At 41.5% G+C, this 121,896-nt stretch overlaps 2 protein-coding genes across 3 annotated transcripts; one reads left to right on the forward strand and one right to left on the reverse strand.

The window, feature by feature from the left end:
- Nucleotides 1–793: 793 nt before the first annotated feature.
- SRGAP2 (SLIT-ROBO Rho GTPase activating protein 2) lies at nucleotides 794–116,145 on the reverse strand. Of its 2 annotated transcripts, none has more exons than XM_075056015.1 (23): nucleotides 116,068–116,145; nucleotides 114,433–114,982; nucleotides 77,890–78,082; nucleotides 67,045–67,207; nucleotides 52,082–52,144; nucleotides 48,176–48,391; nucleotides 47,157–47,285; nucleotides 42,169–42,390; nucleotides 40,398–40,499; nucleotides 39,310–39,507; nucleotides 34,541–34,625; nucleotides 31,733–31,760; nucleotides 29,759–29,789; nucleotides 27,791–27,851; nucleotides 25,725–25,802; nucleotides 23,641–23,775; nucleotides 22,181–22,286; nucleotides 20,504–20,728; nucleotides 17,081–17,160; nucleotides 12,691–12,871; nucleotides 12,122–12,268; nucleotides 9,674–10,001; nucleotides 794–7,056 (listed from the first exon to the last, which is right to left on the reverse strand). In XM_075056015.1, the coding sequence occupies exons 2-23, from the start codon at nucleotides 114,497–114,499 to the stop codon at nucleotides 6,673–6,675; spliced, it is 3,222 nt and encodes a 1,073-aa protein (XP_074912116.1). In that variant the 5' UTR covers nucleotides 114,500–114,982; nucleotides 116,068–116,145; the 3' UTR covers nucleotides 794–6,672. The 2 variants fall into 2 exon arrangements, with proteins under 2 accessions (XP_074912116.1, XP_074912114.1); XM_075056013.1 differs by having other exon boundaries at nucleotides 42,169–42,393.
- Nucleotides 116,146–116,594: 449 nt separating this feature from the next.
- On the forward strand, nucleotides 116,595–121,518 carry FAM72A (family with sequence similarity 72 member A). Its single transcript, XM_075054729.1, has 4 exons — nucleotides 116,595–116,838; nucleotides 117,845–117,922; nucleotides 119,039–119,163; nucleotides 120,073–121,518. Exons 1-4 carry the CDS (start codon nucleotides 116,687–116,689, stop codon nucleotides 120,165–120,167), a joined length of 450 nt encoding a protein of 149 aa, XP_074910830.1. The 5' UTR covers nucleotides 116,595–116,686; the 3' UTR covers nucleotides 120,168–121,518.
- The last annotated feature ends 378 nt before the right edge of the window (nucleotides 121,519–121,896 follow it).

The raw sequence follows: 121,896 nt of genomic DNA on the forward strand, positions 1-121,896 counted from the left end.
TTCCCGCAGGAGCTGAGCCCAGGGGCTGTGGGGTTGGGTTGTCCCCGGCTGACTTCCAGTACAGAACAAAATGGCTCGGTTAAACGTGAAACCTCACTGTAAATAATTAATTCCTTGAAACCTAAACAAAGAGAATCCAAAATGACAAAACCCTGAAACCGTTTCCCCGCCGTGCTCTGAAAAAGGCATACTGAAAAACCAAGATGGGGAAAGCCAGTAATAATAATAACGATCCAATCCATAATCTCAATCTTAAATCCTCTTTCCCTGAGACAGTTGGAGACCCATCCTCTCCAGGAAAATGATGAAGATTAAGCATTTTTAAATCAGGTCATTGCAAGGGAAGTTTATGCTCTACTGAATCCTGTTATTACTGCTAGGTATGTGCAAACCAAGGGTGGGGAAACACAGGGCTCTGACTGCGGCTGGTGTGGTTCAAAGCACCACAGTTGAGTCACTTATTTTTCAGATCCTCCTTATCGCCATGCTATGGACCATTGTCTCCTTCCCCGCTGCAATCAAGCATCCCAGTGCCTATGAATGACACTGCGTATTTCTGCATCCTGCAGATTCTTCCTCACCTACTTACCGGTGCCAGTCGCTGCTCAAAGAAAATTCCCAAGGATTCCCCGCACTTCCCAAAGCTGGTGCCGCCTGCCGAGGAAGGCACCCGCAGGAGATGCTCATCCTCTCCCTCATTCAAACACAGGCACCCGCGCTCGCAGACACACACGCTCGCTCACACAGACGCGCTCGCTCTGTACATCACGTACGCGTCTCCACAGGTCAGTATTTCCACCATACCCAAAACATTTATTTCTCCAAAACTATTGCTAATGACAATGGATACATTTTGTTGCCCCAGTATGGATTTAACATTTCCAACACATATACTCCTAATACTGTACAATACTGTACCAAAAGGAAAAAAAGGATGTACCTCCATATTGTACAGAGTTATATATACAAAGTACAATTTTACACAGTTTAATATATACACCATATATATATTGGTGTAGAAGACATGAAACAATGGAAACCGTTTTAGCAAGAACATTCCATCCCACCATTAAACAACTGCTGTTAATAAAAACCCAAAACCCAACGCACCATACGAGCTCGAGCCCACTATTGCAGGACTGAGGTTTCAGACCAACAGAGAAAACAAAGATTTCTAGACTTTGCGACCGAACTTTCCTACATTACAGCAGAACCATGACATCACTGTGATCCTTTAAAATGCGTCAGAGATGGTTTTCAATAATTGCCCTATTTTGGCTACATAGAGCTGGTCTTTTGAAGAACCTGCTGCTCACAAGTATTGCTCCAGCAGTTTGGCACACTCACGAGTCCAATCCCATTGGACTTCAGTTATTCAAATTACAGGACTCTGCCTGGAGAGAAAGGCTGGTGAAGTCCGCTTCAGAAGTAAGGTTACTATAGTGCCTTTAAAAGGAAGGGTCCATCTATTATTTCCATTGCAAACTGCTAAATATTTACCCTGTATGAAGCTTGGTATATCAAGTATTAGTACAGTAGGGAGCTGCCCTCCCTCTCCACCTTTACCTCTTTTTGGCCCATCGTTGAAAAACAACACTCTCTTGTCTCAAACTACGTAATAGGAAGCACAAAATGTAATAGGAAAAAAAACCAACCACAACCCAAAACCAAAACCTTACATTTTCCAGGCCTTGAATTGCTGTTTTGGCATCTCTAGATCTACCAAAATAAACTCCTAGAACCAAGCCTGGAAAAGAATTCATCTGCCTTCTGGCGGGGCGGTCAGCAGAGGCAGAGTGAGCGATCAAAACCGCCCCTGCAGCCGCTGCCGCTTGTGCGTGACGCAGCCGCCGGACCATCCCGGCCCCGTCGGAGCCTCGGCGGGCACAAGGCAGTGGGTCAAGTATTTTTTTTTTTTTTTTTTTCAAGTACCAGGTTGTCGCACACACACAGAGACAAGCAGAAAGCTGATCTGGAGAGAGGATTATCTTCAAAAGTGATATGTAAGCTCAAACCCCAAAGTTCAGTCCAGAGCGCCAGTAAGTGCTCGGCATTTTCCCAGACCCGGAGGCTGGAAGCATCCTGCAGGGAATGATGTTCACCCACGAGAGAACATCGCTCCCTTCTGCGAAGGCCTCTAGTGCTACCGGTCCGCTAAAGAAACAGCCTTATGTCTATAACTGCATTTGTGGGATGTTAGCCAAGGCCAGATAAGCCCACAAAAAGGCTCATTATTTTTGTGAAAACTAAAAAGTCTCAAAATAAATAAATCCCCAGCTTGTTAAAACTAATTTTCTGTTCTGGATAGGCTCATTAGTGATGGGAGTGCCCAAATGCTTCTGTTTTCCTTTTAGTTTTTTTTTTTTTTTTTTTTAAGCAGTTTTCCTAGCTTGTGGTTCATAGGCCAGTGAGTATATGTATTTATACTCCGCAGCACATCCACTCTACAGTCAGGGCTCGATCCTGCCAAGCGCAGGTACCCCTGACCTGGCCCACCACGCCAGCACCACGCGCTCGAACTCGGAGTGGTAACGGGCAGAGGCTGCTCCTGTGCTTAACCTCAAGCCTGGGCTCACTGATGTGCTGGAGAGGGGCCAGACGGCTCAACGTCTTACCAAGTCGACCAGACAAATTGTCTCGATGGGTATTTTTCCATCGTTACTGTTGCCTTACTAGCAAGCTATGCCCTGCTGAGAGTATAATCTCCTTTAAGTGTTCCCTCAATACGTATTTCATCAGGCGACAGAGCATTCCAGTCTATCAGGTACATGTATGTAAAGGACCTGAAGTGCTAACTAGAGACATTTATTTCTATTGAAGAACATCTCTCAAATGCTTAACAAATCCCAAACCTATACAATGTTCAACTGAATTTGAGGTTTTGACACACAGAAGAAGAGAAATAAGGCAGCAAACTCCATCTGCAACGACCTCTTTTGTCTTAATATTGCTAGAGCTCTTCCAAGCGTGCAGGCGAACAGCCGAGTGACTGTTCACCCTGTACCAAGTGCAAGGTGGGGAACTATAACAGATGGAATTTCTTGCCAAACTCTGAAGTGTTTTGATTCAGTAAATAAATTTATGAGAACTCGGTTATCTTAACCTACTTTTGTGCAAGAACAATCTTGCCTTAAAAAAAGAAAAGAAAAAAGAAAAAAAAAATCAACAAAAACTCCCAAAACCCAACATATGAGGTATTCATCACAGGAAACCCAAAGACTCTTTTTGAACAGGTATCAAAATACATACATATACAACAATTTTTTTCTGCTGTCACAGTGCACTCTAATTATTTAATCACTTTCATTGCAACAAAATATCCAGTACAGATAAAGTGAAAGAGTTGGATCATGTCCCCCTGCTTTGACATGAAGAACAAATTTACAAGTTATAAACTGCGAGCCTTTGGATTACCTTAGAGAGGCAGAAATTTAGCAATCTTTAAAGCACACTGCTCAATTCCCAACTAGGGAAATAAAACATAAAAGGTTAGAGCTTCAGAAACTATTAAGACTGATCACCTAAAATTGTATTTTATTTTAAAAGTTTTGCTTTGGATTATTGCAATCCAACATCTGATGAACAAGAATCCTTTGTTCATACAAAGCACTATCAAACAGACATATGTTATTCCAGTTATCAAACACTTCTTGTCTTTATATTTGACACAAACATTACATAAAAGTCATGAAAGAGAATTTCCATGGAAGAGCTAATATTTCTTCTGAATATGAAGATATGAAGTAACATTGATACCTCCCCAAGCAAACCACTGTGTCGTACTTGTCCACTCTACATTGGTCTCTTCTACAAGATGCCCACTGGTTTTGCAGGGAGCAGTGCCGACATTTCCAGTTTCTCCTTCCCACCTCTCCTGCAACAACTGGTCATAAAACACTTGTGGCAAATGTTCTCTCAGCCTTGTATGTTCACAGAGTGAAGCAGACAAGCCAAAAGTTTCCTTTTTTTGTTTTTTATTCTCCCGCGTGTGTGTGTGTGTGTGTGTGTGAATTTTCTGCTGGCTGGCCAGACCCAGAGCACGTAGAAGAGGAAGGACGATCTTCAGCCTGCCATATTGCTTGCTGTAAGTGTAAGTGTCAATCACAGTGCACACCAAAATTCCAGTTGAGTTGCTCAATATACAGGTTATCCTGCTAAGCATATTCCCCTTGACAGTAGGATTGTCCCAGAGCTGTGGATGCTAGAGATAAACACAGTAATTTCATATACAGACAGTTGCTGTTACAGTAACCTGAAATCTTGGGGGTTTTTTTATCTCTTAATTTCCATTCATACTTCAGACCTCGAAGATAGAAAAGAGCATCTCCTCCAAATGTGCTGTGCATGGCTGGACACTTATTCTTAGAAACATGAATGCTAGGCATAAAAATATAAAGAAAATAAGGCATTACAAATGAGTCGAAGTAAATTTACAGAGATCCTGCTCTTGACACAGATTAACTTTGGTCATTCATGACCAAAAAGAAAAGAAAACAAAAAACTCCCTACTTAAAAGTAAATGCCAGAAAGTTCTGCCTGAGCAAAAAATTACAAGTTTAATTCTATTTTTCCCCAAAAGAACAAGTGATTCCTTGGTGGTAGAAGTCCATCAGAACCTGAGAGCAAAGGTCGCTGGTCGCACTGTTGGGGATCTTCCCCTGCGAAAGGAACAGGGTAAGGTCCAGTGACAGTCACACACGTACCGCGGTGCTTCCCAAGGGGAACTGCTGCTACAGATCAGCTAAGGAAAAAAGAATAATAAGGAGTGTTCTTACTGAAATCTTTCCGGTGTTCCCCAATTTTCACATGTTCTTAATTTAGGGCACAGAGAAAGCTGGTCTTTTTAAAAACCATCATTAATATGGATATAACACATCTGTAGAGATGGGGGTGTGCGTGTGGGGATGGACAGGGACACAGTAAAACCCTGTTCATTTCTCCAAGTAACATCCTAAATGAATCAGAAAAGTACATTTCGGAAACTGTTCTTAGAAATGCAAGTTTTGTTTCTTCTTTTTTAATTACTAAGTGCCGAATAAAATGACATTGCAGTCACAAGGAAGCCTTGTGTGAGAAACCCACAAATTTAAAAGAAACTCAGCTAAATGGGAGAGAAAAATGACTTTTCTTATCTTGTCCTTGCCTGAATTTATTTGATGAAAACATAAGATGTGCAGCTTTTTTTTAAATCCCAGAAAAGTTTGGGAACAAGGTGAACTGAGGGTCAGCCAGAGTCTCCTCTCTTGCAGGACTGCGAGATCTTCTTTACCGTTGTAAGTGGCACATGCCTTTTTTTTTTTTTTAATTAAATAAATGTTAGCATTGTGGAAAATTCTCAGTAGAGTACAAAAGAGTTCATGCAGCCTGCTAGCGGCTGAAGCATTTGCTGCCTACCATATAAATACAAGTACTAAGAATTCATTCACATGTCTGCAGAGTCCTACGGAGGCATGCCAGTCTACCAACGAACACATAGGGAAGCCACTCCAGAAGCTGCATGCTGTCACGTCGCCGTCCCCAGCAGCGTTTCCTACACCGCTCTATAAGAGCAGAGATCCCTAAAGCAGTTCACAGCGGTCACAGCCACCGACCGAAGCATTTGCAACCAGAAAGAGGGAGAAGATACAAAGCTTGAGAACTTCTGATTGAAGTTTTTACAGTGCTTGTAACTGGGATTTTGGTAAGGATCCATCTTGATACATGATCAAAACAAGAACGTGTGCGTTAGTAAATGAACTCCCATCAGAGTACACTTAGTTTTCAAAAGTTAACTTGTTTTTACATTCAGTCTCCCGAGACCACACACCACATCATAGCCTATGGGCTGAAAATTACACTGAAAAACAATAAAGCTGTTTTTAAATATGGGAGAGCAAAGGGGGAAAACAGCTAGATTGTCCATAAGCAACAACTGGGCTCTTTCTTATGCTCCTAAACCTCAGGAACATGTTTGTTTATATTTGCACAGACACATATTACATATAACTCCACAAAATCTAAGAGTGTTCCAGAGTAAACTATTTTTCATGACAAGTGTCGACTAAAGGATGAGGCTGGATGGCCAAGAGCTTTGGCCCTGGGGGGAGGAATGGGGGAGCAAACAAACAAAACCAGAGGATGTGATGGAAGTCGAGACAGACCCTTAACCACCGTGGCACCAGCGGGCGACGTAATAATAATAATAATGCACAAGAAACAGGCATGTCCAAGCTCCACATAACCAGTGGCACCAAAACATGCAATAGACTAAAATCTATCCTATTGTTTCCCTGTGATAAATGAAACACAGAATATAGAAGTCACTACACCAGTATTCAAAACATGATGCCACTAAATATTTCTTTCAGTGGCCAAACACTTGAACAAGGCATCAACTAGAAACCAAGATCCAACTCATTGCTTTCTGTGTGTTTTCCTCCTCAGCTTCACAGTGACCCGATATTGGATTTCCTAAGTGTGGCGTGAACTGTTTTGCCTTACGAACATCACTGATACGGGTATATGGGACGAGGTTGTTACTACTCCCAGGAAGTGCTCCCAGCAGTAAGTAGCAGTTCACAACTAACCTTCAGCAGAAGTTCAAAAATTAGTTAAATAGGAATTTTAATGTCTTTAACAGAGTCTCTTCATCTGAAACAATACAGTTATATCCACAGAGCAGCATCAAGTTTATCAGACAGTACAGGACTTGTCAGTAGGCTGCTGAGATGCAGAGGAGGCAACGCCAGGGCTCGTGGCGTTTGTTTTGGGGAAAACTGTAGGCTTCGGCCGAGTTGCCGGAGGTTTCACCTGGGTGGCCATTTTGACCGACTTCACTGGCCTGAAGGTGCATGGTATGTCGCCAGCTGTGCTAGCGCTGCGCTGGAAAGCTGGTTCAGTGTCCTTGAGGATCTGAGTGTGCAGAGGGCTGGAAGGTTCTGAGGTGGGGGCCACCACTGGAGACGTTTTCAAAGGCTCCAGGGTGTCGAGGACAACATCTGGTGTGTGCTTTACGCTGCTTTGCCTTTCCAGCTCCCGCAGCTCGTTCAGAGCAGAGTTCATAGTAGCTTCAATATCCTGCAAAGACAAAAGAGAAACCAAGTGAGTAACAGAACTCAGGCACATAAATATGGAGATAAAAGTCAGTCTTTAAGAACAACGCATCTGGTTTTAGCCTGTAAACACCAACACTCGAATCAACGGGTGGGTTGGGGACCTTCAGGTGTCAAAGTGAAACCCATGCCAAACTACGCAGCATTATATACTGAAGCCAATAAGCACTAATATTTTCCATCAACAGGGAACAAAATAATTGCTAGCACTTTCTCAATGCTAATCTGGTCCTTTACTGGTCCTGATGCTGCTTGGACTTCAAAGACAACTACAATCCCCAAATGCAGCAACGAACAGAAAAGCACGTGATTCAAAGCATTAGGATCCATTCCTGTACTTTATTTGGCACGTGAGATTCAGAAGAGTAAATTCTTGAAGAAAGGATTGATCATTTTGACACTGGCTGGAGGGCCACACACCGAATGCTGAAATCCTTGTGTGTTCTTGCTGCCTCACTGGTTTTCCCGCTGCCTGAGTAGTCTTCCCTTCCCAGAAAGGTATTACACGGGACTCAAAATTTTCATGTTTTAGAGAACACAAAAGATATCAGAAACATATATAGAAATTCAAGTTGCCACTTCTCCTTCCTCTTATAAAATATTACAGTAATTAAAAAATAAAGAGAACTTTGAGATAAAAAAGTGGGGTTTTTTTGTTCACAGCTGTAGCAGGACCTACACGTCTGCTACAGCCCGCGCTGCGGAGCCCACTGGTGCACAGAATTCACTGGAGAGCAGAAAAGCTCAGCCTTTCTGTGACTCACAGTTTGGCTACAGCTTTTTAGCTTCCTTAGAGGTTTTTCAGGGGGTGGGGAAGGTAAATCAGTCAAGGAATGGTGGAAGAAACCAGAGACAGTAATCTGACACCTCCGAGTCTATCTTGAGGCCAGGCAGATTTTACTTATGAAGTTAGGGAAAATATGTAAAATGCAGGATGATTATTACATGGTGTTTGAACAGATACTACAGGGCAAAGAGAAACACTAATTTAACACAGCTTCCCGCCCCGCTCCCTTTTTTCCCCCCCGCCCTTTTCTTTTTCTCCCCAGACTCTTCTCCAGTGAAAACAATGGAGTTAAAGTTCTGGCAGGAAGAGAAGACAGAACAACTTCAGTTAGAGCTTAATTGAAAAAACAAAAAAACTGATTTATGTCAACCGAAGCCTTGGAAGGACAATGAAATATGAAGACAACAAGAACCATATATTACAATTCCACTGTAACAAATGAGCTGAAGATATCATAACCACAAAATACAACTTTCCATCAGAATACATATCAGATCTTTATTTGGACCTTATTTATTACTTTGCGTTGCTATTTTGTCAATAAAAATGATAATTTTCACATATCTTCCCCCAGGTCCTTAGAAACCTAAGGACTCCTGAACCAGGCAAAGAAGTCAGGTCTCCCAGGGCTGGCTTTGTAATCCGAGACCCAAGCATTCCTTGGCTTTAGATAGATCCATTGCATACTGAAAACAGTTGGTATAGGCAACATACATGTGCAGGCACATCTAACAGCTTGCAGTGGGAGAAAGGGAAGATCCTTCATAGAAGAGGGAAATCTATAACATTTACATCATTCACCCCATTAACAGCTGTCAGTTGTTCCAATCGAAATCTGACTTTCGATTGTTTTCTGTTCTACTTGTGAAACCGCAGATGGATGGATGCAAAGACACCACTTGTGTTTTTGCGACCACCAGTCACTCCTGTGGCAGCATATAGTCCCAGACACAGGGACGGGACAGATCTTTGTGTATAGAGATGCAGAGAATATGCACAGAGACGAAGAATCTGCAATAAAAGTCTTTGCTAGTTTTTGACACAGTATAAGAAAGATACTAAGAACACCTTTTCCTTTAAGCTGCACAGGAGGGACCCGAGAAGACTGTTTCCTTGTCGTCTGGTCAGTGTGTGGAGTCAGTCCCAAAAGCAGAGCTCTTTGCAAAGTTAAAGCACAGCTGCATACGCATCGGTAGCCTGTCCTCATTTCAAGGCACTTGTCTAAATAAATAACTAGTGAAAACTAGCAGTATTATGTTCAAAGTTGGTTTCTAATCACACACTGAACGCTGTAAGCATATAAAGATGCCACTGTGAGCACTGTACAACTCAGCAGCCTGCTTTTATTTTGACTGTACTACTCCATATGCTTCCAATGTCTAACCACAGGCAAGTTTGCACAACTGACAGGAGAATGTTAAATTGACGCTAAATACTTTACTTCTCTCAAGTCTTGAAGTTATGATTGTTTAATTTTTTGCTGACAGCTTTGGAATCTGTGTAACTTTCTGAAATGGACGTTTTTATTGTTGAAACTAAATTCTGAATAATGAACAGGGCCAAGTTTTTACGGAGGAAGGACCTTACTGTTTATCTTCGCTCATGAAAGCAGCCTCAGTGACTTACACAAAGCAAGGGTGAAAGACTAGACTCAAGCCGTGTAGTAAGCTAATATTGCATTGAGAGAAGGGAAGGGATATGAGATTAAATCAGACTTCGCATTAAAACAACTCGTTGTATCCAACATCCTTTAAGTTTCCAAAACAAATCTTTAAAGCAAAGCACTCCTATTTACCTGTGCAATAACTTCAGGGTCCATGGGCCGGTGGTTGTTGAAGCTCTTGGACCTCCCTGCTGTCACAGTTTTCCGGATCTGCGGGCTGTCTATCCTGTTCTTCAGAGACGAGTGTCGGCTGATAGAATTGAGGCTGCCATGGCCACTGATGGAGCATTTATCTGGAACCTCCTTGGGAAGACTTTGGCTCATAATGGGCTGAGATGAGGGTCTGGAACCGGCTATGGCTCCTGGGGAGGCTGGTTCTGCCATTGAACTACCTAGTCCATGGCTGTCACTTTGACGGAAGGCTCTTCTGATGCTGCCTGACTCTGGTTTCTTTCTTTGCCTTCAGTCACAAAAGCAAAACAAGTCAATACAAGCAGGTACGCATAACGGGCTGCAATTTGAAGATATCCCCCCAAAACAACACAGAGGACAATGGGAAGAGACATAAAGATACTCAGATTACAAATACACCCAGGATTTTAGAAGTCATTGTGAAACAGTGAAATTATAAATCATTTCAGTTCAACACTTCTAACAACAAGACTGAGTTTCTGGCAGCTGTGCACATTCATAGCAAAAACAGAAAACTTGGATGGAACGTAATTAACTTGGTCAAGAGGAAAAGAATTTATATTTGAACAAAAAAAAAAACCCTCTGTGCCATCGACAGGTTTTGATGATGTGTTTTTATTACATTAGAAGAGCAGAGCTACAATTCTTGACTGGAGGACACAGTATAAGTCTACTAAGCTCCTGGCCCAAGGCATCAAGTTATTATTTTCAGAGACTGGCAAGCAAAGAACCCCATAGTTTGGGGTTAATGATCATTTCCAATATTTGCTGGTGGTAATAGATGTTTCTTTTTCATTGCTTTAGCAGGACCACAAGGCATTATCTATGTAGGGCGGCAGATATACCAAAAGATGATGTCAAATGGATGAGCTGGTCCAACCAATTTAGTTTCTACCCCAGCACCATGCGGTCTGACAGCACGATTCCATTCAAATCATATGAAGGCCAATGCAGCAGAATACTTTATGCCATAGGTCTGAAGCTTGGCATCCATTATACAGGGAAGGATCCATTTATATATAGCACCAGCCCCATGAATAACTGCAAGAAAGTGTTAACTCCAGTAGGATTTTGGCATCCAAATAATAATTCAGTGGGTGGCACAACTGTCATTGCGAAACCATCTGATTTAATTTTGCCCAAGTCTGTTCACACATAGGTCAGAAGATTCATTCCTAAAGAAAAAACAACAAAATGAGTCTTATGCTACTATTGCTAAATATCAGTTCCCTAGTAAAGGGAAAAAAAAACGGAGTGGACATTACCCAGGCTTCTTAAAAACACTACATAGAACACTACCAAAACCAGCAGATGGTGAAGCTCCAACATAGGTCTGTTCATTATACAAATCTTTCCGTAACTGGCAGAATGGCATACTTCAATGGCTCAGACAATAAATATCATAAAAGAAAGCCCAGATCCCAAGCTGACACAGATTAACATAGCTTCACAGACAGCAGTGGAGCTCTGCCGACTCCCATAAACCAAGGACCAGGCTCTGTGTAGGACATTAGCAGGTCCAAACCTTTAAAAAGGATGCATTTCTGTTAATGCCTTTCTAGACTACATTCTGTTAAATTAACTGAAGGTTAAAAATATCCACTCCCATAAAACTGTATTTATCATATTAATACCTTCACTGCACAATAGAGAGAGGTGGGTTTTTTTAATACTAAGGAAATAATCAGAAAAATATGGGAGATAAGTCTGCTCTAGAATAATTTAATAACAGATCAAGAAACTTAGTCTGTTACTAACTTAATTTCCCAGGTTTTTTATTATGTTGAGTGTTTGCTAAAGTAACAACTTCTGGTTGAGGAGGTAAAGTTAGAGCAACAGGGAGGTGTGTTGTTTCACTGCAAGCATATGGTTAGTAACCTAAGGTGAGAAGTGCTGGAGAAATGAAAGAATGTTATGGGCAATGCCAGATGGTGGGACTTAAGGTATGTCATTTAGCACAAAATGTGACACTAGTTTCTGAAGAAATTGTCCCCCACCCCATAAAACAAAACATGTTAAATGTAAACGAGACATAACAAATCACAGAACATAACAACGAATGGGAACACATGATTACAAGAACTCATTCTGCTACTCCCCTCCCTTTCTCTGTGTGCTTAGCTTATAAAATAGGACATATTTGGGAAAACGGGAACAGATGGTACCTCAGGGATAGGGAAGAATAACCAGTGGGATTTTAAATGAGCATTGGCCACACTGGTGACAAGAGAGAGAGGACAGCAAAATGTGAGCAAGTTAGAAGAGGGGGAAGCAGAGAAAAATGGTGGCAGCGCTCATTAGTTGACCTTTTTCAAGGAAGGAAATATTTTACTGGACTCATCACCAAGATCTTTACAGTTAAGTAAAATAATGCAAGGCTGTTCTTACTTGTTGATGTTTGCAAGGTAAATATCTGCGACGTGACCCCCGCTTGGACAACTGGCACCAGCTCTAGCAGTCACTTTTTCTTCCGGTGGCTCAGAATTTATTTCTATTTCAGACTTCGGACTGGATCTTTCAGAGATACCATCCTCACTAGGAAGGAGGAGGGAAGGGAATCACGACCAAAACAGGACCAACAGCACTGAATTTCAAATACAGCACTGTGTATGTAAACATACATACAGGACAACAATACTGTGCTAGCATCTTTCTCTTAAGAATCATTACATATTTTTCAAATGAGAGAGCCTGATTTCTGTGAGCAACCTGGAGATCCCAGCTCTGCAGCTTTAACAGGCTGGCAGCACCAGAACAATTTTTATATCACGCCTCCACATACGTGGACACCTACGCCTCTGTGGAGCTCTGCTTGTTTCAAGAGGACTCCCTTCTTGCAGGGAAGGCCAAAGGGTGAACTCTCCCCACCTGGTGTCAAGATCTTGACACAAACACTCCATTCCACACCTGAGTTTTAAGCAAGCCCATCTTGCAGATGGGCTTAAAGTGTAACATACGTGTCTTGAACGACGATATACTGATGAGGAATAAGGCCGTCAATTCCATTGTGGCGTCCCTCCCACCAGTCATCTGAGGCCCGCTGATAGAGTAAGAGAGAAGCTCCTTTTTTAAAGGACAGCTCTCGTGCAGTCCTGCCAATGTAGTCGAACTTCGCTATTGCTTCTATGGGCTCACACTCTAGGAGATAGAAGGGAATAAACAATAATTCACTAAACACTTGGGCTCAGGTAAGTATTCAACAGTTTAAACCTACCACAAAACAGTGTATGATGAGAGCATGGGCGAGGATAAAATGTTGCTTCTTAAGGTAGCAGAGGGTTGAAGCAGCAAGATTCAGAGGGGAACCCCTATAATATGAGGATGTTGCAATTTCAGCATTTACCTAATCTCTACGTGGTGGACACATTCGTATTTTCCAAGTCATAAACCCACTTACAGCAATTCAAGTGTACAAAGATGGAAGTGGCAATGGCAAAATTAGTTTCTCATTAAAATAAAAAAAAAAAAAAAATTCAAAGCTGCGTAGCAATCAAGTATGTTCCAGACCAAAATCTGCCTATGGTACCTTTCTTAAAGGCAGCTAAATTAAACTCCTGGGCAGGCAAGCAGGAGTTGTTACTAGCATTTAGGGAGGGAAACATCCTCTGATTCCAAGCTGCTTCAGAAATAAAGCATCTATTGAGAAAGAAATTTCTGTTGCCTGTGAGGTTCACCTGACCCAGGAGACCGGATTCTGGCACTGTGGGAGGTCATGCTATTCATCGAACTGTCATGGAAGCTAACAAAAACATTCAGTGCCTCCACCACTGCGGTTTGTGCAGCAATCAGGAGAGCAAGCAGCTCCCCCGGGCTCCGTACAGCTGGGCTGCACTGTGCACGCCAAGCACAGCGGTGCAGCAGTTGGAGCTGCACAACACACTCCAAATCTGACTGCTCCTACTTGAAAAGCTCACAGAAGAACTACAACCATGCTGTGTCTGCAACCAGCCACTAATCTGGGTTCCTGTAGGACTCCGATATTATACAAAGGGACAATATGGGCATTTAGACACTCAGGAAAATCAATATGAAATTCACGTGGATTATTTTTAAGACTTAGAAAAATCTGCCATTGGTTGAATCTAAATATATATTAAGCCAGCTCCCAATTCTAAGCAGACGTCAGGGGAATGGAGATGAGCTCAGCCACATGGCCCCAGTGGACTTCAGCCTCTAATTACTTTAAAGGAGCTTTAACACAGCCAAGCAGTCCATGGAAACTGAGGCTTTTTCCTGGAGAAAAAGATTTGCAGTTCATCTTCCAGGACAAGAAAAGATATGCCATTTTGTCCTGAAATCTCCTCTGCATCACGGGAAGCTTCTACAGTGCAAAAGCCAGCCAAAAAGCACTGGAAAGCCAAACAGGAGCCACAGCTTTTACAAATATTCCTTGGGAGAACATATGCTCAAGAATTAGGTCTTCCAAGGTGGACCGTAGGCAGGCAAGGTAGTAGCTGGGCTTGAGAAAATATATAGCGTAAATCCATCTGAGCGAGTTGACGCTGCAGTACCACCATCCCATCAGCCGGTCTGAGAGAGCAGAACAGAAGCATCCCCCACCAAAGAGCCCCAGCAGCATCTGTAGTTACAAAGCATGAAGTGACCCAGCGCTGAGGGCAACCAGCAACAAGATCTGCTAGATAGACCTCCCCAACAATTCATTTCTCCATTACTAAACCAGACAGCTCAGAATTCTGTCAAATCACACATTTCAGGTAAGCCTGTGGTCAGACTCACACGAATCCCGTTATCAGCCCTCAGCAACCAGTGAGAGATTTGCAAGGGTGAGAAAAGCCTGGCCCATGTTTGCAGCTTGCGATAGCCGCCTTGCTCCAGACTCCCCAAAGCACATGGTTATCTGGTTTTGGCTCCTTCTTTCCTCTTGCTTGTTTTGCCTCTGGAGCCAGCGTCTTCATAACACTAAAAAAATGATAATGCTGTTTTTTGGTGTCCCCCTCCATTTATGAAGGGGATGGGAGTGTGGTTTTGTAAATTCCATCTGTTTCATTAAGAAGTGTTTATTGTTCCAGATGAGTGCGGCACTCAGGTTTCTTATGTTTCCAATTTGCTTTTTAGGACTCTGGCTTTCATCCAGAGAAGTGATTTTAGACTCTAATTTCCAGTAGCTTTTTCCTACTACACTTATGCTCAGAGAAGAAAGCTGTGTGAATAAAGAGCAACACAGCTAAGCCAAACAATTACCCCTGCCAGTCTGACAGCCTGTGCAGGAAAGCAGCAGTTTAAAAATCTTTCCACTCATAATTTAACGAACATACGACCTGCTTGTCTTTCAGCATTTCTGACCTCTTATGCCTGTCTCACAGTGTCCACTCACTCGTACAGCAAGGCTGACGGTGAACAACGTGGATACTGTGCAACACACGACCTTTCTCCCCACACCAAAACCAATTCCTTCCTTGAATGAAGACAGCTGGCATGACAGCTTTACTTTGGGAGGACTAGTGCCAGCCTCACAAAAGAGCTAAAGGAGCAAGTGCTTGGTCACATCTAAAGACTGAGAAGTGAGAAAAACCTAAGAATGTCCATCCCATTGAGTCACGGAGTTGTATGCTGCACTTCTGACAAGTATGCCCGAGGTGTGACACTGCACAGCTCAGTTAGAAGGACATGAGACTCCTCAGTTAACCAGACCTTGCTGGTCCCTCAAAGAGATAGAGGCCCAGCTCCTCCCTCTGCTTCGGTGCCAAATGCTCCCTCCCAAATGCTTCCTATGGAATATTCCGTGTAGGTTGCAGAACTCCATCCAAAATGCCTCCAAATTTTACCTTGCTCAGGGGCCCCATGCAATCTAGTTCCAGACGCTGTAAAACACTGTCCTTCTGTAATCTCTAAGTGCTCATTTTATCATCATTGTACCTTCTCAGCCACATAAGCGATCCTAAAAATCCCATACAGAAACAATGCAAGCACACGCCACGGTGTATCAGTCTGCAGGCTTTAGTCCCAGGCTTTACGGATACAGGATGAGTTAGTCTTTCCTTCATTACAGTAATGAAACTGCTCCTCCTTTAGGTACAAACTCAAACCTGACATGTTTTCATGCATTTTTAAGCAGCTTACACTTTTCAGAAAGAACACTCTGTTCAAGACAGACAGGGAACTCATGTTTCATTCCCATAGGCTTTGTGTTTCCTCCCAACAACCTTGGTGAGGAGTCGCCGTGACAGTGCTTGACCTTGCTGAGGGAGAACTGATTTTCCAGCATTTCTAGCAGTGCTCAACATCGTTTACTTTGTTATTGGTGTGTCAACACCACAAAGCCAGCAAGAGCACAGCAATGCCATGGCAAAGGTTTGTTAGGCAACTGCTGGAGCAAAGAGCAAAAAGCAGCACAGGAGCACATGGTAGGGCTATTGAGCAAATTACTGAAGACCAAGTCAGAAAGGATGCCATCTAATTTTAAGGGAATGCTACCTTCTGCCCACCTTTACAGCTGAGGCCATCACAAGTAAAACCATCGCAGAACTTGCTTAGACAATTGGAAGGGGCCAAAACCCAAGAATAAAACCATATTCTGTCCTGTTTTGGTCAGTCTGCTTTACATGCTGGTCAGTATTCTGGGGATCACCGTTTCACAATGTAGTCTTCTCCTCTGCTCTGGATGGGGCTCACATGCAGCTGTTCCCCACTGCAGGAGGCGGCTTTGGAAGTATCAACAACAGACACTCAAAGAATCACCTTTTCCTTAGGAAATATCGTGAAATTCTCGGTGTTGGCATACCTTTTCACTGATCATACAAGAAATGGAACAGTTTCCCCAAGAAGACCGCAAAATTATCAATGAGAGAGGCCACGAGGACCCTCTACCCTAAAACCTGGCTCTCAGTGGAAGACAAACACTTTTTATTTTGCTTGCTTCCTTAAAGCAGAACCACTGGGGCTTAAAGCACTCACAATTCCCTTGCCAAAGCTACCAAAAGGGGAAGCGCCTGGCACACGCAGAGGGGAGCAGGAGCACACGCTGAAACATATCCAGCCTTGGCTCTACGCTTACCCCATGACTTCCAACTCAAGGGTCCTTTTAGGGTACAGATGAGCTCAGTCAGTAATGCAAGCATGGAGTGTGCCCAGGCCTGCTGCTAAGATGAGATACCCTTGAAAAGAAGGGATACTTTAAAAATAGTCAGGTAACTTCTAAAGATTCATGTTGATCCTATATGTTTTTACTTTTTGGCATCAAATGCTGTATGTGGTGTTTCAAGTGACTATTCTGATTTAAACCCCAGTTTGGATCTAACTTTGAACTTAAACTGCAAGGCACTATCTTCTCTACCTCCCCCACAGCAGGTTGCACAGTTAACCAAGGAGTTAATAGACTTTGCATACCATCATCGCTGGTGTGGTGTTCAGCTGTAACATCCTGAACCGAGTCTTCTGTTGAGGCTCTCTCTCCATGAGGACTTTCGCTACAACAGAAGGAAATAGAGACAGTGCTTTACACTGATAGAAATTGAGTTTCCTCATTTACAACAATCAAAGATAACTTAACTAGGAACATCCATATTGGAAGTCAATATCTAGGTTCCACTGTGACAGACACATTTGCACATACTGAAGTCAGTGCGTCTAAAAATCAAGCTAAGTTTTTACTTGATCGAGCAAACCGAACATCTTTGTTAACTTTCTTGTATGCTATCAGGAAAGTCCAACTTCAGATCTTATAACCCGGACCTCTGGAGATGTTTAGAAGTTAGACACAGTGGCATGTTGGGTCTAGCTCCTCTCTGCCATGCCAGAATTATTCCCCCGGCTGTATTCTCCATTGCTCTAATTAGCTCATTAGATGACTGATGAGATAGCTACCACTTCCTGGGGGAAATTATTTCTCAATTCATAATGATGTTTCCAGGTCTGAGTTTGTCATCTCCCTCCTTCCCTTTTATCACAACCTTAAATTGTCCCATTCATTTCACTGAACGACTCCCATGGCCAGATTAATTGCCTGGAATCTTTATTTACAGAGCACCTAAACCACCAAGAGTACTCATTTATGTTTTGCATGAAGAAAAGCTTTGAAAGGATCAATAGAAAACAAGTGGCAACGAAAGGTTATGTTTTCGTAAGAAGCTACACGAGCAGTTCCCTCAGGACAGGAGCAGAAAGGAAACTGGAAGAGGATCCATTGCCTCTCCCAAGCAGCTCCACAGACCTGCTGCCAGCTGGCAGCGCTGCCTCCCTGCCCTGCCTGCTCATCTTGGAAGAAGAAAAGTGCTCGCTCCTCATCTTACCAGACGCTGTTGCTAAAGACAAAACGTGTTTGCTGTGCTCTTACACTGTAACTCGTTAAAGGTGATTTTTAATTCTCTTCACACAGTACTAACTACATCCCTCGCTTTGGCCTTGCAATGGTTAAAGTGAGCATGGATGTAAAGTGCTCTCCCTTTGGTAATCTACCTCTTATACTCTTTTAAAGAAGAGAAAAAAAGAAAAAGGAGAAGGGGTAAAAAGTTTGAATAATTCTGGCATCTCATTACGCTTAATCCACATGACACGAAGCTGCCCCACCATCTTCTGAGTCAGTACCTCAGGAATCAACCTTTCCCATCCTTTGCAAAGCCTTTATGCTACTTAATAAAGTTTACAGAAGAATTTGAAGCCAAATGGAGGTCCCAAGAGGAGCACAGCATTGAGGGCTAAAGTTTCACACAGACTGTGAAGTAATGTCGCGTACGGCCAATGCTAAAGATCCAAATACTGCACAAAGACCACGTGCCTCTTCCTATCCATGCCTCCAACAGCACTTTCCACCAAAAAAACTGTCCTTGCTGCAGACTCAGTCTCTCTGTCATGTGAGCCCCGGGATGCTGCAGTGGGAAGTGCTAGGCTGCTGGGTTTCACCCCGAGGGCTCTGAAAGTGCAAGCAACATATACCACCAGAGGAGTGCAGTGCAAGTTGAATATCTATAAGCTATCTTCTTCCCTGCAATTCTGATGGTCTCACTTGCCGGGACGCAGGACTCCTGGACTCTCCCCACGCTGTCTCTGTGCAGTCTCAAACGGACACGGAGATGCAGCACAGTCCTAGGCTTGACTCAAAGGCAGTATTTCAAAGATGCCTGCAGCACAGCCCTGAATTTGTCATAAACTCTGAACTTTGCCCTACCCTCCTCTGCCCGAGGCAAGCCGTCTCAAAGCTCCTCGGCAGCTGCTGACTCGAAGCGAGTGCCGCTCGCAGTGAGAGCGCAGGCACAGAGGCGCAGAGCACACGAGCCATGGCGCTGAGCCCGGGCAGCCTCCACGCCAAAGCAACGTCTGCGAGTTCCCCGGCACAAAGACGACGCAGCCCAGTGAAGTGGCACCGGGCGATTACAAACATAGCAGGCTCCATTTCCTGATGAATCAGCTGAATGACAAGGATTCACTCTGCTGCTTGCACACTTTGCGGCAAGGAGCCCTATGGGCAATAACTAACAACTATCTAAATACCAGGGCTATGAGAAGGCTTGAATGGGAACCAGATGCTTCTTCCTGGCTTCAAGCTGTCTCCCTTGCTTGCTTCTACCCTACTCTGCTTAGCAGGGTCTCAGGTCAGGGTGGTTAGGAGGGGCAATGAAGAAAAACCAAATGCCTTCAAAAATTGGTATTACCTTTCAGGACATTTTGCCTCCTACCACTCATGTGAAGTGGCACCCGCACTGAGCGTACTGAACATTTCACATTTTTATCCCCTTCATCTTATGGGACAAAACCTCTTGTCAAAATTAATGTGTTTCTTTAAGGTCATAAAGATTCTTAATTTTTTTTCCCCTGCAATTCTTTCACATATAACATCAGCTAAAAACATCAGAGTGAAGGGTAAAACTAACATAATTTCCAAAAGGGGCTTTGGCAAGTTTTCTGCATACAGCAGTTAGTATAGAGGAGCCTCTCCTCACTGCACGTACGTGGAGTGAGCTGATAGTTAAAGCTACTCTGAAACAAGTCAGGGAAACAAGGCTAGCTCTGTCACCAGAGTGACTTCATTTAAAAAATGTATTTATTTTAGTATATGAAAATAATCACTTGCATTCCTGGGACACTAGAGGAGGGAAGGAGTGGGGGGAGAAGCAGGACACAATTTAACATTCCTCATTTTCAGAGGGAGAGATCAGCTTGGCCAGTAGGAAAGAAAACACCTCCTTTCCTTCCCCCACTCCCCAACCTTCCACCCCAGATGACAGGAGCCGCTCTGGCTGAATTGTTTCCAGATGTGGCTTTCAGACTGAACATGCGGCCGGGCCTCTTGAGCTTTAAGCTGGATGGAAACGGTGATTTTGCATTCCTCCCTCTTCCCTCCCCCACCATCACTGCTGCCCTGAAAATTAAACCATGCCACAGCTTTCTAGGTTCAGCTGCAAGTGACCCCTGTATCTGAAGCAAAGGCACTCAAGACAAGCAGGAAAAAAACCCGACAACAAAAAAACCCCAACCAAAAGCAGGATTAAAAAGAAAAGAGAAGAGGGAAAAAAAAGATTGATTTGGGCAGCTACCATACCAGAACATCCAAGAAAATCCCTACACAACCTTGCCCTTCAAGGTAAGTGAGCTAGGTTTGGCAACTGAATAGCTACTTTCTACCAGCTTCTTTCTTTTAAGTTGATGACTCTCCAGAGATACCACAGCCATCTTCTCTTCCATAAAACAGATTTTTGAAAGGCTGGGCCAGATGCTCAAATCCAGAATTAGACAACGCAGAACACATGACTCTAGCATACTAATCCGTAAATAATATCCACCCATTCATTTTCTCCTCAGAGGTATCTATCATACCAGTAATCCTCAGTGTTTCCACCTCTGCTATAGACGGGACCCTCCAGCTCCCTTGGTCCTGGGAAGATGTTCTCATGTTGGATGATGATGGTTTTGATCAATTCATTGACATGAGCTTGGCAAGAGACTTGATCGTGACCTTCAGGCACAGACATCAGTGTTGGCCCAAAGCAGATGGCTAAATTGTAGGGATCCATCATGTTCTCTTCACTGAACTGAGATAAGCTGCACAAAACAGAAGTGGGGAAGAGGGTTAACAGCAGAAAACAATATTATCATCACCATCATCTGCTGGAGGACAGATGATCTGGGAAAGTTTGCTCTGGGCTTTCTGCTGTTTAAAGCTGATCAGCTGGGACATGAATGTTCTGGGTCTGCGTAAAAGATGAGATACTGATGGCATTTACAGAGAAATGAAACAGAAACCGCAAATGGAGTTTGAAAGCTCGAGACTATGTGAAAAGTACTGGGTGCTGACTTTACAAGGAGAGGACATCAATCTTTGTCTTTAATTATTCTGTATTATTGTTCTTCATAGCCCACTTGCAGCCCAGCACTCACCAGAGTTATATCAGGTCCACTCTGCCTAAGTGCATGTGGTCAAGCGCGCAGAGTGTTACATCCTTTCTCCAAGGCCCAGGAGCTTCTCAAGTGGGCCTTTTTTGACACTCTTCTTCAGGATTTCCCAGCAAATCTGAATCTTATAGTTTCTATATGGTGCCATTTTTTAAAACACAATTTTTATCTCACTAAATTTTGTCCCAAGCCTGCAATTTAAGCCTTTCAGATGCCAATTAAAGAATGAACAGAAAACTAAGTTCTAATACAATTCCCCTTGAAACTCCCTGTTTTCTAGATCACTACCTGGAATAATTAAAAGCTACTGAGACTGGAAAGTCACATTTCAGTGACTCCAGCAGTGACATCTGTGAAACAACCCCCCTGCTTTCCAAACAGAAATAACCACTTGAATATATGGATAGGTTTAGTAAATGTCCTGCTCCATTTTAATACAAATCTTTTAGAAAAACCTCAAACTCTAACATTGCCTCATTTTAATGTAAGGAATCAAAAGTAACTGATGAACTGGAGCTTTACAAAAGCAGACAGTAAGCCTCAGGTCTCTGTCAGGTCAAAATATTGTCTTACAGTTGTATTTCTCTTTCACCTAAACGGTATTCGAAGGGCTTTGACAATGTATATATAACCTTCTGGTTAGGACATTTTTCCTTTATGCTACCTCAGGTGTCAAGACCATGTTACTGGAGGAAACTATTGACTCCTTGCTGCCAAGCTATCCAATGAACCAGCCTGATTCAGTGGACTGTTTCAAAAAAAATAAACTCACTCTCTACCACTCATATTACTCAGTACGTAGCGCTCCTTGCTGGTGCGGAACCCAGTTTCTGACTCTTTTGTATCACTTTTTGCTTGGGTTACCAGCACTTTATTCACTTTCATTTCTGGAACTCCTTTGAGATTCCATTTTTTATCATTGGGATGAATTTTGGCACGGCTGAAAAGCCCAGGAAGGCAGATGCAATAGCAAGCTACTGTGCACTTTGTACCTTGACCCGTTGCACAGATCACATGAAGCAATATCAAGGCTGGTTCTGTCATTTATCATGTTTATACTAAGTCCTACAGCAGGGCCATGGTGCTCTCAAGGATACTCACTGATTGAGGAATGCAAAGAGGTATCTCATTACAATCAGAGTGGTCTTCGGCAGGTTCAGAAGCACCTTCCGGATGTGGAGCGCTCTCTCTTGTAAATTATCCATTGCTGAAAGAAGAAAGAGCACCAGCGAGTCATCACATCACCATACCCACAACTTGCCACTGAGTCCAAATGCAACCAGTATACTGTGATGGTTCCTGTGCAAACTATTCAGAAGGGCAGCCAGCAGAGCAGCAGCAGGAGGAAGGAAGGGTCTGCCCATTTCCTGGATCCTCTGGTGCTGCCCAGCATGGGAACGCAAAGGCTGCAGAACCTGCTGGTGAAGCCTTTGACAATGAAGGTCCCTGAACACGTGAAACTTCACTGCAAGCTCCTTCCTAGCATGGGAGCACTGGATGTCATCTGTTTCAATAGTTCTGGCACAATAGCTCATTCAAGTTTGCTTAGAAAGGTGGGTGTTTAAAAAAGAAATTGTATAACACTCAAAGGAAAATTAACATAGTTAAAGGGTGAGGCAAAAAGCTCTGTGTGCAGCAGCCTACTGAGAAATAAGTGGGCAGCATAAATCATCTCAGAAGGGAGAACTTATTTGGAAGCAGATTTTACTTCTCATATAATGTGAATTCAACTCTGTAAATGCATTTATCAGGAGAAGAAAACCATGAGCCATTTTAGAAGCAGTTATCTTCTGCTTTACTTCAAAGGCTGCCACCGCAAAAGCCATTCCACTACTTGGACAATAGGATCATTCTTCGATTCTGAAGGACATGGCAATAGTCAGGCCATTTAAAATGAGGTTGTTCACATACAAAACCCACAAACAACCCTCTGCCTACCAGAACCACCTTTAGGAACCGTCAAAAATGTTAACAACCAGACTGTGACTGCCCTCTTGATTGAAATTCTTTAACAGGAGTCAGTAGATGGCCCCTCATAGTTATGAAGCTAAAAGGTATATGACTACTACCTTGCCAGCTAAAGAGAGCATGCAGAAGCATGGCAGCAGACGTACAGGCAGTGTGTATCTATCCACGCTAGGGAAAGCATACAGGGCAAGAAACCCTGCTGGCAATCCCTGCTTCTGAGAGGGCATTTCTGACACCTTCTGATGAGAGGGCTTAAAGATCATTTTTCAGAAGTGGAGGGCTTTGCTTTATTCTGTTTTAAAAGAACCCTGTCACGAAGCACTGTCTCAGAAAAATCCATGACACAGCCCTTAAAATTTATTCATTTTTATCTCCTTGCTCATTCCTAAAAAAATTGCTATCGGAATAAGGATGGCTGTGACCAGGTAACTGCCCAGACTGTGGCTAATAAAGACTAGGATACCAGTGCAACACAAACCCAACCAAAGTAACCACAAAAAACCTTATTTTAGAGTCAGGAAAAAGGGTGAGGGGCGAAAAGTGGGAGATTAGAAAAATTAATCCTATTTTTTTTCAGATCTTTATATACTTACTGACACAGGCAATTAGATCATGAAAGATATCCTTGGGGAAGAGAGGGTGCTCCAACCCTCGAAAATAGAGCTTCAGAACTCCTGCTATTGAATCCATGTCATGGTCATTCTGGTCCCCAGCCAATGGATCTTCCCCTTCATGACAAGCAAAGAAAAGCAGGCAAGAAAAATCAGAATACTGGAGAAAAGTATCAGACTGGGAGGATGCACCTCAGCTGGAGAAAAGGATTTATGCAGCAGAAAGTTAATCCCACCTACTCCAACTGCACTACAACCAGCATGAGGTAGAGAGAGATCTCTCCTGTGCATCGCAGCTGAGAAGGGAAGCCTCTGACAGCAATCCCAGGAGACCTGGGACAGCTTTCTATCAAACAGATTACAGTCTGACACCGGAGCGCCTGGCTCACGCCCACAGAGGGTGGTGTTGCTCCTACAGCAGTAGTTACACTTCCAGGCTCTGTGCTCCAGATATTCTGGCAGGTTGTGAACTCCACAGATCCACCATGGAGGTGAACATTACACGAGTCCAGGAGCAGGTCTTTACATAAACTCACAACTGAAGCTAACGTGGATTCAGTGGACACACAAGAGGCCACTGATCATCATACACTTGGCTCGGCAGGATGCAGACATCTTATGTTGAATTGGCGGGGGGGGGAGGAGTGTTTCTGGGACAGATAATTTGTTGCTGCAGATATGCCACAGTTTGTCTGTATTACAAAAGAAAAGATGCCCACTTAAGGAGTTGTTCCCTAGGGAAAACTCCCTATCAGATATAATTAGATTTAATGACGGGGCAATCCTCAAACTGAAGCTATATATATCCATTATGTGACTGAAATTACCAAAGCTTGCCTATTATTTTAATAACACACAGGATAATAAATGGCCCACTACAAACCGGAGCATTATCCTTGATATTAACTGCCACCAAGGGTTCTGGATGAAGTAATAAACTGCAGAGACATTATTGTTAACTTTGTGTGTTCTGTCTACCATACGCTTTACAGAGACAAGTGAGATGAAGGAAAAAAAAAAACCTAAACAAAAAAAACCCCACCCCACCTTTTTATTTCTGCATGTTAGTGCTGGAACAACTGGCTATTTTCCCAAGATGACTGGTATTTCCTTTATGTAAAAAAGGGGCCTGATTCTGTTATCAAGCCTTTACCTGCAGCCTATGATAAACAGTTCTGCTTCCTCTATTCTTGAGGATTTTAATTTGCAGGTAGATGGAGATGAAGACAGGTGAAATTAGATGCCACATTTCACACATGTTGCTCATTAAAGTTCTCTCTTCCCAATAGCAAAATAAACTTGCTATAACTAATTAATTGCTGCTCATCTCTTCCAACAGCAAACACAGAAACACATGATATTCTTTTAGAGTGATGTAATCAGGGAATTAACACAAGCCCTGTTGTTTTCAGTGACCCAAGCAAGACTGGGGAGACTGGCTGCAAGGACTGCCTGAAGAGCGAGCTCTTCTGAACCTGCTCTGCTAGGGAGAACAGCTCAGCTAGAAGCTGATGAGTCAGGAGGCTCCCAGCCGTTCTTTGCCTTTGTATGGAATGGTTCTTCACATAGAAAATCAAATCTATTAAAAGCTACGTCAAGTTAACAGTGTCTTGAAATTTACTCTCTCACTTGCTGATATTTAGAATAAATGTAGCCAAGCTGTGCCTCAAGAACATGCAAAATATAAAATTTCATCCTCTAGCAGCCAGCCTATTCACAAAGAGCTGGGGGGAGAGGGTAGGAAAATGCAGTTTCACCCAATAATGAAATTCTCTATATCCTTTAGTGTTACAAATAATCAATAAGCTATCAGACATGAGAGAAGATTGAATTCAGGGTATTTATTGTATAGACACTCTACAAGATATAAAGCATAATGCCAAACAACTGAGTATTCAAGGTTAATGAGCACTGGGAAAGTGTTTGGGCTAGGCTCACTTAGGAAACACAAAAATTAAAGGGACAAAATATAGCAAGTTGCATTCAAAACAGGCCATTTCAGAATATTTAAACAAACACATAGATTTGGCAATCATTTCTGAGATACTGGAATAGATCTTCCTTACCTCTCTCAAATGCATTTTTTATGTCATTCACTTCAACTTGTGACCCAGACACTCTGAATATTCCTTCATGCTGCAAACCTGTAACACAATAAGAGATGTTGATAACAATAAGATAAGATAAGCTGGCACCTTCATCAGATACAGCATATATGATAAAGGAAATATAAGCAACACAGGCAAAAATACACTGTTTTAAAAGCCACCTTTCCCTTACATGTCTAGGCACATACAGAATATGTAAATACAGAACTCAGCACATGGAGAAAAAATATTAACCCTTCTTCGTAAACTGACAGAATAACTGGGTTATAACAGCCATGCATGTTATCTTTTACCCTGAAGGATCCCCAGAGGATTTTACAACCTAGAGAAAGTCATAAACTAACGGTATACCAGCCAGAAGTAAAATATGGCTAACTACACAAGGAAGCAGTTTATTTTGCAAGAGCGATACCACAAAGGCCCAGAGCAAATCAACCAATTGAAACGGAAGCATTTAATTACCCCAGCATGACCTGCTATCTAGGGTTTTAGGATAGTCCTTAAGAAATTCCTGCTAAAAAGTAAGCATTAGCAACGTCATTAAAACCAATGATCAAGTAGGCGAGATGCTCCAATATACTACCCTCATAACAATTTTGTTGGTACGTGTAAGATAAGCAACAACTGTTACAAATCAACTAATGAACAAAGTATATGCTTCACATAGGGAAATCAACTCCTGTTCACTCAAGCCTTTTAACTGTACACTTTCTGAAACAAGGAATGTTGCAATGTCTTTGCTTTATTTATAATAACGGCTATAAACTAATAAGCTCTCTTGACTGCAACTGTGGCCTCTTCCTCTCAATTTCTGCAACTGTTTTTATCACAACGCACTGAAACCTTTGCAGTATGTGGCTGTATCTGGTAGCTGTGACACACAGCTATGAACAGTGAAAAGAAACAATCCCAAGTGCAGAGAAGCAAGAATGAAAATGACATTCATCCCACACCTATGCAGCAAAACATTTAGAAATGTCAGTCAGGCTACCTCCAACAAAACTCATTCCTGCACTGTAAGTGCGTCAGGCAGGCAGTTTTATCATTTCTTCTGCCTAAAGTAGATTTGTTGTATAAAAGCACATTCCTTCTAACTCCAAACTGTACCTTTACACCATGATCTGATATTCAGTGCAGAAATCAGCTGAGTCTGTTGGAAAATCTTTCTGTTGGGGATCTAAGCTAACCCAGGAATATGAGTCTAAAAAATGAAATCTCCTGATGGCCCTGATTTGTCGTGTGTTGGTTCACACTGCAATATGGTTTCAATGTTTCTTCCAGCAAATGCCAAGTATGGCCTTAATGAAGGATTATAGCACTTGGTTCTTCCAAGTGATGATGAGAATGGGACTCTAGATTATAGTTTCTAAAGTGGTAATTAAACAAGGAAAATGAAACGGGACCTACTATCTGGCTCTGTGTCTTGTTTAATTAAGATAAATTCAACCTCTTTCTACATATGTTAATTAACAGCTGTTTCACATACTACTAACAAATGATATCGATTAAAAATGAAAACAAATTACAATAAACGTATAAAATCTTTTACAGCATTCAAGGCTGTGAAGTTAACCTTCAAAACAGGTATAAATCATCTCACTGCAGCAATAAGCAAGCAATTAATTCACTACTTAACCTCCTACATTCAAATACTTAAGAGTATTCCTCCTCCTCTAGGAAGCGCATGATTGTTGTTGGTGTGAAGGCCACATTTCAGGGCTCTAAGCAAGGTGAGTGGAGGTGAGGCGTAAGTGGTATCTAAGGATGGGAATCTTATTTTACAAGAAACAAAGGGATATTGTTGGAAGACCAACATTTGCAAGGTCAGTTATTTGGAAAAGTGATCACATGCACAATACCAACAATATAGCCAAAAAGTCAGTGTGACTTTTTATACTGCAGTCTCTAGGATTCCTCTGCACAAGCACCGTCTCCCGAGCAACTCTGAACATTTTTCAGAAGGCTTCTACATCACCATTCATTTTATAGAAATATCGCAGGATACCTTTTGTCCATAAACTCACCATGTCTGCTAATGAATCGTATGCAGCTCTCCACAACCAGGGGAATGGCTTGTGAGGAATCCTGCGCAAAGAGAAATTTAAAGAGGAGCAGCAGTCAGAATGAAGAGTGATGGTAAAAGTGAAGGGGAAAAAAAGGGCAAGCAAATTTGTCCTCTCATCTGCCATATTCTGATTCCATGCAGTTCCACATGTGTTTAGTGCCCTGCGGTCACAATTCATTAAATAAGGTGCACCATACAGGTACCTGCTCAAGGAAAACGCTGTCATCAGTCCAAGGCCCAAACACAGTAAAATCTTCTAGATTGACAGTTTCCAGCTTAAACACCATTAATTGAGATTTTTCAGTATGGAAACAAGCCTTTACACTTACTTAGTCTCTGCTTCACAGGGTCACAGATTACTTTTCAGACAACTGAATTTCTGCAATGTCTGCAGTTATTCCTCCCATTTGGGGGAAGAGCAACTAAGCAACAGAAGTGTTGCAGTTTGCTTAAGGTCAGATGCCAGTGATTAATATTACCATGTGATTAAAACTTCCAAGTTTCTGTTTATGTATGGCCTACTCTACAGTAGTTTTGGACAGCAATGCCTCTAATTTATATCAAAATGCTCACTTGTTAGGATGCTACAGTGTCACATTTGGATCAGTTAAAAAAGATGACAACCCTCTGCTCAAAGATATATATAAAAAAACCAGTTCAACACTTTTCCTAACTTGTTTAGGTTTAATGATTTTTTGTTTTATTGAAATGTCATAGAACTTGGTCATATACTGACAATGATTTCTCTACTAATTAGCCAGAGGCAGTTAGAACTAGAACTATATGCTGTACAGAACACCACCAACCAATTAAGAATACTTCAGAAGCCATTCTGCCACTCAACTGGCCCCTGAAGACATGCTTTATTAATAATCATCCAAACAGCATTATAAGCTCCCAGACTTATTTTTGAGTTTGACAGTAGGAACTCACAGAGAATCACATATTCTGGGTCCCCAGCAGAGATTAAAACTCTCAGAGCAGTTATGTTTTAAACTGTTAGGTCACAATCAAAAAAACCCCATTAAAACCACGTGCAAGTGATTTCATGTAGGTTACTGCAAGCTGTGGATTCAGTGTTTGCCAATAGATTAGTTTTTAATTTAGGTTTCCAAATCAGACTCGAGTCAGAATATGCTTCTGAGACACCTCAAACACTACTTGTGAAAATGGCAAGACACATACATACTTCATTTGCAGCATAGGAAAGGACCATTTTTAGAGCATAAATAAAGGAACAACAATTAAGCTCAGAAAATGAGGTGTCACTCTGCACACCAAAACCCCAATCTGCCCTCTTACTTAATTTCCAGTATACAGAGATCCTAAAAACTACAAAGCAGCACCCCAAGACAGACTGTATGAAAAGAAATCCCAAACCAAATTTTGCCTTTACAGTATCAACAAGAAATATTTTGGTTTCTCCCTATCGCAAAGAAACACATTTTACCTCATCAGGTACTAAAAAGTAACAGATTATCCACCACAGCCAGGGAAACAAAGCATCGCTGTTGTGTCTTTATTACAAGAAGGCACAACAAGCGAGCAGTTACTGGTTTAATAGCATTTTTGTGGGATACCAGTGAAAGTAAAGGGAAAGGGGACAAAGAAACAACAGCATGAAACCCATAAACCATGACTGTCCAGACAGCTCAAGGCTGTTCGGCATTTTTGGTTCCAGGTCTGTCAAAACACAGAGTAAAATTATTTTTAAATTTTGTTAAAAAAACCAAATCAAGGCTGTGAATCTGTGTTTTATTGATTTCAGTTACTGAAAGAGCAGACACCAGTTCCACTTGAACAAGACTGAAAAGGTCCATGGCAGAGAGGGAAGGAAGGATAACAACACTTGCCTGTTTTCCATCTATCCTCCTCTACACAAACATACACATACCACTGTTTTGTTACTTAAGGAAATGTTTATTACCTGCTTCCTTATGGTGGAGCTGCGCCTGCCACTGATGAGAAGATCAGAACCGCCCATTGGTGCAGGACGGAAAAAACAGAACAGAAAAGTCAAGATAATCCTCTACTATCATCGGTTCATTTGTTCAGTATTCCAAACCACACGTATTTTGGAGGAGGGAAGGAGCCAGATATACAAGTCAATCATAACGACTTAGTCTCATTCAATTTATGGAACTTCAGAAAGATTTTAAGTGACTTTAAATCACTAAAAACCTGAAATAGACACAAGGGAGTCCACTGCTTTGACAGAAGATTACCCTTGACATTTTCATTCCAAACACATGGAAATCTGTTATATAGGGCTCCTTGTTCAAGATGAAGTTTGCTATAAATTGCACATAGCTGTTCTCTGAATGAGCCACTCTACAGAGGGGAGAAGCAGGTGGGAGCATGCTGGTTCCTACTGTGCTGTTAAGAGCTGCCATTGTGCAGTCTTTATTATAGTTTCCGATAAGACTTCAAATAAATAAATAACACAAACCCTCTCAAACACCAGCACACACTAGCCAGGCTAAGCCTTTTCAGTATAAACCATGATGGTCTCATTTATTTATCTTGGTAGGTATTAATTGTAGAAAAAAAGGAAAAAGTCTTGCTTTGCCAGGATTTTTCCTCTCAAAATTTATTACTGGGGTTTAAAATTCCTATAGTTTCTTGTAAAAATGAAGCACGAGAGATAATAGTAGAGAGGCCCTAATGTATGATTCAAGCCAATTCCCTGCTAGGGCAGATGGCTGCTGAATTATAAATAAGGTGATTAGAACCACGATTTTTAAAAAGACTGTACAGTGTGTTAATTCAGGGGAAATTCCTTTTATAAAAATCAAAAACACTGAATGAAAAAAAAATCAGATTCCATGGGCTGTCACAGACAATAAGGTCTATTTTAAACTATTAGCAGTAATGATTCTTTGATATTTAAAATTGTTTCATGATGAATAATATTTTATTATTACAGATGTCAGGCTCTAATTAGGACCTGTCAGCTTTGCTTTGCTGTAAGGAATGTGAAAAGTAGTAATGACTCCAGATCAGTAGTAATCACCTTCCTTTTGTTAACAAGGCAGGATGATGCACAGCCCCTACTCCAGCTCCTCGTGCCCGGTGGAGCCCCTTGAATCCATCAATTTGGAGATGGAGATTTGTTATGTTTTATAAAAACCCCATCAGGAGAAGCTTAGTTATGGTTCTGCGATTGGTCCTAATTATAAATGAAAAGTTTATTCTCCATGACCTCTATACTGCTGCAATCTAGTTCCATGGCAGAGCAGAGAGCATCAACAGGATAAAGAGTTTTCCGATTAACGTTACTCAGCCCTGTACACCAACCATGTGGATAAACCCTGCAGAGTCACAGGCCCATCTTCCTTACAGAAATACAAATGTGTTTATAAAAATCTTAGTTCGAAGACTACTTTTCTGGCTAACAGTGCCAAATTAAACAGTTTCTCACACCTGCCTGTCCCCTTCCTGTTCTGGATTAAATGCACTAGTGCAATCAAAAGTGCAAGACCTCCATATATTTTTTTTTTTTTTCCTCCTTTGGTTATTTTTAACCCCAGCCAGTTTCCCAACCCATTGCTACAGGCAGCCCTGCCAGCAGGTTTATGGTCACAATTGCAGCAGCTGCACAGGGCAGCAACAAGCAAGAAGAGGTGTTAAGCAGGCACTGCATAAAAAGAAATATTCATTACTCACCTGACCAGAGGTTACTAAACGTATGTATAAGCTGTGCCACTACCTTGCGCTGATGTAGGTAATAGCGATGGTATTTAAAGCCATATTAACTAGCACAAATTTGCTTATGTTTTAGCTAAATGAGTATCTTTTTCTAACAGATACATATCCTGGGCTGGTAACTGATCTAGAATGGCAGCGACCAATCTGCATCAGATTTTCCTCAAAAAAAAATGATCCCCTGAGCCACACCTACCTGGCAAGGGAACAGTCAGTCCGTTGACCTGTTAAGACAACAAAGAAATACAGCATTAGGAGGGAGGAATGGGAAAATATTTTCAAAGGCTTTGTAAAGCCAGTTTCGGAAGGAGATGGAGGAAGAGAACCATTGGACAGGGAGGGGGCAGCTCTGGGGAGCCAGCCAGCGGCTGCCTCCCCCAGGAGCGCTGCTGGGGAGACCACCAAAGCCCATCCCTGCTGGCACAGCTCCGCCGTGGCTGACCAGGAAACGCAGCAAACAGCTTGGGCTGCCCAAGGACTCTTTCTTTGGAAAGTATTGTTTTTGAAAATTAGTTCCCTGTGCATTCTAATTGTTGACTTCTGCTGCCAAAAAACTGGGCTTGTCAACCTCTCCCTCCCTCCCCCTTCCCAGGGGAATTGGTAGGGCGAGAGATTATACTTTATAAAGCCACTTAGTAAGATTGAAAACATTCACAGATTTGTTAGCCCACAGACTGAATGTGCTGGCATTAAGCTATTTTGGGAGACAGACGTTTAATGATGTTTTCCACAACCATATTTATAAAAATGTTCCATTAACTTGCACTGAGTTTGCAAGGAAGCAGCCAAGCTAACAACTACTACTAATGCAGGCATCATTTTAAAATAGCACAACAAGGAGTAAGAGAGACAGAAAACCAGTTTGTGCCTTTGGGAATTGTACAGGCCAGATCTTTTGCTAGTATAGATCATCATCAGTGAAACCATACTGATTTACAACAGCTGAAAATCCACCTTCCCTACAGTTGTCTTCCTGCTCCTGGGGAGATGGAAGAATGAATGAGGGAAACGTCTAATTGCTGATGGCTGACAATTAGTTGAACACATCTCGATAGCCACTTTCCTCTCCCCACGTAAAGCCAAAACAGTGCATAATTTACATGAAAATGTTATTCTGAAGCAGAATTTCCAGCCATCTGTCCCATTTCCATCATAGAATATTCATATATATAAATTACATGGCTGTGGCAACATCAAGGGGCTCCTACATTAGGGTGACAAATATGTACAGTAGGCAGGGACATAATTACTTGTAGATAGGAAGACTTGCTGCTATTTTTATTACTGGAACTTGTCATCTTTAGATTAAGGTAATTTGCAAGAGGACTAATAAATGTCACCTGAGGATGGGCAAAGAAGAATAAAAATCATAACAAAAACATGAATTTTCCAGGGACTGAAGACATGCAGCTGTATGCACGTTTTTCAGTAAAGCTTCTAACCATGCTCCAGGGACTTGTGAAAGGAATTTTATTTGCCCATTTCCCAATTAAGTGACATTTTATGGATAAGTCTAGGCACAGTCCCCAGTTTGTACCATTAACCTGCTAATGTGGTTTTGGAGACGAAATGTACCTCCCTTTCTCAGCTCCTTTTGATCTCACAGATGACAGAAGTGATTTTTTTTTTTTTCAGAAGCTGCAGGAGCTCACCCTGACACACACTGGGTCCCTTCACAGAGTGACTAAGAAAGCTCTGGTTTGCAAAGCAACCACAAGAAAACAGAAGCAGCCTTTAAATCTACATAGCAATACAGAAATCGCATTTAATTTCCTCTTCTTTTCTGCCCACCACAGCTTGAGATGGGTTCAAGGGGCAGGCAGGTTAAGAGGAAATAGGTCTCAGTATGCAGAGGTCAGCTATGATCCAGGAATGTGATTAGTCACAGGGGCAGCATGGGTGTCATTTGGAGATATTTAGAGGCAGAAGAAAAATACCCTAAGGACATAGATCTTTGGCTTCATCCACCCTTTCTACAGGACAGCTCAAGAGACGAGCAACTTTAAACAAGAAAGCTCAAAACGATGGCAACATCCTTTCCATACCTTCCAGTGGTTTGGGTCTGATAAACATGAAACTCTCAATTACTGTAGCAATAAGTATTTTATTTTTATAGTGCATTTTTAAACTGAAAGCGGAGCACTTCAAAGACCACATGCTGTTTAAGTTTTCATTCAGAAGATTTGCACACCATAAACTGTGGGGAGTCCAGTTAAGTTACATATCAAAACACAAGCCCTGCTCCAGCGTATAAACCCAGGAACGAGTTGAGCCATTTTTCTGACCTGACATTTAGACTGTTAAAACCTTCTCCTCTGCAAATACAAGGCAGACAGGTTTCTATGGAAACTTGGATGCATAGTTTAAGTGTGTTTGGCCAACAGGATTTGCCCATACCATGAAGGGAAAGAAATCTTCCTTTGTTCTGACACTAATAGCAAACGCATATTCAATTCTGGCTGCTGCCCTTTGCCTAATGCCCTCTAGATAGGCAACATATTTTACATACTCTGAAATTTGTTTGCTATTCTCCTAATAAAAGCTTGCGCTCAAATACATTAGTTTGGTCTGGATTGAACCTACAGAGGTGAGAAGCAGCTAAACTACCATGCAAAAGAAACTTCTGACCAGCCTAACAAGGCAATACTTCTCAAGTAATCAGTAAACTGTAAATCACAAGGTTTACTTTAGTACAGATTATTAAGTGAGAAGCAGAATGTGCGTGTACAGGGACAGGACAGGATGAACGAGTGGGCATATGCTTCATTTTAACAAGTAAGTGATGCACATTAGTGATTCATTAAGCATTTTCTGTTCACCATTAATCAAGCAGCCATGTAGGTCATTTGGCTTTTCCATGATGCAGATCGGAAAAATAAATTCATAAAACATGAGTATGTCCACTTTGCATCAGTAATCCAAGACCGTTACACTCAGTCACCTGACTAATTCAATAAGTGCAATAGCTGGGCTAATAGCAGTGACGAGCGGGTCCCAGACTCACTTTCTCCCAGGGTCTTCTGAAGAAGGTCGTGTTTGGCTTGGAGCTTCGTTATCAGGTTCCTGCCTTCCAGATACTCCTTCATTTTCTGTGAACGTGGAAAAAACCAAGATCATGAGTGGACATTTAATTTCTCTGACTGCATCTTTAGGTTACTGGATTCTGAACATAATCCTGAAGTACAGAATTACACTGAAATTTATGGTGCTAAGGATGAGCTAAGTCCTCCTGGTTTATATACTCAGGCAAATCTGAAGCTTGTCCATACGTATCTGCAGTGCAATTTCTATTGTTTCACTGGGGAATCAGCTGAATGTTTGGCATCTTTTAAGACATCTGAGAAGCTGTCATGCATCTCTTCTCCAGACAGGGTGAAATGGAAATGCACTTCCCTCGCACGTCACAGGCAACTGAATGAGCAATCTGTTTTAACAAACTAAAAGGCTGCTACTGTGCTTATTCTCTCACTTAACCTCTCTCACCCCACTTTACTTGTCAAATAGTGTGTCTGCCTCCACGCTGGATGATACACAGGGTTGCAGGGGGGGCACGGGACAAAACAAATAAAGATATTATTTAAGTTCAGATTTGTTCTCTCGGTGAAATATTATACAATCATGCAGTCATTTTTCCCACTTCTTTCTGATTTTTCACAGCTCTGCAAATGCTGGGTTTTTACAGCTCTTTCATCTCTTATTTTGTAGTTCGGAACAGCATTATTTATCTTCACTGTGCTGCAGCACATAAAATACTCTGCTGTATGGTAGCTGTCCACATTATAATTAGGACATGTTTACACTCAAAAATACATAAATAGCACATAACTATTAAAATACCACAGGCCATTCTTTAGATATGAGATATTTTAAAAATTCAGCTAGCAAAATGAACACAAAGAAAGGATTCTCATTTAATAATGAAATGTTTCAGTTCTTGCCTTCAGCCTTCCCCAATTCTATCCACTTTCTTCCAGTTCTGCTTTGGTATTGCCAAATTAGACTGCAAATCCTTAAGGTTAAAACCAGTATTTTAGCAATGAGAGTGCCTGGACACTGCCTGTCCTATGCAGGTCATAACAACGGCAGCCTCCGTGCAAGGTGTAAAGAACGAAGGAGTAGTATATACATACAGATATACTGTGGCAGTACTGAGGGTGGGGGGAAACCTTCCGGGAGCTAACAAAGTTTCCACTGTGGGGTCTCCAGCAGTAGTGTGTACCGACACAACAGACAAAAAAGGCTGAGCTGGGGCTTTAATTAACTGCCAGGAGTTTGTGTTTCATGTTGCTTTGGTTGACAACATTGGAAGAAAAATTTCACAAGAATTAAGTCCCTTCGGAGAATCTCAGCACTTCCTGCTTCCTATGCTAATACTTCAACTTTTTGTTGTTGTTTTAGAAGAAAACAGGAAGCATGATCACTGCGGCAAAAAAAAATTAACCATATTTTTTTTAATTTCCCTGTAGAATCTGTTTGCTATGCCCCAACTATGTATTCTGCTCAATCAGTTAAATTTTCGCATCAAATTTTGACAGAAAAAACATGAAGAGGATAAGCTGCAAAAATAACTGGAGAATTTGAAGTGGGAATTTGAGGATAAATCTGTTTCTGGGAAGTGCCAAGCTCCCTGTCTCAAAATCATGATCAGGTGAAGAGACGGAAGGGCTAGAAGGCTCAGCTTCAAATAGCTCAAACAGCAGCTTAAAGATCAGCAAATCAACTCGATTTGGAAAAGTGTTAGGCTTCCCTTTGAAGCAGATATAAAAACTTAAGCTCAGCCTACTGGTAGCTGTGGTTCAGCGCAGGGCAGGCGAATTCCCTGAGCAGAGGCACGCTGCTGGCACTCGCAGATGCTCTGGCTGATCGCTCCGGCTTTGAGGCATTTGCAGCGGTTGCACTGAGAACATCGCCTGCCCGCAGACCAGGGATTGTTTTAAAGGAGAAAAAGAGAAGGTTCCTATCCAGTGCAGTATTTCATGCGTTCTTTCTACTTCCTCATGCCTAACATTCTGTACCCTGCCTGTTACAAGTATGCTTATGAAAAAAAAAAAAAGGCAATTTCAAAATAAGGCTTCAGGCTTTTTTCAATGAATTACAAAGATCCATGCATTTGATTTCTGGCTTAATAAAAACAGTCAAAAAAAAAAATCAAACTACAGGAGAACTCCTAAGGATTTCATTTCTGGCAGAGCACAGCTGGAGTCAGAGTAAGTACAATCAGACACAAAGCAGTAGAAACATCCTCAAGTCACGTTACTTCTGCATTGTGAAAATTAAGAGGTGAAGATCTGTTGTCAGCCAGAGACAGTAAGCATTTTTGCACCTATCATCTCCTCAAAACCATGCAACTTTGACACCCTCTCTAAGCCCAAACTCATTGCAGTATTTTTCCAGCGAGAACCAGTTGTCAGGTGGCATACATAATGAAGCGAAATGCAAACTAGACCATATCTTCCTGCCTTGTGGGAAAGGAGATTTTATGCTTTTGAGGCTATAAAGAAAAACAGTTTCTGCCACTGTCCCACATCCTTAACTGTCTCCCATCTGGAAAGCTCAGCGGTTTTCCTCCCTTCCTCCACCCCGCAAGAACGACTTCAAACAAGGCACTCGATTGAAGGAGCGGGTGAATCAGATCCCCGCTCCCCTGCGCCCCTGCTAGCGACTGAACGTGGGAACAGTGGCACATTGACACAACCAGCATGACATTTCTGTGGGATCGATTAGCAGGGGAACTGTATATAATACTTACCCATGTCTTAAGGGTTTGGTAATAACAAATTTACATTAATTTTTAAAGCACTTCACAGAATGAGCATTGTACTGGGTTTTAATCTTTCTAGAGGAAAAAATAACATTTCGACAAAGAGCTACAATTATCCCATTTTAGAGGTAAAAAGAATCAAATCATTCATTCCCCTTTTCACTTCTCAGGTAGGGCGGAGTGCCAGCTGTATTACAATTAGCAGTAGGATTTCAGCTCTGACAGGCATCCTCACGCTAGCTCCGATTTTGCTGGCTCAGGAAGCAGGAGTGTAGCCATGGCAGCGGCAGCACCCTCCTGCCAGGCACCCAGGACACATCCCTGGATTTCAGCTCCCTGAAGTCACTGCTGCTTCCTCGCTTTAGCTACCTGCATTAGCTCAGCGCTAAGTCAATCATCATTCCTATGCTTTTCACTGACAGGGGGAAGTTTTAAGCTTCTACTCTGCATACAAATCTTCCTTCAAAGCCCTAACAACAGAGCCATCTCTGCACCAGCGTGCAATGATATGCCTCTAGTGGAAATACAGCTTATACCAGCGTAGAGATACTACAGTCAGTACTCCTTCAATTCAATTCCCATGGTGGCATCACTATATTTACCTAAGAGCCCTGCCTAACTAGCAATGCAGTATGTGGAATTTCCAACTTGAGTGACATAGTAATATGGAATATTCTTTCAAATTAGTATTTTTTTTTTCAGTTCATAGCCCTCAGCATTTAGCACATCATAAGGTACGAGGGGATTTAAATGTCTATTCTGCACTACACTGTTTTTTCCCCCTACACAAAGAATGCCTCGCCCATATTGCTGCACAGCTCTGCCCTCACTCTCGTTAATAATCATCTGAGCATTTTCTCATACACTGAAAAAACTTCTCATAGATTCAAAGCTTGAAATCCTTATAAAGGATATTTATAAGTCTGGTCAATAGTAGATCAATCAAGCATCTGATTAGGCTGGTTAAAGAGGGCCTCCCTGTAACAGCTTCATTCTGTTGATAGTTATTTTACCCACGTTGTGCAGGACATGACAGGCTGCACCTCTGCTTACTGAAATGGCTCCGCAGTCCTGCTGGGACCTCACTGCTCTGCAGCAGGATATGAACACGATGAAATGGAAATATATTACATCCAAATAAAGTCCTGGGTTCGGTCTCCTATTTGAACTTACAATAGTCCCTCTCTAGAGAGGGAATGCTTAGAGTTCAATTAAACATCATTTTTCTAGTTTCATAACCCTGGGCAGGGTGGTCAATCCCTTCTTAATTGAATCAGTTTCTCCACCCACTTTTCTCAATAGCCAGTTTCACCTTCTACGAAGGCTTTTTCATTTTTGTAAGTCAAGGCCTGGCAGAAACCATCCTGCCAGCTAGTGTAATTTGCACAGAAACTTCAGGCTTTTAATAAGCAAAACCATTCTTGGAAGAGGATTGTAAAGGGCATTAAGTATAGCAAAAAATGCCCAAAGGAATGACAAAGTAACCAGGGTAAGAGGTGTGATTTTCATCTGCTATTTTGAAATATTTTTAAAATGGAAATGAATTCAACAGTTTAACATAAATCTACTTAGGAAAAAAACATATAGTTTGGTATGAAATTCAATATAAAAAGCTCTTAGCATCTTGTAAAAATGCATCGACTCAATTAAAAGCTTATGTGAGCTGAAATTTTAAGATGATAATAACAAAAATATGAAAGAGCTAAACATTCTTTTAGTTTGTATTATTTTTGAAAATTGATATTTACAAGCTATTAAGTTCTTTCTCAGACAATTCCTTTTTAGATGCAGAAGAAATCAAATTTTACACAACTTATCCACATCAACAAAGGTATCCCAGTATGTTTGTAAAGAATTCAAAGCACCCATTTTTAAAACCTAACATGCTTACTCTGCTTGTCCAAAATCAATTACAGAAGCATTTTTGTAAGATGATAGCATCATTTTGCACTTTCTTGTGAGTATAATTCTAAATACATTATACGTGCTCATACTGAAAATTAACTCCTTACTGTGAAATAGAACTGCTCTGTCTCCTGCTGGTTGGCCCGTCTCTTGGCAATGCTCGGTTTGCTCATGAATGTTTCTGAGACAGTGGATTTAACAGACTCCATAGAGTTGCTGTACTGAAAGCAGTCAGAGACATCAAAGTCCTCTATCGTGACTATATCCTGGATTGTCTGGAGTGTAGCTTCCATAGTCTTCTTAACCTGTCCAGCAAGCATAAGAGTACTTAAAAAACGAAGATAGTATGTTGCAAGTAAAAAACAGAGTTAGTAAGTACCCTGGAGCATTTTACTAATAAACAGATATTACTGGTTTCACATCCTGTGTGCCATAACTAAGGTGCAAGTTTTGCTCATTAACAGCACAGTCCATATAAACAAAGGGCTGGCAGCACGCAGAACCTGCCAAGAGTAGGAAAACAGTTGTGATCTTACAGGCTGGGATGAGGAGGATATGTAAGGCAATTCAACCTCAAAGCAAAGAGTGCTGGAACAAAGATCTTCTAATCGTCTTCTGTAGCTACATCTACTGGGCATCAAATGTTAAATATTAAAAACAGGACTTTGCGGCACTGTAAATCTTTACTGAAGACCAGAATCAACTTCCTAGACATAAAGGAGTCGCAAATTTTGCCCAAGGAGGATTAAAAATTCTTAAACACAGAGGTGTAGATTAGGTATTTTGACCTGTTCCCAAACAAATGCCATTGATCTAGTCTTCTCATCTCAGATGACCAATTAAACAAAAATTAGCTCTTACCTTAGGTTAGGCAAACTCACTGTCTTCACTTCAAAACATTAAATTCCTCTTTTACACTTAGCTATCCAAATATAACTTTTGCAACATAGCCAGTCCTATCAACTTAAGGATGGGAAAAGAGATATGTGGAGGTACTTTAAACGATCCTCACCACACACCCAGCTTTCATGTGAGATCACACACTAATGTACTGCTGGCCTCAGCTGCCTTATTCTGGAATTTTACCACAAGTCTTCATAAAAGAGGATCACAGCAACTAGATTCTTCCTTAACTAGTCCCCACTCCCCACTGGAAGTGGTAAGAGCATTGTTGATTTTTGGTTGATTAGCTCACCTCTTCATTTTCAATCTTAAGCGTAGATAATCTAGACTGCAATTGCTGGCACCTCTGCACTAACTCACTCTGGACTGGTTGTTGGGCACATAGCTGCGACTCCTGGAAGAGAAACAGCACCGCTTTTAGAGGGCTAGGAAAAAAAACACATAATCAAGAACATTGCAATTACTTCATTCAATTATTACAAGCAAACATCTTTCAAAGTGCTTCATTTTAAAACTTTGTAGCCCTGGATTTCAACCAGTGGAAAGGTCCATGTTCTACCAAATATCAATATCAAATTCCTGACTGTATTGAAAAGTAAGCAAGAGAGAGAACATGAACATCAAAGAAGAACTAGAAAAAATTAGCTACTTTCCAAAATGTAAGCTCATCATGTGTTTTGAAAGTCTGAAGGTGCTTTATTACAGATATTAGGTTAAATCACATTGCACATCAAGAAGAATTTGGTTCAATGTATTAGCCAGGCATCCTGGGGCAGGGTATGAGTGGCTGAGCTTGCTCAGCTGAACTACCTGTACACTGCAGCAACAAGTATGATTTGCTATTTGATAAATTCAGGGTAGTCGAAATAAAAAAAAGAGCAGGCTAGAGACCTGTCAAACATGCCAGAACTGTGGACTTCCTCGTACTGTTAAGAATTAGTCTTGACTATTTCACAGCATGAGGCAGCTTTTCCTTTTAGTTGTGTTTTGTTGTTGTTTTTTAAAAGGAAAATGCTGACCTCATTGCGTAAGGCTATTTTTTAAAGAAAGAAATTGGAATTGGAGCTTTATCACACGTGTGCACGTACGCCATCATATATTCAATCTGGTATACACAGGACCACTGCAACAAGACTATCAGCTTGCATTTATAAACACTCATTTGGCCTTGAGAAGAACCAAGATAAATGATTCGGCAAATGTGAGCTGTTAACCGAATGACAGTCTGCAAGTAATTCTTTTTCTTCCCATGATATTACAGGATACAACCAAAGCACAAAAAACCCAAGAAACGTCATTTGCAGTCTGAGGGTTTCACTTAAGAGGGAAGAGACAAGGAGGAGCCTTAAGCAGCGATTGTAATTCTTAGACCAAAAGAAGAGGCTGGCTGCAAGAGACCATCCTTACAGTGTTTCCTCAGTGTTCAGGATAATCTAGAAATCCAACCAATTGACCTAAATTATTACATTGTACATGTGTTCCCATTTAGAACCGGTTTCAGCTTGTGTGACTTTAAACAGTTCCCGGATGAGTAACCACATCTTGATAAACCTATAAAGAGAGAGATTTTCATTGCCAAAAATTAAAGTCCCCTGACCGCCTTGTCTCACAATGAAGATGCATAAAGCACCACTATAAACCATTTGTGCTCTAAGATTACACACTCAAATGCCTCAAAACACAGCATTTAAGTTTCTTATTTTGTTGCCCCTTCAAATCTCTAACTTCAGAGTCTGTCTCAGGGTGCAGGGGTTAACTTGTGGGTTGAATGAGAAGTTAAAACTGTTTCCAATCTACATTTAGTATTATACCTAATTAAGCATTTTCATCTTCAGTAGCTTAGATAGTCAAAAAGGGAGAGTCAGTTGTATTCAGACATCTGTGCCATGAGCCTCTGCTTAACCTTCAAATCAGCTCCCTTTTCCAAGGCTCCCTTCTACCTCCCAAAAATAGAGCCAAACAGGTGGCCTTTTAGTGGGTCTATCTATCAAAGACGAGGGAAGTAAACAGGCAAAGCTGCAAGTGTTTACAGAGCTAGAGCCGGAGGAGGAATATAAACTGACCATATCACCCATATGCGGCTGAAACTCGAACTTCATGGGCGGACAGAAGACATTGTTGTACATCTCCATCAGGCGCTGCTTATCACTGTTGGCATCCAGGTTCTCAACGGCGTTTTCAATGGCATCCAGACCCTCATGCTTTGACTGCTCCAGGTTTAGCTCAGCAGACAAGAATGTCCTGAGAGCTCTATTGAGGCTAGCGTGGTATCCCAGGTCACAACACTGCTGGAAAAAGACACACAATTCCATATGAATAAGCGAAGAAATTCTGTAATGGAAATTAAAATGTTTCCAAAGCCAGAAGTTATATAAATGGATAACAAGTCGTGGATATTTATCATCTTCTGGGTACCAGAGCAGTCTCACATCTCTCACTGAATGCAGAGGCATCTTGACTAGGGGTCCTCAGAGTTGGCCCTGAACAGAATTCTCAGCCTCTAATCCCATACAAATTTCAACATCATGTTATAATTAGTCTCCAAGACAAGTACAGCTTAAACTATTGTAACACTTTGCAGAGTTCTCATGGAGTACTGGAGAGTTCACTTAATGCTGTTAAAAAAACAAAAAGCAACCTAGAAATGGGTATGTTCAGTGTATTTCTTTGGATTTTTACTTTCAGGGGAACTGATTCCCATTGAAAACACTCCAAAATCCTTAAATAAAATTATTCAAAGTAAGAGGGAAACAATGCACTAAAGTACTACCCAGAGAAACAAGACAAAGGATTTGGATCATCTGCAAAGGTTAATCTGCATCTAAATTTTTCCACCCAAGATAAAGAAAACTGTTTAATTCAGTGTACTTCAGGAAGCAAGAACATGACCTGTACATCACAGGCATAAAGAACAGAGAAATCCAAAAAGCAACAAGCAATCAGTTGGGATGACTTCATTGCTGGGGTGAAACAGAAAAGCAAAAACTTTCAAGCAAAAAGTGGTCGTGGTCAAGAATTTCCTGGCTATTACTGACAGCAGGATGATGTCACTGGAAGACAATCAAGCAGCTTCATCTCCACCATGGCTGCGCAGCCAAGTCTTAATGTTTCAGAAGGGAGAAAGGCGCTTTTCATTAGCTGATCAGAAACAGCCTGAATTTTTCAGACATCTAATAAAGTGAGTGAGAAAGGAGCCCACCTTCTTGGAATTACAAGCAAGATTACATACGCTAGGAGAATATCCAAAAAGAAAGAGACCATCTGCTTGATTGCTGTGCTGTTCTGTAAGCAAAATTCACATGAAATTTCCTCCTCACCCATCATTTGGGTCTCATCACTGTCATTGTGTGCAAACGCAAAAAAAAAAAAAAAAAAAAAAAGGCGGGGAGAAGGAGGGGTGGAGGGAGAGAGAAGAGAGCAACTACTGGACCATTCCCTGCTTTCACAGAATTTCTGTCACCAAGTGCTGCTAGATGCCTGCCTCCTGTGCCAACAAGCTGTGGCAGGTGTGGAGTCTTGTAAAAAGAGCTGCAGTTGCTGGTTAGGCTGGAGGCAGAGAATTAAAGGACATTACATTCAATCAGAAAGAACAAAAACTAGCCAAAAAAACCCAAACAAAAGACGCTTGATTGAGAATTTGCACGTGTGGAGGCAGTCTTGGATCAACAGCCACTCAAAGCTACTGCTCTTTTGCATGCACATTACAGTGCCATCCTCTGCAGTAATTTGGGGAAAGCTAGTCCAAGTTGGGCCAACAGTCCAGCCAGGATTAGGAGCAGCTCAGATTTAACAGGAGCAGTCACTCCTTTTCCCCTCCTGCTGTGGGCCAGACAGTTGCACACCCACCCAGGGCGCCCAGCTTGTCCTCTCTGCGCTCGCCCTCCTCCAGCACACATCTGCGTCCAGAAGGAAAGCTCATCTGCTGCACAAGGGGAGCTTGCTGGTGGGACTGGGAAGTCAAACGAGACTTAATATTTTACACCCCACCTCACCTAGCAGCAGGACTACATTAAGACAGCAAAGTTTTTTAGCTTTATGTTATTGAAGCCAGTGACAGGAAACATTTTTCAGCCCACTCCCCCACTTTAACATTTTAAAAAGTCCAGCGCACCATATTTATAAATGTATCAGTCTTGTCATCTCTTTTCTGGGTTATATAAATGTTTGATGGAATCGTTCCCCAAGGAAATCAATTTTTTATAAGAATTTAATGATAACTCATTCAAATTCACTTCTCAACATGACAGCTGATTAACCCTTTGCCAGATAGCAGTTTTCAAACAGGCCCAAAACAGAAGATTTAAGGAGAAAGAGTCCTCTGTTTTAAAATGCAATTTACATTTGGAAGGGTAAGTATGAGATCCTGGAGTAAGCAGCAATAGTACACCTATTCGTAGAAAAGCAAACATTAGGACTGACACATACACATGCGCTTTTATCTTTTTTAAAATTCTGTCCTAGTGACCCTTTCATAAAAATGAGTTAATACAAACTTCCCCATTACTGTAATATTTCATTAGCATCAAAGAGCTGTCTCAGTCCCCAAAGTCAGGAAATTCAAAACTACTGGGCTATGTCAGGAACAATTTATTGCTCTTAACTCACGATGAAGAATTAACTCACTGTTATCCTTCCATGCACATTGGAGGGGGAACACAATGTGTTGTATAAACATGACAAGTTTAATGCTATTTGGACTAACACAATCTACTTGTAAGTAACTTTGAAGATTGCTTTTATATTATATTTCAAAATTCAATATCATCAAATGATTAGATCAAGGAAAAGAATTAAGACCTGGCTTAAAAATCACATTTTTATTTAAGTCAGATGCTTCAGATAACCATCACTGGTTATAATTGTTAATTTTCGATCCTTCAGGATCAAAGGCATTAGTAAATCCATATTCCCTGCGTCTTAAAAATGAGATAACTGAACTCCATCTCCTGTGCTCCCAGGCAATCCCACGTTTTTCTTCTGCAAACAGAGCAGATGATAGTACTTTTCTTTTAAAGATTATGAGAACTTGCAATGCAGTGTTAAATTGAATGCTTCAAGGAACACAAGGGGGTTAACATGGGCATGGACTCACCCAGAGTCACGATGGCTCCTCTCTAGGAACAGTGACAAACCCACGTACTGCAGAAGCTTGGCTTCTTGTCTTGTACCACTGCCTACCATGCCTCAGAGATGGCTGAGACTATCTAGTGAGAGAAGCACTTCCTTCAAAGCTGGATAACCTACATTTGTCAATGTACTACTTGAGAGATCTCAGGTCTATGCTTAAAAATTGTTACGGGTTTATGAAATCCAAATGGATTCTTTACTATATACGACTCATGAAAATGTACTAAGAACAGTCTGTTAGCTGAAAACTGAACCAAGCACATTTGCAGTATTTGGGGGAGGCCTTACAGATAGGATTTTAAAAGAAAAAATGAAGACAATTGAATTATGCTGATGTCAGTGAAATGAATCCCTATCTTGTACATTTCAATATAAAAATACATAGACAGGTATAATTTGTTAAAAAACCAAGATGGCACAATTGAAGTTAAGCAAATGTTAACCAAAAAAGGTCTCCTAAACAGGCAGCAGGTATAAATGAAACATGCCTCTTCAGTACAGCAATTCTGCAAAACATAACATTTTTAAATAATGGTATTTTTCAAAACCATCTAGCACTGACCTCCAAAGGTCAGGACAATCCTGACCTCCAAAGGACAGGTTTAAATAAATACCTACCAGAAGAGCACTTCATGTGATTTTATGATCAGCTGAATAAATGTATTATATATACTGTTAGGTATTATAATAGCTGACTAATTAATAGTGATCTGAGTGCTCTTTATTGCCTGTGTCTGGAGACACTTCTGCTCATTACTCCCCCCTCCTACAAAGAAAGTTCCCTTCAGGCTTTGCAGTCGAGTGTTTCTAATAGCGACGGCAGTGTGCTGTCCTTGGCAAGCAGAGTAAGATCAAGCAACAGTCACTGACCCAGACACAACATGTTCAGTGCATTTGGTACTCTAGTTCTGCAGGTTGAAGTGGGTAGTTATGTATTTGTGCAAAAACTCAGGATTCCTAACTGGTTTTTCTGAGTTTTCAAAAAGGAGAGATTTGGGTTTTTTGTTCTGCATTTTACTAAAAGCAGAATTGATGCTCCCTGAATACTGGGGGCATCATTCAGCTGCAGAACAGAGAGCTTTCAGGCAGCTGGCAAACAAGCCCCCTCCACCTTCTGCTCCATTACCCAGTTTCTGCAGAGAGCATTCTCATTCTAAGGAAATGAGGGACTGGTTTCTATAGCCAGTTTATTTCTTTGTTTCTTTGCGTAGACAGAGAGATGGCAGAGTGGCAAGCAGTGGAACCTCCATCACTGTTGACACTCCTCTGACACCTTTCAGAACTGGACTGAAAGTGCTCTGCAGTCCCAATGACAGAAGAAATACATCAAGTCGCTGTAGAGCTGGTGGTCGGGGTATCAGAGAATGGAAGGTCTAAAAAGCAGGAAGGTTCAAGCCTCTTGTGAAATATGCTAGAGAAAGCATTAACCTTGAAATATATGGAATTTTTCAAAACAAGTTAAAAGCAGCTTTAGAAAATGCTTCTTTCCTTGACTTCTTTTACCAACTGGTATACTGTTTCTCCAGTTAACATTCTTTTTTTAAATGTGCTTCTGAGTTATAGTTTTGCAGGTTTGCTTAAAATAGTAAATAGAAAATGTCAAGCAACAGTGTGATACTGAAGCTGAGTTTCATTTTAACTAAGCAACTCCTCCTTCTACACATTTCAATGCCAGGTTTCTTGTGCAAGCTTCTGTCTGTGCAACAAACTCTGACTTAGCTATCTAAGAAAAGCTCACTTAACAGCTTAATGACCAATTATCACGCCTGTTGTTACCCACTGAGCTGCCCATCCAAGACCATCACTCCACAGCTGTACAGAGGTTACTAGTTGTGCTGGTATATAAGATGTTGAAAAAGGAGAGGCACATGTGAGGGTTAATGGCAATGATATTCATTGCAGGCACCCAAGCAGCAGCACTTACATCAATGAGATCAGACAGGTCATGAATGTAATACTTGAATACAGATGCATTGGTGGCTTCCAGAGCTAGCAGATACTCATTTCTTGCCTTAATAGCCTTCAGTCTATTTTCTGTGTACTTTGCTTGGCGCTAAAAGAGAACCAAAAACAGAATACATTTTAAAAAGGGGTGCAGCAGGAGTAATAGCATTCATAGTTACACCAGAGAATACAGAACAAATCTTACTCTGCTCACAGTTTTTGTTCATTTGGATTCCAGTTTTATCAAGACTCAAAGACTTAGATTTTAGATCAATTATTTAGATGTTTTTAAGCATTACTATATTAGGTAGCTTTGCATTTAAAGTCTTCTCTTAAAATAGGGTTGAAGAAGATTAAGGGAAGAATGAAGGAACAAGGTGGGTTTATGAGGTTATGGCCCAGCTCCAGCACTACCAGAGCAGCTGCTAGAAGCCCACAGGTAATCTGCAGGCACCCCACCTCTTCCAACAGAAGCTAGGCCTAAACTTGGTCCTTCCAGAGCCTAAATCAATCAAAAAATAACTCTTCACTTTCTATTGGCTTGAATCTTAGCGCTGAACTGCTTAACTGACTGACCGATTGCTAAGGCAACTGGTTCTGCCCATGAAGTCAATTTGGGACTGCATGTCTCCCTGTAGCATAGGTCAGATCTTAAGCTGGCGTGAAATGGTAAACAAAAATCTTGTACTCTGTACAAGAAAAAAAAATATGTTAACCATGACTTCCAAGAAGGCAGTTGTTATTTTCATACTCGAACCTCATTTTAGCTTTTTGTGCCGGCATAACCTGGGATAATTCAAAATATGTATCTGATTGTCCTAAAAGAAGCCTGCTGCTAGCTTTTGCCTTTCCTAAATCTGAATGTTTAGAACCTGTAAAAAACTGACACTTGCATTTGAATATCACAAAGGAGGGAACTCAGTAGCTCCTGTGTTGAACTACTGCAAAGGTCCCCTCCTCAAGCACGCTACACAAGCAGTAGCAATGCTATGGAAGTACCTTCTCCTTCATTTTCTCTATTTTTTTGACAGAGCTTCGTCGAACGTGTTTTTCTTCAAACTTGACATTGGAAGTTGAGTCAGGGGAGCGTGGTGTCTGCTTGTCCTCTTGTTTCACCGACTTCCCAATCTGCTTTTCTTCCTGCTTCTCTGCCTCTTTCAGCTTGCTCTGAGCACTAATGCTGTCAGCATTGTACATATGGTAGGTTTTCATAACCTGCAGAAAATGACACACAAGAGTCAGAGAGCACCACAGTTCGATTTGCTGAGGAAGAAGTGGTTTACCTAACCAACAAACTAGGCATACAGATGTTTTGCCTTACTTTATCTGCATGACAAAGTCTTAGGGAGAACAGTAATAGATGAATCTGGAAAGCTCACAGGCTAGGAGGGAGGAAAAAATCCTAAGAAAGAATTCACATGCTGTGACACTTTATTTTGTATTTTGGCCAATGCACTCCCCAAAACTGTAGGTTTCTTTAACATAAATATTTCATAATAACTGTCCATCATGTTAATATTAAATGCAAGATATCGTACTAACTAAGCAAAGGCATTTGGACAGTGACCAGCAAGTCAGATCTGGTTGCTAGTTCTGAGTTAGAAGTACCTAAAGTGGCAAAATACTCAGGGAAATTTCACATCTAGAAAAAGCATGACAGAAGATGCACAAATGAAAGTGTGGCTCTCAAAATGAATCTGAAATCAAAGTGGATTATTTTGCAGCTGCTTCTTTGTTTAACTTTGGCATGCGCCTTCTTGTACGATCCAATAAAGGAGTCATAAAAACCAAAAAAAGAGATACAGACTAAATCTAGCCTCCTTACTATTCAAAGAAAATTATATGCCAACGTTGGAAAATGACAGGTTTTCATCAGCAGGTAAGGTTTCAGAAGGGATGCCTATCAGTCTCTCATCTGGATGAATCAGTCCTTTAAACATCACAAGTCTTGAGGAACTGTATGCAAATCAATAGTCTGAACACAATGGCTGCAAGAGCAACTCAGGTTCAATTTGTTTAAATCAAATTTTATATGTAGAAGTACTTCTGTTCACCTTATGTAATAAAAATACTAATAACAGAGTGTGGTTCTTTTGCTCAGGGAGACCTGGGCCCTGTACTATATGGACAACTTCTATTATAGCACATTTTTTATATTTAAGTATAGATAAATATCCCCCAAAGTAAAAAAAAACCAACAAACAACAAACATTTGTTTCACAGGATATTCATGCCTAGCTTTGCGTTAAGAAAACAGAACCAAAAAAACCCAAAGGACATAATATATAAACTAGCTTTTTTTATCCACAAATGCAAAGCAATTCAATCCACATACCAAAGCAAACATTACTATGATATAATTTTGATAGGGGGCCAAAAAATGCACAGTTGCATAAAGACACCCCAATAGTATCATTCCAGCATTAATAAAGACCCTACCTGCAAATCATTTGATTTATTTCAGATGAAAACCCATTTATACCTATTTCCCCTTAGTTTGAACCATAACATAATTTTACTAAGTAGGATGCATGCTCTCTCTTTATGCAGTGATCAGCATAGGTTCTTAGATACAAAGAGACGTTGTATTTAAACATGAAAGAGAATGTGAATGCAGCCAGTATTAAAGAGAGACTTTCTGAATAATTTACACACACACACACACACTTTCAGCTCCTGCATATGCTTAGACTATAAAGCAGGCATTTATAATAATAGATGCAAAGTAGTTTCTTTTCCTCTATCACTGAAAGTGGAACTGGCAGAAAGCAAGAGAAGCAGAAAAAGAAATCACAATTTTAATTCTTTTATCCTACTGACGGTGCCACATTGGCAACCACAAGCTCTGCCTGCCCCACATTTGGTGATGGGGTCACTGTTGACTCACTAGTGCCTGCTGAAGGCAACAGCACAGTCAAGGACTGATTGCACAGGACAATTCAGGACAAAAACTTACAGGTTATAGCAATCCTCTACATTTTCTCTGTGTAGGGAAACTAAAGACTTTGTCCATATCCATTTTGTCTGAAAACAGGGATTCTGCCAATCCTTTGGATACCCAGCAGAACAAGAGATGGAAGTATTTCTAAAAGTATGAATAAAAGCAATGCCACCAGTGATTAAATTGAGTCCAGCAAGAAGTATCTTTTCATATGATCAGCAGAAGTGGCTTTTTCAAAGGAAAAGACATTTTCTGGTGAAGGGACAATTTAAAATTTTACAGCAGAAGGAATGAATAAATAGATTTCAAGTTCCTAGCACTGACATTAAAAAAGTTAATACCCTACATCGCTTTGCTTATCAAAGGCTGAATTCTGGACGATCTTCCTTCCAGTGATAGAGAAACTATCAGGACTCAGTATTTGGCTCAATGATCTGTCAGAGCCTGGCATGCAGAAATAATTACATATGTCTATGTAAACACCACTAATCAGCCACCTTATCAACTTCAGTGCCATGTGAACTTGGATTAGAAATAAATGTCAGTTCCTAAAAGTCTGTGTTTAGAGACAGACCTATATTCTTCCTTAGGATCCCATCCAAGTACATGACTCAAAAGTTGAATCAGATTGTGCCCTCAAATAAAAAATAATTTCTAGATATAGAAGGTAGGCAGCGCTGAAGACAGGCACTGCTACATTTACAAAGCCTTCATACCCAAAGTAAATTGTCTGCCTTTCAGGAACACGAGCACAACGCAGTTTGCTCATACTATTGTAAACCAAAGCTGTACTATCTACAGCGACAGTCCATCGAACAACAGGTCAGCTTCAAAGTGCCTCCAGCTTCCACTGTGCTGCTCGTTCTTGGCTTTCCTGTTGAGGAACACAAACCCTCTTTGCCCACAGAAAAGACTCAGTCATGCTAAACACTAACCCAGAAAAGGAGGAAAATCATAAACTGGATTCAGCGTCTCACCTCTTCAACTGCCATTTCAGCAGCAAGAACGTTTTTCCTACTCCTGAGCTCCCTTTCTTCCTAAAATATTAGTCTGAATATTTGGCTTCAATGCCAAATAATTCACTTCTAGACATTTTGTTGATATGAGAAGTTTCAGGGAAATCCCCTAATACTCTAGCATCGATATTAATACCAAATTTCTTCACAAGGTTGATATGCCATGGCTTGAGAGACAACCCTGGATCATCTTTTGAAAGAACGAAGGAAATAACATGTACCTCAGTGTAATGACCCAATGTATCATTAAGGATGAAAGACAAAATATTTGGAGCAACAAAACTATGCGTAGGTTCTGCTTTTAAAAGAGAACTAGCTCAGTAACAGCTGCAGAAAGCAAAAAATTAATCGAACAATAGGCTTTTCCATTCATCTATGTGAGAAGAAAAATCCCCAAGCAGCATATGAACTTTTATGAACACATTCCTTTTCCTTTCTGAGGCAGTGCCTCTTTCTTGGTGTCTCCAATGGATATACTGAGAAGCAAAAAGCACAGATGGAAGACTATTACTCTAAAGGGAGCTGTTTTGCTGAATGAGTTGAGGAACAAATAAACACAGTGGATCCCCCTGCTGAAGCTGTATGCTGCCTTTTGTATGCTCAGACCACACAAAACCATGGACTGAAGATTTTTAGTGTGTTTGGAAATAATTCTAATATCTCTTACTCTTTTTAAAACCAACACTGCAGCTAGCAGCAAGTGTGCATTAAGGTGAGATCTTTGAGAAGTGGAGCCAACACTTACAGAACTGAAACAATATAAGGATAGAGTGAAAAAGTGTGATTTATGGTACTCTATAGACTGGCGAACACAAGCTGCCTCAAACTGCAATGACTGCAGACATTTATCAGTCTTGGTGCTTAATCTCTGCTGTAACAGCAGGCTGGGAGAAGTCAAACACTTCTTCCTTCTGCCTGAAAAGATGCCAAGAAATCAGTTTGATTTACCGTGTAGAGTTCATTCAAGACCTTCATCAGGTCTTCCTGGAGCTGCAATCCCACTTCCTTGCTCTGCAACAAAACAGAGAAATGAAAGTTAATTGGGGAAGACAGTAAAAAGGTGGAGGAAGTGAGCATGCTCTGCATCTACAAATAATTTAGGCTCAATTAAGCACCACTATTTATGCTAACAAATCCAGTAACTGCACTGACCAGAGCCACTTATGGCCAAATTGCACAAACAGTATTAATAAACTGAAATGTTATATATGCACAGTGGGGAAAGCCCTAACGTATGGAGACAGGGAAATTTCCAGAGAATGTGGGATTTTCAACATTACAAGCCTGGAAACACATAGATTTGCCCATTTTAGCAGGATCAACTATGAATATAGGACAGCTCGGTATGGAAGCTGAAGAAACGCAGGATAAGAAAGCCAACAGGAATGATCCTCCTTTATTGAACATCATATCACAAAACAGGCAATACTTCAATTTTGCTGACGTAAGGCACCTCCTTGACAAAGCCCAACTCTGAGGCTGCGATGACAGCTGGCCACCACTTCCTTCACACTCCCGTCTCTCTAGGCAGTGCTGCTGCTCTTTCCTTTGACCTTGCATCTCACTTGCAGCCCCTTGGTACTGCCTGCCCCTCCTATCCTTATTCCTTGTCCCTCGACCACACGCACATCACGAGTTGCCAGTGCCACCCCATCGTGATGATTCTTGAAGAAACTAGGTTGCTCAGGTGGGGTCTGGCAAGGTGTTACAACTTAGAGAGATGGATCCAGGAGGGAAACCCTACTCCAGTGTCTGCCAGCTCTCGCTTGATAAGCCTTGTGCACAGATTATTAAACCTATTTCCTGGATTCACTAGGGCAACAGTCACTCTTGGATACTGGAGTGGAAATGGCTTGCTGAAGAAGCCGTGTTTGTCACAGAGAAGTCTGGAGGAGCAGGGACATGTGCTCAACAGCAGGTCTTTTTGCTTGTTGGTACTGAAGGAGATGCTTTGATCCAACTACAGTTTGTGGTGACTGTGTTTGAAAGGCTATACAGAGCCTGCAGACTATTTTTGAGCAAAGTATTAATGTCAATGTATTTTTTTTTTTTTTAGTTTTGTATGATAAACCCACTCAGAGTTTAAAAAAAAGAAAAAGAAAAGTATGTGCTTTCAGATACACAATCTCTCCTTTGAGTCTCCATGAGATTTACCAAAAGTTTACCTCTTCTTCCACAAATACTACAATAGCCTGCTACACCCTCTAGCTTCCTCTGGCAAACATTCCTTCACTTTTCTATTTCATCACCACAGCTACAAAAAGAACCACCACATCAACATTAAAAAAAAAAAAATAAAATTACTCTTATGGGGCTTTACATGCATGCATTCCCATTTCCATTCAAATTTTAAATCAATATGGGATTTACCTCAATAGACAAAGCAAAAAGGGTTTTTTTTGTTGTTGTTTTTTTAAACTACAAGGACTATAATACAATTTAACCATATCAATACAAATCACCCTGTCTTGGGGGACACTTGTATTAGTGAGCTGCCTAGTTAAACCTAAGGCTATATGACTCATGAACTTGTTTCTTTCACTAAAACAGTAGAATGAAAAAAAAAAAGAAAAAAGAGGTGCAGATAGACATGACTGCTTGTCAAAATCGGCTGACATCCAAACTAGCCTGCAGCCAAGTGTCGGATTTTAAAAATATATTTACTTATTTAAACTCCCTGCTAGGTAACAAGCGGCCAGCACTTCTACATTGCAATTGGACTCAACTACTACATGAAGAGCCGGTGCTGGCAAACATTTGGCTTTAGCTAATACAGGAACAGGAACAACTAAGCTTCTGGTTTTCTAATAAATACACTGGAATGTCCAAAGACGTGCATCCGTAATTACTGACGGACGGCACCTCTGTATGCAAAGCCCTCTCTGAAGAGGTGTTTCTGCATGCAATATAGCTTGTATGCAAAGGAAGGCGAAGAGACTTTCTTACTTAATGAGTTCAATGGTACTATTAATCTTCACTTCATTACAGACAGGATTTCACGCTAAAACTGTCACTGTTTGCATTCTGAAGAGCTTCCACGGAAAAGTTGAGAAATTCAGACACATCAAAAAGCACACTGAGGCAGCGTTTGCTGACACACCTTGCAAAGCAAAGCAAAGGTGCAGCCACACACTCCAGCCTTGCTGTCTCCAGCTGCCATGGCATAGCACTGCTGTGCACACAAACCTCAACAAATCCCTTTTTTCTATAGCAGGAGTATAAATTATCAAGGAAAATGTCTGTATTTGTAATACAATTACATCTTTCAGCCTAGTTATTGAAAGAGATTAAAGCCAATAAAGTTACAGTTAGACCCAAACAGATGTTTCCCGTCTTTGCTGTTGAGGTCTCCAAGAAGTGATGTCCCAACTGTTATCCTGTCCACCCGAACCGGCTGCTGGAATGATTTTAACTTACTGCTTCAACCCTGTTCTGTGGTCACATTATCACGCCCAATCATCCTTTGAAATTCCAGGAAAATCCATATCCATTCTGACAGGGAGCTGGTTATCATCCCTGCCTTGTAGCAAGCATATTGTGCAAATACCAGAGCTGTTGGGTTCAGAGCGTTATACAATGCACCCTTCAAGGAGTGAAAAAAAGGAAGAGGAGGGGAAATGGGAGAGATCAATCATGAGATATTTTATAAAGCCATATATTGGGCCAAAAACACAATTGAAGGGGAAAGCTCCCTCAAAAAAACCAAACTTAAGGATAACAGGCAATTATTTCTTACATGAAGAGTGGTACAACCCACGACAGGAGGAAGAGGCCTTTGAGTCAACCTTGTAAGCTCGGTACCAAAATAGGGGGAAATGGGGGTGGGGAGAGAAGTATAAAACAGAGCTGCCTTTGTCAGCCATCGGACAAAATGTTTCTCTCAGTCTGGTGGAAGGGAAGGAATCGTACCAGCAGCTCTGGAGAGCGCAGGGAAAAGCTATGGGGGCGAGGTCTATCCCCAAGGGTTTCGTTGTAGCATCTCCCCCAGCCGATGGAGAGATGGAGCAGACAGACACACCGGGATTTGTTACCTTGTCAAAACCAAACAAAAACCCAACCGCACACGCTATCCAGAGGGAAAGGACAGATCCATCTCTGACATTCACTAATGATGTCTCCACTTGGGCTGCACAGGAGCCAGCCAGCTTCAACAGCTTTGCTCCTATAAAATGTTTAACTGGAAAACACGCCAACAGTTACTAGTATTTAATGACAGAAATCTCAGAAATGCAGTCTTAGCACTTGCAGCACAATCTTTAACGTTTTCAAACCCCTGCCTGTAATTTCATAGCTCTAATCATTCTGAGGTGCAGGAAAGAGATAAGGACACAGAATTCCACTTTTTCTGAGGTTTTATTAATGAAAGACATCCAGGTGAGTAATTGGAGAAGCCAAGGAAAAGAGCAGACATCTTGTCTCTCTACACTAACATTTCTATTCACAAAAAAACAGGCAGGCTTAAGCACTCATAATCTAATAACTATGTTTTCTCCACATTTTCCCACTAATTAGAAAGTGCAAATGCATCTACTGCTACATGTAACAAGAATAACTTTATTCAGTTTATAGATTTTACTCGTTCACTACCTACTAAGGCAGTGCTTGCCTTATTGTACCTTCGCGCTCTGCACGTTAAAAGTATATACTTTCTACTGCGTTAAGCAAATTTGATAGGTTCAAGATTATTTATGCCTACAAAGTTCAGGAAAATAAAAAGATGAAGAGGTAATGCAGGCAAATCTGTACTCAAACCACTATTTCTGCCTAAGAAGTCAAGATAGCATTAAGCCATAATAAAAAAGAAATACTCATAAATTAAAAGCAAAAAGAGAAAGATTATATAATTTAATTTTAAATTATCCTCTTTTAAATACTGTCCAGTTCAGCAGTGCTCAGAGTTTACTGTGTTTCTGAGATGATAGATGGTTTATTACAGACTGTTTATGTATGTTGTGACCCATTCAGACCAGCCTGGCATCGCGCTGCTGGCAGCGCAATGGGACGTACAAGCAGAAGCATCCAAGGGTGGGTCCCTTGCATTTTCATATGTTCCAGTCCCATGTTCCTAAACCTGCTTCCCAGGTGGCCAGATGTGCTACTGGAAAAACAAGTGTCTGACACAAATGCTGACAAAGGGGAGCATCCTGCTTTTTCTGAGGAGTCTTTAATTTAAAGAAAACAAAAAAGTCGGTGATTCCCAATCTCCAAGAGAGTTTAAAGAAACAAGATCTACAGTTTTTTCATTTCTGAAAGCAGAAAAAAAGCTGAAGCTGCTGCTCATCACTGCAGTGATATGGGTCGCAAAGATTTTATGACTGCCTTTTTCTCAACATGGGAGATGATTAATGAAAGTGACTGGCTGGGTCTGTTTTAAATGCCCTGAGCACTGAACTTTTCACACAGAAGCAGCTTTTCAGCAGCACGCTTCACTGTGCTGGTTAAACTGCTTGGACTGGACCAATCATCTGCCTTTCACCCGGCTCTTTTCAGCCCATTTACTTATTTCTTGCATAAAATTGCTCATTCACTGTACAAACTGCTGAAGCATCAATTATGCGAAATAGATTAAAATGAATATTTTAATGCATATTCAGGTTGAAGAAGAAAAGAAGTGTAAGTGCCAAATTGTCAAAACACAAAACTCTTTGTGCTTCCAAATGAGCTCTCAAGAAAGAAACTGCCAGATTGCTGGACTGGAAAAAACCTTACATTAAGATGAAGGTAAGATAGATCACAGGTGTCATGAAAACAAGAGCTATGCAATGAACACTGTTAATTTAATGCTGCTCCCCATACTGATTCCACCAACAAAAAAGGTTTAGGAGAAAAAAGCTGAGCTAGGTGACCCTGATAAATGAAAATACATTGGAGGAAGCAGAACGGTTAGCTTGGGAAAGTCAAAAGAAAATGCCTTAGACATTATCAAAGTTGTTGCTCAAGTGCTGTAGAGGGTGGTAGACCTGATGCACAACGAGAACTTTTCTGAGGTCCCATGGAGTTCAAAGTGCATCCAGATTAAGGGCTGCTGACCTTAACCATTGCCATACAGGCATAATAGATTTCAAGATCATGATAGAATATAGTGTGAAATTACGAATAAAACGTATGCCAAGGAAAAACAACAACATAGTCTCTGCAGTTGCAAACATCTCCAGGTATCAATTTCTATTTCAACATCAAATTATATATTGTGTTTTTCAAAGGCAGAGAGAGTTTAGAGTGATTCATTTTGTAAACAGTCTTCCAGGAAAAAAGCAATAAATAAAAGCAGAGGAAAATCTGATAAATTTTATTATTATCTATTCCTGGCTGTACCTGCAACTAGAGTCTATTTGTAAATCCCTTAGAAAAGCCCGAGGAAGGGCTTGTACAACAAAATCTTACCTAACTGTCTCCAATAATAAACTGCGTGCCTGTGGGGAGCGGGTGTCCCCACAAATCTTGTCTCTTTCTTATCCCATCAGGGCTAAACACTTGTCCTCTTGATCTGGGAGATTATCTAGTTTGATATGCACCATTAATGGTCTTGCAAGATGGCACAGCATGGGAGCCCACCACACGCCTGAGGCTGGGGAAGGGGATGAGCAGGACGACAGCACAACCTCACCTGTGCTGCTGCAAAGGTACGTGCTGATCAGTGATAAACACAGCCTTCCTCTTCTCTGCAAATCAGGAAAATTATCAACAGCACCCAAGAGCGCAAGAAAGTAATTTCAGCACGGTGACAACAGTAACTGTTGCCCAGGAGTGCTAACTTGCAAGCTCAGTATTTTTCTCACAAGCTGCCTTTTTCAAGCCTTTTCTTCAACCCAAAACAGGAAAGCAAAAGAAGTTGCCCTAAGTGTGCGTGCGTGCACATGCATAAGCATACACGCTCACACATGCACACATACTCCTTTGTTACAACAGGGTGTATATGCACCATGTGCAGAGCTGTAGGTTGCTGCCACCCCTCGCTGGAACATAAATTCCCAGCACGCCGTGCCAGCTTCTCAACGACCTCTTTGTTCCAGCCCTCCTCCCCTCCACCTCCCCTCTAATTTAATCAAGATGTTTTTGGGATCTACTGCAGCACTCGCTTGGCTGTTCCGCATTCCACCAAACATTAACGACTTCAGCTTCAAAATATTTGGGGGGGATAATAAATACGAGAGCTAAGGAATGCTGTCAACATTTTATGCCCCGGATCTCAAGCCTCAGTAACGTAGTTCCAAATCTGATAGAAAGATGGTACGGCTTCAAAACAAACATACCGTGAAGTTCACAAGATGCTTTCTGTATAAACTCAACAACAGCAAGGAAGCACTCAGAAACCATTGGTGGGTGGATGCGTAACATACTGAGATAAGAGATTTTACCTAATACGTTGCCTAAAATTATGTTAGCCAGTAACAGGGCTGGAACTGGAACCCAAATCTGCTGATTCAGAAAACCGCTCTCTAACAAGACCACTTCTCTACATCTTTCAAAAAGGAATAATTAAATATACCTAGGTGGAAAACAAATATTAAATGTTCTAATGCTTTTTGAATCAACAGCGGGAGCTGGGAGGCAAGTGGATTGACTTCTTGCTGAGACCAGTGAGGAAATTCGCAGAAGTGCAAGAACCTTTTTATTCCTGTCTAAATCAAGGTTACAATACAGGGTATTTATTATGCATTAGGTAACATCTACTTACAAAGTTTGATAAAGAGATGGCTTGCCAGGTAAAATTTTCCTAGATCATACATGTGGCACTTAAAAATAATTTGCTAATTGAAGTTTAGTATTCTTTACAGATAGATTCTTGATAATTTTCTTTTTTCTTTTTTTTAAACAGTCCTGCCTTAAATCATATGTGCTACTGCATGCAAATGAATGAATCACCTTCATGTTCTCATCTAAACAATCAACTAGCTTCACTGTATGGAAGTACTCCATCATCACCATCAATCCAATCCATTTGTTATACATGTACCCCTTCTTTTACAAGGATGTACTCCCAACAAAGCCTGTAAGCTACCTGAAGCCTGTGCAAGTTTTATGCAAGTCTCTCCCACAACTTTTACAGATAAAGTGCTTGGCCATTATCACATGGCCCTACAGAACAGGAATTCTGTAAAGACTGCTTCAAACTCTCCAGAATTTAAAGAAAAGCTAGGAAAACAAAATCTATGTCATACAATATACATGCATATTTTGGGTGATAGATCATCAGTTTCCAGTTTAATGATCCATTATGCATTGGTCAGTCATATTTAAATTACAGTTGTATTATCTAGTTTTCTCCACCATTTCACTAGTGAGTTGTTTCACCACTATGTCAGTAATAAGGCATTTTCCTTATTACAGCGGAATAGTGTACTCTGAAAAGCCATTCCTACATGAAACCACGTCACACCGCTGCCTCCCATGCTCTGGGCTGAAAGAGTTGCTTCCAAACAAACCTCACGCCCTTTTTCTCCTTTTTTTTTCAGAATTCTGTGCTGATCCTATTGAATCTTAGGCTTCAGGCACTCAATCCCAACCAACCAAGCAATTTTATGGCTGAGAGCATTCATTCTTGTTGTGAAGCCAGCTACATTTGCTCTCATTGAATGAGCCGCATGCGAAACGGGCTTCAGAAGGTGGCAAGACCTACCAGCAAGTGGTGAAGTCCTGTAAAATATTGGAAGTAACGTTCTGTAATTCTGCTCACACTTTTAATGCTCTGCACGACAGCTTTGTGCTACCAACTTCCCCAATACCCTTTTTCAAACTGCTGTGATGTATCTCTAGGAAAAACTGACTGGAGGGATCAGAGTCAGATGAATGACCTGGAGTGTACAACTGCTGTTCCCTTGTTCCTGGCTGACCTGAATTCACACTGCAGCAAAATAAAGACAAGCATACTGGTGTAGTGAAAGACAACGTAAGCATACAGGAAATCAGAAACAAAATGTAATAACAATGGACTACTTTCACACATTAAATAGGGTCAAATGCAGTGTATTCCTTGCCCAATCTATATGCAGAAGTGACATTTTTAGCCTGTAACATACGCAGTAAAACTACTCCAGCTGTAGCTTTCAGTATCCAGTACATCACCCAGGGCAATGGGCTCTGATCACACCATTGTATCTGAGCAGGTACAAAGTGTTAGGAGCACAACAGAAACCATCCACTCCAGTTACAGGTGGGGGGAATCATAACTCAGAAGCAGATTTACGTACTGCTAACTCAGATAAGAGCACTACACAAATTATTTCACTCCCTCTCCCTTCCCCCATTCCACTTGTTCTAAAAATAAGCAGGTAGGAAAACTGGGAGATTTCGTTTCCCCAGTGAGAAATCAGAAAGTATCATTTCACAACAGGCCTCTGTGTTCTTTAACTTTTGGGAAAAGAGTAGAGAACTCAACATTACTATTTCCTAAGGCACCTAATGCAGAGAAAGATGCAGGGGGTAAGGATGTAAGCATGAGAGCAGGGAGGGATATAGCACGTAGTTACCAATTCTGCACCTCAGTGACAGTTTTACTTATGGCATTTCTATATTTATGTGTTTACACTGTTATGGAGAAATATTTTTACAAATGCCCAGCATTTTGGCCAGTGCATTTCTTTCATTTGCGTGGCTTTTGCATGTGTGGTGTATTTTAATATTTTTCATATTCTGGTACCAATGTAGCAATGAGACACACTGCAGCTGTAAAGTAGGTCATCTTTGGCACAGACCCCTTAAGAGAATTAATAGTTCTTCTTCCTTGATTACTGCAAGCCTTTTAGCCAACTCATTGTGCATTTTTCATTTCACATCAAATACTGTGCAGTGAACTTGTAGATAAACCATTTTTTCCACTATCAACGGTATTAAACAGGAAGCAAATTTCAAATCTCCAGTTTTGTTTTCTTCATTCCTTACAAGGTTTTCTCCCCATAAATATCACAACTGAACTTGATACAATAATGTAAAGGAATGCTATGCTCTCAAAGCAAGATTTGTAGGGCAACCACTTTTCCGTGTCCCCACTACTCTATACCAAAAGGACACGTCCACCTGTACAAGCTAGACAGCAGAGCAGGACAGGGTTACAGCTCCGAGCATCTCCAGTGAGCCTCCCCATTAGCACTGCTGCAAGGACCCCCAAGTTAAAAATACAGCAGAGGACCTATGGTATAAACACAGTAGGACCAACGCTGCAAGAAAGGGACACATAACAGCAAGGCAGGCAGATGCTGAGAAGGTACCTGGCTCTATTTAGAGGCAAAGCTCTAAACAGCATCCAACTAACAGCCACTGCCTGTCCTGAGGCCCCTCCAGACACAGGAGCTTACACATACGCAGAATAAATCTGTCTTTCTGCCTATTAACACTTTCCAATTACTTCATAATTTTGTTATGTAAAAATCTGTCAAACTGAAAAAAATCAGTTTGTTCAGAAACTGCTCAAAGTGACTGAGGCTTCCACAGTCCATTCTTTTTAAAAGGTTTTTTTTTCCTTAAATTTGAACAAGACTATCAGTCTACTTCTAGAGAAATCTCAAAGAGACAACAGAGAAAGAGTGATTAAAGATACCAAATTAAAGAGACTGCTTCTCAAAAGGCTATACATATATAAATAATACCAAGGGATCCCGCTAAAAAGACACGTCTGTAGGCAAGAAAACCTGATAACCATGTGAGAAACAGAAAGGTTGTACCATGCAGAGAAATCAAGGGCCACATAAAAACAACAGGGTGACAGGGCGATAGAGAGAAAAGGGAAAAAAGGGCAAATCAAAATGGGAGTCAGCTCAAATGGAAAAATATTTTGACTACATATATATAAATATATAAATAAAAGGGCCACACTGAAGGAGGATAAGCAGGAAAAAATCAAAGCAGTGCTCTCCACAAAAGTAGATGGAGGAATGAAACAGAGCGTGCACGAGAACAGGTGCTGACATCAAAGCAGGACAGTCTTCCAGCAGAGGGAGAGGTGACCAGAACAGCAATGCCGGGTGGCACATGGGCTTTAAACTTCAACCGTGTATGAAACCCAGGGCTACATCATTAACTGTTGGACAAATAAGAAAATATTACCTCCTTCCCAAGGTGTAACAATTTGTTATTAGGACAATTCCACCAGTTCCCCTCCAGTTTTATTTGCTCAAGAGAGAGGTTATTTATTTCACCATTTATCTTCCTTTTCTTTTGTAGTAGCACAGAATTGCACTGACACCATTGCTGGGGCCAGCACCACCACTGAAGCCAAACACCAGATCCCCACTGATGCCAATAGGATTCATCTGCAAGACTGCTACAGTAGCAAGCCCCTTACTGACAACATCTTTTACTGAAATGTAAAAGTGTTTCCTCAGGAGAAACCAAAACAAAGGGTACGGAATGAGTACAGTGTTCAAAGAATACCTACGCATTAGGTTGCAAGTTTCCAATAAGATATAAAACCACGTTTGATGCAAACAGCCCAGTGCTCAGACATGTAAAGATTTTGCAGGGAGAGCTAACCGAGGAAGTAAACAAATCCAAGAGCCAGGAAGAAACAGGGCTGACACACACTGTACATCCAGCACCACTTCAGTGCTGGCTTTGGCAGCAAACACAGCTTCTCTTATCAGCAAAGATACTTTTGAAGTGGCTGGCAGGCTTCCATCTAACACTCAAACAACTAAGACCCTCCACATCGTAACACAGCCCTGGAGAGGGATCTCTTCATCATAAGACACGAACAGAAAAACTGCATGAGACAAAGCCACAGACCATGCAGGCTTCCCATGACACTGTGAATCCAAACACTGTGAACATAAACCCTCTGAAAACCTGTGTGCAATGCAGGCACGACCACTGGAATTTCAGAAGTACACTGATATCAAGACAGACCCATCCAAGCTCAACTGTCAGCACTGCTGTGCCCTTTGTATAACTGGTCCGAGGGGTCCAAGAGTGAACACACGAGAATGTGTCTCAGCCTGACGATTCTCCACCGCAGTCGCTGGAAGAGACAAAAACCCCACACTGCCACGACTACTGATGCTCTTCCGGACAGAGAGAGACCTGGTTTGCCCACATCAGGCTTCACGCTGCTCCCGCTGCAACACAGCCAGCTCCCACCCCGCTTCCCTCTGCATCTCCACTGCCCTTGACAATGTGTTTCCTTCCCAGCACAGACCTTATCACACCCATCCAGGTCCTTTGTAGCCTTAAGGCTGGATTACGGCTGCATGCTGTACTTAGATCTCTCTCATCTGAAAAAGCTCACCACTTCAGACAGTGCAAGATAGAGCAACTCAAGAGTTTCGCACCAAAAGGGATCTTAAGTGCATCCTTTTTACCCTGTCTGTCCTTCCTAGCTCACCTGCTCAATCCCAGCATGATACAAAACACTGATTTGAGAAAGCCCTAAATTATAAATGGCCCAAGAAAAAGATCTCATGTTTCAGGATTTTATTCCAACTGCCCTCAGCAAATGAGGATCTCTATATCACTATCCTATCCATATTTCATAGCATTATTTACAACCCAGTGAGTAGTTCCTAAACGTAAGTTACTATAGCACGTGCAATCAGCCAGACACATGTATAACTTTTTTGAGAAGGTATTTTCCAAAGAGAAATGTAAAAAAAAATGTTCCTCAGACTTTCAAATAATAATGTGTCCTTGTTTTTAACATAGATTCCCTGGGTAGCATGACACAAGGACAGAGAGCTCCCAAACCAGCAGCAAGATTGGCAGCACAATTCCAACAGCTACAATTTCTGTTGGAAAACAGTAAAAAACAGCTCTTGTGTTAAGCTAAACCTGAGTGCCCTAACAGCAACACAGCTAAGGCTCTTCCTCCTGCAGGCTGCATTTCATTAAACTGCAGTGCATTTTAGCGTGACCATACTGCATGTGTTAAACCACACAGGAGATAGTGTGGAATCAGTGAATGAGCTGGAATGATTGCATGGCACAAGAGAGGCAGGAAACTCAGGTCTCAGAAGTAATACAGCCAGTTATTTCACTGACGTAGCCTGGTTAATTAGGTCTGTGAAGAAGCTACATAAATTTGCTGAGATGTAGCACCACACTAATTCAGCTATGCCATTCAGAGCTCATTCACATTTGGTTTTTGATTGGGACCTCTGAATTTGCCTTCCACAGCTTCATGGGAAGTTCTGCAGCATGGCATAGTAGCATTATTTTCCATGTAGCTCCTGTATAAACTACATCTGTTCAAAACTGCTAAAAAGTGCTGTTTTCTGAGCTGTCACATACTATGGTAGCTCTTCTCCGTTAAAAAATGGGAAAGGATGTCTCAAAAGTTTAAAAAAGGATGGGAGAAGCTAAAGGGGAGAGGGAGGAGAATGTTCTTGTAGATTTTCTCATCAATAGAACTAATTTCCCTTTGGGCTAGCATGGTTTTAACTTCCGGTTAGAGGCACAAAAATATATGCCACTCCTAAACATCTTGCTGAGTCACCTAATTATTCCCCTTCAATTCCTACAGATACGGATCAGAAAGGCATCCTGGCTTTGCTAGCAACTTGCTGAGCAACCCTGGATAAGTGACTTCATCCACTTGTCCCTGTTTTTTCATCCAGGAAAAGGTACCACTTGTCTGCTTATGGTCCAGAGATATTCTGGTTGTACTGCTCCTGGGATATACTGAGTACTGCAAGCATGCTACATAGGGGTTTTATAAATGGATAGCATTTTCTTTAAATCCATGGAATATAAAGCTGATTTGCAACACACCACATCTGTTTTCTAGCCTACAGTAGCTTTTGTACCACTTCATGCTGCTTCTTGCAGCTCGGGAAGGTAAGAGATTCTAGTGAAAAAGCACAAGTAGCAGCAGGTCCATGTTCAGCCAAATTTCTTTATTTATCAGGTGCTATCTTACTCAACTATGTGACACTCTAGATAAGACAGGATGCAATTTTTGTCTTTAACCACCCAGCACAAGTGGAATAGTAATCTAATACCTGTTTTGGCCTTCAGCCAGTTTGGTATGCCTGGCAAACAGTCAGACAACAAGTAGTTGGAATTTAGTAACAAGTGCCTTTTGTTTGCACAAATTAATACGGAGTTTGCATTTGGCCTGTGAGAAAGAAACCAGAAGGGTATTTTGTTGTTGGTTGGTTATTTGTTTGTTTTTATTCCAGTCATACTGCCCCAAATAAAACAAAACAGGGCAAAACCATGCTTATACAAGGGGCCGAAAATAAAGATGCTAGTTTCTAGCCAAACAGGGATGATATCAATTTCCATGTACTTCTTTGCTGAGGCATTTTTTCAGCCACCTTCCTCAAGCACAGCCCTTGTTGAAATTCAGTGGGGAGATTACTTATCCTTTGGAAGGATTAAAGGAATTGAAGAGTAACTGCCATTCAATAATCCCGTGTAAGTGTCTAATGAACCATAATGTAATTACCAGGAAGTTTTAAAAGGTCAAAAAGGCCTTAGTGTGACGTTACTTGAAAAAGAGAAGGTTCCTCCTCTGCTTGGGCAATATCTCAAAAAAAGAAGTAAAAGACAAACAGAATGTAACACTTTATTTTTCATAATCCGTTGCCATCCATTAAAAATTCAAGAAATATGCAGCGGACAAGGAACGCAACAGTGCACTTGCACTTATTTTCATTCTCCCATAGAAATCAGTTGCCAACGCACACAAACACCTGCTGTAAAAGAGCAAATGCATTCTGCTCTCCAGGTAACACACAAGATGCTGCTCCTTCAAGTGCATCTTGACATGAAATATCACACACAATATTGAGCATTGTTCATCTTCTAGCAGCCTAAAGGGACTGCATTATATAGACTCTCTTTATCAGTTAAAGCAATATAGAGATGTTAAGAAATATCTGAACACTCTCTCCTCAAGACATTTCAAAAGACTGTCAAGACCGGAGTGAAAAGCCAACAAGGCCTCCAATTACTGCTGACTGCACGTAAACAGATTTTAATTTTAAAGTCACAAACTACTCACATGACTCTTTTAATATAACAACTGACACCACTGAAGGCAAAGACAGACATGAAAGTACGCTAGGAGGTTTTTTTATCAAAAGTGTTCCTCTTCCGTTTCTCTCAGAGGCAATGTGGTCTAGGATGAGTCTCCATAAAAGTATTCTTCAGAAAGCTCGAGTCCTTCTGCAACTCCCTTCTCTAGGCCTTGCAATAACAGAAATAACTCTCCAAGATCATGACACATTGCAAGGGGGTGGGGAGTGGGGGAAGAGAAATTGCTTTCAAAGGTAGAATTGCAGTGTTTTTAACATGTTAACTAGCAGATGTTACAACAATTGACAGATGTCTGAAGAGACTAGGCATTACCATTTAATAGGAGTTTCAAAGCTTCCATATCGTGTTTCTTCAACTGGAAGAACAGATTCTTAAGAGAAAAATACCCTCATACACTGTCCCACCTTTTTTTCCAGGTGGAAATCAAGGGGAGAGAAAGGGGACAAGGCTAACAAGAGAGACTTCAGCTGCATTTTCTCCTTTTTCCCGAGAAGGACAATACAACCTTTTATTATCTAGCATGGTAGGAATTCTCCCTAATTTTTCTTTTAACAGTAGTTTCTCCTCCATGGCAGATACAAATTTCTCTTTAGAGAGCTGTTCTTGATTATATTCAGAGTTGAAGACCTGGAGGGCTTCTGCTTGTTTAATAGAGTTTTCAGAATGCATACAAAACTGTGAGCATGTTAAGAGGAAAAAACATGCCCTGAATTTAGACCAACATATCTCAACCGACCACTTTTGGGAAAATCCTAGAATACTAGAAGAAGAAAATTACTAAAGAAATCAAAGGTAAGTCAAGCATAGTTATCCACAAAGAGGAAAAAAGCACCATGTATTAGGTAGAGTCAACAATAAATTACTTCCACCAGAAATAATAGCTAAAACTTTGTATTTCAGAAGGCCCAAACAAAAATACATGTGTTGTAACACTCAGTTACCTTCTTGAACAGGCGCCCCGAATCTTCGCTGACCTGGACAAAGCGCGGGATGATGTTGTTGAGATAGATGTCACTTAGGGTGGTGTGATCCCTGCTCTCTCGCTTCACTTGATTTAGCAGGAGATTCCAGCAATTGACTGGAGATAGCACATTCTGATCCTTCCTATAAAGGACACAAAATAGAAACAAGAATTGGATAGGACTTTACCTGAAGGGGACAAAATTATTCTGTTCATGATGTTCTACATCTATAAACACTAGAAACTCAGCTATGGGACGTATGGATTTACTGAGGGAGAGGAGAGGAAGGCTATAAAATGGCTATTGCACATACAGAAAATACGCCCTCAGTTACACATGACTACATTCACATGGCCGTGGGCTTTTGTCCCCCAACAAACATATCAGGCAAACGCAAGCTACCTTGTGCCAAATGTAGACTCTAATTTTTTCCTTTGAATCCAGGATTTTGTTCATAAATTACAGTGCCTGAGGGAGAGTGATGGCTCCAGTGTCTGACAATAGGTTTCACAGTGCTGTCTCAGGCATTTGTGACTTAACCACAATAAAAAGATTTCAAGCATCCAGTTAGCTAAATAGCATCTGCATAGGAAACAAAATGTTATGTTTCATGTACAAAAACAATTATGTGCAAGCATCTATATCTGTCCCAAGCAAAAGAGAAGGCAACATTCATACAAGCAGCTTTATTTTCTCATCTTTGAACTTACTCCACCTTATTATGGCTAATTCACCCTGTACCCTGCAAATAAGCAATACAAAGGGCAAAAGGGGAGATGAGAGGAACCTCAGTTTATTTGGATCAACATTTCATCTACTGGAAGGAGTAAGTCATTTCTTAAGGCAGCATTTCATACTAGATGAAAGCAAGGACATTAGCAATGATTTTGCATGGTCCTCCAGCAGCCCCGCAGCAGTGTTTGAAACTGGCAGATCTAGGTGTAGTCTTAACTACATCATTTACTTCTCTCTAGATCTGTTTGTCATTTGTTTACAGTACAATAATATTTATTTAGAAAAGAGTAAGTCAGATCTCTGGTGGAAAGCCAGAGCTCTTCTTGATTATTGTACGCAACTGTATCAGATTTCTTTCCTCTTAAAAGAAATGCCATTTAATTTCCACTGAAAAAGGGAATATTCTGCACTTAAAAGGACAGCAATCTCTGCTGCAAGGACTGTCTGACATCGTGAAAATGTGAAAATTAAGCCATAGCAGACTTTCATTACCCTTCTCGTGACATCAACGGTTGGGTTTGCAGTGCAATATGGATAATTTTAGATAAAGAAGAATAGTTTTGGAACAGCTGATGTTGATGCTTTGTTTCTTTTCCTCAAAAAAAATGAAAAGCTCAGGAAATCACTGCAGCTTGTGATCTGGACTTCAAGGTTTGGAGTGCACGTGTGTGTACAGTGGGAGGGGGTATAAAAAGTATTCTGGGCTTTTGGTTCTCCTGGTGTTTTAAATAAAAAAAAAAAAGAAAATAAAATGTGAGAAGACACAGATTTTATTTAGAGACAGTATTTTCCTTCGTATGCTAGTGTCCTGTATTGCAGATATTGCTGACGCACAAAACCAGATGGAATGATCAAAATGCTGAACTGTATAAGGTTGAAACTGCTAGATGTTAAGCTATATAAATCAAATAGTTGCCCCCCGATCTGCAACCAGTCTTTGCAGCATACCATTCGTTTTGCTAATATGCCAGAGAGCTAATTAGTAACCACAAGACCCAGCTAATAGAACTGTGAATCTACGTGTACTGACCAGGCTGCAGCCAGCCCTCGAAGGGCACACATGCAGATAAGAAGCCATATGCTCTGACTCCCACTGAAATGGAGATAAAAGCTGCCACCGCAAGAGAAGGCTGCTCATGGCTTAGACAGATGTATTCTTCACTAGGTAGAAAACTGTCTGGATGGCTGAGCCCAAAGAGTGATGCTGAATGGAGTTAAATCCAGTTGATGGCTGGTCATAAGTGGTGTTCCCCAGGGCTCAGTACTGGGGCCAGTTCTGTTTAACATCTTTATCAGTGATCTGGACGAGGGCATCGAGTGCACCCTCAGTAAGTTTGCAGATGACACCAAGTTGTGTGGGAGCATTGATCTGCTTGAGGGTAGGGAGGCTCTACAGAGGGGTCTGGACAGGCTGGGTCGATGGGCCGAGGCCAACTGTATGAGGTTCAACAAGGCCAAGTGCCGGGTCCTGCTCTTGGGTCACAACAACCCCGCGCAGCGCTACAGGCTTGGGGAAGAGTGGCTGGAAAGCTGCCCAGAGAAAAAGGACCTGGGGGTGTTGGTCGACAGCCGGCTGAATATGAGCCAGCAGTGTGCCCAGGTGGCCACAAAGGCCAATAGCATCCTGCCTCGTATCAGAAATAGTGTGGCCAGCAGGAGCAGGGCAGTGATCATTGCCCTGTACTTGGCACTGGTGAGGCCGCACCGTGAACACTGTTCAGTTTTGGGCCCCTCACTACAAGAAAGACCTTGAGGTGCTGGAACGTGTCCAGAGAAGAGCAACAAAGCTGGCAAAGGGTCTAGAGAACAAGTCCTGTGGGGAGCGGCTGAGGGAACTGGAGTTGTTCAGTCTGGAGAAAAGGAGGCTGAGGGGAGACCTTATTGCTCTCTGCAACTACCTGAAAGGAGATTGTAGCCAGGTGGGGGTCAGTCTCTTCTCCCAGGAAACAAGTGATAGGACAAGAAGAAATGGCCTCAAGTTGCGCCAGGGGAGGTTTAGATTGGATATTAGGAAAAAATCTTCACTGAAAGGGTTGTCAAGCATTGGAACAGGCTGCCCAGCGAAGTGGTTGAGTCACCATCCCTGAAGGTATTTAAAAGACATGTAGACATGGCACTTAGGGATATGGTTTAGTGGTGGACTTGGCAGCACTAGGTTAATGGTTGGACTCTATGATCTTAAAGGTCTTTTCCAACCTAAACAATTCTATGATTCTATTACATAATATATACATTAAGGTGTTTTTTTTATTTAGGTGAGACAAGAAACAACACCCAGATTTCTTCCACTAAAGAGAGGGCAGGAGGAGGAAAGGCATCTCCAGAAAAAGCTCCTTCAAGGAGCAGCGCTGGGTTGGAGGTATACACGCCATCTGGAGAGCCACCATCTCTACCAACAGACAAATTGTGGTTCAGGTAGAAGACAGGAAGCAAACTAAATGAGACAGTATTGTGGATGGTTGTAAAGAGCAGTTTATGAAGGACAGTATTAAAAGATGTTAAAAGTTGGTTGGTTTGCTCCTTTACACCAATGATATAGAAGTACTTTACACAGCAAATTAGTATTTGCCCTCTAAAGCTGCAAAAGCTTCAGCAAGTGAAAATTAATCAACTACTGTAAAAAAGTCTGGGAATGAAACTTGGGAACAAAACGCTTAGACTCTCCACCAGCTGATCTTGTTCTAGCTGTTCAAAATCCTGCCTCCAAACCCGTAACAGCCTGTTACTGCTTCATCACTTTGCTGCTTCACTCTTTTCCCAAGACCAGTGCAGCCGCAGATCTCCTCTAAGCAGCCAGAAGTCCAGCTGTGTGCAGCCTGCTAACTTGCCTTCTCAGGCAAGTTACTACTATTCATCTGCACGAACTGTTAACCCAGAAACTCACCTGTTTTGATCTTTAGTATCTCCCATCACATCCTCCATCTCATTACAAAGTTTTGCCATCTACTCTACTAACAGCACCTGGCTGTTCATGGATGCCCTCGCTGACGTATCAGTCCAACCCCGCCTTGAGCAGTTTGGAAAAGCTGTGAGCAACAAGGACCAAGGGTTATGACTACAGACAAGAATACATGCAAGGGACCAGAGAGCAGCACAGTACGAGTGCCTTGCTTTCCAAAGAAAACTGAAGCACCAAACGGGAACCAGAAGAGATGCAATAGTTAACTGGACAATTCCCAGCTGTCCAGGCTGCCCTACCACAACACCCGAAGCTATTCTAAGGCAGCACATAGCACGAATACCAAGAGTCCATGAAAAGCATGGTGAGTAAAATTGCTGGTGTCTAATGGCGCCAGATGGGTTGTTGACACACTCCGTGTGGTTAGACATGAAAGGCCATCCTGCAGGAAAAAATAATCACAACCCCACATGCTTCCAATCCGCGACCGGGATTGTCACCTTCGGGTCTGCGCCGCACCCTGAGCTCAACCTCATGCAACCACAGCTCTGCACGCTTCAAGATTTTTCGTTTAAATTCCTTTAATTTCTTGGTGTCTCTTGGTTTTACTAACTCCTTCAGTACCTTGTTAAAACGGTCTGTCTCGCTTTTGTACAGGTTCAATGTTTTCACAGCAAGGTTTTTACAGGAGACAAGACAACAACTCTCCTTCATTATTTGCTAGTTAGAATTTTCCTAGCACTGACAAAAAGCAAATAAAGGCAGGCCTTAAGACAGAAATGAAACAGAAAAGGAAGGAGTCAGTTACTTGCTTCAAACCTTCCAAGTAGCCTTGAAAACTACACACACATTAACTGTTAAAGCACCTCTAAAAATGCAGCATTTTCTGGGGTAGAACATGGCAACAGTTTTCACAACACAGAGCAGAAGTTATACAACTGTTTACAACAGACCCTTTTCTATCATAACCACAAGCAGATGGCAGAGAAGCAAATTGCAATTTTCATTAACCATTTCAATTCTCAAAGGAGCTGGCAAATATACTCTGCTTCCAGTTTCATGTCACCACAGAAGAGGGATGATAAAGGGAAGAAAAATATGCAATAGAGACCGCGGAGTATAATCAAGAGTGAGCTCAATTTCCACAGATTCTGCAGAATGACTGGAGTCAGTATTCGCCCTTAAGAAGTAAAATTGATGTGATCAACCCAAAAATTTAGGACCTGGATATGAACTTTCCCAAAGTGCTGGCGATTTCACATTCACTACAACTGTTTGACTCAAACTTCCCCCGCAAGGAGAGGAGGAGGAGGAGGAGGAGGGAGATGCCAAGATCTAGGTTTATTTCAAGCACTATTTATACTCATTTAAAGATCGTGTGATGATAGTGAATCTGGAGAGTTTATTTAGGTTAGCCTAAATTACACCAGATCACAGCAATCGGGGGTGTTTGGGAGCAGGAAGAGGAAGTTGTGCACAGATTTTTTTAAGGAACCACAAAGTATGAAGCTCTGTGGTTTCCCGGGTGTTATCTTGATTGGGTCCTGTGCAACTTCCACTTCAAAGGTTTCAGTCAGTCTCAAAAGATCAGATGGGAAGATTGAGTCCCAAGTATCCAAAACGTCTTAATTAAATTACTCATTCATACAAGGAACTCACAGACAATCCAAGATTTATCTGCATTAAGGCAATTAGGAGAGAGGGACAAAGGCCAGCGACACTTAGTTGGCATTGCAAGGTAACCCTGTTCAGAGCAACAGCAGGAAAAATTATCTTAAAAAACAACATCCTCCCCCACACTAGATTAAAAAAAAAAAAACACCAACAAAACAAAAAAACCCACACCCACAAACCAGGAATAGGAATACCGGGTTTCCATAAGGAGTGCAAGACAAAGGAATGAGTCAGATGAGAACAAAAATATTACTAAATAGAAAGAGAGAAACATTTAAATTAACATAGGCACGTCATATCATCCGTGTGAACAGAAAATTTCTCTGACAGTCCCTCCTTCGAACTGAGTTTTTTAAAGCAAGTCTCCCGGTGGTACATACAAAAACTGAAGTTTCCTGTTTCACCCCCCTGCCACCCCCCCACTACCCCCCCCCTATTCGGGATCTGTTTCCTAGAGGTGTGCAACAGACATTTCCAGACCTGGTACATTCTGAAATAGTGATCCAAGATCCTGGGAACTGAGAAACTGACTTATTTCTCACTCTGCAGAGTAGCCTGCATGCACTACCTTTCCCATCCCAAGAGGGACCTGCGGGCTCAGGTCTCTGAGCTCTACAGGGTGCTCACTCTGCAGTACTGACCTCATGCCTAGCTCACCTGAACTACCTGCTAAAATTAGATATGATGTGAAGGGAGAGATGAAAAAGTTATTTTCGGATCTGTGCAATTGTCAAGTCCACCCTACAAACCACTAGAGCTAGAGCTAGACCAAGTGTTAGAGCAGAGACGTAATTGTTTCTGTATATACTTTTTCAAACCTGTCTGTATTTTGTCCTCTGCAATGTGCTCCGTAAGAGTAGCTACAATCATACCAACCAATACAGTGCAATACTAGGATCGCTGATATGATGAAAAACACCACGAAGATCCTCCCTGGGGTTTTACATCAATTTTCACTGGTCATGTATCCCTAGCTCTCCAGATTCAGTGAGGTCACTGAATTAATGAATGCTTCATGCTTAGAAAAATCTTCCAAACGTGGTTAGTTGAAAGACTCAGAAAAAAATGTTCAGGAATCACCTCCGTCAAAAAGAATCACAGGTCAAGATAGCCTATGACAATATTTGTCAATTAAAATAACAATAGTAACAACAACAGTAACCGAAGTCCACGTGATCCAAATGCTTTTGTCGATACCTCCCTCACAGCCTGTACCATCTCACCTCTAAAGAAACCATTCCACTTTTAAGAATACTAAAGTTGAACTTCTCTGCAAGCTGCTCATTCAAATCAGTGTTTGATTTCCCCTCAAAGTCTTCCTGACACAGCTCAGTGTTAACTGCAAATTTTGAGAATTACAAGCATGGACATACACGCTGCTCCCTGCCCTTCTCTTCCAAAAGATTCCAGTTATGAACATCTGTTGTTTACAAGTGCTCAGCCTGAAGGTTGCCAGACTTATTCTGCATCTTCTACTTCAAGGCAAAGGCTGCCAGAAAGCCATCTGAATTTCATGCTGGGATATCCTGGACATTCAGCTCTCCAGCTGACAATTGCTACTCAGTATCCTACTACCAAAGATTATCTTGATTTAAAATACAGCCTTAAAATAGCATTGTCTTTTAATTTTTTTTTTCCCCTTTTTTCCTTTTCTTTTTTTTTTTTCCACATTTTCTCTTTTGAAAGGAATCAGTCAAGGTTTGCCACAGTCTTCATATTGTTAACTGGTTATTTGAATAGGCAAATGCCTTTAGGACAAAATCACATGAAAGAGGAGAACTGAAGTCTGGAGTAAAAGGTCCCAGGGTTTCACTGCAGTGGGAGAGCACCTTCCTCTGAGGATGGAAGTCATATGAACACCCAGCACTGCTGCCTGCAGGGACCCCCGAGACCCAACAGGCAAGATGGACACCTGCTGAGATGGATGCTCTGATTTAACTGCTACACAGGAGACCTTTAATTAGGCAGGTCTTTAAGGAGCAATGACTATACCAAACTTGTGACAAACAAGCTCTTGTAACAACTAGAGGTATAAGACATGGGCCGTGAAATGCATTTCCTTCAGTCCTTACATCTTGTGCAAGGACATTTACCAACAGGTACTGAAGAAGCCTTACCAAATATATACATTTTATATGACTATTCTCTTTAATAGTCTGTTCTAATTGAAAAAACATTTTTAAAAGAGAATAGGCAAAGTGAGGTCTAATAGCCATGGTAGAGTAGTTAAAAGCAAGTAAAACCTGGGACATATCCAACTGTCATCAACTCGTATGTCACCTTGGCTAAACCAATCTGTTCCCCTTCTTCAAAGATATAAAATGAGAATAACATACACCTACCTCTGTAAATCATTTTAAGATGCTCCAGTGAAGCTAGCTTCAAACTGTGCAATGTGCAAGCACCCTTTAAGTCCATCACCAGCTATACACAGTTTGCTGTCAAGACCCAACCACCTACATTTCAAAACCCATATGGAAAACGTAGCCACCTGATCAGCTTACCCTCTGATGCAGCCACATCTAAGAAAAATAAACCCCATGCAATGCATTTGTTAGAAACCCAACACAAGCCTGCACTTCACATTGCTCTTTCCTTTAAGCATGTGCTTTTACCAGCTTGGAGATGGATGGTGGAGGAAGCCACACAATCCAATTTCAAGGGTCAGACTGAAGCCTCTTGCCCTTGACAGCATTCCCTTAAATGAACACATTTGGAGCAACTTGGCAATTACATAATAGCTATTGAGTATGAAAGCACATGCAAATTACAGGGTTACTGCCTGACAGATTTCCTCCTTGACAGTGTGTTATGAGATCTAAAAACGGCAAGTGACATGGTAAGCAGTCACTGAATGATATGGTACCTTCCGACATAATTATCATGTTATCAAAAGAACATGCTATTACTGTATATTTATAGGGTCACAGCCAGGCAATTACAGAGTAGCCACCCGCCTGTGCACATCTCATAGTCATGTAATACCAGGCTCCTTAGGAGGAGAGATCTGATGGTTGGCTTTGATCAAATGGTCTTCTGGGGGCTTCCAAATGAGATTACAGCTTCAGCATCTACAGAAAAGATACCAGCCAAGTTACTCTTCGCTATTCAGACAAAGCAGTGTTGGGGATAGGTAATTATAATTGGAATTGCTTCCTTACTGATCCCTGTGGTATTCTGACACATTTCTGAATCTTACAGCCAGCGGACACAAATGACCGAACAAGTAATAGATGGAACTACCCAGGACAGACAGCTTCACAACTGTGTGCCACTGCTCTGACAAAATACTGCCCACAGACCCAGCAGCCTTATAGTTATTTTTTTCCCTTATTCCAACTCTTGACCAAATTAACAACATGTACATTTGGGACTCAAACCTTGCAGGGGTAACATATTCCAAGAGCAAGATGCTTTTCTGCCAGGAGCTATCTGCTGCTACTTTAAGTGAAATCAGGAGCCTAAGTAGCATTAGCCCTCTCTCTGCAAAGCAAAGTGAAACTGATGCTCAGTAACAGGTTTTAGCATATTTTGGGCAATGCCCTGGACTTGACCAGAAAAGCATGGACATTTAATTCAGAAATTCAAGTGAAAGTTTTATGTGCTGATAAAATCGCCTGTCCAATTCAGGCTACACTCAATAGCTAGGATATTTGAGGTCGATTTGGTCCAGGCGCAACTTTATAAAGCCTATCTAAAGTACAAACAGCTCAAAAACCAGGGGCAGGGGTCAGTGAGGAAAATGCATTAGAACAAACAAACAAATTTAAAAAACACTGCAGTATCACAGCCAGCATATTTAATTCACACGAAGCATGACACCACGTAGGATTCTGTTCAATTAGGGTAAAAAATTCCGCATTAAAAATTCACTCTAAATCTCAAAATAGGAAGTAAGCTATATACAACTTTCTCAACAGTGAAAGCTGAATACAAAAGCATTTCTGATGGGATGTTTCATATCATGTAATATAAAGGAAATCACCTCAATTTTCACCAGGTATAACAACAAAATAAACTGAAAAAGACCAATCATAATGCAGAGGAAAATTATAGTTCAACATGCCATTTCTTTAGTGCCATCTTAAAGGCACATGCAGAATATGCGCAGCTTATAGTTACAAGAACACTTTCACTGTAAAGGAAAAGAAAAAAATACTTAAGACAATTACAGCTCTATAGATACGCAGAATAACTCTACTCCAAGCTGTCAAATAGCTATGCTTGGGAGTCGTGCTTTCCCGACAACATAGCACAATATGCGTTTTAAATAAGAACTCAAGTAAATGACATCAAAGCTGTACAGAAAGGAAACTAAAATGGTGCCTACTTAATGGCTTTCACAAAAAGAGCTTCTAGTGGAAAGGCAAAGCTGATATATCCCCATAACCCTCCAAACACAAGAACAACAAAACAACAAAAACACAATAATGGCCCGACCCAAATAATGCTAAAAGTGACGTTGCGCTTTGGGTGGAGGCAGACCCAGGCGGATCCTCTCAGACCAATCTGTCCAAAGCAGAAATGATTCAGATGCCAAGGCTGCTTTTGCTCCGTGTTTTCCCCAGCTGCTACCCTGACAGTAAAACCCACCAAGCTTGCACACTGCCCAGATGTCAGCTACAGAAGCCATGTGGCTGTGGCTTTGTGCTGGCCACCTACTCACTGGGCTGATGTCTCCATGCCATGCAGCCTGCACCAGCCCCTTCTTCACCCACAGGTCCTCTCCTGCATCCCCCTTCCTGAGAAAAGCACCTGTGTCCCCTCCTCCAGGCAGGAGTCAGTAGTAAATCAGAAGGCTTTGAATCCATGAAACCACATTTGATACACATTAGTCATCCCAACCCAAACATCTAAGCAGGGAACAACCAAAACAGTACAATCAGATCTACCTGTAAATAATGTTTCAAGCTGGTGAGACAACTGATTGTCAATAAGGACATCTTTAAATTTTCACGAGTCCCATCAGCTTTGTATCTAGGGATTCTGCCCCGCCAAACGGCACAGCTCCATTTAGAAGTACTAGTGGCCTTATTTCTGTTCTGTTTTGAAGTAATAGTAGCAGAGATACAACACTCTTAATTCCTGCACTGAATATGTGTAGGATATTGAAAACAGAGAGCTGCAATGGTAAATCACAGTGTTTAACAGATTAGAAACAGTTATACTTGAAAAAACAGACCAAAGCCACTGACGCTGAAGGAAATTCTGGCTTTGTCCATTAGATCAGGTGTACAGCTGTGCCCACCTTCCCAAGAAAATTACTCCTTTTAGACATGCGAATTTTTACTATTCCGTTCCCTATTGACAACACAGGACCTACCAGGAATTATTGAAATGAAGCTAGAAACCAGGCTGTGTAGAAACATGAAATGGGTTCTGTGTTTAACACAAACTTGGGAAACATTTTATTCTGACATTCACAGTAGTGCTATATCAGCTCTCTTTTTGTATTCCTATCCTTGTGACCACATCTACAGGGAAAAAAGGGCAAAAACAAAAGGCAAATACTCTACTTGAATTGCTGGTCTTTGGTGCTCCTAGTTTTAGCCAGGAATCTCTCAGCCAACTTCTCCAAATTCCTTGAGTAATCCATCTCAATTTCTGCCTTCTTGCGGAAGAAATCCTGCAAGTCCTGCAGTAACTGGACCCGAAGCTCACACTGTTGGTCAAGGCATTTCAGCTGCTCTACCAACTGGGCACGGATCTCTGTAACAAATAAAAGCACTAAAGATTAAACAAAATCCCGTTAGAAAAAACACCATAAAAATTCTCCAGTAAAATATAGTTAAAAATATGTTCCCTCATTAGTGGTATGTCAGCAAAGCTCAATTATGATTAACTATATCTGCAGACAGAAAATTATTGCGATTGCATCTCGGATGCACCAGTTGCAGGAAATCTATCCAATAACCTGCAATCTGGTGCACAGACCTACAAGCAAAGCTTTACTGCTGAACAGTGCATCAATTACGAGTGTCAAGTGCATTTTTGGCATCAAGAAGAAGTGGTCACTGCCTAAAAATGTACTGAATCTCAGTCTGGAAAAAGGACTGAATGCTGCAATACCCCACGTCAGCTCAGAAAATCACTTCAGGGAATTTCTATCAAATTCCTTTGCAGACTGCTCTTGATGCAGAAACAAGACACTGCACATACTGGGGCACTCCCCAAAGGCACCAACTTCGGATTATTCAGTTAGTTACTGAGTCTCCAGCTGTGCAGCTCTCATTATAAACCAAGCCATCAAAATAAAGACACCCCTTCAGAGAGCCAACACGATAGCACTTCCCACTAGGGAATTATCTCCAGGAAGGCTATTTTTTCTTTTTAAAATATGTGCAAGTAACTTATCTATGTCTAAAGGACCCATAAAGCACACAGATATAGGTGTTAGTATTATTATTATGCATAATTATTACTGAAGACATCTATTTGTATTAACACAATATTTTACAAACACTTTTCAAACATTTTACAAATATGAAAACTTCTCACATTAGCCCTTTAAGCCTGGGTGGTGTTCTCCTTATCTTACTGATTCCGAATTTGAGGGACAGAATAGTGAAATGACTTGCTCACCATCAAGCAGGGCAAGAAAACGTAGCAGAAGCATGTCAATCTCTGAGTATAAAAATGCAGAAATATTCAGTGATGCAGCTAATAGAGGTTATTTGGCTTTTATACAGGCAATAAACTCAACATGAAAACAATAAAATATGCACTTTCATCTAAAGGTCTTTGAGCACTCAAACTGTAGAGATGCCCGCTATTGCTTGACTGTTATTGCTGCTCTTTCCAAAGGTTTTCAGAGGTGTGTTGTTCCACGCTGAATTCAGAATCGGCAATAAAATGAGTAACATTCAGGTTTTCAGTGTGCACAGCTTTGTTTATATCTATGCATTGCAACTGCAGGCACCCACAATTTCGTCATCACAACTGAAGGTGGGTAAGTATCATTTTCCAAATGCAATTTTTTAATCAACTACTTCATTGCTAATTCCTGAGATATGCAGTTATAGAGGCCAGCTTGGCCTCCTCCGTACACTTGTCCCTTTGCCCAGAAAAAGCATACCATCTGGACCTCCAAGCGTTTTACTCTTGCCATGCGCTATGAGTATCAGTTGCCTTGAATTGTGCTCACATCTGTGGGAACAAACAGTTCCAGGGGGTCCAGGATTTGCAATGAAGAAAGCACACATCTTTATTTTAGGAACCCCAAAACACATGTATACAAATACAGCTCCTAGTTAGGCTTGCCAAAAAAAAAAAAAAAAAAAAAACCTGCAAAAATGTGGGGTTTCCAGGCTTGAAGATGACCTTGATTAGCACTTTCATTTGGTAGTACCACTTCTCTGAGAATGTAGTACCCAGGGTCTTCTGTAGCTTTCACTGTGAGAAGAAAATACAGGCAGCAAGGTCGTAACATAGAACGAAACTGAGTAGTCGAAACTGCGATGTGTGGGCAAAGCTGGTCAAGCTTATTTTTTTCTCAGGAGAGAATTTTAGAAAACAGAAAACTTCCTTCATCAGGAAATAGAAATACAAGCAAATACACAGGCCTGAGTTGTCCACATACTTCTCTAATCAAAACCACTTCAGCACGCCCGTTTCTCCGGGCCGAGGGAAGCCCCAGCTACGGTTCCCTCTCCAGCCAAGGCGGCTGCAGCAGGAAGGGTGCGGGTTCACCCCTGGGCAGGGACCAGCACCATCGGGTCCTGCTGCCATGGCTGGCTGCAAGGGCACTGCAGAAACAAACCCAGAGGGGGGAACCTCTGCCCTACCGCGCTCGCAAGGGCACAACCCTCAGTCCGCAGGGAAGGCGGCACAGGGAGGCGTGAGCAACGCTAGGTAAAACCTGCGTATTGCGTTTCTTGCACATTGTGAGATTTCTTTGTTTGTGAGATTTCTTTGTTGCTTGCTCGGTTCCAGCTAGCAGAAGTATTTCAGGATCGGCAGGGGCTGGGAGGGGCACGGGGAACGAACGAATGCTTACACACATTAAGTCCACTAGCACTTATTTAAAAATTTGCTGCTGATGCTCAACGTATGCTATATACATCATCTTCACTCAGCTCAGTCCCCAATTACAAAACTACTAATGGATTTGCAAAACTCTGCACAAGTGACATGTTTAGCCACGTGCAATGCAAACAAGACAACCCCATTCTACCTGCGGCTTTGTCATTAAGACTTTCATAAAGAAAAGGTGAGGTAGCTAGACAATAATAGCACCAAAATGCACAGTAACATAGCGTTTCCTTGCTGCGATGAATCAGTCTGCCTAGTCCTTAACCTGACACTCATCTGCAAGTCTGACATTCAAGAAAGAACATCCTTCAAGGCAAGAAGTATTAGAAAGCTCTTCCTCCCTTTGTGTCTTCTCCTCCACCCTTTCCTCAGCAGAAGGGATGGTCCCAACATAGAAACAACTCTGTGACCTTTTCAGAAGTCATTGGGCAAAGACACTCATTTTAATAAGCTGTGGCTTAGTTTCTAGGCCCATGAAAAGGTATCACACATAGAAAATACTTGAGCAGATGTGGCATTTTCTGCTAAGCAGATAAAGAAAGAGGCACAGAATTCAAATGCAGCAAATATCTTCCTTGTATATGATGCACACCTATTTGTGCATTTAGGGCTTGATCATCTGCACAGTGTTATTTTTCAGAAAAAGTCAGCTACCCTATTAGTATGGATGAACAGTAGGCACTATGTTTAAAAGGAGGATTGAGGTAGGAACAGAAAACACCAGATACAGCTCAGACAGGTAACGGCGTGCCACCTACCCTTCTCCATGCTACAACTGATGGAGCTTTTACAAGGGTGACAACCTGGCAACTCTGACGTTCTCCATCAGTCATGTTCTCGACTGAGAATCTAGCTCCAGAAGAAAAAGTAGAAATACAAAGGACCAGTTCCAACAAACTAGTAGTTCTCAAAGACTAGAAGATCAGTAGAGCACATGTATTTTAATTACAAAATTACAACGAAGCTCAAACTCTTGGTTCTCAAGGTGGGATACTTCACACACAGCTCTCCTGCTAAACAGCAGCAAGAACTAGTAACCTTTTCCTTTAGTAAGAAATGTGATATCAGCGCTTTTTCTTTATAAATAAACTCAGTGTTTTTTGAGGGGAGCAGTGACAGCTGATCAGGCTGCCTGCAAAGGAACAATAAGCTATTCAGTTCCAGCTTATCGAGACTGTGGCGCTGGGCTGGAGAAGGGCAACCTTGCTCATCTTTCAAAAACACACCACACAGTTCTTTGCCACAAAATAAAATCAAGAATGCAGGAATTTCCTGAGGCTTATTGGGCTTTCTAGAGTATAAAGTATCTGCTTGTTTTCCCATTGCTTACACAAGCAAAAGTTTGGGGGGTTTTTTTCAGACTTACTCCGAGAACATACCACGGCAGAGTCAGAGGCTGTGCATGCTCTAACCCACAGGTCACCCTATTACACAGGACCTTTTTACGTCTGCAGTCACAACAACCACTTTAATTTTGAATTCATTGCTTTCGCTTCTTTTAATTTACACAGGTTATTAGGTTAACAGCCACTTTAAACACCAAAAAGCCTTCCACCTCCTTTCCTTTCCTAAAACTTGTAGACCTTAGCGATCCCACCCACTGTGATCGTTCAAGACAAGGAACAACCTCCTGAAGACTGTGCTCCTGCTGCCAATGCTTCAAGTGCCTAAAGGTGAATAAGCACATTTAATTCAAGGTCAAGATGCTTGTAGTAAAATTACGATTAAACACCAGGTATTCTTATTCTCACACTAAGCCTTGCCCTGTATTGCAGAATCCTTTCCATTGCATTTCAAGCTCACCTGGCTGACAGCTACGTATTTAAAACGTCCCCAGTAGCAACAAAAAAGTTTTCCATCCATTTAAAACGAAGCATTTATTCACTTCCATCACCAGATCATGAAGTCACCTAGGTCACAGAGGGACAGAGTATTGTATAATGCTAGACAGTTGCATAATTTTACTTTTACTCTTTCTGCAACTACCTGTCCAACATTCCCTGTACCACTCAGCAGGCATGTCTAGTTTTTAATGAATTCAAAAGGGTAAGGAAGGATCTTCTACCTCCTGTATTTTAGTCACATTTGTCATTCTCAACGTTTATTATCTATTTGACTTTCTTCCTTTTTAAACTTTGAAGCATATAAAGTATTGATAGGCACAAATGATACTGCATTATCATGAAGGTAACTGTCCCTGAATAAAATGATGGTATTTAAGCGATAGTCCCTCTAATACTTCTATGGAAAGGTCATTGCTAGTAGTTTTCATCATAGGCAAGTTAAGAGACACATTACATTTTAAGATACCACCATACTCAGTTGTATCTTTAACAAATCCAGATGATCTTCAGGAATTGATTGCTCCTGCTTGAAAAAGCCCACTAGTTTAAACTAGATGAGTGTCTAGGTGGCTAGTTACATGACAAACCCGAGGTCCCAAAACACTCCTACCCTACAATCTTGGGAAGGATCCAGTAAACAAAATTAATAGTAGGTTATCCTTAATTTTTAAAACCGATACTTTTTTTTTTTTTTACACTTGAGCAGATTATAAGAATTGTGGTGCAATTATGAACCTCTACTGAACAGTGGGGGCTTCTTGAACTACACCAAACAGGACAGGGTTTCTGCAAAGCTCCTGGCAAGAATATGCACCATCATAAAATACTTACACCCAGAGCAGGCAGATATATACACTCTGACTGGAACTATACCTTGCTTTTCTGCAGCATGCAATGTTAAGCTTCTAAAAAAGAATTTACCAAAATGATTTTTTTAGGCTTAAGCATCCTATAAACTAAAGTTGGAAGTACAGAAACAAATTCCTGTACCAACTTATTCATTCTTCGGTAGGTCATGTACAGAGCTAGAAGGACAAACTCAGACCCAGGAGACCTCCTTGCCCAGTCATCTCACGCACTCTGAGCAACGTTCCTGCTCCAAGCAGGATCATCTCCCTAGGCAGGGTTTCAGCTCTTTCCAGCGACAAGCTTTAAGTGCTCTGACTGGATAGCAACACGGTGAATCACAGCCTGTGCAGCACAGAGCACTAGGAGAAGGCACAAGCAACCCGAGCTGCTTTTCAGTATCGAGCTGCATCTCCATGTATCTGCACTGTAGGTTTCTCAGGATGTTCCCACCCCTATCCCGAATGCCATGCTGTATAAAAAGATGACAAGCTTGGGAAAGGAGTGGGATGACAACAAAACAGCACCACCAACCCCCAGCTCCCGCCCAGATTAAACAGCAATCCTCTCACCCACACAAATCCGCTCCAACTGGCAGAGCTGAACTCCAAAACCGTCCACGCTCTTGCCTTGACTTAGTGGTCCCCCACGGCTGCTTTGCAAGGAGCGGTCCTCCTCCCATGTTAATGCCATATAAGCTCAATACAAACAGGAGGCACGTCAAAATCAAAGCAAAACAGAATCAAACCACAAATGGGAAGGTGGAAGTTAGCAAATTCAAAACCTTCACGTGTAGCTCAGTTATACCCCTGACTTTTCAGGACCCCCGCCCAGCATGTAAGAAGCAATTACACAGAAAGACTGGAAGACACGAAGCATTAAACTGCACGCACAGCTCTAACACAGTCTTATCTTTCAGGCATATGAAAGACAAAGCAGTCCAAAATGAACAAAATCTCCACTTCATACAGAAGCCTGGAGCAGTAATTTTAGATCTTGCACCTTGTCTGTGATGAGTTTGTTAAATTCCTGTCTCCTAAAAGCTGCCACACATGCAGGTGCTGAACATCAGAGTAAGACAGCGGCAGCACAGGCATCCACCTGCCTCCTTTTGTAAACCCTGTGGAAGTTTATGTTAAGATTATAGTTTAGTTTGAAGTTAACACTCCATTCAGTTTCAAAAAATTAAAAACAAGCAACAACACAGCTTCAACTAAAAGTTAAAAACATTTAAATATATAAATAAGTTTTAGAGAATGCTTTGGATTACATATTTTGACATATTCCCAGTATGTTATTAATTCCTAGGAATTGTTCACATTTGCTCTACCATCATATATAAGAAAGGCTGTACTCCAAAGGTGAAAGACTTTGTAGTTCGGGGAAAACAGCCTCAGTATTTTTTTTAGTATATGATTACAACAAGGGCTGTGCCAAATGACAGACAACAGCCCAACAACCCTGACTATGGCTGGGAGGTTTAATGACTTAGAAAAGTCTTTATACAGTAACAGCAAGAATTTCACGGAACAAAATGCGCTGCAAGCTGAAAGCTGTTGATCATCACAGCCTTAAAAATTTCACTGGTATCTAAAAACCAGGCTTTGAAGTGAAAATGATATAAGAGGAGGAAATACAGTCTTTTGTTTAAGACCAGAGCCAGGAGGGAGATTCAGGTTCAGATTCATAATCTTGTCAGAAACTGCATGCCCTGGAAAAGGTAAATTTTCCTTTAGAAAACAGAATATTCCTTACCTATTTGAGAAATATTAGCATTGGGTAATACATGTTGACAAGAATCCCTTTATAGTTATAAATATATAAACAAAATTGTAGGTGTTAGTACCTGAAATTCTTTCTAATACAGATTGATAAAATCATTTTGAGGTGTAAGATGAGTGCATAAAGTTTTGCATTGGTGAAGTAAAAGAAGAGGATGCAAGACATGCTTAAAAGCTAAAATTAAGGCTAGTCTCAGTGAAGTACTGAGGACGCTCATTTTTTATTTTCATACCTACATCATAATATATTTGCATCACTAATTACTTGGGTCTACCAGCTTTTCTAGGCATAACAAAAGCATCACTTAAATGAGCAAGGCAGACGATGCTTTCTGCCTTTATTACAGTTGTGCAACGCCTCCATCGCAACTGGTAGCTTGAAAATTTTATAACTTTAAGCACCCTTCAACTAGAATCCCATTGAACGCAGCAAGCCTACACATTGGTTTTCCATACCCGTACGAAAAAACAGTCATCTGCAATTCAGACTGCAAACTGATGCAAGGCTTCAGATCTGCAAAGCTTTTAAGCAAATGCTCAAAATTATGCAATTAAACATGTTTACAAAGTTGCCAAGGCATTTAATCCATGCAGAATTCAAATTAAATATTTAGATTTTATTTTTTTTTGTCTAATGAAATAGCCATGAAAGTGTCCTTTACTTTTATCAAAACACAGTCCATGCTGTTGACTTTTCAGGGAGGATGTTTAAAAACAGAATCCAGATTAAATTACCCTGTGCAGGGATTCACTGCCCTAATTCCAATGGCAGAGTGTGGGTAACTCCTCCTGTATGTGCAAGCCAAGTCCTCATCTTTGTAACTAATCCATAGTGCACATAAAACCCCTGATAAAGATAACATGTCTAAGTACATGGGGCTGTATTATACTTTAGGTTCTACAACTGTTTATTCAAAACAAAAAAAAGTTTATCAATACATTTCAAATAAGTGAAAACCCAAAACTTAAATGCAGGAGCATTACAACTACTTCTGCCTACAGGAAGTTTCACGGCTATTTTAGGATTGTCTACTCAGTTCAAGGTTTCCCCCAGATGACATCAAGCTAAAAAAAATTCAGACAAACCTTTGCTTATGCTTTCCCACTTTTTGAATGCTGGATAAAATACTATGGGCAAGGAGTAAAACTACATTTTATCACTGGTTTGCAGCATGGATTTATGTAATAAACAATTTAAAAGTCATTCTGACACATGGACTACTAGCTTAATCAAAAGCAACACACACGCACTCTAGATCACATTTTTAGTACTCAGAAAATAGTTCAAGCTGACGAACTCTTTGTAGCCTCCAGTAACGAGCATCCCAAGTGCCTGTGCGCTCTGGGAGGCAGAAATTGCTTTGGGCCCATTAAGCAACCTGAAATAATATGTTCTCCAAACAACTTTTTAATACTTATTTGAACGGCTTCCTCTCATGCAGGGTGACAAAGCCAACACTGCAGAGATGGCCAAAAATTTGGTGAACATTTTTAACATAAGGTTTGGGGTTTTTTCCTGCTTTAAATGTCCTTTCTGCTTCTGGCCCAGGGCAAACCAAGTCTCCCTGAAGCACCAGACTCTCAGGTATTTTTCACCACACTCTTCTCCTGACTGCTCAAACCTTTCTCTCAGAAAGAAGAGATTCTTTCCTCAAACCCTGCTGTGTTAATTACAAAAAAAGGTGGTTAGCAGTGCAAGGAGCCTGGACGCGTGCTCCCAGTTATAGGAAGTCAACAACAGGGAATAAATGCAGTAAGGAATAAAGCTAAACACATGCTGCACACATTTTCAATCAAATAACTCCCAATTTCTCAGGAAACCAAGGCTGGCTATGAGTAAAACATAAGTTTCTGGATCCTTTTTGGGAGAGAGAACAGGAGTGGGGATTTCCACTGGGTATTGCACGAGGCGCTCACACTCCAGGAAAGAAGTTTAACTCCTGCTCCTCCACCAGCCCTGGGACCACCCTGTCCTCCCCGACCACACGCCGTTTCCAACACTTGCTGTGCTGTCCAGGACACCATTAACACCACTATTTAACATTTCAAACACCACAAAAAAGTTATGAAGGAATGAAGTATCAAGTCCAGCAAAGGCTCACAAGCAGTGATCAATCCTGGGCTTCCCCATGGAGCATCAGAGTGTGAGAATTAATGAGACTGACCAAAAAGTGTGGGAAATGTACAGAAACACCCTTCAGAAATCATGTTAATTCATTTGCAAGCAATGAGCAGCCTGGGTGTGGACAGATGGAGGGAGGGGAGCCAGGTACTCATGGCTCTTCATTTCAAAACAGGAGGAGATTTGAATGAAGAATGTTGTACTGCAGTGTTTCACACTGCACAAAGCAAGTTAAATTCCTCTGTAAAGGGAGAGGCTGGCGCTTGCTTTCAACAGAAATGTCTGTTTATTCTAGAATGGAAACCCATCAGGAAGAGACAGCAGAACAGGTCCGTGAGACAAAAGCAGAGTCAAGACGCTGCTGACCCAGCTGAGCTCTGCCAGCATGGGGTGCGCCGGCTCTCGCCCCATGCTTTGGAAATGCAAGATGAGGGCTGTGGGACACCCCTCTGCTCCAGACCAGCTTCATTCAAGACAGAAAAAAATAAAGATGAAAAACAAGCAGCTAGAACTACGTCCTGAAATCACCATGAAGCAGGAGATGTAGGATCATTCTGCATTTCATCGTTCTGTAGTGTGCTAGTACTTCTACTATGCATTACACAAAGCACACAAAAAACCCAAAACAAACTGAAAAAGTGGATGGTAAAATGCAGAATTATCTGAATTATCTTTGGTTTTAGTTCAGATGCAACAAAATACAAAGTGGGCTGGTTACCTCTGTTTTGCTCAGTCGATGAAGAACCAGCCTTGGTCTATGTCATTAGCTACCTGACACCAGAGGTTAATAGAGGAATTTTCTGCTCCAAACTCCTGCAGCCCTGCTTAAGGCTTTTATACACCCAAATTCAAAGGCAATGTTAGGTACCTGCAGTGCCACTGCCTCTTCCTACCGTCCAAGTAGGACAACTAATTTCCATTCCAAACACTCCTACTCCTTTAATAAATAATTAAGCCTGTGCCTCACTTTCTCCATTTATAAAGCTACACAGGATACCTGACACAAGAGCTCTGTGAACATTTAGTAAAATTCAAGCCTAAACAGCATCCAGCAGCTGCAGAAACGTTCACTTCCCGCTCCCCAAAACACACCCCTCGAGTGACAGGTGGCAGAACTTTTTTTCAAGAGAGCTCAAAAATATTTGGGTGTCACTGAAATATTCTCTTTCACTCTTTTTGCCCACAATGTATCAGTACGCAAATTCAGAAAGGTGGATTTTAGAGTAAGGAGAAAGAAGACTTTTGGGGTTTTTTTCTTTTTACCAATTTTAAAAATTATTTCTCCCGTGTATGGTTTGTATTGTTTGCTGTAGTTTCTGCTGTGCTTTCCTGGCCTATTTTAAAAATAGTTTCTTTGCAGCTCCACAGCAGCCCTTCACGACCACTGTTCTTCCTCCTGAAGTCTGCTCCATGGCTACACAACTAGAAGAGCTGTTTAATAGCCACAGCTCCAGCCCAAGACTTTACATATGTCTTCGTTCTAACTGAGCATTAAGATTTCCTCTACCAGTGGCAATTCAAACAGAAGTGAAACAACTGCTTCTTTCGCCTTCCAAATTTTGTTCTTGAAGTGTTTCATCTGCATTATGTCAAATATTGTGAGGGGTTTATTTCAGTGGTGGAAAAGCACTAAACTGAATTGAATTATTCATCAGAAATGTGTAATGTGATCATTATTTCTGGCATTTGCCGTATGTTCTCACTGCTTCAATTCACTTCAGGAATCCCAAATTAAACTCACTATACATCACTAGACTACCACATTCATATGCATGCACATACAGAAACGACTATAGGTGAGAAAGTGGCATCCATACACACCCAGATGCATGAAATCCTCCATAGTGCTAATTGTTTCCTTGGGAAGAGAGTCCAGGGATGGACCAAGTTCTCCAGACCCAATCCCCAGACACCTTTGGTCCTGCTGCAAAAAACTTAGTTAATTTGACACTATAAAGTTCCATTTCTCCATCTGTCAAGGGTGCTCCAAAGGTTAAGTAAAGTAAGGAAGTGCTGAAAGATACTGGGATGCAAGAACCCAGAAGCAGCAATGTAAAAAATTATTACTTCTTCCCAGTTTGTAAGACTTGATATTTACGCTCTTACACACAAGCCCTTCATGCAAAGTAACATCAAATGTATTTTTCAAATCAATTAAATTGCTAGAACAAAAGTAGCAATTAACAAGTTACATGTTTTAATATTGTCGTGGTTTAACCCCAGCCAGCTAAGCATGATGTAGTTGCTCACTCCATTCCCCCCCACCCAGTGGGATGGGGGAGAGAATCAGGAAAAAAAAGTAAAACTCACGGGTTGAAATAAAAGCAGTTTAATAGGACAGAAAGGAAGAAAATAATAATGATGATAATAATAATAAAATGACAATAATAATAATAAAAGGATTGGAATATACAAAACAAGTAATGCACAATGCAATTGCTCACCACTTGCCAACCGATGCCCAGTTAGTTCCCGAGCAGTGATCTGCCCTGCAGCCAACTCCCCCCAGTTTATATACTGGACATGACACCACATGGTATGGCATACCCCTTTGGCCAGTTTGGGTCAGCTGTCCTGCCTGTGTCCCCTCCTAGCTTCTTGTGCCCCTCCAGCCTTCCCGCTAGCTGGGCATGAGAAGCTGAAAAGTCCTTGACTTAGTATAAACACTACTTAGCAACAACTGAAAACATCAGTGTGTTATCAACATAATTCTCATACTAAATCCAAAACATAACACAACACTATACCAGCTACTAGAAAGAATATTAACTTTATCCCAGCCAAAACCAAGACAAGTATCTTCAAGGAAAGGAAAATCCTTTGGTGAATTATGTCATATATTTAGAGAAACAAACAGAATGATTAATGCTGGTGTCTAATTTAATTTCACTTCAGGATTTCTTCTCCTCCCTCTCCTCTTTGGTAACTAACACGTTAACATGCATAAACAATCGAGAAATAAATGAAGAGAAACAAAAAGGGACGTGTAAACACTTCTCAAGCACAGCAGAGTAAGCTAAATTTCAAAAATCACTTCCAGTAGACTGCCAGCTTCCACAGTTGTCTTTGGCAGCTAGGGGAAAGACAGATAAATGTGGGGTTGGTTTTTTAATTGCATCAACAATTTTCATCCTTGCTTTGTGTTTAAGCTGACATTTTGAAGAACCAACACCAATTTACCTGGAATATTTCATAAAGGTACAAAATAAGCAAACAGGAAAAGGCTTCATTTTAAAATCAGGTTAACTATGTAACAGTGAAAGATAACCTTGGGTTAGTACCACTACTGCAGAGGCATCCTGAAGCTGCCATGGAAACGAACACCTTTTCCTGGTACCTCCAATACGTTCCCCTCCTGGTCCTCAGTCTCGTGTAGATAAACCACATTTTGGAGCTGCTGCAGCCCAAAAGGTGACATCAGATCTGAAACCCTCCCGCCTCCTTGCACACCTCCCAGCTCCTGTAGCTGAGGGTCCCCAGGAGATCCGAGGCTGGATGTGCTCCTGGCTGACCATCACATCGCAGCAGGGACAGACCCACCTGGTCGGTCGCGAATAACCCAGCGAGTGCCCAAGCCCGCCGCAGGCCAGCAGCCCGGAGACTTGTACAAGTGAACCATGAAGGATCTCTGCTGCCCTCCTCCTTATGTTCCTGTTTCCCTTCCCGCTGGAACACCGGGTAAGGCTCTCAGTCCATCGAGAAGGAAGACGACTGTCCAAAGAAGTCAACAAGGCGAGTCAAATATATTTCAGCAGCCCAATGTAGTCATCACTGCCTCCCTGTCAGTCCCAGCAGAGACACTGCTGTGCGTGTTTCTGGGAGGTTTTGAGAACCATTAATTAACCATAAACATTCCAGGAGAGGTGAATAACAAGCATCATTGCAGACATTTCACAGATGACTTCAATGAGATCAAAAAGGTCTGAGTTATTTGCCCGCGGTACCAGTGGACACTGATGACAGAGCTAGTTTCCACCAGAGCAGCCTCTTATTTTCCCCACTGTAATAAGTAATACCTGCCATTAAACCAAAACCATTACGCGAAATCAAAGTAATGCCTCTTTAAACTGGCATGAGAGTTTACAATAAATCAGTCTTAACTGTCTACATAAGAAATCAAATTGGAGCATTGTTTTTAATTCCTGTATAGCACACATAAAAACCAGCAGATATAAGCCTAATTTAAAACCACCAAAAAAAGTTTATGTAAAAAAATCTTGTTCCAGACTCTCTGTTGCTTTCTGTCTCAGTTTTTGTTCACACTCAGAAGGAGTTTACACCAGGAATACTCAATGAAAGCAAAGGTATCCCAAGCAGGCTTTTCCTATACGATCATAGGAAACACGGAAGTCATTCCTTTAGAGTTATAAATATTCAGCTGTGTAAGCTGAGGACTGCTGTCTTTAAAGGAACTTACATTTTACTCTATAGCACCTCTTGTAAAGACGGAAATGAATATTTGACAGAGCCTGCAAAGCTCGAATTATGTGAATCATCATTTTTCTATCAGTTCATTGTCAGCTACAGCAACACCCATTAATCAGTGCAGCTTAGACCAGATCAGGAACAACAAGATGCTTATTTTTCACGTGCCTTTGTCAGAAAACTGACATTAAAACTCAGGTCCTCCTTTTTACATGCACACGCACGCACACTTTATCATTTAGAAATCGTTTATATGGCTTCAACTTTTACAATAAATTACTCAAAGTTCAATAAAAGCAAACCATACCACATATGCTATTTGGAAGATATATAAGGTTCTACCTAGTTTTTGCACAGTAGGTAACTTCTGCAACAAAAATACAATTAAAATCCTCTCTGCTCCCCTCCCAGGCCCCTCTGGGGAAAATGACCCACCTCCCAGAAAAAGCTTTTTCCAAAGAAACGCAGATGTAACCCACCACACAAATTGCAGCCATTCATCAAGATGATCATGTAGAAATATGACTAACAGTCAAAAAAACCCACATTTTTTTTTAATATATGTAACTTTGAATCAGTTGAAGCCAGAGTACAAGACACAAAACCAGGTAGTAATCTGGATTCCCAGTACCAATTAGATAAAAGAATCAATAAAGTATTCCCTGCAATCAAGCATCCTGTACCGCAGACGTCAAGTACGTGTTCACTGAAAAGCAGAATGTTGTCCAGTGTCACTTCCTCCCACTTCTGAGAAGTCAAAAGGAGCCTTTTTATCAAGCAGACGGAAGCAGGGACAGAGGGAAGGAAATAATCCTGCTCTTATAGGAGCCTTTGAAACACTGGGCAAAATCAGAGAAAATGCACTTCTTAGATATACCTGAATAAAGCTGCACAAAAGTTAAAGATTTGCAGGATTTGATGCTTCTAGAAAAATTCAGCCCCTACATAACAAAAATTATCACTGTTAAAAAAAACGCATTAGGAAACTGAAGTCCTTCAGCACCTATCTACATCAGAAAGCTCTTCCCTCTAAGCAGAAACCAGAGCAAAACTGACAACAGCACACATTTTCCAAAGGCAGGAACAAAAAGCCCTTTTGTGCAAAAGTGGGAGAGAAATGGGTGTCTTCCGTACGCCTCAAAGGATGAGGAGGGGGAGCACAGGCACAGAGGCTCTGCTTCAGCATCCTTGATGCACAGAAGAGTCTACAACCAGGAGCTTTTCTCTTCAGATCACGTCAGGTGGATTTTAGCTTCTGCTGCCAATACCCAGAGAAATGGAAGAGCATAAGTACGTCTGATAAACTGAAGCCTCTGCCCAGAGATCTGCCTCCGAGCCTCAGCTGGCAGCAGGGAGATGGGCATGACCACAAGCTGCAGTGGGGCTGGTGTATTTCACAGAAAGAGTGGCAAAAATCACCTGGATGCACAGTATGATCTCTTGGTGCACATCCTGGCTTCCCCTCACATTGGCAAGCACAGGAACCTTTCCTGACCACTGTGCTGCACCTAAGTAGTTTCCACACCTGGCCAAGTGTTTCTACTTCCATTACTGAATATTTGACCTCACTGTTTTATCTTCAGTGGTTTGAAACCCCTGAAGATCTGCACAACTCTTTTTTTTCTTCTATTTTGGACTGGACCCCCAAAAGACAATAATGAGTTTAGTCATTTTTTTATTTTTTCCTGCAGACTGATCCCAGCCATACCATGTCTCCTCCACACAGCTCGAGCTCTACCCGAGCCCTGATTAGCAACTCGCTTCATTTTTCATTTGCTTAATGCAATGCCACAAAAACAATTCAGTCCCTAGAAAACACCACCAAAAAAATTGTTGAAAAAACCTAAGATTTATTAAAGCCATTTGGACAGGAGGAAACCAAAGCACACGTAACACATTCACTGTTGCAATTCAGATACTGGGTGTGACTTATTTACCCTTACTATTTGAAGCTCCAGCCATCTGCCAAAAGGAGCCTGTGAACGAGCACTGTACAGGACCAGCCAAAGTCAACATGGAAGCCGAGAGCGAAGCTTTCGGCTTCAGCTCTTCCGCCAGCCTCACTACAAGGAATGTTTATGTTGGTTCATTTACTAGTGACTTAAAACAACACACCCAAATAAACCAACCGACCAAACAGCCCAGCACAGAAATATTAGAAATAGCTAGGAGGCTTCTGAGTGCCAACTATTTTATGGGCCAGTCATTCTCAGTTTCAGTGTGAATTCAGGTTCAGGTTACTTCAAGACATCTCTCCATCCTCCCACTGAAAAAAGCACTTTAAAATGAGAGAAAGGAAACTTCCTTCAGTGGCATGCCAGTTTACCCAGAGATTTAAGCAGCCCAGGAGTATCCATGTTTCTCAGTCTCGTTAAAATGCCAAAGAAGGTGGAGCATTTCGTTTGGGTTTTGGGGGGTTTTGTTTGGGGTTTTTTTTGGAAATACATATACTTAACAAAAGCCTACGTCAGGAAGGGCTATGAATAATACTGTTGTAACAATATGGAGCAAGAAAATAAATGGTGTAGTAAAATCTCCAATGATAAGGTTACATGTGTAACTTTCAATAAAACTTATTTAAATTTGATTAATATGCTGACAACACCTCAGATAACTTATGAAATCCAGTTATTGGCATCCTTGAATTATGAATTATCAATCCAAGACATTTCATTTTCTTTTATTGCTCATTATATGTATAAATCATTAATGCCGCGAAGCTGTGACTGACATTTGTAAATTCTCATAGTGGTGGACCATTATTATCAAAAGACATTCCTGCCAAGAGCCAGGACAGATGGATTTGTTATCACCATTTAAAATCCAACACTTTCGCAGGAACATGAGAATAACTTACAGTGGGAAGTGAGCAGTGAAAGCTTCAGACGCTCTGGTCCTATTTTCGTTTTCCAAGAGAATGAATGGTAATTTCCCATTAACATGAAAGATCTGTTCTTTTACTGCTATAAAGCCATCAGCTATCTGAACAGAATGAGTAACCTTATCAAAGCAAGACACTGTACCTTACAGTCTGACTCACACTAAGACCATCTGGACAAAACATTCAGACAATAGCTTTAAAAATCCCAGCATCTTGAAACAAATTGCCAGACAGGATTACACAAAATGATCCATTGAACGTGTTAGAGACGGCCAGAAAATCTTTGAAAGCAGACAGAGGGTAGGAAACATGTATCCTTTTGGGATCCGCTTATGACTTATCTTTTTACATTTCAGCATTTTCAGATATAAAACCCAAGAGCAGGTAATGCACTGGGTGTTAAAGGGAGCCCGCGGTCCTACAGTGTAAGAGACATTAAAGGATCAGGTCACCATTTGCCATAAAGAATTGGTCCCCACCCCCCTTAAATCACTGCCATGTAGAAGGAATTCTGGACCCACTAGCCCATCCTCATCAGCTGCTTTCCTAAGTTACACCAGCAATCTCCCAACACTAATGTCATGCCACTATTTCTTCTTACCAACCAGAAAGAAGAAATACTCAGATCCTGGGTATTCTTGCTCGTTTCTACCTCAAATTCCCCTGACAGCAATGGCTCCAGCTACTAAATAAAAAGCCAAATCTTAAGACTTGATTATCCAGGGTAGTTTTTACCCTTTATCTGCCAAAGCAGATGCAGTGATACAGACAAACCACTGAATATAGTTCATTTCACATTGGCCTTTCCCATTAATGAGTCCATACGTCATTTGCCAAAGGACATACAGATAAAGTCAGCCGAACTTTCCACTACTCCCCCGACAGCTTAATTACTGTCTCAAATTTGGAGCAAGCCATGACAACTTCGCATTTGTTTCCACATTTCATTTTTATGACACTCCAACATCTGCAGAGGATGCTGTAATTTAAAAGGAATAAAATTATGTTTAAAAAAAACCTGGACGCAATCAGCTTATTTGCATGAAGAAAACGGATTACATAGCAAGTGAGCAAGTATGGATGCTCTTCAGCAAGAGCGAGTAGTCAGTCAGCAAACTTTAAAGTCCTGAATTACACACACTCCTGCAATTCCAAAAAATAAAGCTTACAAAAAGCAAAGTAGGCACTCTGCCTTGTTCTTAAGTATTTCATTGTTTTAACAACCCCTGGCTTTTTTGTTTGATAAATTCCAGCAGTTTGTTGGTAAGTTACTTTTAAGGGGAAGTCAGGGTTGAGCTTAGGGGAAGGCAAAAGGACACCATGTAGAAGAAAACCAAAAGAGAAGGAGGAAAAAATCAAAATGTATTTTTGCTATTAAATGTCCAGCATGATTTCAAAAGGAAAAAAGACACTAAGAAATGCAGTGAAGGGGAAGTAGTGATACTGCACTGTCATTGCAAAGGAAGCAAGAACACAAATGTGAACTGCTCTGTGTACCAACATAGCAACAGCCCATTTCACTGCAGGACAAATGCCTACCCCTTGCCCTGTCCCATATTTACAGAGCACAGCAACTAAGACTCCTGTCCCTAACCTTGCATTCTCCCTTGTTCTTCCTCTTCTGTCTGCAGACAGGGCAGACTAAAAAGAACTGTAAGAAAATCCCCTGCATTTAACAGCACAGGGTTCAGCACAGCTGCTGACATTACATTTGGCTGTCCCATAGCATGGTTGGAAGTTTACTCTGTTGGACTGGGAATACCATCACACTAATGAGATAAGCATAAGACATCAATCGTTGCAGCATTCCTACTTACAAGTAACCCACACTGCAAGCCAGAAGTGCAAAACCTCCTCAAGAACAGGATGTCCAGCTTTTAATCTCCTTCTAAAGTATAGCTGAGAAACCATTGCATGGGAAGGAAGTCAAGCCAATCAATCTGAAGATAGCCTGATGCATTCCAGCTTCCCACCTCAGCCCAACTTGAAAAACTTCATTTTTAGCTGCTGTGACACTCAGCAGCGCTCCTGCACATCCTCGTAGATGATGTACAGAAGGACTGGACTGAAACGAACAGCTCCACATTGGGAGCTTGCATCAGCAACATACGCAGTAATGCAAATTATCTTCCTCAAATTCAAGAGCTTGCAGAGGAAGAAGTCAATGTGCCCGGTGACAGCAGCTGCTTCCCCTGTGGCTGAGACCGACAGCAGCCACTGGAAGCAGAAGCATGCAGCAGCTTTCTTACAGAAAGCTCCACACTTAAAAATGAAGTTGTAAGAGAAACTACTTCTCCCCCTGTATACTTTGTAGGGAGGATTTTAGATGACCATCCTCCAAGAGGAGAGTTTCAGAGCAAATCACCATCACTGCACATCACTCTGAACAATGTTATGGTTTAGCCCCATCACTTCTCTGCTCAGTATTTCTTCTTGCAGTTCAGTTCAAAAACTGTATTTCAGCACAACTGAAGGGCTGTTAGTGCAAGACTGCCTGATGGATACACTCTCCCAATCACCAAGCACTTCACCCTAAGCGTTGATTCTTGCTGCAGCATACACAACTATCTAAATTTTAATATTAGTTTGTACTTTCCTTGATTTCACAATATACTCAAAATAGAACGAACAGAAAATTCTTTCCTCAAGAGGTTTCAGTTCCCTCTTTTCGAAAATTGCATCAACGACTTATGACAAGACTGTTCCTTGTCTACCATGTTCAGATCTCCAAAAGCGGACACTTGCCAATTAATCTTTGGGGCTCAACTTAGTCTTGTTGAAAGTCAAAGATCAAGTATCATTAACCATACAAAACTGCAGACCAAAACAGAAGAAAACAGGATACAATGCTGGTGGAAAAACAGACCAAGATTTCACTCTGTAAACAAGTCACGTAAAGAGCTAATATATTCAAATAATAAAGTTATATTCAGTGCTGTGGAACAGTTGGGATTGTTTCTTAGGTGCCAGTTATGTCATTTCAGCAGACCCGAAATTCAGAGGGCTTGCACTAGGAGAAGTTCAACTCTATAGCATCATACATGAAAAATGCCTTTAACTGTGAATTTGGCAAATTTGTCTTTTAGGACTTCCTCCCAATGCCATAGAGAGTGATGCTCAATTTGTGTAGCTGCGGCTTTTTTCCGCTAAAGCTTGTGAAGGTAAAGGGAAAAAGGCACCCGGAAACCAGACTTGAAAGAGGCACTTTATACAGCATATTGTGAAAAATACAATGCAGTTATCTGAAGCCATAGATAAACAAGATTTTATTTTGCAATACAAATATTCAAGCACTCTCTCTTTCCCTGACCCGTGCAGTTGTCAGAAATTGCATGCCCTTGAAATTGAGGCTGTCTCTTACATAGACGCATCTGTGGATGGATGCACCTGTGGAGATGCATAACTTGAGTAGCCTGTGCCAGAGATTACAAATGAACAGCCTACTTTCTTGCAAAGAAGTTAGACCTGCTCAGTCAAAAAAATACCATTCCTTAAAAATTAAGGCTAAACACAGTGATGGATTGAGTCAGCAAAATGCCAAGAAATCCTGTTCACTTCTGACATCAGCCAAGGTCAAGATGAACTCCACTCAGCTACATCAGCTTCCCCTGGCGCCCTGGGAGTTTTTGGCTTTTGAGAGTACATACACAGATCATCACCTTTCTTTTGCATGCATGAACCTCCTTTTGAAAACAAAAACATTAACAGAAAGGTATAAAGACAACCATGTTTTGAACTTACAGTTGACTCATCTTTGCAAAAAAGTCACCTTCCAAGCACTTAATGAGGAAAATGCATACAGCCTGTTATATAGTCTTAAACATTATCCCATGCAAGCAGAATTTGTAAGTCTGCTTTAAAAGCAGTCACTTAGCAGCCATTTTCCTTCATAACCTCCACTGTCCCCAGCAAAGAAAAATAGCAAGAGGTCCCCAATGAGGAGCATAAGAGAAGGAGATCCTGAAAGACCTCCAGCTCTCCAACTTAAAAACATCGGTCACACACAATGGCCCAAACGTGATGCAGCGTCTACGGCTTTTCATTCCGGCTATTGTCATCTAATAATAGCCCTGCAGAGCCCCCACAACCCAGTGCTGGCCGTATTGTGTGCTCTCACTATTCACCTCCCCATTGGAGAGCTATTTAAAGCATAAACGAAGCAAGTTTCTCTTTGAATGTCAGTTCTGTATGGGAAGTCAGAGCTAACGCAGTCTTTTGAGATTGCTGGATTTTAAAAACTCTACCAACTAACTAAGCAGCGCAGAGTGGATCTCATGTTTAAAAACAATAGTAGAGGAAATAACTTGCTAAGAGAAACACACCAGTGCAGGTCTGGAAAGCTGCACGTAACAACACGCATATCCAAAAGCCAGCACCTTCCCAACAGAAGCCAGCTGCTACTGCATCCAGGCCACCACCATTTTCAATCTGGTTAAGGTTTTAAAGAGTATCCACGATAGATAGAGGCACAGAGAACTACAGAAGAGAGACTGTGCAGTGAATTGTCTTCATACAGTAAATATATCCCAATTACAACCACTGCCTCCTAGTATACCTGCAATATGGCAGCAATTCAGTAATTTTCTATTGAATTACCTGAAAAGGTTTGTAAAAGTACTGAATTCCCACTATGCTCTCTGATCCAGCATTGTTCCTATACCAATAAAGATGATAGATACCAAGTAAAGCAGGCAAAATCATACGGCAAGTCAGTCACAAGTTGAAGTCACACATTTCAAGTTGAAATCGGAAGTCATGAGCTGCGCCTCTGCTTTCCAAGAACAAGACAACGCTAGCTAACCTCCATCATTTGTAAGCAAGTCAAAATATATCAAAACCAGTAAGCGTATACTGGGAATGAACACCATTGCCTAGGGATACTGCATCTCAGCACAACTTCATAATTATTTATGAAGTGATGCCCCATTCACAAAATAAAGCAATGTGCTTGGGTTATTTCCATAAACATTAATTTTTTTAATTCGTAATTGACACAGAAATACCAGCCTTTAAAAAAACATGTTACTTAAGTCCCGGGAGCCCCATCACAACCTCAGCGCTTGTAAGACATCTGCAAAAACCCAAGGCAGAATTTCTTCTTCTATCTGCAGCTGCCCAGAGCCAAAAGCTCCTCCCAGCTCCAATCTGGGTCCAGAGGAGCAGAAAAGTGATTCATCCTCCCACTCTCCATCCAGGCTCCTGCTTCTCCGCCAGAGCTGCCAGAAGCAGTCGGAGCCCACCACCTTTGGCAATGTGGTGCAATCCATCATCAAGACAGGAGTCACTCCCAACTCTTCCGACAGTGTGAACATTTGGTGACATTTCATTTGCTACAAACAGGGAATGAATTTGAATTGGGACCTAAAAAACGATGAAGGTTGAGTCATTCACACTGACTTCTCGCTCATTAAACTAGATTTGACTTATTCCCAATTTGCAGCTTGCTACATATGAACAGTGTATTAAAGAAAATATAATTAAGGAACCCTTTAGCAAGCAGAGGAAAAAGCCAGCCCCCAAAACTGAACTCTGATAGCCAGCTCTCTTCCACTTACTGTGTTCACTGGACTTCTCACTTCATCTAGAACAACCCTGCCAACAGGAGAAAATTGAAACTAACCCCTATCCAAATCAAAATGACAGCAATTAAGCCATTAACAAGTTGCTCAGCTTGATAAAAATGAGCTCAAGCCCTAAGCCTGTAGTAGTCAATGGCTTTTTTAAGCCTTCCTGGGGAAGAACCACCACTTGCTGTTAAAACTCTCCCAAGGTCTGAGTGGATGGTTACAGAACTGACGCACGAAAAAGCTGCATCTAGCTAAGCAGTCAGTTCCATCTAGCTGAACAAAAGAACTAAAATTAAACCCCCCAACCAGAAAGTTCACAGTAGGTGTATAAAAATATTAACTTAGGCAATGAAAGAAATACAGTCTGCACTATTAGTTTATTTAGACTAACCACATTATTAACCAATTTGCCATCAGTAATAATAGACATACCCACTGCCACCACTACGCAGAGAACATCCATTTTGTAAAACACGTTAGTATGAACAGTCTAACCTCAAACCAAGCTAAGGCACGTAGAAAATTAAATCACCAAGGAGCCAGACACTTGCTAAAATTTTAAGTCCACCCTAATTACCGACAAGGCAAAGCGGATTTTCCTTCGCTCCTGACATACTCTTCCTCTTCCTCGAACACGTCCGATTGCCTTGTATCTTTTCCCCTGCCTATTCTAGTCCTAACTGACAAGGAAAAAAAAAAAAAAAAAAAGCATTAACACTTTCATCCGGATTAACAGCATTTGGGAGCATTGAGAAAGCTTCCTAAAAATGCAGCTTTTGACAAGAGCAAGCCCTGCAGCCACCTCCCTGACCCTTCTCTTGCTGGACAAAGTAAACGGGTCAGAAAGCAAGAGGCAATTCCCAGCACCATGCCTTAAAACTAAGGAGAAGGTCTCTGCAGCTCAGGGGCTCTTCTGTTTGCTCTGGCACAACCTCTCCACCACAAACAGAAACAAGACATCCCCTAGGACCAGGCAAGTCCACTCCAAGGAACAAGAGCACTTTATACACAAGAAAAGGACAGGGAATCAGCCCCCAAATAGTTTGCAGTGACAAGCGTTTCCTGCTTGCTCTGCCACCAAAAGAAATATTTAACATTCACAAACTTTCTCCTATTTAAACTGAAAATCTTCACAAAGCTCTGAAGTTCAACTTCAGTGGCAACAGTGAAGGTTTGCTTCAACATGAAGTTATTTCTCACACACGTAGGAAAGTGTCAACAAAACCCTGGTACAAGAGGTAGTGAAATGAGCATCTCTTTCAGTATTCTCAGTTGGCCTCTCTTCTTGGCAGCTTAAAGATTTAAAAATTTAAAAAATACAAATTTGATGTCTAGGACTGGCAACCTAGTATCTTTGCCAGCACTAAAGTTCACATAAGCCTTTAACTCCTAAAAATAAATCTTAAAGAAAACATTCATTCAAGACTCAATCCCAGTGGAGCAAAAAGAACTTTGGAAGAATCATAAAAACTGGCACTTAAAAATAGCAAACCTGTTTATTTGTGTTAGGAAATTTCAGGGGAGTGTTTATTTCCTACTTACTACTCAAACCATTTCCCAACGGCAGGAGTCAGGGAGGAAGAAAAGAGAAGGGAGAAAGGAGTCAAAAGAAGGGATACCTACAGACACATGTCAGCTACCTGACAATCCAATTCAAGACTGTACAAACTTTGACTCATTCATGGAATTGTTTTTGGCTGTTCTTCGCAGTAAACTCCACTGAGTTTTATTTGAGCAGCGAGCTGCATTCCCCCGCTCCCTGTTTCTACTCGGACCAGTGAGGACCTCTTGACTCGACAGCCGTCTCATTCAAAACAATGCTGAGATTTGTCATTCCATCACCTCCAAAAAACCAAACGAGAACAAAAAAATAAAAAAGTAAAACCACTATGCAATTATCTCCTGTACCCGAGTAACTTTTCTTAAAGAGAGGCACATCCTTTCCAGCCATGCAGGCTGCATTGCCAGGAAAAAAAAAAAAAGTGAAAAAAAGAAGTTCAGTGTTCTCTCAACATGTTTCAAGAACTGTAACTGAATCCCATAAATCTCACTGGAGACCTTGATTTAGGTCATTTTGAGTAATTCACTACCATTTAATCTTTTTACCTACTTTCAGTCTACTTCGAACACAATGCCATTCCACTGTGCAAGATCTGTGGAAAGACCTAATTCAGCAACCCAAAGAACACAGACTCCTCAAAATAGATCTGAATTAACAGCACCAAATGTAGGAGGATGCCTCTCCTCACCCAAGGGGAAAACAGCACCCACAAAGTTCTGACACTGTCAGACCAGTAAAAAGGCTGATTTAGCCTGGATGTTCTTTCAATGACCATAAGCCACGTAAAGCTATTTGAAAGGAAAATGGATGGAATTTTAAAGAGAAAAGAAAGTAAATTGTTATTACATGCATGTTATAAATACACATACAGTTATACCCACAGTTATACCCAGAAATAATTTGCTTTATTTAGCTTCAAAGTAGCTGAGGAATAATGTCTATAATGCTTAAAATATGCCACAGGAAGTTTCAGAATCAGAGAATTCTGCAGAAGACAACCGTGGCTTTTGGGCTTCTTTTTTTTGTTTTAATATAAAAGATGTAAGAGTTCTCAGTTATAAATATTATGTATGAATGCCCTCACTTTCACTGATTGGCAAGGGGTCACTGAAAGACTGAAACCTAAGTAGAGTTAAGATGTTAAGTCAAAGAGGACTTTAGAAAGTGATGCAGTAATAAAATATGAACTGTAAGAGGTTTATGATACAGCTGAATAGCTCTTTAGCATATTGAAAAGAACAGGCATTTTGTTTGGGCTACTTAAAAACAAACTCACCTCTCCAAACTAAATAAACACTTCATACATTGAAAGATAAAAAAACAAAAATAAAAGAGCTTTCCATATATCTGATAAAAACCACTCTATGTAAAACACCTGTGCTCTAAAAAGTTAATGGTCAACAGATTTTAATATTATTGCCATAAGCTAAAAGCATGCATAGTGAGGCTTCAGGGGGACCTTTGTTTTGTTAACAAAATAAGCTTTAGGAGAGACACACGACTAGAAGCCAAAAAAAAATAAGGGGGGGGGGGGGGGGGGGAGAGGCAGGGAAGGAAAAGGAATCTGTTTTCCTTGTACATCAAGAGAGCCCTTAGTGAAAAGAGTTGAATTTATTCTTACTATCGCTGTCAAAGATTCAAAGTAGTTCTGTAAACACAGCATAACCTTTCCACAACAGACAGCCCAAGCAAGGCTGGTTGAATACTGATCAATTTCAGGGGAAAAAGAAAAAAAAAAAAAAAATCACCTTACTCTGTCCTATAGATACATACAGCTGTCATCCTCTGCACCTACCCTTCCATGTAAGGTCTCAAAGCAACCTTCTTCTTCAAAGGAGAGGCATGGATCTTTGAGAACTGATAAATGTGTTTAAATAGTCAACATATAAATAACTTTTTACAGCAAGGACAACAGCAAACCTTTCACAAGATCCAGAATCCTTAAACTAAAGGTAACAGCAAATTAGCAGCACTTTCATCCCAACTATAGCAGCTGGCTGTGCTGCTCTGGGTTTCGTAGAGGGTGGGGCATGAATGAAAACTATTTGCGTGAAGCCTAATCATAAAACCACTGAAACGATGTGAGTGAGCTGGAAAAGGGAACAGAGTACGGAGAAAATTATAGCTGCTCTTTCAGCTTACAGCAAGTATTTATTACAGAACTTCACAAGTTACAGATGCTGCTTTCTGGAGAAATCTCCAGCAGCAGAAAAATGTACTCGTCCACTCTGTACATGTTGGTCTGGCGATCGCAAGCTCCTTCCCAAAATACTGATGGAGCCTTCTCTCCTCCAAGACTGCAGTACTGTAATACTCCCACCATGGGTGCTCCTTAAGTTTAAGCTAGAAATTAATCAGTAACAGTCAAGCAAATTTATAAATCACAGCAAGAACGACCAACTGTTAGAATATGTTAACCAGAAAATAACTTCAAGTTTCAGAACAAAATAAAGCAAAAACCCAAAACCAAACCAAACCAAAACAAAACACTTTCTCATTTGCTGGCAACAGCTGTCACTGCTTTCAGTAGTAAAAGTAGGTAGTAAAAATAGGTAGTAAAAGAAGACTACCTATAAGGATTTTCCAGAGATGCCAGTGCCAGAATTTGTTCCCTTGTTTTAAACCTGAAACGAACTTACTACCTGAACTTTCGGGGGCATGTCTGGGGGGGGCCACTTATAGCCAAGGTTTCCGGGGAGAAAGAGTGAAAGGCGGAAATTAATGGATGTGAGAAGCCCTTCAGAGCTATGTTCTGTCAAGATCGTTTTGATGGGGATGGGAGAAATAATTTGATTTAAAGCCTAAGTAAAGATTAATTCCTTAAGTATGAAGACAATGCATATGAATGTGCTTGGCATTAGATAACTGGGGTAAATAAAAGGATTTCTCTTACACTTTTGGGTAAAGTAATTTATCATTACAGGCAGAAATTAATCATATAATGGAAGGTAACAACAGCATATGGATTGATAAAAGATCAAACCAACCTCACAGAAAATACAGGCAATCTGGATGGGATAAGAGCACGTGGAGAGAGAAAAGACAATTTAGCAATCAGTAACAAGACTTCACACCACACAGGAAATAAAACCAACACTCAAGGGGTCCAAGAGTCAGCTCCAAGGGGTGCTTAGTGCAAGTTCTGAGTTTACCTAACCCTGGCCAGTAGTGCTGATGTCTTTGGTAACATAGTAAGTTCCCTGCTAAGAAACTTTACACATTTGTTTAGCATAGACAAAACTTTGACTTGCAACAGTTGTACTAGAGTAACCAGAAATTAATACTGTCACAGGTCTGATTAACCCAATAGAGATCAGTGTGTTTAAGCCTCTCCTAGCACATGTGTGGGTGCTGTCTGTCCTCCATTTTTCCTTCTTTTTCATTTCTATAACACAACTCATGGTAGCTCACAAGAGCCAAAAAAAGAAAAGGGAAAAAAAGAAACAGAACAAGAAGTTTTCAGAGTTTTTAGACATTCAGCTCCAGGGGGAAAACTCAAGAGCACAATTTCATTCATAGCAAGTTAAGTTTCCATCCAAACATCATTACTGTATCCTGTGACCTTTGTAGTGTTGTATTTGTTCCTCCCTCAATACAGCACAGAAACCCTTTCCCCCTCCCTTTTCCAGCTGCACACTTTTAAGTCATTTACTGGCAAAGTCTTTTGTTCATATTTCAGCATCTTCCTACAGCACCGGACTCTGCCCCGTTGAGCTGGGACACAGACGGGTACAAGCAGGCCACTATGCAACAGAAATACTGGTGGTTTACTGATCTTTTTTTTTAAAGGGTAAATGGGATAAAGCAGGCTTCCTTCTTCAACAGATGGAGAGAACATAGAAAAGTTAGGAAGAGTTACTTTCATTAAAGAGACCAAAGCAAAACCAGGCTCCTTTCCAAAACCACTTCACAGAGATATTCATTTATTAAATGTCTGAGTAACTGGTTATCGAAGGCAGAGGAGAAACCTCCACAGGCCTGCTCAGAGCTCTGTACCTCCACAGTCCATAAAACACTTAGTACAGTATGATTTGTCATTATCATTCATTAATATATTCACTGGACACATTAACAAAAATGGAGACAATTTTTTTTCACAGTAATAATGGCTGCTTCTTACTTACATGTTTTCTGTCCTGAGCTTTCAAAGCACTTCACGTTCATCAGACAGCTGTTCAAAACACACCTGTAATAGATCTGCTTTACGGTCCATAGAACTGAATTTGTATCTACTGATGACAAATAAATAAATAAATCAAAGAACACTGTCAGTGGATTTGCCAAATGCTCCAGTCAGGAAAGCAGCCCTTTCAGAGGACAGGCATGTCAGCATCTTAGTAAACTTCACTCTGCCTGCCTTTGTGCTGTGTGTCCAAATTCTGCTTTGCAGGCATATGATACCGCTGTGTGTTTCCAAGAAGGTGGAAGAGCATGTTTTCTAGAAAGCTTCATTTCTGTTCACTGATCAAAACTGCCTGGATAGTTACACATAGTGCCATCAATAGCCTTAGAAGTTAACTCATCATAGCTGTGATTTCCAAGTAAAACACTTAAGACAGCCCTCCCCAGATGGACTGGGATGGAGGAAGGAAAATTGCCGTATGCCAGTGAGCACACAACAGCTACCAGCTGTCTGTGGATGCTACAGTACTGCCCAAGTTGAATAACTACATCTGGTAGCTAAGTGGAAGTTTCTTGGATCCAAAGTATCGATATTTCTTTATTTTCTTTCAAATATTTCTTCATATTTTAATAACAAACAGCGCTAATGAAACATGTGAATAACTCCTCTTTTGTTTGTTTGTTTTTTGTTTCCTAAAAGAATATCAAATAAAATGCATTTTGGATACCAGATACTCTTAGCAGTAGAATAGCAAGAGCACTGCTCCAGTGTTAGCCTGCATAAAGAAAAGGATTTTGTGGCATTTCCTGTAACACCTAACTTCGCAAATTAAGTGCTAATGAGTAGGAGCATCCTCAAAGACGCAAGAGTAATTTATCCCGCTATATTTAAACCTCAACCAACAGGCATCTTAAATATTCCTCAAATAAAGGCATAATCATATGTAACGTGCCACAGCCCAGAAAGTTCCTTGAAATTGTCGGTCAATTTGGTTTCCTCCTGCCCTGCATGGATCACTCCCTCCCTGCTGAGAAGGGGAACAAGGGGATCAATTAATGCCTAGACTGTTTTGATTGACTGAGGTTTAGGATTTGGTTAGAAAACAATCGATCCACTTGTTCAGAGTGAGCAGTTTAGCAATTCTGGCAGCTACAGGTCCGTCGGGAACAAACTCCCCTTCCTCACGGGACCGTCAGAGTATGTCCCTGCAGTGGGACTGGACTACTGTCCAAAGAAAGAGTCGGGGACTAATTCCCAGGCAACAACTGTTGTTATTTTAAGTAGATTCAATTTGCAAGCACGCCCCATCTATAAATTGCATAGCTCTATGCCTTACTCTCTGCATGCAAACTGTTGTCCAATTACAGTGGTACAAAAACAAACCAAAAACCCTTCCCTACTTAAAAGAAGGGAAGCCAAAAGGCTCTTCCTGGAAAGTCCTACAAAAAAAAAAAAAAAAAAACACCACACAACAACTTTAAACTTAGTAGGACTGACCAAATCACCCTGCCACAGCACTTCACGACTGTAGATGAAAATCCACTCTTGGTTTAGAGTTAATCTGTTTATTTGGCTCCTTCTCAAGAGTCAAAAAGCTAGGAGCTGCTTATGTGCCACAGGATAAGGCAGCTCCCCTGGCCTAATTCAGCTCACAGAAATAAATGTGAAGCAAAACTTGTTTCTGTGGCATGCTGAAAACACTTAAGACCTAAGAATTTTTGCACCACGTTTAGCAACACCTTGAGAGAAAATGTTGGAGAAAAAGCGCTCATTAAAGGAGAGGGGGGAACCCTATGAATGTTTTGAGAACTTGCTGCTTGTCGTTTATGCCAAAGATTTACTGCACTATTCTGTGCAGCATACTGCAGCATACAAAAGGGTGCACACTAGATTAAACTGCAGGGCTGTGCCAGGCATATCAGCTGAGATTTACACCCAGGCACAGCTCACATTTACATTTATACTTGCTTCCATTTTTGCTGCCTTGCTTGGTTAAAGAACAGCAAATGCTGGGCTCGTTTCTCCTGACGCGCGCATCTTCGTGATGCTGCCTGCCACTGACTCTCATCTAGGCTCACCACAGGCTGCATGCTGCCATCCCAACATCATGCCCACGCTGCTTCAGAGTGCAAGCAGCACTCCCAAATAACTCTAGCTCTTATAAACACATGATGCTTTTACATTCAGAATCGCAGAGGAAGTGATTTCTTTTTTTTTTTTTTTTTTAAATTACCAGCCCCTTATTTTTTTCCAAGCAACGATTAACTCTCACTGTATCAACTCAAAGCAAAATGACTGGGTCAGAAGCTTTAGAGTTTAACAACAGTAAATAGTTACTTTGATGGCAAAAAAATACTACTTTAAATGGTTCAAATCCATTTGCAGCATCTACTTGGAAGAAATACCAGCTGAGCTTCCTTGATATAGTTACTCTATATCCACATGTGTTTTCTGACTTTAAACACTCACATCAAGAGTTTCACTGACCACTACCTAGAGATTTCACAAAAAGAAGGTCCTGTTTTGTCTTCTGTAATATTGCTATTTTGGAATAAAAGGAGAAAGATAAAGTAGGAATGAAGAACAGTCTCTAATGATGGAATTACTGTGAACTCAAGACACCTTCTCCCATTTTCTCCCATACTTTTTTTATCCCTCAGCAAATCAAACCATAACTCTGCATTTGCTTCCATCGCCTATAAAACGTTGACAATATTCAGAGAGCAGGACTCCCATGATGTTGTAGAAATTCTCAAAAAGAAGGCATGAAATCTGCAAAAGTCATACAAAAGTGAACTAAATAAAGTCCTAAGTAATGAGTATCAACTGTGCATGGCATAGCAAAAGCTATTCAAAAGAACATGTGTTTAAACATACTTTCCGTCTCAACAAAGGTTTAGATTTTTCACTCTTCATAAAGACAGCTGAAAAAGTTGACCAGGCAAATAAGTTCTTCCAATTCTCAAAATGGGCAAAAATTAGTAAGCATTAAAAACAAAAAAAAGAAAAGTCAAGGCTTTTAACTAACAGAAAAAGGAAAAGATACTAATGTGTACCCTTACTGCGAAAGGAAATAATTTAGAGCTAAGGAAAAATGTCGTGGGGCTCCCTTAGTTGGGAGTTAGGGAAAACTGGCTATCACTAGTAAACTTTTTATAGAAACCCTACTGGAGTTACACTGGCAATTCCTTCTGCTTTTGGAAGAAACTGCAACACTTAAGTGGACCGAGCCTTTTGGTCAGATTTGGTCTCTAGCCTTGCAATACTTGATGAATCTGCAACAGAGGGATTTTGGAGATGCAGTGGAAAGAAGGAAGACTCTGCATTCTTTCACCTCTTTCCATCCTCGTTAATAATCCATTAGCAGGAACTGTACATAGGACGAAATGAAATACAAACTATTGCTGTAACATCAAACCAGTCTCCCAACAGCCCCTTCCCCCTTTCTGGCAGCAGGCTGCTTTGTTGGCCCAATCCAGCTCCAAAACTCAAGGGATTAGCACTATCAAGAACTGCAGAAAAACAGATGATTCTACAGCAATTCCATAGCCGGAGTTTGGAGCAAGTCATTGTTGCAAACAAATGGAATCACTTACACGCACAGAGTAATGATTAACTGTAAAAACCCCTTAAAAGGTAGTTTTACATTTTAAATGTAAATGGTAATCCAATACATACAAACTCAAAATCTCAAAATTTAAAAGTATTCCACTCAACCACACCAGGGTGCATGGCTGAAAAGTCTATTTACGCAGTGTATTAAATAGGCGTTGCCAAAGAAGTGGCCAAGAGCTCAGCCATAACTCTTGAAGGCACACATACATGGTGCGCGGATCTGCAAACACAGTCATAGTGTGCAGCAACCAACTTGGTGACCTGAACAGAAGACAAACACAAATCATCATATATACGTATCGTCAACAGTATTGAAAATCCCTAGGTGCACAGGTTTAGGAACAAAATAAATTACAGTGATTTCAACTCACTGATCTAAAAAAATCTAAAGATAGTTCTACAAATACCTTCTTTGTAGACAAGCGCTGCATGTGCAGTGTTAACAAGAAAACTTTCAACAGTTGAGAGAAATGCCAGTTTTGTTTCAAATCACCACCCAAAAGCATCACACTTCCTTTCTAGCCCCCAAATTACAGCTGCTGACCCAGTCACAACTACTTTTGTAACCTTTCACACAGAGAAGGTCTGTACCACTCCTAAGAGTTTACCAGGATTAAAAACTGCTGCCCATCAATCAAGGCACACAGAAGATGTACCATAAGAATGAGATTTGTATGCAGCATTTAAGGCGTTTTTAAGCAGCATTTAAGGCAAAAGATCACAATCAGATCAAATACGCTATCAGTTGTTCAACCCAGAAAAGAAAAAGGGACTTATCTGAAATTTATCAGCAATTTTTAGGAGATTAAAAAATAAGTTTGAGACATTACAGTAGCCTGAATCTGATGGCAGCTGGGAGGCTTGCCTGAAGTTCTTATCAGGCATCTTCTCTTAGCTCAAGACACACACTGCTAAATAACCATGCAGCCACCTCTATGCTGTGCTCGCTCCTGCTACAAATTACCTCATCTATTTTTCATACTCCTAGTGCTTTTTGGGCTGTGCTGCAAGATCTGCAAGAGATGCTTTTTAACCTTTGCTAGAGACTACTCAAGGACAGAAGTGGCTTATGAACCCTTGCTGTGTAAAGAATTTCAGTATTAAATTTCTGTAGCCCAAACCATGAAGCTATTTACTGAAGCTTTATACAAACTAATTAAATATAAGGCTCTTGTGGGACACGAGGAGAAAGAAAAGAAGAATTAAGAGATAAATCACTGACGCGTCTTTCCTCAGCAAATGTACACTCCAATTTAATACATTAAAAACAGTCTGACAGTCCTTGGTCGGGCATAGATAGGCAGCATCCAAATCTCATATGGAACACACTACACAGCATAAATTAATTATCTCTGCTTTACCGCAACTTGCACAAAGGAATTGGGAGAGACAATCCAGACAAGGGGATGAGCTTGAGATATCAAAGGCTCCATATGGAGACCACAGAATCTCACTTTCCAGCTTCACAGAACTCATAATCTTTGTGAGCACATGGTACAGAAACGTATCAAAGCAGCACTTCCCTCCCCTGCTGACCCCATGTCATCTTGTCAGGAGAATTCCTACAACACGACACGCAGCCATTTCAGAGTTTCCTCAAAGAGAGAGGCACTCTCAATAAGTCTTGCAAGAAGAGCCCTCTAATACTGGCAACCTCTCCTCTCCCAACAGCGTGAAACATTCAAGTGCAGATAGCACAGCCAATGCAACCAAATACAATGCAAATTTTGCTTGCATCATCCAGAGGTAAAAAACTCAAGGTCAGTGCAGTTGTTGAGGAAGGCTACCCCGTCTGGACACCTCTGCAGGTTAACTCATTTCTGCAGAAGACATCGAGTTTGTAACTGAACCTCCAGATACTGGAGATCATGGCATCATTGGACAATTCAGGCTGGAAGGGAGCTCAGGAGGTCATCCAGCCCCAACCTCCAGTGGTCAGCTATAAGGTCAGACCACGTAACTCAAGGCTGTATCCAGTCTGGTTCCAGCAACCTCCAAGGATGGATGCACTGCACCAGCACCTACAAGACTGCAAAACTTGTCCTCAACCACAGTGCACAAGTAATCAGGAAAAAACACATCCCTCCCTTCATGTCCCCTAGCTTCTGCACAGTAAGTCTCATGTGTAAGAGGTAAACAGTCTTCATCTTCAGAAATTCATTTCATCCTAATATTGATATCCCCTGCCATTAGCTGCATGTGCAAACCACAGGAAGAGCTAACTCCAACCCACAAGAGGCAAAGAACTGGCTGTTGGAAGAAGACAACAAATACCTATAGCGCATGGCAACGGGAGAACAAAGTTTCACTCATCGACACCCTGTCAACCCCACACACCTTTTACAAGAAAAATTACCAAGTTCCTTCAGTAACAGAAAATCAAAAATTTGCCTAACAACAATCTATTAACCATAACCAAATTATTCTTTAAATAGTTTTTGATTAACAACTTAAGACTATTCAATTTTTAAACAAAGCTCAATCATTCCATTAGTAGTACTTTAAAGTGCTCGAGTACATGTTTGTGGATTAATGGTTTTAAATGAAGCCTCTAAACATGGCTTCCAATGCACAGCCAGAACGGAGCGTAGCAAAAAATTGCAGCAAGTTTCTAAATGCCAGTAAAAAATACCACAGTTTTCTCATCTGAGAAATAGATGACACCTTACAATTTACGTAGCACGCCAACACCTGATTCATCTCACTCCTACAGTGACTGCTTCATGGCATCATTTCACAACACAAGAGAAAAGATACCAAACAACCCATAATCAAAGGTAACACCATTTCTACGCCGTTCCCACAGTTAAAGTCAGAATTTGATCAGGACACCAAAATTTTTATGTAAGGACCATGGTATGTTTAATGATTAGGCAAGCACCACACTTTTGGATTTAAGTGTGTCTTTAGTGCCGTCTCATCTTCCCACCATGGCAGAGAGACCAGCACATCTCTGGAATTAGAGAGGCAAGAGGTCTTACCGCTCATGAGAGCTTCCCTATAGAGCCAAATCGCCATCCAACTCAGAGCCAAGGTATCTATGAGATGTAAAGCAAGTTTCATGAAATTTTAAGAGGAGCATATATAACTTCAAAGTCTCCCCCCAAACTTGATACCTAAAAGCAAAGGGACAACGACCCCCATTGTCAAAGCAGCCTGTGAAATGTTGAAGCTGGTGGAGCAGGGAAGCTCCCCCCTGTACTTTGAAACAAATGAGGTGATGGGGGAAAGGATTGTTACCACACTGTCATGTGAATTTTTGAGCTGTTTGGCCCAGGTACACCTCCCTCTCAAGGGAAGAGCAGATGGATTAACACCTCCCATTAGCCACTTCTGGGGCTGCCGCTTCTGGAGTCCCCCGGGCAGGGAAAGCTGAACTGCAAGAGGGATGAATATCCCAAGACAAACTCGTAGCTGCCCTAGTCACTAATTCAGGACGGAAACCCCCTTCTCCCAGCCCCTCGTGATCCATTTACACAGTTCTGGTCTTCTTAACCTCACATATTTAAGATAGGAACTTTTTACAAGGCAAAAAGCAAAAAAAAAAAATCTATATGCTACTACAACAATTCACTTTTGGGACCACAATTACAGGCTAACTGACAGGTCTCTGCATAAGCACCTTGAAAGATGAACTGAGTTTTGGCAATAATGGTCTCTGCCCACAGGGAAGGCTAGTTTCCATTTTACCCATCTTGTCGGTCTCTTTCTTGAAAAGGAAGGGAAAGATTTCTTTTCTTTTCTAATGCATGAAAAAACCTGAGAGGTGAGAAGATGCGCTTTGCTAATTCTAAAGCCTTGTTTCTTATTATTGCGTCCAATTCACAAATACCGTGACTACAAGCTTGCATCCATCATGCACGTTTTGATGGGGTAAATAATGAAAGAACGTATAAGCCTCTAATTTTACGCTGACTTCAATTCCCATTTCCAAAGACAGCTAGAAAACAGGAATAGAAACTAAACTAGTAAAAAAGAAACACGCTCTTCTCCATTTCTAACTTTAAGAACTCCAAAAATAATTTAAAAAAAAAATCCTACCCAACTTTGTATTTGCTCAGGTAAGCATTTTTTAACATAAATGTCAAAACTACTTCTAGGTACAGAGTACTAGGGTCAGTGCAGGGCATGCATCTTGTAGGACAACGTGTTTTAATGATTTGCAACCAGTAAGCAGCCCCCCCAGTAGGAAAAATAACTAAAGTACATAATTGCAAAACAATATTTTAATTGTCAGTTTTAATCTAGATTTCCTACTCAGATTTAAATCACATTTTTTTTAAATCGCATTGATTTAACTCAATCAACCCTGCCCGAAGGCCATCTTTCCTGCATGCTATGAGCATACCAAGCAAGTTTTAACCGATTAGATAAATCACTATATCTCATAACTTCCTAAAAGCAATACATCAAGCCATACACAAGCCATAATTTTTTTTAAATAAGCGTTATCTTGAAAACTTTGCAAAAATAAGAAGCTAAGTAGACATTTCACGATCCTTTTTTTTTTTTTTTTTAACCTAGGGCACATGATAGCCTGAAACCCAGCCAACTGAATTCTGCAGAAGACTTGCATGATCATTGCAAATATGCCTCTGACTCTTTATTACCTTTCTTATGATGGTGGGAATAACGTTGATGCATTCGTTTTATTCATTTATATATTTATGCATATACATGCATGTATATATACACACACACGCATACTCTGCAACCTTAAGGTGTTACACCCAAGAGCAGAGTAAGAAAAACCAAGCAGTAATATTATGGACTCAGCAAGAGCAAAATCCTGAATAATGGAACTTTCTAGCACAAACAGCTTTACAGGGACCCTCAGCACAGTCCCTGTTACTACCAGTAGAAATATGCTCTTCTGACACTACACAGATTTTTAAAAGATTCCCATGATAGGAGGAGGATTAAAAAGCAATTAACTGGCTCTCATATTTCAAATGCAAAGCCATATTTTAGAACAGCAGACAGAAAAATATGGATCTCTTGGAACTCAAAGATTTCTTATATTCTGCAAAAAAGCCCTTACCGTGATACCTTAAAACGGCAATACCATAGTAGGAACCTACCCCATGGGGATGAGAAAAAGCATTGCAAACCCGATCCAGCATTGTATTATGAAAAAGCCCTGCAAATTCCAGGCAATCTGCAAATGATTTCCCCCTTCCCCACCCAAACATCTACTGCAAACTCCTACAATTGCAAGTCAGGACTGCAATAGCAAAGGAGATGAAAATAAAACCATTCCTACCTTTAACTTGAGTGTCATATTCAGCTATGATCTCCTTATCCTTTTTGAATTTTGCTGGCGACGTCATGTTTTCTTTTCCAAAAAGATTAACCTCAAAACAGATCCACCAGAACACAAGATATAAATGCAATTTCGCTCCTCTCAGTGCGATGCCTTGATTTTCTGCTTGTCCTCCCCCCCCACAAAAAGGAAAAAAAAAAAATCAGTCCATGGAGAGAGGGTGTGAGACGGAGCACAGCAGCAGCAAAATGCAGATGTTAAGAGATCAGTGGATGGAAGAGGCAGCAGTTTTGTCTCCCTGCACCAAAACCTTTAGCAGCAGCATCAGACTAGCAAGATCCTGCAGCCCCCAAAGGCTCTTCCTGATTGCTAACGTTAATAGCACAGCCAGGGAGTGGAAGTCCTTCCGCACAACATGTTTTGTGTGGGTTTGGTTTGCCTTTCTTTTTTTTTTTTTTTTTTTTTTAAATGGGCTCAGAGATGATGCAAATCAAATCCCAAATGAGAGCAGAAACGGAGGACAAGAAGCCGTTTTCTTTGGTTTGCTTGCCTGCAAATGCAAAATAAAAAAAATTTAAAAAAAATTAAAAATTTAGAGAATTACAGCTTGCAGCCAGCAGTCGCAAGATGCGCAGCCAAAATTTGTGACTGAAAGAAAAGCTGCCCTGACATTGCAAATTGTCCTTTAAGCAGCAGCATGAGGTTAGAAATGCAGACCGGCCAGGTAACCAAGGGAAAACGCCTACATGGCAGCCAGCCCCAAGGGGTGGGGAGGGGGGAAAAGGGGCTCATTTGGAAAGCGGGGTCCCCAGGGGAGCGAGGGAAGGGAGGGGAGGGGAACCAGCCTGCGCAGAGAAAAAGCCCTTCTCTAAACGAGCAGCAATGCGGGGGGGGGAAGAAGACCCAGAGCCTGCCCAAGCTGCAGCATCCTCCGCTGCAAAACTGCACCCCAGCCCGCAGCCACACCAGCGGCGGGAGCCGGAGGACCAGCCCGGGAGCTCCCCGCCACACCAGACCCGTCCCCTGCGGCGCGGCTCTATCCGCAGCTTTTCCTTCGGCAGCTCCGGGGATTTTTGGTTATTTTGGGTTTGGGGTTTTTGTGGTGTTTTGGTTTTTTGGTTTTTTGTTGGTTTTTTTTCCGGCGGCCCCTCGCCGGGGCATGGCTCAGAGCCGGCCCGCAGCCCGGCATGTGCGAGGCAGGCGGGAACCTGCCCGCAGAGGGACGGCGGGACACAACTTTTCTCCCGTCTTTTTTTTTAAATTTTATTTTTCCCCCCCTTTTTTTTCGGGGGAGAGAGGGGGCGAGGCTGCAGCCCCCCGCCCTCCCCGCGGAAGATGCGCGTATGGAAGGAAGAAATAAATAAACACGGCACCCGCCGGATCCGCATCCCGCCCGGGAAGAACAATGAGGGCGGCGGGGAGAGGAAGCGTGGGGGGGTCCCGGGGGGGGGAGGGGGGGGGCCGGGGCTGAGGGACGCGGCCCCGCGCCCCGCCTCAGGGCCGCGCTGAGGGGAGGCTGAGGGGAGGCGGAGGGGCCGGCCGGCCGGCGGGAGCAGCTCGGGGGGCAGCTCGGCGGGCCCCCGGCGGGCTGGCAGGGGAGGGGACGGTGCCCGGCGGCCGAGGCGGGGCGATTACCTGGGCGCTGCGGAGCCGCCTCCCGCAGCCGGGCGTCCTCCGGCCGCTGGCGCCCGCCACCCGGTCCCCCTCACCGGCCCTGCCGCCGGCCCGCCCCGCCGCGCGGCTTGCCCAATCGACGGAGAGAGCTGGGCAAGGAGCGACGGGCGCTCCGGCCAACCAGACGGCTCCGTCTGTCAGCTGGGCCCACCCCTCTTCCCGCCGCTCGGCACCCATAGCACCGCCCCGCCAGGACGGGGTGGGAGGGGCCTGGCGGAGCGCAGTAGCCTCCGCCCCAAGGACTGCGCAGGGGCGGGGCGAGTCATGCAAAGAGGCTGCCGGCTGGGCCAATGGGTGCAAGGGCGGGCGTGCCCCTCCACCAATAACCAGGCGGTAGGGGTGGTGCCACCCGTCTCCTCCAACGGCCCTGCAAGGAGGGGGTGGGCCCCGCCGCCGATCTCCACTAATCAGATGGGGCGGGCGGGTCCCGCCGCGTCCAATAGGAGACTGAGGTCGGGAATTCAAACTGACAGATGGAAGCGTGGCCGTTGGCGGCGGTCGGGTCCTGACGGGACGGGGAACGGCGGCGGCGGGGCCCGGCCTGGCCCGGCCCGGCGGTGTCCGTCCTTCCCCCCCCACCATGTCAACCAGCAGCTGCACCTTCGAGGACCGGTGCGTGGCCGTGCTGTGCTGCCGCTTCTGCCAGCAGGTGCTGAGCTCGCGGGGGATGAAGGCCGTGCTGCTGGCGGACACCGAGATCGACCTCTACTCCACCGACATCCCGCCCTCGGGGTAAGCGCCGGGACCCCGCGGGGTGGCTGGTCCCCCTACGGGGGTCCCTCCGGCGGGGGACTGCCGGGCCGGGAGCTGCAGCCTGTCAGCCTCGGGGCCGCGGGCCTGCCCCGCAGGGAGCGGGCTCGGCCGGGGCCCACAAGGCCGCACGGTCCTCAGCGGCCGGCCGGATCCCTAAAAGATCCCTCTGCAAACGTGGTGTCACCAGGAAAAGGGCCCCAAAGGGCACGATTCAACCCGTTCCTGCGTTTGCAGTTCCTTCAGCCTTGGGGAAGCCAAGGCGGGACAGCGAGAGCAAGGCCGTCCCTCCTCTAGCAAATGAAAAGTCTAATTTAATCTATTCGTGGGGAAGTCGTAGGCTCAGGAAGCCACGGGAAGTTCCTCCAGCTCCTTCCTTAAGATTAGAATTTGAAACAAATACCTGTAAACAGAACAAACCTGATCTTGCGCTGGTTCCAGCACGACTCTCCAAGTCAGTTGCTTGTTGCTTTCCCATAACAATATTTGAATGCTAAGGAAATAAGATTGCAAAATGGCATGTTAATAAGAAAGTAGGGGTTAGAAAGGAGATAAGAAATCAAAGGTTTGGTTTTAAATGTCCTAGCCTTTAAGCTATTGTTCTGTAGTCTTAGCTGAGACTTGCCAGGAACCAGGGCAACGTCTATAATCAGATGTCTGACGGATAGTGCCACGCAGCCAGCAGCAGGGCCAAGCCTGCAAGCCTTAGGAAGTACTGAGAGCAGTGGTGCTTTCTGATCTAATTTGAGAGGACTTGCGATACATTAATGTAACATCTCATGGGTCCTCTTTTTGTTTCGATATGAGAATGGCTGGTAGCTGATAGGAAAAACATGTTGTGTGCTCTTGGGAAAGGTTAAAATAAAACCACAGGAGACCGTAATGGTAACATCACTTTGTTGCGACTGCAGACCAGTATTACCAAAACTTTATAATTTTAATCATAGCCACACCTGAACTTCTGTATTTTTACTTTCTTCCCATCTAGTACTGTTGATTTCATTGGAAGTTGCTATTTTACTGAAATCTGCAAATGCAAACTGAAGAACATCGCATGTTTAAAGTGGTAAGGGTGCCATTCAGTGACACGAACACCTCCTCAAGCGTGTATGCACTGACGCGATACTGTTTAACCTTCTCACTGCAGACTACTGCAGCGCAAGAGTTAAGGGATGAATGAACAGATTGCATACTCTATTTCAATTTTAATGCTGTTTGATAGAAACTCAGCCCACTACTTCTGGGCATGGCTGCCAGTCTATTTCTGTGCAAGTCCCAAGTGGAAATGTGACAACCTTGTCAGTAGTCTGAGTATATGGGAAAGCTTTGCATGCCACCTGCCTGATTAAATGTCTGCTTCAACACTGAGATAATTGTGTGAATAAGGCCACAGTAAGAAGTAGTTACTCATATTCTAATTAATAGAACATCCTCTTGGCAGATCTAGTTGTTGCTAGCAGATGGAACATGCTGTCACTAAAGTTCTTGGAGTTCTTTTATCCTCTTTATTAATGCCTGATATTTAAGAGTAAAAACAACAACTCTCAAGTAGCTCACAGTTATTTGAGATGATCCTTTTGGCTTCATAATCAAGACTTTTACCTTGTTCAGATTTAAACGGTGGGGGGTTGTGATAGGAACACAGTATTTTATTTTTTAGAAGTAGAGAAACAGAAATATCTCACCAGAGCGCACGACTGAGAAAGTAGAAAAACAGTGTTTCTAGGTTTCAACCTAGGAGAGTAGATAAGGCTTCGGTATTCTCAGTCTTATTACTCCTACTACTGATACCCTCCCATGTACAGTGCTTCTGTACAGATGGATTTTATGTGCATGATTAACTTCTACACTGATTCCAATGGAATCATTGGCCTTCCAAAGGAAAAAAAAAAAAAAACTACACCATTTGTTGGTATGTAAACTAATCTGGATTACACAATTTAGGTTACTAAATGGTTCTCTATGCCAAAGATCTAAAACTTAGATATTCTGTAACTCCTGACAGATGTTCCCTAAGTATTTAAGATGCTTATTTAACTATGTTCCCTTAACTTTATCAAAATAGGAGCATTACACAATGGTCTGGTACCATGGCTATTTAACATTAGTTTGAGCTGGAAAAGCCGACATGTATCTTTTCATCAGGCATTTGTGTTGCTCATTATTTCACTTGTCTTTCTAGTGGTAACATTGTCGGTTATCATGTGATTTCTCCCTGCAAACCTTGCCTGCTGTCCTGTAATAATGGCCACTTCTGGATGTTTCATAGCCAAGCAGTCTTTGGCATCAACAGACTAGACTCTTCTGGTAAGGAACACATATGTTTCCTTCTCTTCCTTAAAATCTTGAATTCCAAGTCCTCCTTCTAATGAGGCATCTCAATATAGTTAAAGCATATGGAGGGAGTGTAACATATGGAGGCATAAGGCAAGCGTTACTGTATTGCTAATCTAGCAAACTACTTTAGGGGAGGTAGTTGTAGCTACTTTGTAAATGAAAATTTTTAAGTGGAAATTTATCTTCATCAGAAAACTTAACCTATCCCTTTTGTGGACAGAAGGCAGGATTTTCTGAAGCAATATTATAACTAGTATGAACACAGCCACCAGCTGCTATTTATAGTGGTATGTATAGCTACATAGGCAGCTGTCCAACGGGCACTCTTTTTGGGTGAGTCATGTTGTCACTTTGACCCTATATAACTGAGTCCTCATTAGCTCAAGCTGAAGTTACAGCTCATGCTAGCTAGCTTCTTCAGCTAGGTGTTGTTTGGATGCCAAGTGTCTAGCATAATTTGCTTTGAGTCCTCAGGAATGCATAGCATTCTGACAAATCATTTCTCTTCCTTGCAGATGGGAGTAACTTATTGTCTAAACCTTTCAGTGTCACCTGTGCTTCAGATCAATGCATTTAAAAATAAATCAGCCATGAGGGGATTATCAATAATTACATGAATTAGCTATATAAATACATCTGTGAGCAGGGACTTATTCTCTGAACTATGCTGTAAACAGCAACACTTACAAGATCACTTTGGAAGAAAAATAGGAAATAGTCTAGATATATTTATCATGAACGTGACTTACCAGGTTTTGCAATGATTAGAGTAGTTATCTTCTCTGAAAACAGACAGTTTGAAACTTCAAAATAAGGTCACAATCCAAAAATACTTTTTTCTTTTTTCCCTCCTTTGTCTTCTTACCTCCTTCCCACCAGGTGTGAATGTATTGCTCTGGGGCAACTTGCCAGATTTGGAAGAAAGCACAGATGAAGATATGTCCTGCATCTCTGAGGAGGAGTATATCAGATAAATGTTATCTACAATATACTACAGTATCTTCCCTAGATTTGTTGCATTGCTGTTTTGTTTGGATTTTTTTTTTTTCCCTGCTGGCCCATCAGAGCTTAAACAATACAGGAAACCAGGAAATCTGGAAAACAATCCTAAAAAAGGAAGATATCACCTTCCTCTTTCACTGTAGCCTTCCTTAGACTCCTGAATCTGCCTAGCGTGGATCTTGGGACTAGAGACACACCTTGGTTAGATCTGGAAATGCGGATGGAAGGTGCATTTACTGAGGTCTAGGTCTGTTTTGGTTTTTACATTTAAGTCTCAACAGTTGATAATTCTTCTTAACTGTATTTTTTCTTCTTTCCTAAAACAGTATTCACAGAGCAAAGTCTTTCACTTGCTGTAAGTACAGCTTAAAAATCTTAAGAAAGAGTCAGTCTGGTTAACGAAGTTCTGAAAGAGCTTTGCTTTTGTGGTCACACAGACCATTGCCCAGAGTTTCTATTCTGAGCATACAGAGTTGCTGAATAAGTGGCTTAAAGTATTGGAGCTTTGGCTCTATGATCTGGCTCTCCTGCTTTTAGCAGCTTGTTCTCTGAGCATGAGGCATGCTAGGATGCTCTTGAATGTGTCCAGGGGGGCTATCTTACAGAGTTTTCCCTTCTTCATCTTTCAGTACTTTTAGGACCATGTTTCTGCAGAGATAATTCCCCCCCGCCCCCCGGTAAAACCTAAATACTGCAGTTACTTACTGTCTAACAGAACTTCAAGCCTACACTGGAGTTTTTCTTAAGGTCAACAATAAACTCTATCCAGTTTTATGTGGTGCTTTTTTCCCCTTATAGGGAAGGCATCCCTCCAAAACAGAACTCAGTCATCTGATGGGGTTGTCTTAGAGAAAGAAAAAAGAGATCAGGTTAAATATTTGGTGTTAATGCCTAACTTTACATCCTGAAGCGTACAGACAATCTGGTTCCTGTGAGAAGTACATGGATTCAAAGCTCATTATCTGAGTTGTTACAGCCATAGTATTTAACTTATGAACTAAATGCTGTCCCCTGAAGGATCACCTTCAGAAAATTCAAGGTACAATCATGTAAGAGTACAGAGTACATTTTAAAGTTTGGATTGGTGCTGAATACATTGTTCTATAGCCTCTTGTGATACTTCGAAGAGGTGCAATGAAGGCAGATATGAATTGTCTTAGTATTTTTACTGCATGTTATATATTTCTTAATTAACGGTACTACCTCTTCTGCATTGTTTAAATGTATATTGGTATACATATGTACATGTGTATGTGTATGTCTTGTTTTGACTTCCTGTGTTATGTTTGCTCATTAAATAAAAGTTTTGGACTACATAGTCTTCTGGGCTGTAATAAATATGGATGTGTAATGATATTAGATAATCAAAACGATGAAATAGAATCTTGTACTTGTATTAAATTAGTTGCATAATTAGGTTCTTACTACTATGATTTTGTTTTAGAGAACCCTCCCACTCCCCCAAAAATCACCTCCTTTTTAGGCTGACAAACCTGGCAGTTTCTCAGTCTTAAAGGTGTTTAGTCAGTTAACTCTTCTATAACACAACATCCCATTTTTTTGCCAGTTTTCTATGCTGCATGAGTTTCATCGTGTTGTGACTACAGTATTAAGCTGGCAAGGTGACATCTCACACAAAGACTTTTCCAACAGAATTCATGAGCTAAAAATACATCTGATGATTGTTTTTGTATAAGTAGC

The sequence above is a fragment of the Buteo buteo genome, chromosome 23, assembly GCF_964188355.1.
Source record: "Buteo buteo chromosome 23, bButBut1.hap1.1, whole genome shotgun sequence".
Classification (NCBI taxonomy): domain Eukaryota; kingdom Metazoa; phylum Chordata; class Aves; order Accipitriformes; family Accipitridae; genus Buteo; species Buteo buteo.

Coding starts and splice junctions, on each gene's coding strand:
- SRGAP2 (XM_075056013.1), bottom strand. CDS start 114,499: ATGACGTCGCCAGCAAAATTCAAAAAGGATAAGGAGATCATAGCTGAA. Junction 17,161..20,503: donor GGAAACACTGAGGATTACTG/GTATGATAGATA, acceptor CTTCTGTTGTAG/CGAAAGTCCTCATGGAGAGA. Junction 12,872..17,080: donor ACACCACACCAGCGATGATG/GTATGCAAAGTC, acceptor TCTATCTCCTAG/AGTGTGAGCCCATAGAAGCA.
- FAM72A (XM_075054729.1), top strand. CDS start 116,687: ATGTCAACCAGCAGCTGCACCTTCGAGGACCGGTGCGTGGCCGTGCTG. Junction 116,839..117,844: donor ACCGACATCCCGCCCTCGGG/GTAAGCGCCGGG, acceptor CTTCCCATCTAG/TACTGTTGATTTCATTGGAA. Junction 119,164..120,072: donor CAACAGACTAGACTCTTCTG/GTAAGGAACACA, acceptor CCTTCCCACCAG/GTGTGAATGTATTGCTCTGG.